At 39.4% G+C, this 121,896-nt stretch overlaps 2 protein-coding genes and 1 long non-coding RNA gene across 8 annotated transcripts; 2 read left to right on the top strand and 1 right to left on the bottom strand.

Annotated features, from left to right (window-relative positions):
- The first annotated feature begins 8,462 nt into the window (after nucleotides 1–8,462).
- LOC120325274 lies at nucleotides 8,463–18,604 on the top strand. 3 transcript variants are annotated; one of them, XR_005567193.1, is made up of 3 exons: nucleotides 8,463–8,567; nucleotides 14,766–15,000; nucleotides 15,303–18,604. It is a non-coding gene; the product is annotated as an uncharacterized LOC120325274 (long non-coding RNA). The 3 variants fall into 3 exon arrangements; XR_005567184.1 differs by lacking the exon at nucleotides 8,463–8,567 and adding an exon at nucleotides 8,573–8,654; XR_005567192.1 differs by lacking the exon at nucleotides 8,463–8,567 and adding an exon at nucleotides 13,307–14,162.
- Nucleotides 12,330–21,434, bottom strand: TMEM130 (transmembrane protein 130). The gene is made up of 8 exons (XM_027726178.2): nucleotides 21,034–21,434; nucleotides 19,274–19,564; nucleotides 17,840–18,008; nucleotides 16,643–16,812; nucleotides 15,917–16,001; nucleotides 14,737–14,939; nucleotides 13,622–13,734; nucleotides 12,330–12,893 (listed from the first exon to the last, which is right to left on the bottom strand). The coding sequence occupies exons 1-8, from the start codon at nucleotides 21,089–21,091 to the stop codon at nucleotides 12,717–12,719; spliced, it is 1,266 nt and encodes a 421-aa protein (XP_027581979.1). The 5' UTR covers nucleotides 21,092–21,434; the 3' UTR covers nucleotides 12,330–12,716.
- A 163-nt stretch (nucleotides 21,435–21,597) lies between these two features.
- LOC113990613 (transformation/transcription domain associated protein) lies at nucleotides 21,598–97,584 on the top strand. Of its 4 annotated transcripts, none has more exons than XM_039391123.1 (73): nucleotides 21,598–21,801; nucleotides 22,335–22,409; nucleotides 22,961–23,105; nucleotides 23,449–23,498; nucleotides 24,454–24,564; nucleotides 25,128–25,232; nucleotides 25,864–25,947; nucleotides 26,663–26,719; nucleotides 27,298–27,423; nucleotides 27,754–27,831; nucleotides 28,059–28,147; nucleotides 28,754–28,850; nucleotides 29,211–29,349; nucleotides 30,192–30,270; nucleotides 31,290–31,524; nucleotides 32,280–32,607; nucleotides 32,724–32,821; nucleotides 33,457–33,651; nucleotides 34,200–34,391; nucleotides 35,817–35,982; nucleotides 37,194–37,450; nucleotides 37,975–38,175; nucleotides 39,096–39,247; nucleotides 40,271–40,470; nucleotides 41,503–41,720; nucleotides 41,845–42,042; nucleotides 42,946–43,206; nucleotides 44,186–44,347; nucleotides 44,583–44,679; nucleotides 45,122–45,243; nucleotides 46,344–46,514; nucleotides 47,230–47,298; nucleotides 50,043–50,063; nucleotides 51,158–51,277; nucleotides 51,600–51,719; nucleotides 52,074–52,238; nucleotides 52,643–52,824; nucleotides 53,091–53,289; nucleotides 53,700–53,828; nucleotides 54,437–54,703; nucleotides 55,276–55,482; nucleotides 56,201–56,359; nucleotides 56,446–56,580; nucleotides 56,779–56,889; nucleotides 57,747–57,893; nucleotides 59,010–59,223; nucleotides 59,909–60,034; nucleotides 61,250–61,396; nucleotides 62,569–62,771; nucleotides 63,421–63,542; nucleotides 64,409–64,622; nucleotides 65,353–65,532; nucleotides 65,887–66,033; nucleotides 66,704–66,823; nucleotides 67,115–67,402; nucleotides 68,707–68,844; nucleotides 69,134–69,246; nucleotides 69,732–69,867; nucleotides 72,842–73,033; nucleotides 75,152–75,347; nucleotides 75,598–75,863; nucleotides 76,591–76,691; nucleotides 79,257–79,458; nucleotides 80,581–80,745; nucleotides 81,855–81,945; nucleotides 83,451–83,650; nucleotides 84,415–84,676; nucleotides 91,211–91,436; nucleotides 91,996–92,213; nucleotides 93,750–93,934; nucleotides 94,186–94,389; nucleotides 95,293–95,487; nucleotides 96,248–97,584. In XM_039391123.1, exons 3-73 carry the CDS (start codon nucleotides 23,006–23,008, stop codon nucleotides 96,530–96,532), a joined length of 11,535 nt encoding a protein of 3,844 aa, XP_039247057.1. In that variant the 5' UTR covers nucleotides 21,598–21,801; nucleotides 22,335–22,409; nucleotides 22,961–23,005; the 3' UTR covers nucleotides 96,533–97,584. The 4 variants fall into 4 exon arrangements, with proteins under 4 accessions (XP_039247057.1, XP_039247061.1, XP_039247053.1 ...); XM_039391119.1 differs by lacking the exon at nucleotides 21,598–21,801 and adding an exon at nucleotides 22,028–22,097; XM_039391127.1 differs by lacking the exons at nucleotides 21,598–21,801; nucleotides 22,335–22,409 and adding an exon at nucleotides 22,004–22,097.
- The last annotated feature ends 24,312 nt before the right edge of the window (nucleotides 97,585–121,896 follow it).

Below are 121,896 nucleotides of genomic sequence, written 5' to 3'. Positions count from 1 at the left end.
TCCCCTGAGTTACTGGCAGATTTGCAGTGTTTCCAAATGCCTGAAAATATACAGCAAGCATGGTACTCTGACAAGCATTTTTAATAAGGGTTGTTATAAAAGTCCTCAAAAGGACAAACTGCATAGATGCATTCAAAATAAGTGAAATTCTGCAGTCCTGGGTTTCTCACTTCATAAAAGCCATCTTGATAAGAGGGAGCGTAGAAGGACAACTTTGAAAAGCAAAGGTAGGGCTGTTCCTGGTAGGACCCCTCCTGTTTTGTTGGCTTTCAGTAGTGCCCATGGCCTTACTTGCTCTCTGGGCTTCTAAAAATGTCCGGGCACTTTTGACATAATTTTGCAAAAAAGATAGAAATGCTTTATTTTATGTGCACATTCCTCTGAATCCTCTAAAATAAAGCCACTTTTTTTTTTTTTTCTGTTTTCTTGTCAGGTTGTCTATGTGACATTTGTCTTTCAGGCTGTGACAGTGAACCTGGCATTAAATGCTGTATTCAGGAATTAGAGAGAGGAGGATAATGCCAGCTGTAGCTATTGGTGCTTTAGCTTTCAGAATGTTTAGTGGGTTTGCAGGCAAACTGAATTTAAAGTGTTGGAATGTGAGGACCCTTGTTTTCCTCCCTCCCCCGTGGTGTCTTTGACTTCCCTAGAGTACCAGAGCTCATCCTCCTCAAATACATGGAGGGACACTGAGGAGTTGTTTCAGTGCACCTGACTGGATCCTTGATGTTTTCCTGAAAGCTCTTTGATTGCAATGTTATTTCCTCTCAGAGCCAATGTGGTTCCCTCTGTGCCACAATAAAACCACTTAACAATCTTTCTTCCCTTTCCAGGGAAAGGAAGCAATTTTAAAAAATATATAGCCACATATATCTCCAGCATTTCTGGGCTACAAAATATATTACATTTAAAATGTGGCTGTGGCTCTGCAGGCTCTCCCACATCTGAACAATGCAATGTCATGCTCTAAAACTTCAGGACTTGTAAGATTCAGTGCTGGGCTGGTAACTTATATGTTGTATTTTTTGAAATGTTGCACTGCTGTACATCATTGGAAAGAAAAAATACTGATTTGTCCTCTGATATTGAGCACTGATTAGTAGCCATGTCAAAACTGAATTAGAAATATTTTAAATTGTGGCACTCACCAGCAAATAAAAGGCATATTAGATTACTCTAGAATGTTTTTATGGCTCCATGTGAGTAATTCGACAGATGGTACTGAGGCACTTGGTTGTAATGCTAAAGGAATGTAAAAAATTGTCTTGCTTAAGTAAGAAAGTAAAGTCTCAAAGAATTCTGCAACAGTTTCACAAGTGTGGCATGTGCTGCATAGATAAAGGGGTGAATGTGAATCCTTAATGCCAGGTTTGCCTTAAAAGCCCAAGTAAAATCTCATGCAAGTAGTAATGCTGTACCCCAAGGAAGCATTTGCATTCCGTGGTTCTGTATCTGTCTTGAAGACTGATGTGTGTATGCAGGTACAGGCTGTGTTCAGATACTATATGAGTTAGGGAAACAGATCCAGCTGCTATGAAATCAGGGTATCTTTGCAGCATAAATTAGGTGGAAATTTTCCAGATTTGTATTTAAAAATGGCATACTCAAGTGCTTTGGAACTAAACAAGACCCATCTGTTTTAAAAATTATACAGCACTCCGAACCAGCCACAGTATACATCAAAATTTGGGATGTGGCATAAGAAACAGCAATTTCTAGGGTGGAAAGAATATTTCCAAAAAAATGATTTTGTATGTCTTTTCTTGAAGCAGTTTATTAAATGCACTCACTGCTTAAAACTGCTACATTTTTAGTGCTAATCATGAACTATTTCCAAGTCTGAATTTCTGATGGAAGTGTCTCATCACGTCTTGTGACTGATCCATATTAGCTGGTAGGTCCTGCTCAGCTTGGAGAGGGCTCTCTCTGGCACCAGCCAACCCACAGCCCATCTGCTGCATAATGGCCATCTTTGTAACAAAAATGCTTTGACTGTAGATACTTCTAAACTTGTTTGTGATTGGTGTTGAATGGCAATCTCCTACAGTATCTGGATTTTCCACAGCCCGTGCATCAAGTAACTGCTCTTCTTGGGACACATGTGTGGGCTCAAGGAGGAGAAGGTCCTCATGAGCAGCAGCACAGGTTGAGCACACATGCCTGCCAGACCTGCTTGCCTTCCGTGATGAACCAACAGGACTTGTGGGTGGGTGAGGAACCTCCCTGTCATTTACCTCGAGTTCAGCAAGACTTTCATGAGCCTCCTGGACGCTCCTCTGGCTAGTGTGGGACATCACATTCTGGATGGACAGACAAATCAGTGGATAAAAGAAATGCATGGTTTAGGTTGTTGATCCCAGGCACATTCATAGATATGTAAAAAGTGCAGTACTCTAACATCTGTCCTGGGACCTGTCATGTTTGTGACCTTTACCAGTGACCTGGAGGAGGTGATGGAGCATGCTTTTGTCAAGTTTTCAGGTAACACCAATTTCCAGGTGCTATCTGTCTGTAGCTTGAGGGGATACCAGCCATTCAGAGGGACCTTCATAGGCTGAAAGGCCAACAGGAGTTATATGAAATTCAATAAGCACCAATAGAGAGTCTTCGCCTGGGAAGAAAAAGCCCTGTGACAGTAAAGGCTCCAAAAGACAGAGCCAGACTCCTCACTGGTGTGCATGGTGGGAGGCTCAGAGATGGCAGACATAAATTGTACAGGAGAGGTTCATACTGAATATAAGGAAAACTGTTTTCCCCAGGATGACTCTCAAGCAGTGGAGCAGGCTGTTAGAAGGGCTGAGAAGTCTCCATCCTTGGAGGGTTTTAGGACCTGACTGAACAAACCTCTGAGCCACCTGGTCTGACCTCAGGCTGGCACTGCTTTGAGCAGCCGGTTGCACATGGAGACTTCTGGGCTGCCCTCCAGCCTGAATAATCCTGTGACTCTGTGGTCGTGTGAGTGTTTAACACTTTGAGGTTGAACATTTCTTAGGCTCGTGGGTGCTGTAAACCAGAGCGACCACAGTGGAGCACGGGATTGGGTATTTAAAGTCTCCCTAAGAGTCTGGAATGTAACAGGAGATGCAGCTCTGTAAAATGACAAACCTGTTGTACACTTATTGACTGAGTCTGACAGGGCTGCTCAGCTCTCTTTTCTTTCAAGTTTCTCTGCTGGCTCAAACGTTGGAATGTGTTACTGTAGTAAACAGCAGAACAGTGGCCACACATCCAGGGTTTGCAGGGGAACATCTGGATGTTCAATGTACCCAGGAGATACTGTATTGCCGGGTTACTGACAGTAAATTTGCTGTTCTAGGGAGAGAGGGAAGAAAACAGGTAAATTGCCTCAAAGCTCTTGTAAATAATCAATAACAAGTAAACCAGGGTGTGAACTGAGAGCACATCAGCTAGCGCCCCAAATTCCTCTGTGTGAAGCAGCTGACTTCACTCAGAAAGTGCAGTGAGGCCTTGGACAGATGCCCCTTTGCAGGTTCAGCTGAGTAGACAGAAGATGTTACTGCTGCAGGTGCTCCTCAGTGCTCCTCTTCCAGAGGCTGCTGCCCCTTCCTCTTTACTGGCAGGTTTGCCAGAGCATGGGCGCTTCTGGTCAGGCAACCTGAGCAGAGCTGGCACAAACTGGCCGTGTGTTTGGTGTGAGCTGGCCCCAGGGGACTGGCTGATGTGAATGAGGGAATGCTCCCGTGGTTTGCTCAGCGTGGCAGATCCTGCGCCAATGAGTGCTCTGGAGGCGCAGCTGGAGCGGGAGGAGGGCAGCGCTCCGAGGCTAATGGCACCTCACATGGAAGAGCATCTACCTGAAAAACGAGTGCAGAGGAACTAAGGAGCTGTGAATTCACACCCCTCTCGCTGTGCATTAGCTTTGTTGTTTTCAGAGGGTGATTAGGTTGCTGTGTCACTGCCAGAGAATGACACCCACCTTTTCTGAAAACTCCCTGTTATGTTGTACACAGCCTTGATTACCGTTTTCTTTCTCATTGACTCTCAGGAGTGTGTTTTACAGAAGCACAGACGTTACCCAGAGAATTCCAAAGTCATAGAATTGCCTCACAGTTTTAATGCTTTTTGCTTCATTTCGATATTTCCCTGAAGGATGCAATGCCTCCTGTCTCTTTCTGGACAGAAAGTCCTTTTGTAATGCCCTGATAGTGCAGATTTTTTTTTTTATTATTTAAAAGCTTGCTTTGGAGTTGTTTTGCCTTCCATGACAGTCAGTCCCCAGGAACTATTTTGCTTTTACATAATTTGCACATCTGTGTTCAGTCTGGGGTGTGAAAACCAGCAGAATGCTGGTTGTTAATAACAACCATATATCCATTGCTTTCCAATTGCCCCTATGATGCTCCTGAAGTCATTGGCAATTCATCATCTTGTGGTAACTCAAAATGAGCAAGTGCAAGTGGTGAATTCCTGCTGGTTTAGTGTGGCTATTAAGTGTCCTCATTGTACCTTACATCTTGAAGAGCTCTTGACACTGCAGGACTGTTTCAGTTCACCTGTCACTGAACTGTGACCACCTCTGCAACAGGCATGGCAAGTATTGAACAGGCTCCTTTTGATCCAAACTAAGCTCTGAGGGTAGGAGCTGTTGATTATTTGTGGCAGACGTTTGCCTGTCCTGCAATGACATGGGAGAACAGCTCTTTAAATCACAGTTCTGTCAGCGGCTGCAAACATCTGCAGATGTGGGATCTGTAATCTCTCCTCTCAGACCTTGACATCGCTGTTTAATCTCTGCTATTTGTGTTTTGGTTTTATTTTATTTTTTTTTTAGGAGTCATGTAAAATCCACTGCAGGAATGAATCACCACACATTTCTCATTCCAATGGCAGTAGATATTGCAGAAATCCATGCATATGCCTGTATGTGTGTGTATATGTACACATGCACATACACATGTAAATAAGACCACAAGGAACTCTACTGCAAACATACTGTGGAAGCCAAACGGAGACAGCAGTTAGTATATGGGATGGAGCTGTTTAGTTTTCAGGTGGTGCATCACTGCAAGTAGATGTGCCTCAGTGTCCTGGTCAGCCCTGATGGTGACACCCATGAGAGCCCCATACATGCCTCAAGGACAATAAACCCAGAGAGGGGTGATTGTTCCCTATTAAAAGCGCTCATTGTTTTGGAACCGACAACTTCCTTTCCTGATCAAAGAGCTGCCTTTGATTAATCAGTTTTGAAATGAATGAATTTCTAAGTTCTCACTTCTTGCTTTTCTTCGGGGACATATTTCAAAAGCCTTTTGATCTCTGGTGACAGGTGTTTAGTAAAAGGCAGGTATGCTTTTACAAAAAGAACCATGGAAGTCTTGTTGTAAAGGGTAACTAAAGCCCTGATCAGAAAACAGTCAGAACACGTGTTCAGCAGGTCCACTGGCTTCAGCAGGCCTGTGCACACTCACAGGTTGCTCTTGTGCTCAGTCTTCACCAGGATCAATGGTTTTAAAAGGTAAAATCAGGCTGCTGGTCTGTGAAAAAAAAAAAAAAGGGTAATATCTACTGCAAAGGTCAGAAAATATTAATGTGGCATCTTACACTAACAGAGTACAGGCAGCACAAATCTCTACAAATAGGCTTCCTGCTGGTAACCAATTGAAATGTAGGAGGTAGTTAGTGTCTCTCAATTGTAAGTGTCATTTGATCCCCAGGGAGATATTTAATGGATGATATTTCCCTACAGAGTCCTGTCTTTTCTTTCTGTACTTCATTAGTAACAGCTCAGGGTCCTCCTGTTCATAAAAAAATGTATGCACTGCTTACCTGATTTTTCACATTTCACACACTGTATTTGGAAAATCGATGTTGTTCCTACAGAATTAAATAAAATACTTTACCTTTAATTATATGGTGTCTTCCTGTCTGCAAGCAGGTTTACCCCACTACTTATTACCAAGCCAAAGAAAAGGAAAGAACAAATCAGGGAAAATATAGTAGTACCTGAATAAAATAATGGCTATTTGCAAATCCACTTTCCCTGAAAGTTTTCCCTCTCCCCATCCAAACTGTATGTTCTGAACTGGTCTTAGGGATACTTCAGAATGCAGCTCCTATCTGTGGAGAGGTATCCATGGGAAATGGATGCCTTGCTCCTTCTGCAGGGGTGGACCTGTGATATGAAACACTCGTTTTACTGAGTATGAATAATTTTATCTGTAAGTGGAATCTTGCAGTTGTTTGACAGGGTAGAGCATTACTATCTTGCTGCTGTTAGAAGGCGAAAAAAATCACTCAAAGAACTCAAAATACAAGATGTAGAGCTACCTGGAGTAATTTCAGATTCACAACTCAAGCTGTTACAAAAATCCAAGTGTTTCTCTGGTGGTTCAGGGAAACTATACTGACCCACCTTTCTCTCTCTTCTAGGATCAGGGGCTGCTGTTCATTTTCTGATACTGTCTTGGTTGACTGCTCTCATGTTTTCTCAAAATATTTTAACTCAAATTTACTTTCTTGTAACCTTGATCAACTGCCCAATATGCAGATTATTTACTAACAGAATAGTAACCTTACTTTAATGGTGTAATACAATAAACACTTTAACGTGCAAATAGAGAGGCTCCCAGGAACTGTTCTGTGTTGTTGGGGTTCAGTTCAGAAATGCAGCTCTCTCTGCCTTTGTGGCTGCAGTGTTCCTGCATGGGGCATTTGCCTGGGGTGGCAGAGAACACTCCATGCTGCCTGTCATAGTCCAGTCCTATTGTCCCCTGTGGCCCATGAAGATGCTCTGGATTCTTTGCAAGTGGGAAAAATCCAATAGTGGGCTAAAAAATGCTTTTTTTGCACTAGACAGCAGCTCTGCAGGTGCAGGTGCTCGCTGCAGATGTTTGATGTGGTCCTGAGAACTGGGCTCTCCTGAGGTGAGGCTGCTCGCCTTTCCACTGGACACTTTCCACCACTCCAAGGAGCTGCTCCTCCAAGTCTGACCCTGTGTTTGCACTTACACACGTTTGAGTGCTTTGCTGAAGCAAAGCATCCAGTTTCAATATTGACTTGTTTTTGTAAAGTTGAGCATGTTGTGTTTGGTTACATAGCTTGGGGTGGTGAGAGAAATCCATTAAACTTGGAGTTAATTAGTATGGGAAGATTGTAATTTATCTAGATTGCCTGAATGAAAGTAAGGGCATTGCTATTTAATTAGCAAGTGGATTTTTAGATTATTTTTTCTTTTTTGATTTTATTCAAAATATTGTAAGTGCTTTGCATATAATGAAAGAAGACTAGATTAAGGACAGGAGACTGAAAAGACATTAAAAACCTATGGCATAAAATGAATTTTTTTGCTATTAAGTACATGCTTTTGATCAGATAAGAGAACTTCTATTGCTGTGGTCTGTTCTCATTTTGTATCTAAATTATGGCTAGAAAAGATTCTTTAAATAACAAAGTCCTAATTTATATTATCAGGAAAGACCGAATTTATAGAATTATTAAACCAGAACATGCCTGTTTGTTGCTTCTTTTGCTTCCCTATTTCTGAGACCTTACACTGAAGTGACAGGTACCTCCAGGTGATTTCAAGAAATGTTTACACTCAGCTGTCTTTTATACTGTGTGCTGCTTTCTTAATTTTCCTTAATTTAAGATAAGTCATTGCAGATTGAAACTTCTGCAGATCACTACTTCTACCAAGTAACAAGCGATAGGACAAGAGGAAATGACCTCAAGTTGCACCAGGGGAGGTTTAGATTGGATATTAGGAAAACTTTCTTCACCAAAAGGGTTGTTAAACGTTGGCACAGGCTGCCCAGGGCAGTGGTGGAGTCACCATTCCTGGAGGGGTTTAAAAGGTGTGTAGATGTGGCACTTGGGGACATGGTTTAGCGGTGGCCTTGGCAGTGCTGGGTTAACGGTTGGACTTGATGATCTTAAAAGTAATTTCCAACATAAATGATCCTATGATCCACAGTTACTCTCCCTCATGGACAGTGATGCTGCTTTGGTTCACGGGAATGGGCCATATCCGTCCAGCTCCTGATCCTGCCGTGTGTGTCCCGCTGGTGTGAGGGACTGTGGGACGGGGTGTCGTTGTGCAAAGTGCACTGAATAAAGTACAGAAAGTTCTCTTCCAGGAGCGTTACTGCCTGGACAACATGTTTAGTCTGTCCTTCCATCCATCCATCCATTGCTTTCCAGTGAGGGACATGGGGCTCGCCCCACACAGGGCGGCGTTTCTGTGCAGCCCTGACTCAGAGTAATGTCTCACGGCTGCTTGGGGCGGCACCAGCCCTGCGGTACTTTTGCTGTGCATAACACGCGCGTTTGCTTTATCGACTCCGGCTGTGCTTTCCCCCGCCCCACACGAGGCCCGGCCGGGGCTGAGCGCGGCCATGGCGGCGGCGCCTGAGGGACATCCCCGCGCGGCGCGCGCCCCCTGCTGCGCGTCCCGCGCCTTCGCCTCATGGCCGGGCCGTGCCCGGGAGAGGGGGCCGGGATGTGGGAAAGGAAACCTGGGTGTGGGGCTTTCCTCGCACCACGGGCCGCGGGAAGGACCGGCATTAGCTAGATGGTCATCACCTTTATAATCTCGACTTTTAATGCAGGTATTTACAGCTGCCGTATCTCCATACGGCTCCCTTTTGCCTCCTGCGAGCGGTGATAGTATCACTTCCCTGCCTCCCAGGACTGCTGTGAGTAAACGCTTTAGAAAATTATTTGGCTGGGGTAGTCTTTTCCTAGTGCTCTGGTAAAATTGGCTCCTGTAGTTGTGTTAGTTGTTGCACAACTGTGGTGTTTTGTAAAACACGCAGATCAAGGGAGGGGGTTCTGCCCCTTAGCTCAGGTGAGACCTCACCTGCAGAGCTGCCTCCAGCTCCGGGGGCCCAGCACGGGAAGGACATGGAGCTGTTGGAGCGAGTCCAGAGGAGGCCACTGAGATGATCAGAGGAATGGAGCACCTCTGCTGTGAGGGAAGGCTGAAAGAGTTGGGATTATTCAGCCTGGAGAGGGCTTTGGAGTGGCCGAATTACAGCCTTCCAGTACCTGAAGGGAGCCTGCAAGAAGGATGGAGAGAGACTATTTACAAGGGTCTGGAGTGACAGGACAAGGGAGAATGGCTTCAAACTAAAAGAGAGTAGGTTTAGATTGGATACTAGGAAAAAATTCTTTCCTGTGAGAGTGGTGAGGCACTGGCACAGGTTGCCCAGAGAAGCTGCTGCCCCATCCCTGGAATTGTTCAAGGCCACTGATGGGGCTCTGAGCAACCCGGGATAGTGAAAAATGTCTCTGCCCATGGCAGGGGTGTTGGAACAAGATGATCTTTAAGGTCCCTTCCAACCCAAACCGTTTTATATTTTGGGTTCTACGGTCTTCTGTGACTGCTCTCTTCGTGCACACTGCTGTAGGAATTACATGCCCTGGCAACAAGTATTCCCATGCTGAAAGAAGTTTCTGGAACTTCTGCATTCCCCACTTTAGTAGCTGTAATTTAAAAATCCACATTTCTAGTGTGCGGTGTGCTGTCAAAGCTGAGATCTGCAGGATTTGAACAACTTTGTGACAGCTGCAGGATGGCATTTCAGTTTCCATGGAAACTGGCACTGGCTCTACAAAATCAAGGTGAAGTGTTGGCTGATTATCTAATAATAAAGCTGAGCATTTAAATATGAAGTTCTTCACCTTCCTTCTGCTGAAAGAATCTCCATTCCTCCAGCACACAGCAAACGCGATAGAGGTCTTGTGACTTCAAATTGTTGTCACAGCTTGGGCTGTGTAATCTCCTTTCCAGAGATGAAAGACAGAATTCAGCCTTGACCTGTTTAGCCACGGAGCCTCATGCTCTGCTGTTAAGATAAAGGTCCAATTTGCCCTCATAACTGCTGCACAGACCGACACCATTGTTTATATGACAAATTGCAGAATAAAAGAAGTTCTTTTGCTTTACTGTGTTTTTATACTATGCATTTCCAGAACATTTTTGTGCTCAAATACATTTTCTTGTAACTAGTTCTCATTGCCTAAACTTTTTATCTGCCCACACTCTTGCTTATCACCTGAATTTAATCTCTCTTTGGCTTTGCACTCACTGGACTCTTGCTTTGAATCAGTGAGTTTGATCGTTTTGCTGAACATTCCTTTTTTCAGGTCATTGATTTCTAAGGTTAACAAAATGAATCCTCCTACTGCTCCTTGTTCCGTCCCACTAATCTCTTTGCTATATCCTGAACCGCTCAATTACCTTTTGTCTTCAATTTCAGATGCATTTATCGAACCCACAGATCAGTCTTTAGTGCAGGAAGCAGTTTCATACTGGATTCAAGAACATGTTCGTGTGAATATTTCTCATACTTACACCTCAATTTGCTAAGGCTGTTTAAATTTCCTTGGTTAATTTGCTTCTTGACATGCCCTTTAAAGTGTACTTTCTCCGCTGCTTATTTTTTGCCAGAGAAGTCTTTCTTTCTAACCTCTATACTTTTCCATCTGCTCTTGAGTAGTATCTTCCACTATTTGATAGTGTTGACTTTCCACTTTGCAGCACTTTATCTTTTCTACCCTTCCGAATCATTTGACTCCTTTGTCATCCTTTGTTCATTTTAGGAAGAGAGTAAGAGGCAATATTCTTCTGAAGGACATTTGCTCTGCTTTCCTTAATAGGAAATTGGGGATTTTCTTAGGCCTGTTAGTGATGTTTTATATCACTAACTCCATGTCTCACTCTTTTGGACTGGGACATGATCAGCTGTATCTCAGATCGGACATACAGAGGAGAGCACAAAGGCAAAAACCCAAAGCAGCAATGTTTGTGGCCTAACACCCCATGATACCCTCTGAATCACCTGGAAAAAAAATTAATGGAGAAAGGGGCAGAGCATAGGTCTTAATCCTTTTATATGATCTTTCTCAAACCCAAATGACCCCTGTTGCATGTATCTGAGTCTGCTGTCACAGATACTGTCTTTGCTAGGATTGCCTTATGGAGAAGAAAGGGCTTTTTACACATTCATTAGCATGTCAAGGGGTTGTCTTTAAGTGTATTACAACAGCAAGGGCCACATATCTGTCACAAATGTAATAAAAGAAGCTCAAACTAAACTTCTGGCTGCAGAAAGCCCCTGTGCAGTCTGTCTAGGGCTTTGTCACTCTCAGCTGCATTTTGCATATCAGAAATCTTTTCAGTGCCCAAAGACCATGTAGCCATTTACCAACCACACTGACATCCCATAACGAGTCTCTGTACCTTTGGCAGTGGCTCAGAGGGCTGGGATCTCAGGAATAGACAATAAAACTGAAGCTCTCAGGCACAGTAGCTTGTTTGCTAAAGAGAGGCACATTTTTAACAGTAACTGAATATGACTGAAGATAAGAGTCTGATACCAGAGCACTGAGGAGGAATACAAAGGACACCACTCCTAATCAACAAGCTTGCATAGAAATACAGTTTCTCTTTAGAAGAAAAGCCAAGAGAAGTTCTGCCTTGGAAAGTACTTTTTGACAAAAACTGGGGTTTATAGAATTTGTTATCTTAGATGATCCCATTCTACTTTAAATGTATCACGCTTATTAACAGAGCCCTTCTGAAGTCCTGTAATTTTGTTCACAGGGGAACTGAAGCTCTGGGCTTCTCTGAGGAAACACAGAAGTTGAATGTGTGACCTGAGCACTCCAAAAACCTCACAGTAAATCCCCTCCCATTCAGACAATTATCTCCCAATCAGTGCATTTGAGAAATTATGAAAAACCCCAAGCCCACAATACCCATAGGCTTTAAATTAGAGGTGGGGAAGGTGTGTCACATTCAAAAAAAGAAATGGCCACAAAGGCACTTTTGTTTAAAAGCCTCCAGGGTACTCTGAAATGCCTCATAGCAGGGGGCAAAGCCTGGCAGAGCAGGAAGCTGATAGTAGATGATAGTCTGCAACAGGCATGGAGTTCATACAGCCTTGAACATTGAGTATGAATTCAAATTGAATATGTTTTTCTGAGCATCTTTGAGTTACTGGCTGTTGCATTTTTTGGAAGAGGAGCTTTAATGACTAGCTGGGGAGTAATATGAGAAAGAAAAGAAGAATGAACAGCTTGGAAAAAAAAAACTTTCTGAAAAAGATTAGTGTTGCATCACTTCATAAAGTGGTAGACATGTGGACCCTTGTACAGCACCAAAATACTGCTAGCAGGTAGCTCTCCAAGAGCAGGTCATCAGCCACTACGGTCTGACAGAAGTCTATTAGCTTAAAAAGAAGGTCTTTTAAGACAGGAGGAAAAAAGACAACATAATTAGGTGGTCTGGTTCATTGGAAGCATCTCGGCCGTTCTCAACCTGGACACATCAGTTCCCTTATGGAAGAAATACTCATTCAACAGCATTTTGTGTGACTTCCATTTCCAGTAATATTGTTGTAACATAGGAAACAGAGGTATGTTCATCTTAAGCATTTTCTTCTTTTAAACAGACAGCAGAAGGAACAGAAAAATTATAGGAGGTAGTGAGTTTAGCAAACTTGTGCATAAAACAATCTTTCATAAGAATAAAATGCTGCATTTACAGCTGTAAATGTACACACCCGTATAAGTTAAAAATACAAAGCTACTTTTCTTTTTTAGCTCAGAGAATGAAAAAATCAAGTGCTGGATTTAAAATGGTGAACCTCATTGCACTGGCAAAATGAAACCATTTGTGCAACATTGGGCTTTTAACTTATCCTAAGTGAGAAAGTTAGACAGTTGGTGCAACCAAAGTGCAGTTGAGTTCTTCACTGTGTGTACATTTTGACTGGCTTGTAAAAAGAATGTCGAAGTTCATGACTCTCCCTGGCAGCTTCCTTTGATGACTGAAGAAAACATGATCTGCAACATAGTGGGCCACAGCCTGACTCTGAATGATTAGACAGGTGTTCATCAGACAGTGGAGAAAAGTCAAAGTCAGCTACCTGGAAAAAGAACATCAAAGAGATCATTTTTAGTTTTGTTCCTTCTGGCTTAAGTGAGTCCAGCAAAAATACATAGGGCCAGAAATGGCACTTGGTCCTCAACCATTTTCAGTCAGTCACCAACTTCAAATAGACTTCTGATTCATACCTGCTGCTCATAGGCAGTCTCTCTACAGGTAAGTTATTCCCATTGTGGCACAACGTAAAGGGTATTAGGTACTTTGCAAAGTACCATGAAAGCTACTTTTGATTTAGGAACTCATGCTTATTACAAACACATTTTGTAGCAAATAAAAGGTGTATCAAAGCTGGAAGGGAGCTGGAGAGATGAAGGTCACATACTAGGGGTAGGTAACAATTCAGTGCTGTTTTAGGCACTGAATATCCTATATCTTCTTGCACTATCTCTCTGCTTTCTTTTGTGTAACTACTCTGAGGTAGATCCTCTGGGAGAGATATTTCAGTGCAAGCATCTGCTTGAGAATATTGACAAATTGCTCATGGAAACTTGATTTAGAGTTCTCTGCAATAAGCCAGACACGCGCCTGTTGCTAAAAGTGTTTGCCTACACTGTTTAGATTTTTCAGTGGAACAGATCATACATACCAGGGAAATGTTCCCTCCAGCTCCACTTGTCTGGGGATTACAGAACCTGTCATACTAAATACCTTTCATGGCTGAAAGATACTTAATTACTGTCCCAGCTGAAAGTAGGAGTAACTGAATACCTCCACAAGATCTTTTTGTTGTGTGTTACTTCGGAAGGTCGTGTACAGCACCAGCAGCAACATCACTGAAACCAGAGCGATGCAGACCAGGACTAAGAAAGCTGGGTGGATCCCTAGGAAAGAGCACAAGGACACATTCCTGGAGTGCTACAATACCCTGAGAAGGGGCAACAGTGAGAAGGAAAAGATGGAGAAGTTTTAGGAGAAGCTCTTGTATTTATAGAACAAAGGAGATGTGTGTAAGAGGGAATAAATTTTCCATCCTGGATTACTCCATGCCTTTCTGAAATCTCAGAAGAGGGAAAAGGTCTTTCCCATTTTACCTGCCTTTTCTCTTGAACAACCTAAAAAACCCCACCCCGTTACTTGTGTTAGCCCTGACTCCCCAGGGTGTTTGTACCTCTGTGGTACTCCAAGAGGATAGGAAAGGATAGGATTATTTCACTTTCACAGCAGCCTCCAGGACAGAGGATTTAGCCCTGAATGCACATCAGTGCCTTCTGGAGTGATCTGCCCTGTCTGTACACAAGTGCTGCCCATGGTAAGATGGGGTAACTGTTCTGTATCACAAGGTTGCCCTCTGTCCTCTTCATCTGGCCACCTAACCACTTTCCCAGATGATTTGGGAACCCAAAAGGGGCACATGTGACCATGTATAGGGGAGCCAGCAGGGATCGCTTGCGGGAGGGACAGAAATCTGTAATGAAATGGAGGCCTGGAGAAATCTGCTCTCAAAACCCCCATGACTAAACTAAAAGGAGAATTGAGACTGTTTAATTAAGTGAGCGTGACAGATGTAGATTTTCCTAATTATCCTTTCTAACTACCAAAACTGGACTATTTAAACTGAAAAATATGTGATTTAAGTAATATAGCCTTCCCAGAAAACTTACTAGCTTCTGGACACCCTTGGGACTAAGGGTTCAGCAGACTGCAAGAAGCTCAGAGCAATTACAGCAGGCACATTATAAACTCTCTCTTATTCCTGTCCTTTTAGGAATCTATACAAAGTTTTCAGAAACCTCGTCAGCAGGCTGGTTAATTCTTAATTGTCCTTAACCTGTTTGAGACTGTCAGTTCCCTGACAAGTGGGAATCTCTCTCCCTGCTCCTCACCTGTTGGCCACACTTTTATCCCGTGGTAGGTTTGCAGCATCGTGACGCCGTTCTCCACTCTGATGCTGAGGCAATACTGCCCCGCGTCTCTGAAGGTGTGGCTGAGATTGTAGCAGGAGCCACTGATCTCCACCAGATGGCATTTGTCACCTTCAAGTGGAATGCACTCGGATTTTATAAGCCAGCATAGTGCCAGTGGTGGGCTGAAAGGAAAAGAGCAAAAAGACACGGCAGAAAAAAGTGAAAAATTCACGAAAATTTCAGGTAAGAGCTTGGTTAAACTTATGTAATAATTTTAAAAATAATGAAGGTAATCTAAATACAAATAGAGAAGTAATTAACCTCACAAGTGTTTGGTTTACAGCATTTGCCAAGTGAAAAGGTTCTTTGTGGTGCTCCTGTGAAGGTAAGTCTTTCAGCTGAGAGCTGAATACCTGTGTGGGTCACCGGCAGGCCACTGTGTGTAGAAAACTCCACAGTCATTCTCCAAAAAAGATTAAAGGAGGCTTTTTTCCCTGCACTTCCAAGGGAGTATACGTTGTTTGTTCTTTGTCCTTCTCACACAGAAATCATTGTCTGTGCTACTGAAGCACACCCAAGACTTTTCTAATTAAAAAAACCCTGCAGCTGAAACTGGAAAGAACGTAAGATGAGCTCTGGACAATGGGCTAACAGCTGGAAAAGGTAAATTAATTGCAAGGACCGCAGCATTCCCTTACAATAACAAAAGGTTTTTATTTGTTATCAAGCGATCTAGTGCAACCCACTTTATGTCCATATGGCTTCTCACCATGTCTAATTGATGCTTTTCATTTACAGTTCCAGGCCTCTGTTCCAACTGATGCTGCCCAAACTCACCTTATGCACCATGGACTTTGATTCTGACATCAGATAGAGCTTTTCTTTGCCCCATTTTATTAGTTTTTGTTTCTTATCTCTTTATGACATTCTCTGCTAAAGAAAGCAGCATGTTTATGTGCTTAGCTCATTTTCCAGCTTTGTTTTTGATAACCCATCTCTCAAGCCTTTGTCATTGCTTCTCTATCTTAAACTCCTATTGCATCAGCCCCAGTCCTGTGACTAGGAGGTTACCAAGCCTGCTTTTAGTGATCTCAGGTTTGTCTGTAATGGTTTTTGCTGTTTTCACGTTTTGGGGAATGAAGTCTTGTTTGCTACTTACGTGCCATTGATATGAAGAGATAAATTCAAGTTTTCCATTACGTGAGTTTCTCTGGAGCCCACTATGTTAATACTTTTAACAGCATCTGAAAAGAAATAAAAAGGCAGCATGTCACACTCCACGTGGAAACTGGAAACTCACTGGTTTTCCAGTGAAGGTTTGTTTTCAGTCTTAGCAGATTTGAGCTCCATCAACCACACAAATAATAATATTTGTCTCATACCCCAAAAGGAAACCTACCAGTAGAGATGTTGTAAGTTTTCTGAATTTTTGATGATTTCTTTTTAATATATAATCAACTACTTTATTAATTCTTTACATTTTTCCTTCCATGTTTATTTACTCCTGAAGCTGACCAAATTAATGAGACTTTCCTAATGCCTGTTTTAACTTATGTATTGTTTAGGATTAGCTGGTATAAACTGACAAATCCAGCAAAAGTCATGGTCAACATTTTATTGTTTTAAGTGTATGTGAGATTTTCAAAAAGACAGTAAATTTTTGTTGTAGGTTAAAAAGAAACAGAAGATTTTATATGTTTCCCCCCGTTTTTCTGCACTAGAACAACACAAAGTCCATTTTGCAATGGAAACACTTCATTGATTCATGTTGGCCAGTTCTCGCATGTGAAACTGTGCTGAAGTTGTGTTACCACTTTAAAGCTAGATTTTATCTGTACATATATATCAAGTTGTGAATTGAATATGCAAAATGTTTTTTGATTACCCAAGAGCTCCAGAGCTGTGGTAAAATCACCAGTTTTCTGCATAATTTCTCTTTCGTGGATGATGCTTCCAATTTGCTCCCATTCAGCTACGACTTTCAGGTGCACCGTGCGATTCCCCATGGAAGAGCAGTTACAGTAGACAAAGGGTTCCTTGGTAATCTGGTAAACTCTGTGTGAAACAGGAAAAGGTTTAGAATCCAAATTGCCTTTTACCAAGTGCTTGCAGATTTCTGGTTTAAAATAGGACAAGCTCTAATATATTTTCTTTACAGACTCCAGTCGCTGTGATTCTAATTCTGCTTTATGTCCCTATCAATGAGGATTCATGTCTATGGCATTACCTATAGAACTACAATCACCATAAGATCTGGAGTAAACTTGTGCATTTTTAATGAAAGAAACTAAAGATTATGCTAAAAGAATTCACAAAGTGAAATAGGAATAGTCAGTATATTAAGAAAACAACTTTCATAGCAGGCAGACTATAAGTTAACTGAAACTAAGGTGGGGGGGAGAAAGAAAGAAACAAAATAGTATTCAAAGACTAAAGCTTACATCTCACATCTCTCTTTGCCTATACATGTATTCATCTTCAAATAAGATAAATAACTGAACGGTTTTTTCCTCCCTACTGCCGTGTGGCTTTACCCATGGTTTTATTTCTAATGGTTCTGAGTGCTGTTCTACCCCTGGTAAAGTGCACCTGCATGTTATTTGAGACACTCTCCACTTTCAAAAGCTCCTCACCAAACTGTTGTATATTTATGGATAGCTGGTCATGATAACAGCTCCTTGTTGCCCAACCACTGCTTCCATTCTCTTTAAGTGCACAAATTATTCACATACACAACACCCACCTGCTAATGGAGATCTGCAGGCACAATGATGTTTTAAAATAATTTACAATAAGCTGCTTATTTCATTTCACTCCACTCAGTTTGGCTCATCACACACACAGGGTAGTACATGTAAGCATATATCTGAACAAGAAATCTAGGTCTTTAAAACATCATCATTTTGTGAGCACCCAGTGAATTTAGATTTTCAGAATTCACCAGGGTGACATGCCAAGGATGTACCAACTCACAAAGGCGTATGCTTTGTCTTGTGATTTAACTATGATTTTTCTCTAGATGAGCATCTGAATCAGACCCATCTTGAATACTCCTTAAAGCCAACCAAGTAACCACACCTACCCATCTCCAAAATCCCAGTTGTAGACAAATGATGCTGACTTGAAGTAATGACTTGGGTCATGAAGAGAGAAGGAAATCCGGGTCACTGTGCCTGTGGAGGAACTAGAACCCCATGTGACAACTTCACTGTCTTCTATCTGGGCAATGGTGAGATTCCCTGTGATAAATTCTGCAGAATAATAAGGTGGGAAAAGAATGACAGTATATGTCACTTCCATAACATACTTTGTGTGTGTATCAAAACATTACTGCTTAAGTTTTTCTGTGTCCTACTCCAAGTGGTTAAGTGTATTTTATATCTATTATTCAGTGTTGTTACATATGTTAATGAGGCAGTGAAATTAAAATACTCATTTAGGGTCATACAGTGGGTCATGATAAAACTTCTAATAGAACTAAGAAATCTTGGACTGATTAAGGTCAGTATAAACTTTTACTCTTGATGTAAAAACAAGTGGGATTAACAATGAGTATCTAGATTTAGAACCAAACCACTATACACACCCTTCATGTTTGGGGTGCTGGGGTTTATTTGTTTGTTTAGGGAGGTTTTCTATATTGCTGGGTTTTTGTTTTTTAGTTTTTAGCTATTTCTACATAAATTAAAATTTGACTGTGACGAAGAACAGAGCTCTATATATTGTGAATACAGAAAGGATTAAGGTTTGATGTCTATGAGAGGTTTTATGTTGGAATTTGTTTACGAGACTGATCTAAAAGAAACACTCTAACCTGTGAATAAAGAGGTATTATGATGACACGGCAGAAAGCTGTCAGTTGATGATTTCATGTCAACCTCCTGTACCAGACATTGGGTTAATCATACCACCCCACTGGTTAATTTGTAAAAAAAAAAAAAAGGCATATTTATGGTTATGAATATTCCCAATAAGCTGAAATTGCACTTAGCAACATTTGAAAATGCAGCCATGATTTCATATCTGATTTCAGTACACTCATTTAGAGCTTTAAAAGAAAATGTAAAGGCTCTGTTGTGGTGATGGCCTAAGATCTGCTGTGTCATGCAACAGGGAAAATCAGCAGACTGTCACTGCTGCTGGTCATCCTAACTTTAAAAGTGGAAATGCTGGGAAGCATTGTTTTAGGACTCTGGATATCTCTGAACAATGCTGATGTGTGAACTGCAGCTGCTGAAGCTTCTGGTTTCTAGTTCAGTTTCTCCAAGTGACAGAGGCAGGAAAATATGGGCAGGATCACACTTCCTGGATGTAGATAGACTGCAGTGTGGCTCTAACTGTACTAATGGTACAATGTCACCTAAACTCACCTTCAGTCAAAGGGCTACACAAATCAAACTCTGTTGTCAGGAGCCATATTTACAACTGACTTTCATTTTCCTGGTGCTAAGAAAGGCAGCCAGCACCCTGAATACTGAATTCCTGAAGGTGTAGAGGTTGTAAAGGCAAATCTTACCTGTGATCTGAAGCACAGTGACATTTCTAGCAACCGGCCGACACAGCCAACAGTTCCTGTGAGTCACCCAGACAGACACAGGAAAAGTCCCAGGAAATTCTCCGGTCACATTAATTACAGAGTTAAACCCCTGCTCAGATTTCTCTATCAGAATCAGAGGAGCATAAATCCAGTTAAAGTGATACACGTCTGATGTGACGCTTTCATTCTTCACACTTAGAGTGGCCTGAACAGTAGCTTGAGCTCCTGTTGTGATGGGACCATTGTTGGTTATTTCTAGATCATATGCCTCTGCGGAAATGAGAAGAAAAAAAGCAAAACAAACCTTGTTGTACTGCATTTTTAATGTTATTTATTTATTTGCACATTTTAACTAGTCAGTTGAACCACCTCTGCTGCTCTGAATGACTCACTTTTATCTTCTCTGCTTACTTCAGCTCTTGCAACTACTGCAGTGGATGGAGTGTGAGTGAAGTTGGGTTTTATGGAAAGGATAGATTCAATTTTTCCAGAAAATAGCAGTGCAGCAACATTAAAGGATCTGCATGTGTTAAAAATTAACAAAAAACCGAGCCTAAAACCTCAAAACAAAAGGAAAGGCAACAACCACCAATAGCTATGAACTTGGACAGAGCTGGGAGCAGGATCTGGTTGCCTCCAATATGGAGCATGTTCCCTCCCTGGCTCTCCTCTCACCAGCAGGGCTGGGCAGAGCAGTAGAGCTAGGGGGTTCTCATGCTGGTGCCTTTCCTTCTCTCTTTCAGCAGCCACCAGATTGCTAACCGGGACAGGAACCCTTGAGCTTCAGAATTTGCATTTCTCACTCATCCGTGATCTGTAATGTGGAGGGAGCACTGGGGTCACCCAGCTCCTGTGCTGGTTTTTCTGCACCCATCAGCTTGGGATAGAGTGGAAAGAGATTCCAAAGCATCTACTTAGTGCCCACATTTTATTTTACACATCACAGGTGCTGAGCAATTCTGGAGGCAAAAGGACTGTGAGAAATGAACTGTAACATCACTGCCTGAGCAAGAACTCCACTGTTCACATTTCACAGCACAAGAAATGCCCTGAGTTCAGTTTTTTGAGTTAACAGAGAAATGCTTGTGATTTGATGAAATCTGGCACAGAGAGGTTTCATGTCTCTAGAATATTCAGGCTATGCTCCACTTCAGCAGAACTTGGGAAAAAAATAGCCAGTTACCTCATGCTTATCTAGCACTTCTCCTTGGAGGTTATCGTTGTGCTGCACAAACCAGGGCCATATCGGCCCAACAGCTGCAGCAGCTGGAGTTTCAGTGGCAAACCCAAGGTCACTCAAAGAGTGATTGGCACAGCAAGACATTCCATCCAGTTCAGGGATTTCTTCTACCTTCCCGACCTCTCTCTGCAGAATGCAGCTCTGCGAGTCCCACAGCGAGGGACAGCGGCTGCCCAGGTGCCTTGTGACCCGCGGCGCGGGATCAGAGGAGGGAGCAGAAGCGCAACTTTTAGGTCAGATGTGCAAAGGAGAACCCCGGCTGCTCGGGATGCGCCACCTACACTGCAGGCTCCAAGGTCGCAGCGCCCGAGAATAAAGTCTGGGGTGGTGGAAAGGTGCCCGGAGCTGCCTCCATCCCCGGTCATAGCTGTTAAGCTGGGGCAGCGAACCACCTCCCGCAGCAGTAATGCAGCTCACGGCTAATGTGTGACCTCTCGTTCCCCGCAGCCCCTCGCCCGCTCCCCGGCGGCGATGCCAGCGCGGCCCCGCGGCCCCTTACCTGCCACCGGGGGGGCACCGAGGCCGAGCAGCAGCATCACGCAGGTCAGCCGCACCATGCTGGGGGCCGCGGGGGCCGCGGGTCGGTGCCGGGACCGGGTCTGGTACGAGGTCTAGGACCAGATCTGGTACCGGCTCTGGCCGCGCTGGGGCCGGCGCTGCCCCCGAGGCTCTGCGGCACCTCCGTCCGCGCCCCCGGGCCGCTCCCCCGCGGCAGCGCCCAGCCCGCCTCTCCCGGGGGCAGTTCCTGCGGGATCGTGTTGGCAGCGTGACGGGGCTGCGAAGCCGACGGGGAGTTTAGACAAATAATCAATAAAACAGCGCACAAATGCCGCCCATCTGCGGAGAGCGCGGGGACAGCTCTTAGGGTTCGGACGGGGTTTGTGCTGTGCTTCGGGGATGACACGCACGGGTTCGGTGTTTCGGAGGCCCCGGTGGCGCGGGGACGGCTCGGCTGCGGTTACCGGCACCTGGGCTGCGGTTACCGGTCCCGCAGCGCCCCGGAGGGCCCGTGACGGGCGCGCTGCCGCAGGGAGCCAGAGCCAGAGACCCGCAGTGGGCTGTGGGATTTTAAAATTAATTTATTTAATATTTTTTCCTTAAACTCCTCATTCGAAGCCCTTTGTCACTCCTGGTTGCGGTTTTGTTTCTCCTGGCGGATCAGCCCCCTCTGCTTGGATTCCGGCCCTGCCGCCGCTCTCCCGGGGCCCCGGCGGGCCGAGTCGAGCCGTGCAGGCCGGAGGGACCGGCAGCGGCCGCGTCTGCCTCGGTAACTCTCGCCCGCTGTTACCGGGGCCGAGGGGGCGGGCGGGGCTCGCCTCAGGCAGCGCCGGGCTGGAGCGGCTCAAGGCAGGGGTGGCACCGAGGCCGGTGAAGGGACCGGGCGGTACCGCGGAGCTCCGCGCCGGCCTCCGCCCCGGGAGAGGCGCGGGAGGCGGCACCGGAGGAGGCGGCCGGAACTGAGCGCGGGCGCTTCCGTCGCGCCCATGCGCTGCCGGCAGCCTCCGGCAGCAACAAAGGAGGGACCCGGGGCGCCGCGGCTGAGCCGGGCCCGGGAGTCGCGGGGTGAGGAGAGCGGGGACAGCGCCCCGGCGGGGCCCGGGCCGGGGTGGAGCGGAGCGGTGTGGGGCGAGGCCGGCGCGGCGCTGCCGGCGGGGCGGGACCGGCGCGGCGGGGGCAGGAGGAAGCGGCTGGAGCGCCGCCGACACCGCCGCCGGAGGCCTCGAGCCGAGCGCGGCACCGGCAGCGCTGAGGGGCGGGGGAGGCGCCGGCGCGGCCGCTCACGGGTGCCCCTGTTCGCAGGGCGGAGATGGGGCCGGCGTGATGGCGCCCTGGCCGCGGGGAGGAGCCGGTGCGAGCAGCGCTGCGGCGGGGAAGGTGAGGGGCGTCCCGGGGGGCGTTTGGGGGCGCCCCCGGCCACGGAGGCCGTGAGGAGCGCGGACAGAAACCGCCCAGGGCAGCGGGGAGGCCGCCGGTCTCTCAAGATGAACGTGGTTTTAGGTTTCTTTACAAGCGAGAAAGGCAGCTCGTGGACAACTTCGGGTACCGCTGGGAGTGAGTCCCGCCGAGGTGTGTCCGAGGGGAGCTGTAAGTTTGGGATCCTGGGTGACAGGATAACAGGTGTGCGGTGTTGGGAGCATTCCCGAGCCAGGAGCCTGCTGCTGGGAGAGACGGAACCAAGCAAAACGCTTGGATGTTTGGGCTGTGTTGGAAAGAGCCCAATAACCACTTGTATCTGTTAGTGCATTCCTGTTGCAGTGAGTGCTGTTCATGCTTGGCATTGTATTTGTAAGCTTAAGTAAATGTGACAGCTGTGGTTTATGGAAAAGGTGGTCCCCCTCAATAGGTCAGAAAAATGGATGTAGTGATCTGATAGCGGCTGTTAACCAGCCATATAAACTAACAAATACTTCTTTATTCTTTTGTAGGTGTGTTGATTTTAGGTACTGAAAGCTGACCTTTCCTCCTTCAAGATGGCATTTGTTTCAGCACAAGGGCCTACGGTGGTGGACCAAACCACTTTGATGAAAAAATACCTTCAATTTGTGGCTGCTCTTACAGATGTCAATACACGTAAGAGATTTTTTTCTTATTGAAAATTACAGTTCTTCAGTAGTTTGTTTCACAAATGTTGCAGTACTGTTCAGGCAGTAGTTCAATGTCAAATTCACTTTGAATTTTGTTTGAGTTTTGATTTTTGAAGAAGCAAAGTGATGAGCAATACTTGCATGAGCCAGAGTGAGTGAGTTGAGTGCGTGTGTAGTTGTGTGGTGGTTGAGAGAATGGTGTGCCTTATAATTGGGCGATGATAGCTAAACTGATAAGATCTGATTGCTTCTTTGATCAATGAGCCTGGTGTTTTCCTTCATGGTCTAGTTTTACATTTACATTTTTTTGCTTCAATTTCCATTTTCAGCTGATGAAACCAAATTGAAAATGATGCAAGAAGTCAGTGAGAATTTTGAGGTAAATAAAAAGAAAAAAAGCCCAAACAACAAAACCCCAACAAAAAAACCCCAACCTTCTGCAGTGGCAGCCTTTCATGTGCTTAGTGTATGTTGGCTTGATTTCTGGTTTTATGTGGTTGAAAGATTAATGTTAGTATCTTGTGACTTATAATTTAAACAGTTACAGGTTATTGATTTTAGGTTTGTATTTAGGAATTAGGCAGGTTGTTGAAGGAATTACGTTTGAACTTATAGAGCTTTCATTCCCTAGTCTTTATTCAGTAAGCATTTAAATAAAAGTGAAGTCAGATTTTTCTTCCATTTTTTGAATGGAAATCTCTGTATTTAATGCTTTCCTTTATTTGGTTCAAATGTGTATTGTGCCCTTGTGAAACAGAGGCCCTTGTGATTCCTCTGAGTAGTTCCATAGTATAGAAGTGAGAGAGGAGTTGTCAGATGCAGCAGGGAAAATGTGGGACTCAAGTTAACCTTGTGTTAGCAGAAATTATACTCTAGGTGAATACTTAGTTATTATGTGGCCATTCTGAAATTCATGTTCAAATTCTGTTGGGTGCATTATTGATTTGGATGTAGAACTGAACATGGATTGATGATTCCGGAGGACTTCTTGAGGTGAGGTTTAAAACTGAGGTGCTTCCCCACAGTACTACCTACGTGGCAATGCCAGTTGGGCTGGCTGTTGGAATGTTGTTCTGGGCTAGCAGAGCATATGGCTCTTCTAAACCAATTTCTGGATGAAAACATTTGATAGATTTGATTCTTGTTTCTTACAAATTTTTTGTTTGAGCATGAGTTTTTTTCTTCACGGTTTCTTCATAGAGAGTAAAGGAATTAATTTGTATTCCCCTTTGCTTGCTTCACTGGTAGTGCTCTGTAGTGCCTCAGCAGAATGTAACTAAATCTAATCTCTGTAATGTCTATTATATACCTCTCCATTTTTTGTTCTTAATTAGAATGTGACATCATCCCCTCAATATTCTACGTTCCTGGAACACATCATCCCTCGGTTTCTCACCTTTCTACAGGATGGAGAAGTTCAGTTTCTGCAGGAGAAGCCAGCACAGGTAGACTGTTTGGAGCATCTCTTGTCTTTTTGCAGTGAAGTCCTTGATTAACCTAATGAACTGATTTATGTATAGACTTGTTAAAAATAGATCTGTCATTTGGAGTGAAATTGAAAAAGTCCAGTTTCTAAGTAAGTTACAGATAAACTTTGCAAATCTGGGCTTCTATGAAAAATAAGGAAAAATTAGGTGTGACAGGATTGGCTTTCTTGCAGAAATACTCTACACTGTTATGGTACAAATTACTGACTTTACTGAGGGTTAGGAATGAAGGGCAAAAGTTGAATCTTTGTCATTAAATACTTTAAATTGCATTCCTTAAAAAAAGTTTGAAAACTTTCATTTTTCAACTGTAAATTTGTTAAATTTCCCTTAATTCACATATGTGTAGGAAGCATTATGTGTTTGTATATAAACCTGTATCTACATGAAATAAATGGCTTTTTTTTTCTATTTAAGCATGCAGAAGTCTTAAGCTGAAAAAGATGTTGTAACCCCTTGTTGGGTTTTGAGGGCTTTTAAAAAAGTTCTGTCATATCTTTGTGTTTTTTTTTTTTTTACAGCAACTCCGAAAGCTTGTGCTTGAAATAATTCACAGAATACCAACAAATGAACATCTTCGTCTTCATACCAAAAATATCCTGTCTGTGATGTTTAGATTTCTAGAGGTACTTTTTTTCCTTTTAAAACTGTTTCAAATTTTCAGAAGTATTTTCCTCTACTTTCTTCATATCCAAAGTTTGCTGGGAGTAGAATTTTCAGTAGTTGTGCTACTGGATCAGGAGTGGAAGGGCATTCTATTTAGGCTTCACCCATGTCATCTCTTAGCACAAACAGGTTTTCTGCATGTTCTGTTCTGCCCTTTGAAAATGTGGATTTTACAAATGCAGGGAACTGTTCTCATGCTGGACAAGATTTCTTGGCAGAGAGCTTATTCTAGAGAGTTTGTTTTCTTTCTTGGAATTGAAAACACTGGCATTTGAAGCTCCCAGAAAAGAGCCTACTCTAGGCAGAGGTGTTTAAATAGCCCCACATGGGTCTCTCTGCCTGAGAGGCACTAGGAACAGGTCTGATGGTACAGAGTGGTTGAAAGTTCTGGGTTTTGTTCCCATAGGGTTGGATTTAATTTTAGCCACTCTAGGACTACAAGGTATCAAAGGAAAGGCATCTTGCTCATGCAAATTCATATTAATGGAGCACTTTAGATTATTGAGAAGAATATAATTTATAGGGTTTTGAAGTACTTACAGAGTAGTTGAAGAATTTAGCAGTGAACTCACTAAAGATTCTTTTTTTCAGACGGAGAATGAAGAAAATGTACTGATTTGCTTAAGAATAATTATTGAATTGCACAAACAGTTCCGACCACCAGTCACTCAAGAAGTAGGTCATAAATCTTTTTATGTGCTATAGAACTTACTGCCATGCTCTTCAGAATTGCTGTTTTCTTCTAGTGGGTTGGTTGATTTGTTTTCCTGCTGTCCTTTTATGTTGCCTGACCTGTTATGGAAGCCATGTATTTAATTTTTTTTTTAACCATTAAGTAATTTTTAAAAGGATTGCATAGTGCTACCAACCCTGATTAAAAACCAAACTCTCAAGGTCTAGTTGTCTTTGCTTCAAGGGCTTATGGACAATATGATCAGACTAAGGAATAGAATTCCCATACAAAGGAAGAGAACTGTTGCCTTTTTGGTTTGTGAAGGGAAAATCCTGGAACAGGAATGTTATGATTGTCTTCCCCCTATCCCCTTCTTTTCTCCTGTAACTCATCAAGGAGTATTTAAAAGTTGCCTTTTTTCCATGGTCTTTTCCTGTGAAGACTTAGTTGTTTCATAGTAATTATTTCTAATAACACTGTGTTTGGAACTATGTTGAGATGGTAGGTGGATTGGAGTCTTTCCAAGTGAAATTCAAATTAATATTGACATAACAGAAGGAAATAGGAGGACACTTTCAGATTATTTTCAATTATCATGAAAAATATGCTGTACTGTTGAGTAGAGATTTTATGTAATTGTACTGTAAATACAGAGGTTCTAATATGGTGGGTTTTTTTTAAAATTTATTTATGGTAAACTGACTTCTTCCTTCCTAGATCCATCATTTCTTGGACTTTGTGAAACAGATTTACAAGGAACTTCCAAAAGTAGTGGTAAGCTTTTTATTTCTTAAATTGCCCTTGCTACAGTCAGAAAACTAGTTTTTATTTCTTTATTTTATCTCATAATTATTTTTGTATCTAGTGATCCAAGTTAAATACAGTTTTAGTGGCTATATTTATCAAAAATATGTCTAAGAATGGAGACATTTAGATTTTTGATTTGGAGAACCTTCTGTTTCTAGCACAGAGAAAATAGAGGCGAACTTTAGTAAGACACTAAAGAGCCAGTGCTGTGGCTACAGTTGTTTCCATGTAGCCAAATGTGTCTTTTTCTGGGGGAAGGGAGGGAGGTGGATGTCTGAGCTTCCTCCCTGATACAGAGTAACTGTTTGGGTGTTTTTGTGTAGCAAAAGAACCCCCTTGGGTGGGGTTGCTTTTCCGCTGCTCTCTGTGGTGGGGGAGGTCTCAGGTTGTGTGTCCGGCCCTGGCAGACCCTGCAGTTCCAGCATCGCACACCGAGAGGAAAAAACTGCTCTGGGGAAAAATTCTATGGGGCAGTTCTAAGGGGATAAAAGGCCTTTTGACTACTAATAACATTATTATGTTTTTCTTCTGCTCTTTGCTTGTAGAATCGGTATTTTGAGAATCCTCAGGTGATTCCAGAGAACACTGTTCCCACCCCTGAGATGGTTGGCATGATCACAACCATCGTGGTGAAAGTAAACCCTGAGCGAGAGGATAGCGAGACCAGAACAGTGAGTATTCCAGCTGCTCCTTGCCTGTGACACTGTCTGTATCACAATACCACAAATTAGAAGGCCAGGTAAAAATAATAGACTCTTTTTGCTTGTTTTTCTTATAAAAATTTATCCTCAGAAGCTGATTGACACTTTTCAGGTATTTTCTATACAGCTGTAATTACAAGATTTTTATTTAATATAATGCCAAATGATTTTGTGCTTTTTAAATGTTAGTATTGCCAAGTGTAGTGCTATTAAAATGAGCAGTTTTTGTAAAAGTGTATTTTAAATACTTTTTTGAATTAATAGTTAAGCTGTTTATAAAGCATCTCTTCTTTCTTCCAGCATTCAATAATTCCCAGAGGATCTTTATCGCTGAAGGTCTTGGCTGAGCTACCTATTATTGTTGTTCTCATGTATCAGGTTAGTATACTGCAGTATTTTGTATGTAAATACTTCCTATTTCTGAATGGTTTGTCTAACTTCTGCTGGCTCACATGTTAGTAAAAATGAATGTAATGTATTTTTGAGATTAAAGTATTTAAAAATAAGCTACTGAGATGTTTTAATTTTTTCTGATTAGTTCTCAAATAAGTTGACTGCAAGTGTGACTTGTAAATTTCTCTAATAATACTTTATTTTTTTTTAAGCTCTACAAGCTGAACATTCATAATGTAGTAGCTGAATTTGTGCCCTTGATTATGAACACTATTATAATACAAGTTTCTGCTCAAGCAAGGTAAGAACATTTTGAAAGTATTTTGATGATGTTTGGGATAAACAACTTAAACCTACCATTCAGTAGGCCCTGAAATTTTGTTGTTTTATATTTTGTGATTTTTGCTTATAGTCTTACTGCTTTTAATCTCAAAAGTAGCAACAGTTATCTGACTAAAAATAGTCCAAGTCCTTTAGATGAAGGAATTAGCAAATCTGAATATTTCCCTTATATGCCTCTGATAAAATCCGTGGTGAATAAGTGGTTGAAACTTGAGAGAGACAGACAAGTCTGTGGGAGGGAGTATTGCTTGGAGAAAAAAAATTGCCCCAGTTAGGGGAAAGGAGCCAAATATTTGATGCTTTGTATTGGCTTGGCTTTCTGTAGGAAGTTGAAAATTATATGGCTACCTCAGGGCTGTGCATTTCTGCTTGGAGCACACGGTGCTGCTGGGAATGTGAATGACAGAGGGCTTGTTGAAAATGGGCTCTGCCGTGGTGATTTTGTTCCCTTATGAAGCAAGAGCCTCACTAGAAGATGATGTAATTAGAAACTTTGGGGAATTTGTTGAGTGAAGGTATTAAAGAGGAGGAACAAAATCGTATCCACTGTTCAATTTACTTTCAGGCAACACAAACTTTACAACAAGGAATTGTATGCTGATCTCATCGCTGCTCAGATTAAAACATTGTCTTTTCTGGCTTATATCATCAGAATTTACCAGGTAGGATGAATTTTTATTGCTTTGTTACTTAATGCAACAGATTTCTAGTTGCTTTATGGCAGGCAAGTGACCAGCATGACTGCAGTGCATCAGGAACTGGAGAGAGGAGCATTTGTGTAACAAATTTGAAGGTAGGGCTGTACTTGGTTATCCTCTCAGAAGCATCCTCATGTGAATGTGAAGTGAAAATGCTCCATTCCCCCTCCCTGGGCATTTAGGGAATGACTATTGTATTTTAGTTTTAGAAGTAGACTTTTTAAAGAGCAACAAATGAATTTTATTTGAACGTTATTTTGCAAATGTAAAACAAGAAGAGAATGTCACAGTAGTTGTTGTACTCATGTTATTTTTTTGTTGTAGGAATTAGTGACTAAATATTCTCAGCAAATGGTCAAAGGAATGTTGCAGTTGCTCTCCAATTGTCCAGCTGAAACAGCCCATCTCCGGAAGGAGCTTCTGATTGCTGCTAAACACATCCTGACAACAGACCTGAGGAGCCGTATGTAGAACTTCTTATAAATGTACCTATAAACTGGGAAGATTTCAGCTATTTCTGTGTATTCAAGAGGCAGATTGCTTATTTGTTTTGGGCTGTGACATACTTCTGATTGTTTTGGGTGTAGGTGTGATTTTTGTTCTGTGTTTTTTTTTTCTTTTTCCTTAAAAAATGAAGTCGTCTGAATAAGGTGGCAGACTGACCAACTGGCTTCTCTAGCTTTCCACGTAATCACCATGTTATGATACAAATTTGTGGTGGTTTGTAATTGTGCCTACAATTGTATGGATATTTTACAGTACTAATTTGTTAACCTGAATGGAAGTAGTTCTGTCAAAAGCTCATACCATATGTTTGCTCATAGTATTTGTCTCTATCATTTTTGGTCTGCCTGAAGTAACTAGGTTTGGTGGACATGTCCTATTCTGGCAGAATTGCACAATTGGAGATGAGTGTACTTACTTGACTGTGTGGTCCCCTTCCTTTTCCTTCTGCTAACAGCAGTTCTGGGGTAGTGCAATGTCTCAAATCTTGTTAGATTGCCAAAAGAAAAAGCTAAGCTTGTTTCCTAGTCCTGGAATTTACTATTGTAGTCACATGGAAAGCTGTTCCTTTGCTATTTTTCTAAAGAAATTAGCTTATTTGTTCTACATTTTTCAGCCTCTCCTTAATAACATGGCCTTTTATAAGCTTCAGGAATTAATTTTGTAATAAACCCACTTCCTGACTTAGGTTTGAATACCTAAGTTGAGTGGTGTAATGCTTAACTATCTTATTTTGATTATTTTCTTTGCCAATCATTACGTATAGCATTTTCATTTTTCTCTCTGTTTTTTAAATTATAGAATTTATTCCATCTATGGACAAGCTGTTTGATGAATCTCTCCTTATTGGCTCTGGATACACTGCCAGAGAGACACTAAGGTAGGACAGAGTTTAGAAAAACTATTTCAGTGCCTGGCAGGGGTGGTTACTTTTGAAGTTATTAATATTTACAGGAATGTCTGTATAGGGTCCTAAATCTTTGCTTCAAAGAACTAATTTTATTAGATTGTTTTATTGGCAGGACTTGTGCTGCTGTAAAGAGAGGCTGTTGTTTAATACTTTAGCATGGTAGGGTGAGTGTAGGGCAGAATGAGATAAATGGGTGAATGAAAATGATTTCATTTTTTTAAGTGGCAGAGCAGAGGCAAAACAGTGGTCACAGTGGAATCAACTCAATATCTGTCAGTGTTTCATGAAACACCTTTAATCTTATGTCCAGTGTAAAATCTGAATGAGATTTAAACTGTTTTATCAATGAGTACCTTAAAACTTACTCATTTGCAATTGAAAAAGTGCATGGGGACAATACTTACTTTCTGTGTCTTCAATAGTCTAGATTTTAGGTGAGCTTGCTGACCATAATAAAGTACATGAACTAGGAGAATTATTTCCTCTTGCTTAAGTATCAAGTGTACCTTATTGACAACATGTATTAGATTTTGAAGTATTTGCTGTACTAGATGCTTAACCTGGTGGTTAAAAGCAAATGATTTTTAAAATTTAACAGTTTTCATAACTGCTTTGGGAATAATGAATCAACAATGATTAATTGTGAAACAGCTCACCAACACTGCTCAGAACATGGCTTAAAATGTGCTAATTTGCTCTGAACTGTATGAAAATATGTGCTGGGATGTTCTGCAGGGGGGGGAAGAAAGATCAGAGAGGTAACAGCAGTGTTGTGGGACAGATTGCTGCATCTTTGGGTGGATTGCACAGGTCATAATTCTCTTGTGTAACCGAAAAAGCCTTGTGAACTCCGGGTTTGCATGTGAAAATAGAAAATTTACATTTAGAAATTTGGAAGTAACTCCGGGCAGGAACTATCTGTTAAGTCCAGTTAACAACAATTTAACTGTACTCAACGTGTGTTCTTCCTTTCCTGTTTTGACTGACAGACCCCTGGCTTACAGCACTCTGGCAGACCTGGTTCATCATGTCCGGCAGCATTTGCCACTCAATGACCTCTCTCTTGCTGTCCAGTTGTTTGCCAAGAACATTGATGATGAGTCCTTGCCCAGCAGTATCCAGACCATGTCTTGCAAGCTTCTGCTAAATTTGGTAGACTGTATCAGGTCTAAAAGTGAACAGGAAAATGGAAATGGTAGAGATATTCTTATGAGAATGCTGGAGGTATTGAGTTGTTTGAAGCTTTTCATAATAAGTTGAATATCCTGTTTTATAATACATTGTCAATCACATTTTAATTTCTCCTTTCTTCAGAAATGAGGATGTGTAGAAACAGCCTGTGGACTGTATTTCACTTAAGTGCTTCAGAGAAAGGTTTTTTAGAATGCTGTGCAGCTCAGATAATATCTCAAGTGTAGTGGAGATACTTTGTGAAATCAGCTTCATCCAGTGACTTGTTTCAAAGCAGGAAACTGAATATCTGAATGTCTGTTTTATGGTACCTTAACTGCTGATTTTTTTTTAATTATTATTTTATTTTAAATTGTAGTTGTAACCTTTTTTCCCTGCTTAATAGCATATAAGACTGGTATTTTTTAATACCTTCTGGTTATGTGTGAGTTCTTTTTGGTGTGTTGTTTTTTTTTTTAAACCTGAAAGAGGATTTTCTCGCAGGTCCTTGGTATAGCACAATACAACGTGTAAAATTTGAAATATCTTCACTTTGAAGACCTACTGATCTTTTTTTTTTCTTATAAATGGGGAATGCACCAATTGTTTAAACTAAGCAAACTACTTCGATAGGCTTAAAAATGTTTGCTTCATTTGAATGACTTCAGAAATAGTTGTTTTATTGATCTTGATATGCTGACTTGCAGTATTAGTATTTTTAAATTTAGATTGATTTTTGAGGAGTAAACATTTTCTTTTTCCTTCCCTCTCCCTTACTCTTTCATCTGCTTTTCCTCTTTGTGCCTTAGGTCTTTGTTCTGAAATTCCACACTATAGCCCGGTACCAGCTGTCTGTGATTTTTAAGAAATGCAAGCCCCAGTCTGAGCTCGGCGCTGCCGAAGCCGCGTTACCCGGGGTGCCAACAGCAGCAAATGCAGCCCCTGTTCCTGTTCCATCTCCTGCCCCAGCCACTCCAGTGGCCCCTACACCAGTACCTGTATTAGAAAAACAAGGGGAGAAGGAAAAAGAAGATAAACAGACATTCCAGGTCACGGATTGCCGGAGCCTGGTGAAAACTTTGGTCTGTGGTGTCAAGACAATCACGTGGGGCATCACGTCATGCAAAGCTCCTGGGGGTAAAGCTGCCTAATATTTAATTATATTTATCTTTCATAATTCTGCAGTTAAAACTCTCTAGCATGAAAGCAAATAGTATTTTTAATGGCTAACTACTGTCTTATTCTTCTTTCAGAAGCACAATTCATTCCCAATAAACAGTTGCAACCTAAGGAGACACAAATCTATATAAAACTGGTAAAATATGCAATGCAAGCTTTGGATATTTATCAGGTATGTAACCTGCCCACATCACACCTTGATTTATACAGTTGATTTTGTGTTAGTTCTTTTAATATGGGTTTACTTGTCAGCTGAAAGATAAATTTCACATGTAGTATCTTTTCAGTAAGTCTTTACCAAGGATATTGAGAAATTCTCCGAATTTCAAAGTACCACTTGCAAGGACTAGATTGTTTTCTTAACAACCATTATTGTCTGTGTTTATGCAGGCAGGTCAGACTAAAAATAGTTCTTTCACATAGTGGATTAAATCTTTTCTTGAAACAGATACTTTAGCTATCAGTCCAAGCATTCACATGTCTGTGTTAATCTTCTGCAGTTACACACAGTACTGATGAAATGTAAATGTGTGTGATTGGGTATTAAGTAGCTTTACAAATGCACTGATATCTCCTGCTCTCATCTTTTTCCGCTCCTAATGTCACAGTTTTAAAATCTGTGCTGAAAAAGCTCTATTTTAATATTTTTGTCATGGCTCTTTTGCCCAACTTCTAATTGTATGGGGCTTGCATGTGAAACCTGTTAAATCTAAGGTTTTTTTACCAAAAGACTTTTAAGAATAACGGGGGGGAAAGTTACTCAAATTCTGTAACTAGTATATGTGTTTTCTCAATTGCTGTATTTAGGTTCAAATAGCAGGAAATGGACAGACATATGTTCGAGTAGCAAACTGTCAGACAGTCAGGATGAAAGAGGAAAAGGAAGTTCTGGAGCATTTTGCTGGTGTGTTTACAATGATGAACCCTTTAACTTTTAAAGAAATCTTTCAAACTACTGTTCCTTACATGGTGGAGAGAATCTCAAAAAACTATGCTCTTCAGGTGTGTTTTTGTTTACTTTTTAAAGTTGATAATAAAAAGCGTGTAGGAAATAGCTTATACCTTGAGGGACATATGGCTGAAGTGGAATTATAACTAATAATGTTGAAATTAGCATGTAGGACTGGAAGCAGTCTATAGAAAAAGTAGTCTATGAAAATAATGTGAACGTGGATTTTCAAAAACCTTACCAGACAAAGTGATGCAGTAAAAACATGAGCACTTTTAGAAGATATGAATGAAATTTATTCTTGAACAGTATTGAAAACTATGGAGTTGCTATTTTGTTCAGGTTGTTGTGTTAATGTTCTACTGTTTTACAGAATGCAAAGCCTATAATATCCATTTAAAATTAAACTTTAAACTTGAACATTAACTTAGATATATGATTGTTTTCCATTGAGGACAACCTGAATCACTTGGGTAGCAGTGGAGATGGGGAAGGAAATCAGTCTTGGGGTTTGTTTGGGTTTTTTTTAATGGATAGTGCTTTTATCCTTTTGTTCTTTTTCTTACAGGAGTATTAACTTCTTTCTGCTTTCCTTTTATAGATTGTTGCCAATTCCTTCTTGGCAAACCCTACTACCTCTGCCCTCTTTGCAACAATTTTGGTGGAGTATCTCCTGGATCGGCTGCCAGAAATGGGCTCTAATGTGGAACTCTCCAATCTGTATCTCAAGCTGTTCAAGTTAGTCTTTGGCTCTGTTTCACTGTTTGCAGCTGAAAATGAACAAATGCTGAAGGTAAAGGTCATTTGTGTTAAAAACAAGTCTGTTTTAAAAACAAGGCTCTTAAGAGTTTTATACTGTCTAGCATTTGAGAGTCTTTTAATGTTTGAAGCACTCCTAATGATATATCTCCATTTTTTCCAAATGCCAAGTAGGTTGTCTTATTTATAAGAGGTGGTTTCTGTGAACGTTTGCTTCATATTTGGAACTCTGAAGTGGTGTACTAATTCTGAGTATAAATAGCCAACCCATGATTGTGTTCTGTGATTACCATAAACCCATGTAACTTCATGGTCAGAAGATGCACATCTAACATATTTTTCACCTTTGTTTCCATGTTAACATAAAAGTTTTGCTTGGATTGAAATCACTTTTTTGTGTGTGGTGAATGTTGTTTGCTCCTGTCATATTCAATGACATCTACCTCTTGAGTTAGATATTTCTGTGCTCTTGAAAAGTCTGGATTTAAGGAATGCTGCTTTTTTCCATTTACAACATATTGTCTGTGTATTCCAGGGATCTATTTATGTTGATGAGATCATCTCATTATTCAGTGAATTTAGAAATGCTGAGCTTGAAGCAAGACCGTGCACTTCTCATAAAAGCAACAGCTGCCTATACTTAGAAAAGATATTTAAGATTTTAATGGAACACTGATTGTTCTCTCATCATTTCATTTCTCTTCCTTCTACCTTATGACAAACAAAATTTCTGATACAGGCAACTGTGTAGAACTGAGTGGGGCCCACCAATATTTCCAGGTTCTTTGGAAGATAACAATAATATGAAGCAGTATTCATTAGTAATATGAAGCAGTATTTATGTAATCTTGCTTAAGTTCTTGTAGTTTGTCATCAGAATCAAGGTCATTTGGATTTTATAAGCTGGAGATGAAATTTAAAGAGTGTAATTTACTACCTTCACAGTTTCATGCTTCTGTTACTTTTTTTGTTTCTGCAGGATTGATGATAGGGGCCTTGGGTAGACAATTTAATTGAATGATGGAGGCCATTTGCAACATTTGCATAGCAATGTGGAGAGCTTTTTAGATGTTAATAAAATCCAGAATTGTGTTACTGTTTGTCCCTGATCTGTGAGAATACTTGTATTTATCAACTCTTTAATGATTCCTTCAAACTGTTATTGTCCTCTGCTCTAGAAAGACCACCACTTCTGTAACTTTTTTATTTAAAAGAATTTGCTTTCAAAATGAAATTAAGAACTAGTGATGAAGTTAAATCAGGAGTAAATTAATATTGTCAAGTGTCTTCTCTTGTCATTCTGACACCTGATTTCAGCTCCACATCCCCGGGTTCTCTAGAGCAAAGATTTTTCATTGTGTCAAATTCGCAGAATCTCATGCTGAACTCCTGTACAGTACGATGATGATGATGATAAAATGGGTATTTTATTAATCTTCAAGCTTTATTTTCTTTATAGCCACATTTGCACAAGATTGTGAACAGCTCTATGGAACTTGCACAGACTGCCAAAGAGCCCTATAACTATTTCCTGCTGCTCAGAGCACTGTTCAGATCTATTGGAGGAGGCAGTCATGATCTGTTATACCAAGAATTCTTGCCGCTGTTACCAAACTTACTGCAAGGTAGAACAATACCTTCTTTCCCCACCCCACCTTCTGATTTTTTTTATGTAAATAGTAGTAATAAAGTTATGTTCTGTAATTAATCCCCCCCAAAATTAAAGCCCTAACCCTGATAAGTAGCTTCTGATTTTTAGCTTAGCAGTTGATTAAATATCTTGAATGTGGCTTATTTTCATTTACTATCAGCTGCTTCAGGCTCCATAGTTTTGGCTGCTTCACAATTTCTGCTGCTTGTTTTTCTGCTTTTTATTGTGGGGCTTGTGGGCTTTTCTTGTTTGTTTCTTTTGGTTTTTTGGCTGTGGGTAACTTTGTTGGCATAAAGCATTGAGGGATGAGTGAGTAGGAGAAGCAACGTTTCCAGGCCGTCACTGGTTTTGTGGGAAGAGCATTGCAGCAGAGCTCTGGTGGTTCTGCAGTCGAGGGCATGTGTGTGCACCTGCAAGGGCATTATAAATAGAAATGCAAGTAGTGCCAGTCTGCAGAAAGAAGTGGAAATAACAATCAGTTTGATTAATTGAGCATTTGTGCTTGCAAGGACTGTGTTCCAGAGATATTGAGGGTGAACAAGGAAATGTGGAGAACTACTTAAACCTAAGGACAAGCTAATTGGAACTGTTCCAGGACTGTAACTGGTTCTCATCTACAGCTGTAGGAACAGTTTTTATTGTGGTTAGGAAGTATGTCCATTAACAATAAATCATTATGTAGAACGTGTCAGTGTAGAAGAGGTTGCTTGGTTTATGGAGTATGTGGAATCTTCATGGGGAGAAAAATAACTTGGGGAATATGCTTAGGCTTTATGGGACAGTGAATGTACTTGAACTCATTAAATGTTTCTTTTCAGGACTCCCAATATTTTAAAAACAATTTGTTCTGTGTGGGATTTTTTTTTTATAGTTACAAGGCTGAAGTTTGAGTCCAGTTATCTTTTTTCTTTTTTTAGCTGCTGTATTCAAATGCTGCTTTGTTGAATCTAGTATCAAACTTTGCAATATGCATGTACCTGTAAAAGCATTCTCTGCATGAAATCCTTAGATGTAAATTAGAATTATGGATTGTATAATATTTTGTAAATCCATTATTTACAGACCTATAAGCTCTGCAGAATTTAAAAATGTCAGGTTGTTCAGCATTTAGGAAATAGCAATTTGTAACAATAAGCTGGGTACTATCCTTTTCCTTTGAGTGTGTAACTTATCCATGATTTTCAGGACTTAATATGTTACAAAGTGGGCTTCATAAACAACACATGAAGGACTTGTTTGTAGAGCTCTGCCTCACTGTGCCTGTTCGTTTGAGCTCATTGCTGCCCTATCTGCCAATGCTGATGGACCCCTTGGTGTCAGCTCTCAATGGATCCCAGACCCTGGTTAGCCAAGGCTTAAGAACTCTGGAATTGTGTGTGGATAACTTGCAGCCAGACTTCCTGTATGATCATATTCAGCCAGTTCGAGCTGAGCTAATGCAGGTAAATGTGTTGTTTCCTGTTAGACCACAAGAGGTCATTGATTTGCTAAATATTGTTAGAAATTTGTATGAAACTTTGGTTATAAAAACTTGAAAAATCTGTCATGAGAACCATACCAACCAGATGTGTGTGTAAAAGGACAGTTGTTGTGCTGTTAAGCTGAAAACTCTGAAAATTAGAAGTGAATGAATTGTTCCTTCTATATACTTGGTTACAGGGTTAAAGTTAAGATGTGGGACTCAGTAGCAATAATTTAATGAGCAGTGATTAATGAGAGAATAATTGGAATTCGATCATTTAAAAAACAAAACAAAAACCAAGGAAAGCCAATTACCTTCAACACGTCATTAAGTCTTATGTATGCAATGAAAATGATGTGGCTAAAGTTCAGAACAATGTTTTAAATGTGGCTATTTCCCCTAATGCAGTGCCTGAACATGCTTTATCCTTGAAATATTTTTTTGCATTAAACTTGAAAAGTGTTGCAGTAGTTCTGCTCAGCCCATGTCCCGTTTGGAACGCAGGCTCTGTGGCGCACTCTGCGCAACCCCGCAGACAGCATCTCTCACGTGGCTTATCGTGTGCTGGGCAAGTTTGGGGGAAGTAACAGGAAGATGCTGAAGGAATCGCAGAAACTGCAATATGTAGTCACAGAAATCCAAGGACCCAGTATTACAATTGAATTTTCAGACTGCAAAGCATCCATTCAGCTCCCAATGGAAAAGGTAAGGGCTTCACTTACTTTCAGTGCTGAGAAACCAACTTGAAAAGTATCTGTAATAAAGGAAAATTTACTAAGTTTCTTTGCTTGTAAAACCTCCATAAAATATGTGGTGTGTCTGCCAGTTCTTTCTTTATTTCCCATATAAACTGTGTCATATGTCACCCCCAAAGTAATGGATTTAGACATGCTGTTCTGCTCTTATAAAGTGATAGAATAGAGAGCTAAACTGGCACAAGTAAATGGTTTCACACCATTATAGACTGGGTAAGGTTGCAACTTTCAGTGTGTTGCTTAGGTGAGGAGCAGGAATATATATATATAAAGCATAGACATTTCCTAAAGAGATGTACCCCCCCTTTTTAGTCATCTTCATATCTTAAGAAATTTCTTTGAATTATTCTCAAATGTATTAAATCTTGCAAAAGAATACTATTATTTCCATTAAGTGAGCTGTGTTTAGAAGTTGCTTACAGGGACATTTCATCATACGTGGAAAATACAAATTACTCTGTTGTAAGACAGAGTATTTTTGGTACATTTACATGTGGATATAAATGCACTGTATACATATAGTATGTAGGGATTAGGAACAGCAATTACTGCTGGAGGGAAGGTGAAGAAAATGTCTTTGAGGGAAAGGAGAGAGAGAGTGAAGGTTTGCCTCACTCATAACTTGAAATGCTTTCTGACTGTGGAAATAAATGTATCTGCCATGAAACTTAACACGTATAAAAGCACAGCAAATACCATAATAGTTTCGAACCCCCTCTCTCAGGCACTCTGTGCATTTCTTAACGTAGGCACTCCAAATTGTACATACTTTAAAAGTTACTTTTAATATATATTAATGATACCATTCCCTTGATTAATTGTAAATGCAAAGAGCAGAAGTGTTTGGTTACTCTCTCCTTTCCCACCCAGGCAATCGAGACTGCCCTGGACTGTTTGAAGAGCGCCAACACGGAGCCCTATTACCGGAGGCAGGCGTGGGAGGTCATCAAGTGTTTCCTGGTGGCTATGATGAGCCTGGATGACAATAAACATGCATTATACCAGCTCCTTGCACATCCCAAGTATGACAATTCTTTAAACCTAAATGTGTATGTAAAATTTATAGTGTCTATAGAACAACCTGGTTTAGAGGCAATGCAATTCCTGGGATTTTTAAGTGCTGGCAAAAAGGAATTTTGTTAGCATAGTATTTAATGCCGGTGACTTGTGTTAATGTTTCATAGTTTATTTTTCTTCCCCTAATCACAGTCTAATGTATAATCTATTACATATGATCAGACTTCTTTTTAAAATGAATTTTAGTTTCATATATTTAAATAGTTGGAATAGTCCGATACTCAATTGTATTTTAAAGATTAATTTAGGCTGGGATGTTTTGTATATACATTTAACAAATTTCACTTTCGTTTGATCACTAAGCTATAGCATAGTCACACACATAACCTCCATTTGTCTTGGTGTGGGAGCTTTTTATTGAATTCTGTTTTATCTCTTCTACAATTTTAGTCATTGATACTTAATGAGTGTATTATTTCTAAACAGTTTTAATATCTCTGCCCAAAAAGTGTGTGCTGACTTCTACTCTTGAAGTGTAGTAAATGTTGCTGAAGAGCATAATAGCTTTCACAGTTTGGACTTCTTAAATTTGACATAAATATGGCTTTGCAATGAATAGGTTTTGTTGGGCAGTGATTTGATAAATACTGTTTCAATCATTCAAGATTAAAATCAAATGTCATTTTAAAAAAGGGGAAAATGTCAAAATATTGAAAATGACATTCTGTAATTGAGTTGCTGCGTGATGCCTGTATAGCTATTATTTGTATATACGTGGCTTCTTCTAAACCACTGCCTTTAAATGTTCCTGATGAAATTGAGCTATCCATCATGTTTGAGACCAGTGGTTGACAAAATTAATATGGACCAACTGAACTGGTCTAGATCTATCAAAATAAGTGGAAAACAGGAGGTAGAGAAGGAGTTAGATATCAAGAGCAAACTTTAAATCAAGTGCTTTCCAACGGTTTCGAATGAGGTGCCAGTGCTGCAGTTTAGGATTATAATGAAGTTCTGTTGTCTTTCAGCTTTACTGAGAAGTCCATACCCAGTGTGATCATCTCCCATCGGTACAAAGCACAGGACACTCCAGCTCGGAAGACCTTTGAACAGGCGCTCACAGGGGCGTTCATGTCCGCCGTGATCAAGGACCTGAGGCCCAGTGCCCTGCCCTTTGTAGCCAGTTTGATCCGCCACTACACCATGGTGGCAGTGGCTCAGCAGTGTGGTGAGTAAAGGGGACACAGATCCTGTGGCCTCTCCTGAGGGGAGTGAAGGAGTTTGTGCTTTTACTTACAGTAATTTGTTTAAGAAACCCATGATATTACAGTTACCTCTGTGCAGCTGTGTTGGGTTTTTTTGCTGATGGATGAATTATGTCTTAATTCTTTTGAGTGGTGAAAATTAAGCGGGTTTTAAAAAACAGTCACCTAATAATACTCTCCGAAATGCTGCAGCCGATGAAATAATTGCAGCTCGGAACTGTATATAGTTTTTAGGTCAAGAGGTCACAGTCTTAAGCTGCAGCAGGGGAGGTTTAGATTGAACATTAGGAAGAAGTTCCTTACAGAGGGAGTGATTGGGCATTGGAATGGGCTGCCCAGGGAGGTGGTGGAGTCACCGTCCCTGGAGGTGTTTAAGAAGAGACTGGATGTGGCATCAGTGCCATGGTCTAGTAGTCAAGGTGATGTTGGTCAAAGGTTGGACTCGATCTCGGAGGTCTTTTCCAACCTTGTTGATTCTGTGCTAGTTTCAGAGCATTTGTGTAACTTGATGCTCACAGTAATTTTTGTGGATGATCTTTAATTGGGTTGTTTCCACTTGTGGTTTTGAAGGACCATTGGAGGAACTAACTGAACATTAGAGTGCTGCAGTGTCTTGTATCTATGAAGAAAAGTTTTTGTTTGGATTTGGGCTGCATGACAAGTAATGGGGGAAAAGACATACAGTAGACATATCACTCTTCATTGTCACATTAATGTAACTTGAATTTTTATGATTCTTCATTTTAATTAAATCTTGCAGTGCACAGTCTAGTGCATAGAAGAAAATATTCAAGTAGATGTAATCTTTTTTTTCTTCTAAAAGTGAAGAATGTTTTACAATTCATTTATATGCAAATAGGCACAGGGCTTACTGGTTCCACCACTAGCTAGTCTGAGGAGTAGTAAAATTTAATTAAAAGACTATTCATATTGAAATATCTATTGTTTTATCTTTGTTCCCCCCTCTCTCTTTTCTGCCCCTTTACAAATTGCAGGTCCTTTCTTGCTGCAGTGCTATCAGGTTGGAAGCCAGCCTAGCACAGCCATGTTTCACAGTGAAGAAAATGGGTCAAAAGGCATGGATCCCTTGGTGCTTATTGATGCCATAGCAATCTGCATGGCATATGAGGAGAAGGAGCTCTGCAAAATAGGGGAGGTGGCTCTAGCAGTGATATTTGATGTTGCGAGCATCATCTTGGGTTCAAAAGAAAGGGTGAGTTTTTTTTTTTTAAATGCATTTAAATGGTGTAGTTTCAGTCAATGCAATTTTGCTTCTAAAATTTTGGAGGCTACCAATGAGCTGAAAATGGCAAACTGACCCATTTCTTTGTTTCCAGGCTTGTCAGCTTCCCTTGTTTTCGTACATTGTGGAGCGTTTATGTGCTTGCTGTTATGAACAAGCCTGGTATGCTAAACTGGGAGGTGTTGTGTCCATTAAATTTCTTATGGAACGGCTGCCACTAATTTGGGTTCTCCAGAACCAGCAAACTTTCCTGAAGGCCCTTCTCTTTGTTATGATGGATTTGACTGGAGAGGTATGTAATGAATGAATTATATCAAATCGTGTGGGGAAAAACTTCTGTTCCTAAATTCACACAGATTGAACTCTTGCTAATCTTGATTTTATTGAACTTCAGAATGCATCGTATCTGCAATTGTTGGGAGTGAATTTTAGTCATTTTAACTTAAACCAAGACCTGAAGTTAGGAATGAGATCAGATTTTGCACATAACTTTGCTGAAGTTGTTGGGATTACACTTGTTTCTTTTAGAGTAGAAAGGTACAGGCCCCATGCAGGTCACCAAAAGAACATGGATTCACTGTCACTTGTCATAGAATCACTGTTTAGTTGGAAATAATTATCAAGTCCAGCCATTAATGAAATGCTACCATCTTCACCACTAAACTATATCCCCAAGTGCCACATCTATATATTTTTTGAACACTTACTGCTTCCCTGGACAGCCTATTCCAATGTTTGACCATCCTTTCATTGAAGAAATTTCTTTTCCAGTATCCAATCTAAACCTCCCTTGGTGAAACTTGAGAACATTTCCTCTTTTCCTGAAAAACATGCACAAAACCCACTGATTTTTTTTGTTCATTTTGTGTTTTACCAAAAAACTGTATGTAGTTATATGTACCTAGAGAACCATCTGCCTGGTCATTTCTCATTGTGAATCACCTGGTGACAACATTGTGAAGGATTCCAGTGCTTGAGGTCATTTATAAAATTATGTTGCACTGCAGCTCAAAATTTTGGAATGATTGATGGGAAGACTGTTTGAATATGTGTTGTTTAAGTTTTATTTTTATATGGTTTTAACCATTTGCACAGGATTCGTCAAAATGAAATTCTAAGTTTGTTGGTGAGTAGTGTGTAGATTTGAGATCTTTATTCTGTACTTAGTTAATAAAAATAATCTGTGATGCCCCAGGTTTCCAATGGAGCAGTTGCTATGGCAAAGACCACGTTAGAACAGCTCTTGATCAGGTGTGCAACTCCTTTAAAAGATGAAGAAAAAACAGAAGAAATCCTGGCAGCACAGGAAAAGTCTTTCCATCATGTAACACATGACCTTGTTCGAGAAGTAACCTCTCCAAACTCTACTGTGAGAAAACAAGCCATGCATTCATTGCAGGTGCTTGCACAGGTCACTGGAAAAAGTGTCACAGTGATTATGGAGCCACATAAAGAGGTAAGCAGAAATACCTACTGAACCTGAGTTTAAAGTTGTTTTCCAGTTTGGATTTGCAGAAATGCTTTCCTGGGTACATTTTTCCACATTAGTAAATGAAGTTCTTCGTGCTTTGATAGCATATGTTTGTCATTTGCTGAGTTTCATTGTTTTAAAGTACATAGTGGCTGGAGCACTATAGAAATTCATACAGCTGTGCCTGACTCTTGGTCAGTATTTATAGTGTCTTTAGATTAATTTACTTCCTTAAATTATGGACTGCTCATCCAACCACCAAGCTAGGCTGTATAGATACTGCATTTTGAATGTCCACTTTGTGCTATTCTCTAAATATGAGGCATATTACTATGCCTTTCCCTATCCAGAAAGGGACTATAAAGATCCAAACTGGTGTTGAAATAACTTTTAGCTAGACACTAATGCTAATAGCATTCATTCTCTTGAAAGACAAGTGAGTGTACATGAGCCCTAAGGACCATGACAACATACCAAACTAGAGATGTCATTACTGTAGTTTGGGAACATACAGACAAGCCTCCTAATTGATATCTTGTTTTGCTAAGGATGTTTATGGAGGAGAGTGAGAAGTTGGTGTAATGGAAAGAAGTTACACTGACTTTTTTGTTTTTCTGATATTTCGGGAGCTTAATATATTCTTGTTTCTTTACTTGAATGTTTGAAATGCTTCAATCTATGAATTTCTTTGTTGTTTATAACACCATGTGAAGTTATTAAATATAATAGATATATTTAACAGAAAATATGTATTAATTACAGATACTGCATTGTTTTGTGAACTGGCTGAATTAAATTAGTTCAGAGAAATACTTTTGTTCTTACTTAATGATTTCTCAAGCCATACATCTGGAGCAAATGGATAGAAATGTGCAGCCATGACTAGTGGTGTCTTCTCAGTGCCTGGGTCTGTGGGGTCATTTGAATAGGATACTAATTCAGTCATTTAAATTGTGTTGTGTAGGTTCTCCAAGACATGGTTCCTCCTAAAAAGCATTTACTTAGGCATCAACCTGCAAATGCCCAGATTGGCCTGATGGAGGGAAATACCTTTTGCACAACCCTGCAACCCCGATTGTTTACAATGGATCTAAATGTTGTGGAGCACAAGGTTTTCTACACAGAGGTACTTTCTCTTTGTGTTCTTATATTCCAATGTAGATACTTATCAGTGATGGTGTTAGTACTTTCAGTGTTAAAAATATGCATTTTTCTTTGTGCATTTTAAAACTTTCAAAAGGTGAAATGTGAAGGTTGATTAATGTGTTTCCATAAACTTGGCTCTGAGGAAACAAGACTCAAAAGGTACTGTTTCAAATGAGAGTCACGATGCCTAAAAAGGATTGTTTATTTTTTCCTAGTTATTGAATTTATGTGAGGCTGAAGATTCTGCCTTAATGAAACTACCTTGTTACAAAAGTCTTCCATCTCTTGTACCCCTTCGAATTGCGGCCTTAAGTAAGTAAAATTCCTGAACAAAGTTTGGTGTAGTTAAGTGTCCTTGTGAGCAATGGGCAGTTTGCTTCCCAGGATCAGCAGAAAACCTGAGCCCTGGAAGACTGATGACTGCTTTCCAGAGGTCACAGTTTAATGGAGAGAATAATGGGAAAGTATTGCTGCTTTCTTAATGACTAGAATTTAGTTTCTGAAATGAACCCTAAACATTTTGAGATTAATTATGTTATATAGCATTAGGAAAACTTAAGAACACTAATGGAGTTCCCATTCTTTTACTGTTTTATGATGTATCTTATTTTTGGCAATGCATGTAATGCTTTAACTGTTTGTAATTTAAGATGACATAAAAAGAAACAAGAAGTGGTGTAGAATTAGGGTTTATTTTCCCCTCTCTTTTGAAACTGTGTTAACGAAGAGAACAAATTTCCTTTGATATTTGCAGATGCTCTAGCTGCCTGCAATTACTTGCCTCAGTCAAGAGAGAAGATCATTGCTGCACTCTTCAAGGCGCTGAATTCAACAAATAATGAACTGCAGGAGGCAGGAGAAGCATGCATGAGAAAGGTGACTGTGTTAAACAACATCCTTTTGAGGCCATTGTTCTCTCTGCTTTACTTCCTTGGTACAAAACTTCTTGGGAAAGCTCTCTACAGGGAATACTGGCTGCTCTGTTCAGTTTTTGTTACTGACACTGATAAAAGTTTGTGTCAGATGTGGTCTTCTGGGGGCCTGAACTTAACCATAAAAATTATCCAGCTTGAAATTAAGCATTATAAACTCTTGGATAAGGACCATGGTAAATCTTTTCAGTCTTTCTGTCCAGCTGGAAGGGCAGGGAAAAAGATATTTGTTCATCATGATTTGTTATCCAATAACTGTGCCTAGTTCCAATTCAGCAAGATTTTAATACTATTCTTCTAAATGAAAACAAAGCTAATAAAATTACAAAGATGCTGTAAGTAATGCTGTGTAGATTGGCTGACATGTAACAGGGAATGTAACTGTTTGCATTTGTTTATGCCATTGACTGACCAAAAGTCAGATGTCTTTTCCTGTCACTCTGGTCAGGAGAGGGAATGTACTTATTATTTGTGGCTTGTTGACAATGCAGTTGGGTTGAGGTGTAAGAGGGAGCAAATAAGGATTGTTTGACCTATACATCAGATTTTTCTAGTTTTTTTTCCTGTGATAAATTCACGCCCACAGGATGTTTGGTTATGACAGGAAATATTGTCTCTGACTGCTTGCAGACAGGTTCTTTTGACCTTTTATGTTGCTCAGGATGCATGCAGATTGTAACACAGAAATTTGCTCTGTTGCCTTTGGCTGCATTCACAGGCAGTTCTTAATAAAGCGGTGTCTAAGTAGTTCATCCATAGCTGTGTATTTAATTTATAGCTGTAGCAGTTTTTCAATCTGTCTGTATTAAGATCTCCTACTTGATTATTTTATAGAATATCCTACCGTGTGTCAGAAATACTTCAGTGCTTCCCAAATCCATCTTGTCACTGGATACTTTTCCAGCAATAAGTGTTGTTTGAGCTATTGCATTCTGAAAGTGCAAAACACAAGAAGAAAAATCAAGTCAGCTTTCTTGAAGAGAGATGCTTGCACAGAAGTCGCTTCCCTCTCCACCTGTATCTTAGTCATGTACTCTCTTGCAGTTCTTAGAAGGAGCTACCATAGAAGTGGATCAAATCCACACCCACATGAGGCCATTGCTGATGATGTTGGGAGACTATCGAAGCCTGACCCTGAACGTTGTGAATCGTTTGACATCAGTTACCAGACTTTTCCCGAACTCTTTCAATGATAAATTCTGTGATCAGATGATGGTAAGCCTATTCAAGTTTTTTCTTTAGCTCTTCCCGAAGCAATTTTCTTCTAGCTACTATTTGTATTGGTGAAAAGTCAAAGAATAGTTCAGTAGTGACTCAATGTGTGTATTGGAATTGAAAGATTTTTGTTTCACAATTAATAAAAATGCGATTTCTTTAAACATTTTGAGTTAGTTTCGAAAGAGCTGCTAAACCAAAAAGTTAAGAGATGTTATTTTTTAGTGAAGACATAGCTACTTATGCTAAGGTCTGCTTGGACAAATTTATCTTTAAGCAAGGTACCACCAGTACCTTGAAAATATGTTTTACTTCCTAATGGACTAAGTCTGTGTTGGTACTTTCTTTATTTATTAAATTTTGGAAGGTATTGCAGTGTTTATTTGCAGGTTTTAAACTGTATATGGGAATTCTTTATCCTTTTGGCGTGGATATTTAAACGCATCCATATCAAGCAAATGATTAAACAAGTGTAAACCTATCAGACTTAGGTTTTTTGTGGTGTGTAATGTATGTACTCTTATAATCCCTGCTTAGGTGAATATGGAGAGGGCTTTTAGTAACAGAAGACTTTTCAATCTGAGGGAATGAAAATAGCTAATAATTTTTCCCTTTGTTTTTTTCAAAGAATTGTTTCTGCCTCTACTTCTTTTATTTTATGCTAAAGTGGAACAGTCTAATTAAAAGAATAATACTAATTATCCTCTCTTTATAGCAACACCTGCGTAAATGGATGGAAGTTGTAGTTATTACACACAAAGGTGGACAACGGAGCGATGGAAATGTGAGTTAATGAAAGCTTTTATGTGAGAAGAGAAGAAATAAGTGGTATTAACGTTTTAGAATTACAGAACTCATTCACTTGTAAATGTTGCCATGACTGATTACACACTGATGCTTTGTTACAAGCTGATGAACTTGTATCTATATTGAATGTTTGTTAGAAATCTCAGTAAGAGAAGCTTCTTATCTGCTTAAAAGGGTTACTTTAAAGACTTTACTTACAGGTTGGTGTGGGAACAGCTCAAGGATTTTTTTTTTTTTTCCCTCAGGATTTTCCACTTAGAAATCTGCTCTTCATTGGAATGGCTGATGAGCTCAGCAGCATAATCCCTCTTTTCTTCACTAATATGTTTGATGTTCCCAACATAGTCTTTTGAAAATTAAACATAATGATAATATAATCCCAGTTAATTGTGAATTACATTTATTAAAACCAAGTTCAGTATTTACTTGTTGAGATCACATTAAAATCTCTCTCCCATTGAAACTAATGGTCTCAGTGTTAACTATGGGAAGCTGATTAGTTGTCTTATAAATGGAAAATTGTACAGTAATGTCAATACTGTGTGCTCTCAGCAATACAGCACTGATGGGAATTCCTGCTTCAGTGTAGTTTTATGTGGATTGTCAGAAGTCCCATAATTCTATTAATGTTTTACTTATCACTTATATTAAGTGTTGAGATTTATTATTGGAACTAGGAAAAAATGGGGGGAATTTCATTAATATCTTTGTTTTTCAAATTAGGATGAAATTAGATTGGCTTTTTATTTCCCTTAAAACGTGGAAATGGCTTAATGGCTTTTCATTTGTCTTTCCTGTCATTGCAAAGAGAGCTTTTAAATGTGAATTTGATCATTTCTTTATATTAGTCCTGGATGTTCTCTAATGAAGGTGAATAGATTTTTTCTTATGTTTTAACTAAAACACTGTCCATTTTTCAGTTAAACACATTTTATTCGGGTCAGAGTAGTTCCAAGGCCTTCATATTCTTCTCTTGGGATTTGCTCTTCAAAAGTGATGATTACAGATATTTTGCATATCTTTTTATAGCAACAGTCTTTTAGACCACAATGTGGCACCTCTAGACCAGTTTTTAGTTGTGCCTAAATCATGTTTAGTTGGAAATTCTCCCGCTTTTAATGTTTTTTATTAATGTTTTCTATGTAATTGTGTGTTTAGTCTCCTAAATCTGTGATTTTTTTTTTTAATGTTGGTTTAAAACAGCGGTATGTTGAGGGGGAAGTGCACACCAGACACTTGAGAAAGAATCTACTGTCACATCTTGAGGGTCTTGAGGGAGGAGGGAAGTCTCTGGAATCATTTCAGATAGGACTGTGTGACTGCAGAGCTGATTAAATGTTACTTTTCTGCTCCCTAGTTGTTGCTCTAAAGTTTCCTTAAAAAATAAAAACTCAAGGAGGGCACAGACAGCATGCTCCATGTGCCAGTTGCTGTGGCAAGCAGGTGTCATTGCTGTCATTGTATCTTCTAAATGTAGAAAAAGTGGAATGGTGAGACTGGTGGTCAGTTGTTGTAGCTGGCATTTCACTTACTCTCGTTTTTTCCTGATCATAATGAGATTCCAAAATCTGAGGTACTCACTTAGGAGCAATGCTGGGGAGTGTTATCAGGGTTGGATCATTCAGACCACGTGGTTAAATACCGATGATGGTAAAAACACGTTGGAGGAGAGAACTGATTGGGAAAGCCTGGTGTTCCCTACCTGTACAGGGGGCTGTTACAATCATTTCATCTCTTTCCAGCAGCACTGGGTCAAGGTGCCATTTGATGGCAATGCTGGTGTCATGCAGTTCTCCAGCAGAGTGCAGATAGTGCCTGGTCAGCAAGGCTTCTTCATGAATGGTTCAAAAGTCTGGGGAATGAGTTTTCATAGGTAAATGGTAACTGTAGACAAAATAAAAACTTCATACATTTCAGTTAAAAATTCTGCATAATAGTTGATGACTATCATAAAGATCCACATTGATGCCAGAATAACTAAGCCTTTTGTTCACCTAAATAATTTATGACAGTCCTACTGTGATCCTGAACTGTGACCTGGCTGTTTAGAGAAATGAACAAATTAAAACATAAAATATTAACTAGTGATTAAAATCTAATTCATTGGCCCAGCGAGTGAAATGCTTGATTTAAACCCTTCTTCCTCTCTTCCCTACCTCCCTAAGGAAAGGCGTGGGATTTTAGGTCATGTCTGCTAATTGAAAGAGTTAAGTTTTGACTAGATGGTTGCCTCCAGCTGTCCCTCTTGTGAGAGGGTGGAAATTTCCTTGGTGGAATTTCCATGGTGGATATTCTGCATTACAGCCTAAGAGGACTTTGTAGCTTTAGGGGGCTTTATAGCTTGACAGTTGGAGTACTGAAAATGGTTTCATAATTGGTGGTTTCATAATTGATGCTGGCCAAATTTGTCTTTGAAGATGCTAAAATATGGTTTCCCCTAACTTAATAATCTCTAATATCTCTTTATTCAGTATAAATATTTGAGAAACTGTGTCTAATCAGTGTACAAGTAGGAAAAAGGATGCTTTCCATCCTAGTTCTTTGGAGGGCAATTTGGAGCATGTGAGATACTCATTGTCTCAATTCTTTCCATTTGAGATGAGAAAGTAACTGTACTGAAGTTAGACTGCAGCCTGAAGAATAGCATGTACTAATTTGTACATTTATTTGATATTTTTGTGGGCTTTTTCTTTTCATGCTGTGACTTCTGTTTTGGTTCAGCCTGCTGCAGAAGGGCTAGAGGTGAGAAAATCAGTGGAGGCACAGGAATTTTTTTTTTTGTTGTCATGGGTTTTTTTGTTGTAGTTGTTTGTTTTTATTTTTTTCTTTTAAACTGTGGTTTGTTAGTTTTATTGTTGTGTTTTGGGCAGAGTGCATTGTGCCTTTGAGTGCAGTGCTGTGAATTGTCCCCTGTTTGTCCGTGGCAGAGTTGTTTTGATACCATTGCTGTTAAGGATGTTAAGCATGTTCATGCTGAGAAGAGCAGGAATTTGTTTCTCTGAAGGCATAAATAGTTTCAAAAGTTTTTATTCTTGTTCTCAGTCCTGCACTTCAATCCAGGAGAGTAGTTTTGTCGGGTTCTGTCTGTGCAGATCATGTTAAAGGGGTGGGGCCTAATACTTTGTGTTTAAATTCAGTTGAGGAAATGCAGGGCCCTTGATAATATTTTGCGCATTAGAACTTGGTTTTAGAGAGGTGAAGGTGGATGTTTTGGGTTTTTTTCCTTTCCCTTTTCTTACTGAAGGAAATCCACACTCTAGCTGACTGAAATACAGTCTCCATTTAAATCACACAATGAAAAAGAGATGCAAAATTATCTTAGACTTCTGGAGAATTTAATATCTAGTGGGAGAACAGAGCTGACTTTTCTTTGAAGTAACAAGCTGTTTGCAAGACAGACTGAGCAGTGCTGTGGGAAAACTGTCTCTCTTCCCTCACATGTAATCTGGGGGTGTGGGGTGTGTATGAGAAATTGTTTAGATGGGAAGGTCTGGCTGTCTGATGCACGAACCACTTGGTGTGATGCAGTGAGCACTGTGGAACTCCCCCATCAACAGTATTGTTGCACAGTGTTTAGCTCTTACCTGTAAAACACCACTATACTGACAAAGAAAATAAGATTTAAACCATGATGTTACGGGGGGGCAGGGCAGACTGCCACAAGAGCAATTGTTTCATACACTGTGGTAAGTAGATGCTGTATAAATGTTAACCCTTTACATTTGATTGCTGGCTATGCTAATACAGAGAGGAACAAATAAGTGAGATGTGTGATACTGTTTTTATACATTGTAGCTGGTAATGTTTAATTCAACCCTGTTTCTTTTTACCTGTAGGAAATGAAGATTTGTTCAGCAATTATAAATTTGTTCCATCTGATCCCAGCTGCCCCACAGACTCTGGTTAAACCTCTCCTGGAAGTTGTTATGAAAACAGAACGAGCAATGTTAATTGAGGTAAAAGTGGAAGTTAACATTGCTGAAATTTTTGCTTTATGGTATTTTTAAACATTAGTGTATAATAATTATAATATTTTAAATGTGGCATGGGAATATTTGATGTAATAAAATGTGCTCTTCAAGCCTTTAGGAGGTATTAACATTTGTCTTACACTCTTAGAAGTTAAGTTTTTAGTGTCAATAAATTGTCATCATGAAAGTTCTGAACATTTTGTATCTGCATGAATGCCAAGTCAAATGTATTTTTCTGAGTGGTAGTAAATTAGTTGAAAATACTCTATACTCTGCATTTTTAATTTAAGCTTTGTGAATTTTTCAGGCTGGCAGTCCATTCAGGGAACCACTGATAAAATTTTTGACACGTCATCCGTCCCAGACTGTGGAGCTGTTCATGATGGAAGCCACTTTAAATGATCCCCAGTGGAGCAGAATGTTTATGGTAAGCCGTGTGGGAAGGGGAACAGGAAAAAGCCCTCAACTTCACAGATCTGGTGAACAAAAAGCTTTTCATCTTTTGCACCTTTTTTGCTGTATGACCTTGTAGTCCTTGATCATGGTCTTACTCTGACTGTAGGGTGCCTATTCTTGGGTTTGTATTTGTTTGTCCTGAACTGTTGATTTTATACCTTTCCACATCATGTAGGGCTGTTACTGAAGTTGTAGGCGATGTTTTTATATACGTGAAATACAACCTCTGCAACTTTAGTGAGGGATATAAAAGCTTCAGGATAATATAACCTTTTGGCATTTTGGCTTTTAAAGGTTATTAAAATTATTTCTTCCCCTTTTGCAGAGTTTCTTAAAGCATAAAGATGCCAAACCCCTGCGAGATGTCCTGGCAGCTAATCCCAACCGATTTATCACTCTGCTCTTACCCGTCGGTACCCAGGCAGCCGTGAGACCTGGGTCTCCAAGCACCACCACAATGCGTCTGGATCTGCAGTTCCAAGCTATCAAGGTATCATTTATTCTTGTTTATCTTTGCTCTAGACAGTTAAAACCTCTTCAGCTGCAAACCTCTTACATTACAGGCTTTCAGTGTGCGTGCGTGCGTGTGTGTGTATTATAGCTCACAGAAAAACATGTGAAGTGTTTGTAGTTGGAGTCACTCTGAGAAGGAAAGAGAGACTCAAATTAACTACACTTTTTTATCAAATAGGATACAAGAGGAAAACATGACAGCAGAAACAATTGTTACAGAAATTTTTTTTTTTAATCTCAACTAGTTTGTATTTCACTTTTTTTACTGGTGAATATTTTAGAACTCTTAATTGCCCTTAAAGAGGTGTTTTTATGTCACTGTTTCTACTGACAGACCTGCTGTGTGTTGACTGTGCATTTGTCTTGTTTTATTTTGGGCAGATCATAAGTATTATTGTTAAGAATGATGAATGTTGGTTAGCAAATCAACATTCCTTGGTGAATCAACTGAAACGTGTGTGGGTGAGTGAAGCTTTCCAGGAGAGACACCGTAAGGAGAATATGGCTGCAACAAACTGGAAGGAACCAAAGCTGTTGGCTTATTGCTTATTGAATTACTGCAAGTAAGTAAAAATGTTGATTTCCTATACTTTGCATGAATTGTTTTAAAAATTTTAGTGCTATAAAGGTATGTAGGGCTACTAAAAGTGGTTTGCAGTTATTGAAGGGAAAGTGTAATATATTTCATAATACTACCACTCCTCTAAAACCATGCCTTTGGTACTGCCTGCTGTTGCCTCTCTGCTCCTTTAAAACCAAGATTAGTTTCATCAGCATAATAAGTTGTGTATTTTTTCACAGAAGCTTTGTATTTTATGTGTTTTTACAGAAGGAATTATGGAGATATAGAGTTACTCTTCCAGTTGCTCCGAGCTTTTACGGGTCGATTTCTCTGCAATATGACTTTCTTAAAGGAATATATGGAAGAAGAGATCCCTAAAAACTACAGTATTCCCCAAAAACGGGCTTTGTTCTTCCGGTTTGTAGACTTGAATGACCCAAACTTTGGAGATGAGCTCAAAGCCAAGGTAACTAAAGCAATTAAATCAAAGAAGCCTGGTATTTAGGTTTAATTTTCTTCTTGGGAACTAGGGCAACAAAACTTGCTTACTTAAATGTCAACGAGTTCGATAATTGGCAGAGCCATTTAGGTGCAAATATCATACCTGAAGAAGAGTGATAATAAACAGAGACAGCAATTCATCTTGCTTTTATTACTGACTAGGTTACACTTTCTAAGAATCTTTGCCCTTGGAAGGGAGGAAGAGGGGGGAAAAAATCTGCGTGTGTCTTTTTCTTAGGGTTTTATTTATAGCTTCCTTTTGTAACATGGTGAGTGTGTCCAACATGCAGGTTGGCATATGAAAGTATTTGAATGTTGGCTGCCATTACAAGAATGCAGTAGTTCAGGCTAACTTTTTTTGTTTATATTCTGTAGGTGCTGCAACATATCCTGAATCCTGCTTTCCTGTACAGTTTTGAAAAGGGAGAAGGTGAACAGCTGTTAGGACCTTCAAACCCAGAAGGAGATAATCCAGAAAGCATCACTAGTGTTTTTATTACAAAGGTAACAATCCTTGTTTACACTAAAGTGTTTGAAAATTAAAACAAAAAGTTGTTCCTCTCATTTGGCTTTTCAATCCTAATTTGAATTAGTTGTGCTATTCTGAATATTATGATCTGTTACATCATAACACTGAACATGAGATCCATCAGTCATCAGTAGGACTGGACTACAATTTTCACTTTGATACCTTCAGAACTTGAATATCTGTCTTTAAACATGGGCCTTACATGGCTGTAATCCCAGTCTTATAAAGAAAGCTTTCCATGACTGAACAGCAGTACCTTTCTAATTCACTGCTGTTTCATGAAACCAATTATAAAAAAAATGTTGAAGATAAAGCTTGGGGTTTTTGATTTATTTATTTTTATAGACTAGCACTTTGGAAATTCCCAGATGTACTCATTATTTAAAAGTTCACACTTCAGGAGTTTGTTTTGAGGGTACTAAACCGAGTCAAAAAAGTAATTACAGGTTTTAGTCTTCTTAAAAACCACTCAAAAGGCAAAAGGCTAAGACTTTGCTTTTATAATAATAAAACTTATTGGGTTTTTTTGTCTTCTTTTTCTTTTTTTTCCCCTCCCTCGCTTTCCTTCTCTCCTCATTGCTAGGTACTTGATCCAGAAAAGCAGGCTGACATGCTGGATTCCCTGAGGATACACCTGCTGCAGTTTGCCACGCTGCTGGTCGAGCACGCCCCGCATCACATCCACGACAACAACAAAAACCGCAACAGCAAACTCAGGCGCCTCATGACCTTTGCCTGGCCCTGCCTCCTGTCCAAGGCCTGTGTGGACCCAGCCTGCAAATACAGTGGCCATTTGCTTCTGGCACACATCATTGCCAAATTTGCCATCCATAAGAAGATAGTTCTGCAGGTATTGGGCTTGTGTTCGTTTGTTTAAGGGATGTGGGTAAGTTCTGCAGTGTGCTTTATTTTAAGATTCAGGGTAGAAGCTGCACAGTGGGTTTGAATACTTAGTATAAAGGGAACAGTTAAATTCAAATACCACAAATACAGAAGGAGCAGGCCAAATATTTGATATGATTTACTTGTGGATAGGAGAGTGTAGAAGAAAGTTTGAAGGTAAGTGAAAACAGGGAGGATAAGTGAGACAATGAAAAGTCCTTGGTTGAATTAACAAAAATTGGAAATGTTTCTTCATTTAAGAGACAGACACTTCATTTGAGACAGAATATGGGGACCAAGGGAAAACTTTGAATTGGACAGTGGAGAGGGAGGAAGAAAACGGAGTGTAAAGGAAACAGAAGTACATGCTGTATATACTTCTGATGATGATATGTCGTCGTACATTTAACAAATTACGGGCCTTCAGGGAAAAAGTGTATTTTTTTAGAAAACATGTGTTGTAGTTTCTCTTTCTTTATAAATGCTTTGTTTTTGTAAATACATATAGTATTAATGTTGATCAGAAACTTTGGTATTTAGGTTTTTCACAGTCTTCTGAAGGCTCATGCCTTGGAGGCCCGAGCTATTGTCAGGCAGGCCATGGCTATTCTGACTCCAGCTGTGCCTGCTCGGATGGAGGATGGACATCAGATGCTCACTCACTGGACGCGAAAAATCATTGTGGAAGAGGGTCATAGTGTTCCCCAACTAGTGCATATTTTGTACTTGATAATACTACATTTCAAGGTACTTGTACCAGTGATTCTGGTAGTCACTGTATCTCCCATATCAAGGACGTCAACTGCAGTTTGATTAGAAAAATAACATACTCTGATGTATATGGTTTAGCTGCAAAATATATAATATGTAATATATAATCTGTCTCTAAAGATACTTATCTATAACTGAAAACAACTATTTAGTAGCAAGTAATTTATTAAACTCTATCATGACTGAAGTTAAAACTCAGTGTCAGATGAGATGAACTCATTGCACAAACACGAAACAAATGAGGGAATGCTGCAGAATGTCAGCATAGGATCACTTGAAAATGCATATTAAAGTGCAGTCCAAAGGGACAGCTAATACACATTTAAGGCACTTTTGAGGAAAGATGCCTCAGCCCTTTTTGAAGAATGTCTCAGTGTGTTCAAATGTGAGTTGAAGCTCTCTAAAGGGTTGGCAAAAAATTGGCATGATTGGTCCTGGAGAAAAATCGTGACTCTTAAAAAGAACACGTTCATTTGGGTACATGAAATCAGGAGTCCCTACTGAAAATTGTAGCCAAAATTTTATTTGAAAGCACCAGTTACTTTCCAAGATGGCAAAATTTGAATGTGGTACAGATTTAGCAAACTCTGGGATTGATGACTATTTTACCATTTTGCTTTATTTCAACTTTCTGGTTTTTTTTGTAGAATTTTATTGGTTAATGACTAACATTTCTGTGAAACCATTTTTTCAGGTTTATTATCCAGTGAGACATCACTTGGTTCAGCATGTGGTTAGTGCCATGCAGAGACTGGGCTTCACTCCCAGTGTTACAGTAGAGCAAAGAAAATTAGCTGTGGATCTTGCTGAAGTGGTTATTAAATGGGAATTGCAAAGAGTTAAAGACCAGCAGGTAGGAAGTCTAAATAAATGGTTAAAGAATGAACTGTTACACAGTTAAGTGTAGTTTTTTTAACATGCACACTGCTGATATTTCAGCCAGATTCAGATATGGACTCAAGTGCAAGTGGAGAAGGAGCAAGTTCTGCCTCATCTGCTGTTAAAAGAGGATTGTCTGTGGATTCTGGCCAAGAAGTTAAACGATTCAGGACAGCTACAGGAGCAATAAGTGCTGTAAGAAAAAATCAGGGTTTGTTCAGAGACTCTGAAATTACAACCTGCACTGACTAAGCAATTCAGCATAATTTTTTCCCCCCCATAACTCAAAGTCCCTAAATTGAAGGTTTTAGCTTTAGAAAACATTTTAAATCTGTTCTTGTTGTTTTCCTTCTTCAGTCTTGCTTATGGGTTTTGTGTTTTGTGTACATGCAGGTGTTTGGACGTAGCCAGTCCCTGCCAGGAGCCGATGCCCTCCTTGCCAAGCCGATTGACAAGCAGCACACAGACACAGTCGTGAATTTCTTGATTAGGATCGCTTGCCAGGTAGTGTGTTTGTTCTGATATGCAAATACCAGTGTGGCATTAGTAGCCAAAACCATAAACCCCTCTCTTCATACAGGCCCTTTTATGCTTGGATTGTTCTAGTGTTCCTATACTTTGTTTCCTTGATTCATTTATGTGTTTGCGTGGTGCTGCCAAGTATGGTTGTGCTATTGCCTGGGTTAAAGAGCAAGAATACTTCACCCCAAAACTAGATATTTGGAGGGTTTAATAGGGAATGACTATCAATTACATATGTAAGGATAATGACTGTAGTTGTATTTTCAAGATCCAATACATGGGATTATTTTTGTTTTTCATCCAGCTTGTAGAACTAAAGCTTTTCACCAAATTTTCAGAGAACTAACTTTTCTAGAGTGGGGAAAATTAGCTGGGTGTAGCTCAAAGCTGAGAAGTTTTATGGCTTCTGCTCCTGCAGCAGACTCAGCTGGTAATTAGCATGGGATTTTATACACCACAGTCTATTGCACAGAGTAGATGGGCTCTTAAGTATATAGATGAATTGAGTAAAGAGCTGCATATGTTTATGGGTACCTTGCAAACAGTAAAGATTAACCATCTTGAGCATGTTCAGAGTTGTAGCAATAAAGTATGGGATGAAACTTTTTTTTAAATACACCTTTGATGGGTGATTCGGGGTAATTAGCTGGCAGTTTAGACACCAATTCTGGTGTTTACTATTAGTTGTCAGCTTTTTATGCATTTAAAGGCTCTGTGACTGTACTGATAAAACTACTTAAGCCTATCTGTTGCAGAAGTAAGAAATGATATGCTTGCTTAGAATCCATAATAAATGAATGAGTTGGTTACCGAAGGGTGTAATTCTGATGAATTGGTAGGTAAATGACAACTCAAACACTGCTGGATCTCCTGCGGAGTTGCTGTCTCGCCGCTGTGTCAACCTGCTGAAAACAGCCTTACGGCCAGACATGTGGCCCAAGTCAGAGCTGAAGCTGCAGTGGTTTGACAAGCTGCTGATGACTGTGGTAAGTTATGTTCTAGTCCTGGAGGGCTTTAGGTTTCACTGGCACGTGAGATACCTGCATACTGATTTTTACAGTACTAATCTTTTCTTCACTGTAGTGGAATAGATAAATTGTGAAGTATGTGAATGGCATCAGTGGTTATAATTTGTAGAGCTGCAGTACTTAATGGTTGGTGGGCTTTTTATTTTTGTGATTTTTTTTTCTTAATAGGAAGTTTTACGGATTGATTTTATTGATTCCTGGTTTTCTGACTACATTATGGTACTATGAAGTTCACTGAAAGGCTAGCTCTCTGTAATTGATGGTGTACAACATTTTATTTATAGTTTTTATGCTGTTTGTGTGCTTTCTGCCATATAATAAGTTTTTCTACAACTATTTTGTTTGTATAATACTAGATACAAATATTTAATAAACTAGTAACTGTTACTAGATGGTCCTTGAAAGGGCAGATAACCATTTCCATCCTTTTCTCCTTCTCTTGGAAGAGCTTTTATTGTGGCTCCATTTGTTTTGGGTTTACAAGTGTTGATTGTGCTCCAGGGAGCTCATATTTGTTGCTTTGCTTACATTTTCCCAAGTAGTGTGCAAAGTGAGTGAAAATTGCCATTAAAATGGAAAATTTATGAATAATTTACTATCTTAATGATAATTTAATTTATTTACAAAGATAGATCCAGGAATTTTTTTTCATTGGGTCCAAATATTCCCTTTTCTATCCTTTAAACTATAACTTATTGTAAAATATGCTGGTTTAGCTCTTCACTGAAGGCCTGTGTCTGAAAGGTGTTGACAAGGAACACCATTCTCTGTTGACAGCATTTCTAACCAGCAAGGTTGCAGGCAAATTTCAAACCTGAGCATCACATCAAACACCAGAAGGAACATACCTGTACATGCTCAAGTAATATTTTTGTGGTTAAAGATTTTGTAGTGCTTGTTTTTTTACAGTTTTGTACTGCATGACTTATCCAAAAGATTGATCTGAAGCATCAATATTGTAGAAACCTCAACTTTATTATAGACTTTCAACAGATTTGAGCTGAACTTGGTCATCTGTGTAATTCTTACGTGTTTTATCCCCCACTCACTGCCTTTTTGCACGTTTCTCTTTAGGAACAACCCAACCAGGCCAACTTTGCCAACATTTGCACCGGTTTGGAGGTCCTAAGTTTCCTGTTGACTGTGCAGCAGCCCCCTGCTATCCTGAGCAGCTTCAAGCCCCTGCAGCGAGGGGTGGCAGCCTGTATGACCTGTGGGAACACCAAGGTGCTGAGAGCAGTGCACAGTTTGCTCTCTCGCCTCATGGGTATTTTCCCTACAGAACCAAGTAAGTGGGATTTTCTTCCTCCTTTTGTCCTTTATTGCTGAATAACTGAAGTGGTTAAGGGTGGGGTGAAGGCACTTTTTGGAGTGTGCTAATATTCTGTTTTATGATTCCTACATTTAATGGTCCATTTTAGCTTACACTTTCAACCTCTGTTTAAAAAGGAAAAGCTGAAATAAGTAATCATGTGGAATACATCATTATCCATTGACATAAAAACTTAATAACCTGTGGCTGTCATAACTTTAGTTCAAGGAATGCATGCTATAAATTTAATGTATTTTTGCAATTAGAATTTTTCAGCTTCAGAAGTGCAATTTTTTAGTTGTTAAGCTTTGCTGTTTTGCTGAAAAAGGAAGGGAGATAAAGTGTAAAAAAGAAAGGCAATAGGTAATACGCTGTGTCTTAATAGAAACTAATTTAGGTAATCTCTTGGAAAAAAAAATCTATAATGTAAAACTGCTCCTCAAATTGAGTTACTCAGAAGTGGTTTACTCTTATAAAATACATACTGGTTTTATAATAAAAAGATTTATATAAATGACAGATCTGCTTGTGTTCCCTTGGTTTGTTGACAAGATGAAACTCCAGTGATGTTTTATCAACTGAGTGTTCAGAGTATAACTGCTCCTTGCCTGTTCTGTGGCTAATCTTACCAAAAGCAAACACACCTCTCTCTACTCTGCAGGTACCTCAAGTGTAGCTTCAAAGTATGAAGAGCTGGAGTGCCTTTATGCTGCAGTTGGAAAGGTTATTTATGAAGGATTGACTAATTACGAAAAAGCCACCAACGCCAACCCTTCCCAGCTCTTCGGTACGTGTCCCGCTTCTCTGGGAGCTGGGTGTGGAATGCCCTTAATGAGTCAGGTCTTTGCCATGAGCTTCCATTTGCCATGAGGAAGTTGCAATCTGATATCATGCAGAGGAAGCTGTGGGAAGCATTTCAAGCTACCTTGAGATGAGCTCGGGGTGTCTCATCTGTGGGGAAAGGGACTGGAGGGGGATTCATTGTGTTCTGTCTTCTCCCAGTAGCTGGTTTGGGAGCAATTATTGGAGCTGCAACTGTAATAGATGGAAGCCTTCTGTATGCAAAGTGCATAGGAAAAAAGATTCAACATTCAAATTAACCAAAAATAAAGTGAAAGTTACTGGAAGCTTGTTACATGGAAAAAACCAAATCCTGCAGAGTACTCTGAAATAGAGTAGAATAGTTCAAGGAATCTGTGTACACAGTTACTGCCTTATAGTTTCTTTTCCAGTTTTTTTAAAGTCTCATTTATCAGATTTAGACAGTGTAGAAAGATTTATGTATTCATAGGTCTTAAGTTCTCAGTAAGCAAGAAAGTACAAAAATGCTATTTTTTCTTGACTGAGAAAATCTGAATTTTTAGTGTATACCATTCTGAAGAGCTGAAATGTTTCTTTTTTTTTTCTTGTTTTTTTTTTGTACTTACTTAACTGGTAGAGAACTCAGATGAATAATAGAATGACAAAGATGTATTGGAATAATAGAGTGTGGTCTGGACTGGTTGTGTTGGTAATACAGACTTGAAATTGTACAATGTTGGAAAAGTTGCTGATTTTAAATGGCAAATGTCCTTCACTATTCTATTCTGTGAGCTTTGTAGATGGTTGTAATTTCGCCTTGGGAATTGCCTATTTGTCAGATGTCAGGACAAGCTTTACAACAAACTAACCAAGAAAGATGTTTGTTACATTTTGTCCAGAGCTCCCTTAAAAGCAGCGCCACAATCCAGCTGTCAGGTTGTGCATATTGTAGTAATTCTGTGGCCCAGAGCCTGAACTTTGTGGGCTAAATGTTGTGCCCATCTGAGCACAAAAAGAAATGTTTTTTTAATGAGTATGTTTTTTAATGGGCACACACAGGATGTGTGTGCTTCTTGAAATCTTTTTAGATTTCTAGTGTTTGTAACTTGGGCAGTCCTGTGCTTCTTTCATGGCATCTGTATTTTACTCAGGTCACATCCAAGAGAGGTTTTAATTCCTAAAGTCACATTTTTATCTCTAGGGACTTTAATGATCCTGAAGTCTGCCTGCAGCAACAATCCCAGCTACATTGACAGGCTGATTTCGGTTTTCATGAGATCCTTGCAGAAGATGGTCAGGGAACACTTGAACCCACAGGCAACAGCAGGAACTGCAGAAGCAAATACAGGTATTAATATTATGTCACCTGTTAATGATTAGAAATGTTGTAAAATATTAAAATATCTTCACCTCAAAGAGATTTAAATGATTTTTTAGAGTTTGTGTGCATTATTGCATGTTAGAAAATACTTAGTGAGAAGCATTACTGAAGTATTGAAGACTAAAAATACACTTACAAATTCCATTTTCCAGCTTAATATATGAATATCAGTATAACCCAAACTTTCCAGTGGATGGTTAGTGAAATATTTATTGAGCTGCAGCGTAAATAGAGATAGTGAAATTCTTTGAGACTTTATGGTGTTGAGGGAAGAAGGGCTGAATTTTTTTGATTGTTCTGTGCTTTCACTTTTTTTTACTCCTTCCTGTATTATAATATTGGAACAACTGTGTGTGAATTAATTTGTTGGAGCTGGTGTTTTTTTCTTAAAATAGCATCTTTTTCAGTCTGTACAATTCTATCATCAACTGAATTAGGTCATGAGTCATTGAAAAAATCAGATGTTGTAGAAGAAAATTCAGTGCTAGTAAAGAGCTCTGTAATTTACTAATGAATAAGCTACTGCAGAAAATACTCTGAAAGAATTGCTGCTGTTAGGTTTCCAGCCCATATTTTGATTAGATAAATGAGAATCTTGCAAGTTTTATTAAAACTGAGAAACAATTGGAAAATTATTAAAATTGACAGATAAGCAGGTCAGGAAGTTAGCTGAACAGAATTAGATGCTGCATCATAGAGAATTTCTTTCACAGGGGTAATGGCAGTTTTTTCAGTATTGGGGGTCTATAATACCTTTTACTAAAGATTTACTGAAAGGAAATCACACAGGTTTGCCTTTAGAATTTTTGAATGGATTTGGTTTTAGAAGGAATCATAGAATCATAAAATGGTTGGGATTTGAGGGAATGTTAAAGATCATTTAATTCCAACCCCCCTGCCATGGGCAGGGACACCTCCCACTAGACCAGCTGCTCCAAGCCCCACCTAGTCTGGCCTTGGGGTCTGTCTTAGTTGCTTAGGAATGAGAAGTAGTGATTCTGAAAACATTATTTCTAGGGATGTACTTCCAAGTAAAAGATATTGTCGTTGCTATTATTCAAATTACAGTAGTTTATCTTGAAGGTTTTTTTCTGAGGTGTTTTGTGTACACAGTTCTAATCCTTTCTTTGCATCCATAGCAGGTACAAGTGAACTGGTAATACTCAGTCTGGATCTTGTGAAAACTCGTCTGGCTGTGATGAGCATGGAAATGAGGAAAAATTTTATACAAGCCATTCTAACATCTCTCATTGAAAAATCTACTGATGCCAAAATTCTTCGTGCAGTGGTAAAAATAGTGGAAGAGTGGGTGAAAAACAATTCCCCAATGGCAGCTAATCAGGTAAATTGAGTAGATAAAATCATTATTGCTCTCAAATACTAAATAACTATAAGCCACTCTTATTCATCAGTTTTGACAATGAGGTTTGTAATGATCTGTTAAAAATGTTTAGATGCTCTCAATGAGGTTTGGACTATTTTGCATTCCCTGTGAAAATGGCTGGAGTTATAGATGCTTGGCATTTTGTGGGCTTATTTTCGGTGTGTGATCTCAAGTGCTGTTGAGAAAGTTTTAAAATGGAAGTTCTAAAATATGTTTCGCGTTAACCTGGATAGAGAGATTCTTCAGGAGGAAGATGACTAATACTGGTATATATCATGCCACTCTGTAACATTTTGTGACCTCCTCAATTTCCATGTTTTCTGTTAGAGCTGAGTACTTAATAATCTAGTGCTGTGTTAGATTTTTGTAATCATTGAACAGCTTAACCCTGGTAAAGTCACAATTTTAAAATTCTCCAACATATATTAGAAGGATAAATGCTTGAGTTACTTTTCTTTTTAAGAACTATGACCTAATAAGCTATTTTTCAATACTTCAAAAGTACAAGAGTCCTATGAAGGATGGCTGAGTTGTACTTTGAATGTGCTAGTCCTCTGCATGTTTGAAGATGAATTGACAAAATTAATCATGTCTTCTTTTAACACAGACACCTACTCTCCGGGAGAAGTCCATTTTACTGGTGAAAATGATGACTTACATTGAAAAGCGTTTTCCAGAAGACCTTGAATTAAATGCCCAGTTCTTAGACCTTGTTAACTATGTCTATAGGTAATTATAGCAATTAATCATTTATTGCAGCTTATTGGTTCATAATTTGTACCATATATGACCTTTATAACATGTCATCAATCTTTTTAGGTCTGAATTAAGGAGTTTTTTTAAATGCATGTTTTTTATTCTAAAATGCAAAATCCATTCACTTCAGTGAGACCACAGTACGTATTTATGGAAGCTAATTTGAAAATAGAAGTTCCTTAAGAAGGATTTTTCCTTTTTGGCACTGATAAAATATCTCCATGACCCCAATTGCTTCCTTTCACAAGATCCCAGGGCATCCTCATAGCTGGTTGTATATTCAGCACTGTGGTGACAGCTGAAATCTGTATTTTCACATCTGTAGGATATAAAGATTTTTTTTTTTTCCTGGAAACTTTATTATAAATTAGACTTTCAGGAGACTTACTTTGCTAGGTAGACTGACAAGTTTTGAATCATGATGAAATAATTTAAATAGTCACCTTATCAACAAATGCCAGGTATTTAATGTTGTGCTGCTGATTCCCATTATTTTGCAGTCCCTGTTTGCTGCTGGACTGTTTGCTGGTTCCCTGTGCAAAGCCTTTGTGTGGACACAGTGCTCAGAAGTTTTTATCAATGAATAGCATTTGTCATTTCAAACAGAACACACATGTGGCTCAGTGGTTTACAAGTATGATAAGATTTTGTTCTAGGGCAGCTTTCTAAGGAGCAGCAATATTTTCTTTGCTGTTTCTCTCAAAACACCGCGCCTGGACGTGTTCCACACCACAGGGGCTTTTACAGAGTATCACCTCTGGATTTTTAGTATTCTTTATACAAAACTTAGGAGGCTTCTCTTTCTAATGTCTCTGTTATTTCACCTTTACTCACTTTAGGGATGAGAATCTTTCTGGTAGTGAACTTACAGCTAAACTGGAGCCAGCGTTCCTGTCGGGTCTGCGCTGTGCCCAGCCACTCATCCGAGCCAAGTTTTTTGAGGTCTTCGACAATTCCATGAAACGCCGTGTTTATGAGCGTTTACTTTATGTGACCTGTTCCCAAAACTGGGAAGCCATGGGAAATCACTTCTGGATAAAGCAGTGCATCGAGGTAGGGAAGTTATTTGTATGAGAAATACAGTTAGAAATATGTTTCGTTCCCTATACTTGTAGTGTGTATTATCCATACCAAAGCTGAAAATACCAGGTCTGCTGCCTCAGATACTTCCTGTGCTCCTTAAAAATAAATACAATGTCTAAACCATTGAGATGCTGATGCTTGGAAAGGGGCTTTAATATAAATGTTTAAAATCTATTTTCTCTGCCAAAAGCTTAATGGCCAGGTTAATACTTAAGAAAAGCCCTCTCTCACAATTGATAATGATTATAAAAACTACAAGAATTGTTATAGTAGATGGTTTCCAGAAAACTACAATGTTAAAGCTACAGTGTGTGCTCTGGTGGTGTGACAGGTGTTAGGTGGGCTTGCATTGAAATGAAATTTCATCTTTGGTCCCACCTTGTTTTAAAGAAGCAAACCTTTTTATTTTAACAATGTATGTATTAAAACATGAGTTTAAGGACTGTGAACATCCTTTTTAGGGTAGCAGTGAGAGTCTGAATACATCAGTGGATTGAGGGCACTAATTATATGTGTTAAAAAGTACAAAATGCAGGCTTTAGGTGCAGAAGATTCTATTGAATAGAGATGATAAATAGGCCTTAAACACACTATTGCAACTTTTCCGTTGTTTTTAAAAATTAAACTGTAGTGATGTTTTCTTTGAAATACTACAGTAAAATGTATATTTAAAAACTCCTCTTGTTTTTCCATGTCTCAGCTCCTGTTGGCAGTGTGTGAGAGGAACACCACGATTGGGACAAGCTGCCAGGGGGCCATGCTGCCCTCCATCACCAATGTCATCAACCTTGCTGACAGCCATGACAGGGCAGCCTTTGCTATGGTGACCCATGTTAAACAAGAGCCTCGGGAAAGGGAAAACAGTGAATCCAAAGAAGAGGTAACTGACAGAAAATAGTGTGGAAAAAATGCCTTTGATGGAATATCTTCTTAGTTTCTCAGCACATAAGTTTGGAGAACGTGTCTTGAAGATGATGTGTACAGATTGCTGGTGTATCTCGTGTTTTAAGCCTGCATGGGTTTCTCAGAACTTGCATTCACTCATTGAGCCTTTTTTTACTAGAGCACTCCTGCAATTACATATGTGAACCTGAAGAAGTAGCAGAAATAGTGAGACCTGAAATGAGTTTATAAGAAGAATATTTTGTATTGGGGAAAAAAAAGCAAAAGTACCTGTAGCAAAAGTTATAGAAGATAACTGTGTTTACTTACTAAGTTATTTACCTCTGTACAGGATGTTGAAATAGACATTGAATTGGCTCCAGGAGATCAGACCAGTACACCAAAAACCAAGGAACTGTCGGAGAAGGACATTGGGAATCAGCTGCACATGTTGACCAACCGCCATGACAAATTTCTTGACTCCCTTCGAGAAGTGAAGGTTGGTACAGCTTGTTGGTGACAAATCCCTTTAATACTGAAATCTTCTAACTGATCTGAGGTGTATTTTTCTTTTTTCATCTCACACTTCTGATTTTTTAAGCTGAGTTTTCTTGTGTAGACGTGTCTTATAATCTGATGTAATTTCCTATCTGCATATGGTAAAAAATTCTTAAGCCTTCACTTCATCAATAGTTGTTACTGTATCCCTTTCCTACAAAATTGAATTTCATCCTCCTTCACCTGTGTGTTTCGACTGTTCGGTTCAGAAAATAATGATGGCAAAGACAGGGTATAGAATCAAAAATGTGTATTGGCATCTTATGATTAAATAATTTCTAAGAAAATAATCGTAGCTGAAAGCTATGTTGAAAACACTCTCACAGTAGTAACAGCTCTATCCAATTAACCTGATCATTCCTATTACCAAAGTCATCTTCTTTCCTTTTTCCTTCTTTTTTTCAGAATGGTTACAGTAATGAATCAGAGTCTTTATCAACATGAAAATAGGATGAATTTATTCTTACAAGTGTATATTGCTAAAGGAAACTTATTTTTGTTGGAAAAGGCATTTGCATTACTGCTTACTCTATATTAGTACAGTATAACTGAACTGTTTTTCCACAGTATTAATTGTATTTTCCTATTTATGTGAATCTCTTTGTTCCCAGACTGGAGCGTTGCTGAGTGCCTTTGTTCAGTTATGTCACATTTCTACACCTTTGGCAGAGAAGACTTGGATACAGCTTTTTTCACGACTTTGGAAAATCCTGTCTGACAGACAACAACATGTGAGAATCTCTCTCTCCCACTTACAGATTCCTCTTTGTAAATGACTGCTGTTTCAGGAAAATGTATTTTTGTGATGACTTTGTTCACTTACCTGGAGAAGTTTACCATTCTTTGACTAGTGAATGCTGTAACCTCTATCAACACATCTTTTGAAAGAAATAGGGCCTTTCAATTTTCAAAGAGAAATATACTTGTCAGAAGGTTGTTCCCTGAACTAAAGAGATTTTAAATCTAGATTCTCTAATTGAACAATCTGAATGATCAGATAACTATTATGTTTTTTCTTCTAGGCTCTAGCAGGTGAAATAAGCCCTTTCTTGTGCAGTGGCAGCCATCAGGTGCAGCGAGACTGCCAGCCCAGTGCCCTGAACTGCTTTGTGGAAGCAATGTCACAGTGTGTTCCTCCCATTCCCATCAGACCTTGTGTCCTGAAATACTTGGGTAAAACTCACAACCTCTGGTTTCGTTCTACACTGATGCTGGAACACCAGGCCTTTGAAAAAGGACTGAGTCTACAGATTAAGCCTAAACAGACAACAGAATTTTATGAGCAGGAAAGCATAACTCCTCCTCAACAGGTAGTGTTATATTGATTGGAATACCTTATGAAACATGAAGAGGAAAATGTAACACTGACAAGTCCTCCTCTAACCCATGTCCCCAAATGCCACATCTCCATGTTTTTTACACACTTCCAGGGGTGATGACTCAACCATTGCCCTGAGCAGCCTATTCTGGTGCTTGACAACCCTTTTGGTGAAGACATTTTTCTTAATATTGAATCTAAACCTCCCCTGGTGTAACGTGGGGCTGTTTCCTCTTATCCTATTGCTTGTTACTTAGAAAGAGAGGTTGACCCCCACGTTGGTACAATCTCCTTTCAGGTAGTTTTAGAGAATGATAAGGACCCTCCTGAGCCTCCTTTTCTCCAGGCTGAACCCCCAGCTCCCTCAGCTGCTCCTCATCAGACTTGTGCTCCTGACCCTTCCCCAGCTCTGTTGCCCTTCTCTGGACATGCTGTAGCACTTCAAAATGTTTCATGTAGTGTGAGGCCCAAAACTGAATTCAGGATTGGAGATGTGGCCTCACCAGTGCTGAGTACAAAGGAGCAATTGCTTCTAAATCTTTGTATTTAGAAGCCTGTTAAAGTGGTGGTGTTTTTTTTTTTTAATTCAGTGAAGGAATTCCTGTCCTTGTGTGTTTGTGAATAGACGCTTGCAACATTTAATACTTTGTCTTACCTACTTCTCATGCTTTTCTTTCATCTGTCATTGATATTTTCACATTTTTTTTCTCTTGATCCCTCTTATCCATTTGCTTTTGACACTAATTCCCTGCAGCACTGTAGAACTAGATATAACCATTTCTGCCCCCAATTTTAAATCTGAAGTAGAAGTCAATACTGCCCTTCTCCCTCAAAGGGAATATACTTTCCCTCATCAAATCTGTTGGTGTGTGACTTTAAAGAATTATTAGTTAAATAAAATAGAGTTCCTTGCTGAGGTGCTGTTGTGTTTTTAATAGTCTGGCAGGTATGATCAGCTTACGCAGTTCAGCTGAGGAAGCTTAATATGACAGATTTATGGTTTTTACATTAAAGACCAAGTTGCTGGCTCATTGAACAGTTCTGTTTTCTATGATTTCATCTGTTGTGTTAAGAATTGGTGTACAAGCCTTAGGATTTTTTTGTTATGCAGTGTTCTCAGTACGTGGTTGTTAATAAGTGCTTGCCTTCTAGAGTTTTAAAGAGTTTTTATTATAGAGACATCTCTATATCATGTCTTCCTCAGCTTGCCTCAGTGTAGAATGTGAAGGTTTGCTATCTGCTGTGCTTTATAAGGACAGCTTGACTGTGGAGAAATACATATTCTTAACATTCTAGGAAATACTGGACTCCCTTGCTGAGCTCTACTCCTTGTTACAAGAAGAGGATATGTGGGCTGGACTGTGGCAGAAACGCTGTAAATTCCCAGAGACAGCAACAGCCATTGCCTATGAACAGCATGGCTTTTTTGAACAGGTACAGTCTTGATATTAGAAATTATGAGAATGAGTATTCTGGTCAGCAAGAAAAATCTCTGAACATTAATTATTAACTTTAGTCTTCTAAAATAAAAAGGTACCACAGCTTCTCTACTGTCTATGGTAGTAGTTTAAGGCCGTGTAATACCTAGGTAAGGTGAGATTTTTGAGCACATCCACCAATTTTTCATTTGTAAAGGTTTTCTTATCACTTGTTTTTAAAAAGAAAAGAGTGAGTTATTGTGTATACAGCAGATGGAAAAGTAGAATGGCTGAATTTTCTTTAGGCACAAGAAACTTATGAGAAAGCAATGGAAAAGGCTAAAAAGGAGCACGAACGGAACAACGCTTCCCCTTCCATCTTTCCTGAGTATCAGCTCTGGGAAGACCACTGGATTCGGTAAGACTGAATGTAGAACAAGTATTTTACCCTGCAATAGAAGGAAAATACCCTGCTGCTGATTTAAAGAATAAACTTAGGACTTAGCTCAGATACAGGGAAAACTTAAGGGAATTAAATAAGCTGGTTTTTATTCCCTTAACAGAGCCTCAGAAGTGATATGCCTGAATTGCTATAAAAATGTAATTTGTTATTGGTGGAAAAAGACTGGAGTTAAAATTTGTTTTTCCTATTTAAAATGGTTGTTCTGAGACACACAAAATGCAGCTTTTCCCTGTTCACAGATTTCTATATTATAACTGGTAATAAATAAATTAAAAAAAAAAATCTTCCCATCTGGATAAAACTTTTGCAGTGCTTGCAAAGCTGTTTGTAGACAAACAAATATGCAGATAACATTCTGATATGCAACATCTGTAGTCAGTTTTATTGAAATTTTGGGGTTTTTTTTGTAACCAAATTGACACTGCTTTTGATTTTCTTAGTTGCTCAAAAGAACTGAACCAGTGGGAGCCTTTGACAGAGTATGGCCAGTCAAAAGGTCATATAAATCCTTACCTCGTGCTGAAGTGTGCATGGAGGGTCTCAAACTGGATTGCTATGAAGGAGGCTCTGGTGCAGGTGAGTGGGGGCTTTTTATGCTCATGTTTAGTTTCTCCTCATCCTCTCTTAGGTATCTTCCCAACTCTTTTAAGAGCCGTTCCATGTGAATAAAGTGGTGGTTATTGTTCTTGAAGCTGCTATAAAAAGCCAGGCCATACAGCCATCTTGGGCTTCCTGTGGCAAACGACAGATTTCTGTGTTGGAGTCACCACTGGATTGTCTGGGATTCTTTTTAACATTGTATGTGGTGTTGCTGTTCTATAAAAGATGGATAATGGTGGGGGATTTTTGTTTTGGTTTGTTTTTTCTTGGCTTTGTTTTTTTTTTTTATTTAATTTTAAGGAAATACATCCTCTTTTCATGGTAGGTAGAGTTGTTCATTTGTGCTTTGTTAATATAGAAACATAAACCAGATGTAGAACTGAAATCTGAAAGGTGAGAATGCTGCATTAAATCACAAGTGGAAAGGAGCTTGCTGTGACATTACTGGAGTTACTCTGCTAAAGATGCCAGAATTTGCAATAAGGGGGTGAATTGCATATTTAACATACAATTTTACTGGCAGAGCTCTGAGCAAAGCCTTAGGCTGTGTTTTCTTATGTTGCAGGGAGTGAACCAGAACAATTAGTCCTTCAGTTAAATAGAGTTTATTATTTCATCAGTACTGTTTAAGTTTTGAACCAATACTTACTAGTTAATAGTGTTACACATCAAATTGACAGTTGGCTGTATAGTGTCATAAAATTTGCAAAAGATACAACATGATTATGAAAAATGCTGAGCATCCTTTAATTCCAGTATCTTGCAGAGTTAAGTTTCTATATGTAAAATATTCCAGCGAGTTGCTTCATTGTGACAGCTTAGTCTCGCATGAGAAATATGAGAGTTGTGTGTCTCTCTTACTTCCTTCAAAATCAGGCTGAATTATGCATTTTTTTAAAAAATGTAGTTATATTTATTCTGCTGTGACACCTTCTTTTGTCAGAGGGGAAAATAAGTGGATGCAATCAGTATGTTTTGCTTTAAAGGCTAAACTGTGAAAACCATAAAAGTTATTACATTGATTAAAGGTAGTGTTGTCTTTTGATGGAACCTAAATTAAGGGGGTTCCAACCATTGCTGCATTTGAAATGGTATTTTTCTATGTTTGTAGTACTGATGGTTCAAATTAAATAGGTGTCTCTAAATATGGATTTTATCATTTATCAGCCCATATGAAGCCAAATCTGTAAGTACCAAGCTGCATATGCAACAAAAATTTTCTTTAGGGTACTATTTACATTTTGATTAACTTCTTTTGTTCTTATAACTTTTGGTATTTTGTGTGTTATTTAAGTGTGCAGCTTCAGAGGCTAATTATAAAAATGAGTTTATTTGAGAAGCTTTTAAAGGCTAAAATAAGAATTGTATTGTACAGTGTGTTATAAACCTTGAGCTCGAACAGAATAAAATAGATCATGTCTGACAGGTTCTGGGTTTGGAGAATTGCAAGTTGAGTGGAAGTGCCAACCTCGAGTAAGTGCTGATGTGCTCTAGCTGCAGTTATATTAAATGAGGTATTTTCAGTAATGAGACATTTACTAAATGACTAAGGAGAAGGTGCTGCTGAAGCCATAAATGGAGCTTTTGTGGCTCTACTCAGGTTCTTGTGAAAGTGTCAGGACACGTTTGCATAAATATTAGGATCTGGAAGAATAATTGATTCTATGCTGCTGTACTCACTACTCCAATTCTATTGATATTCCTTAACATGGCTGTTCTTTATCAAGTTCCATGGTTGATTCACAAGAAAGGCCAGAAAGGATGGCAAATATCTATCAGTTTTCATAAATCTTTGTGAAAGATCTTTAATAATCTACCCATTAATGTTGAGCTATTAAAACAGCAAGTAGCCTTTGATAGGACCCAAGACTCATTTCCATTTGCTCACATTGCCATTGTGTTTAATGATGCAGTAGATAATGTAATAAAGAAAGAGATTGTTTTCACTATGTAAGTGTAAGGTTGCTACCTGGCAGTTTCTCTTTGCTGGCTCAGGTGTAAAAGTCAGCTGAGGATTACAGAAATAACAATTGCAGTGGTTACCATACAGTGTATCAACAACAGGGTAATGCAGAGGGATTTCTGGATTGCACATCAAACCATAAAGGGCGTGATGTAAAGCAGAAGAAAAAGGAGTGAAAAAGTTGTAGATTAAAAACCTGCAGTGTCAGTTGGTGAGCACTGGCTCAGTGCAAGTTTATTGTAAAATGCTCACAGAATTTAGGTGCTGGACAATTCAGGTGCCTTGCTGAGTTTAGTTGCCATATTTCTACTGTTCCAGGATTTAAGAAAGTGGTTTAAAATTATTTTTTAAATTATTTTAGCACTGTGACTTGACTTTGCACCTGTGCTCAGAAATTAACATAAATGGGAAGGTTTGTTGTAGATTACTTGAAAAAACACTAGCTGTTTATTTTCATAAACTAAACAATGCCCTAGAGCAGACAGCAGGGAGTATAATGCTACATAATGTGCTGACAGGAAGGGACAGGATCTTTTTAAGTGAGAAGCTGATGTTACTTGTTCTGGAGCCCCTGAAGCATTGCAGAGGTAGTGTGTGTTATCTGCTGAGAAGCATCTTTTTTTCTTTTTACAGGGTGAATTGGTTTGCTGTGAGCTTCCTGCTCCTGTGGCAGGGCTGCTCTCACTGCTCAGCTGCCTTGAGCTGCATTACAGTTGTCAGTGTAAAAACACCCCAACAGCAGGTTGGACCCAGGCACTTCTACTCTTGGGCCGAACTGGCAATTTATTTGCTAGCCTGCCCTTGCCAGTAACATTAGGAGAGGTGAAACTCCTCTAGTGACATAAATATTGATGTTTTAACCTGATATTTTTAGAAAACGAGATAATATTGATAAACATTAAAGCTGTTCGTTTAAGAAGGCTTTTAAAAAAGTAATTTAACTGTTTGAGTACGAATGATCTTTACCAGATACCATCTTATTACCAGGTGGAGTTGAGCTGCCCAAAAGAGATGGCCTGGAAAGTGAACATGTACAGAGGGTACCTGGCAATCTGCCACCCCGAGGAGCAGCAGCTGAACTTCATCGAGCGCCTGGTGGAGATGGCGAGCAGTTTGGCCATCCGGGAATGGCGGAGGCTTCCTCACGTGGTCTCACACGTTCACACTCCCCTTCTCCAGGTAAGAGTGAAAAGGCCAGTTGTTTTCCAGCAGCAGGTTTGAGAACTTTTATTAACTATGAGTGTAAAATATTTTAGTCGATCGTTTTTTCGGAATGGTATTTTTTTGATTAAAGGGTGCGGAATGCGTGTTTTGATTTTTTTTTTTTTTTTTAATGTACTCGTTTCTAAGAGTTCATGAGAAATTGGGACCATTTTTTTTTTTTTAAGACCTCCAGGAATACTTTTGGGAAGCTGCTGGCACGATTCTGGTTATATGGAATATGCAGTTTAATTATTATGTGAAATGAAATAACATGCATTGCATGGTGAAAAATGTATGGGATGTGTCCATTGCAACTTTCATACATATGTTGCCATAACAAAAATGGACTTTGGTTTTTCCTTTTGAAATGTGTTGTTGTTGTTGTTTTGTCTTGGATTTAATCATGTAAATAATTCATCTTGCAACTGTAAGAGAAGAATTTTTGAGAGTAGATGTTATTACCAAACTGAACTTAATGGAAGTAGGTGCCTAAATCCATCTTTAAAAAATTGAATTTGGCCTTGAGTTGCTTTCAGCAGCTTCTTGAAAATGAACCTTGTGTCCTCTGACTTGTGTGATACAGCTGGAGCCAGTGTGGAAGTGGGGCTGGGGCAGGATTGTGCTTGGCTGTGTGGGATCTGGGCAGAACATGCTGTTCATTTCTCATTTAAGCTGACTTTGTCCCTGTTTAAGTGTCCTATAAACATATACCTGATGAAGATTAGATCTTGTTCCTGTGGAGGAAACCTTTCATCCCCAGGGGAGCAATTGTAGAATATCTCAGTGCAACATGATCTGAGATTTCATAACAGGGATGCATTTCTTGAAAGGCCATTGCTCAGAACTATGAATGAACCTGTAGAAGTGCAGAGGACCTTGATTTCTGAGTTCTCTTTGATATAGTGGCTTCTATAATTCTGTTTAAAATGAATAGTTTCATCCTGTGTGTCATGCTAGGTGTGATTCATAAGTAACTAATCTACACTATCTAAGAAGGTACCTCTGCTACAATTACCTCTACTAAAACTACCTCCCACAGAAGCTCATACCTTGGAATTTTTATAAGTGGATGCATCAGATAAAGTGAATGAATATGGAAGTTTTCTCCATATTCAGAGAAAGTTGCCAAGTAAATAGGTTCAGTTTGTGAGCTCAGAAGGAGGCTTCTTGATGAATTTAATTCCTTCCTACTAAGTTTTCACACGTACTTCTAGTATTTTTCCCCCACCAAGAATGGCAGCATGAAAGAATTAGTATTGCTAAATAAAGTGCTTTCAGATATCAATTAAAATAAGCTTTTAAAACAATCTAATATGTATATATCCCTCATGAAGAAATGATAAATTAGTCAGTGACTGACAGAGGTACAAATGCAGGCATGAATTTGCACTGCAGTAATTACTTTTTTTTTTAATATCAGATAGTATGTGATTAAATACCCATGAGAAAATTAAATTTATGTGATGAATGGGTGTAGGATGAAGGTTAAGCTATTGTGAGAGCTGATACTGAGATGACTGTAGGAAAATATTACTTTAATTTATTTTGTTTCAAGAGATTTCACTCTGTAAATTCGAACTGCCTTTTTTTTTTCTCAAATAGTTATCTCATTTAGTTGATTAACAATGAATACAACTGTTATCTGCCAAGTGGTAGCTTAGAGAATACTACATTGGCTTTATTGTACTACAGGTAATTAAATTCCATTAAAGTTTGTGGCCCTTTTCTTCAGGTGGTTGAAGTTTTAACAAACTGTCTGCTGCCTTTAGTAGGTTTGAGACTACTGCCATCTTCTGTTTGTTCCTCTCCTTAATTTGGGGATAGGAGAGGTCAGTGAAAACCTGTTCTAAACTTCAGTAACTTCCCAAAGCTCAGGTCTTTGCAGAATCCAAGTAACATATCAGGGGCACATAGATACTGTTTCTCTGGACATTCAGGCTTCTATCAAGAAGTCAGAGTATCTATCAGTATCTATCAGTATCTATCAGTATCTATCAGTATCTATCAGTATCTATCAGTATCTATCAGTATCTATCAAGTATCTATCATAGAATTGATACTTAATTTATATTTATATTGTTTAATGTTTTCTAGGCAGCACAGCAAATAATTGAACTTCAAGAAGCAGCCCAAATAAATGCAGGATTGCAACCAACTAATCTGGGGAGGAACAACAGCTTACATGATATGAAGACTGTTGTAAAGACTTGGAGAAACAGGTTACCTATTGTGTCAGATGATTTATCCCACTGGAGCAGCATTTTCATGTGGAGACAACATCATTACCAGGGTAAATCTGCCTGGTCCAGTGTGCATTCATCATAGAATGTTCCAGACATTGTCTGAAATAAGTTCTTGGTTGTTTTTTTTTTTATTTCAACGTACAGGAGTGTTGATTTTGACAAGTTTTTGATTTTACTCAGTTTTCATTTAAGTGTTTCATTACCTTAAGTCATCCATTTCAAATGTGTTGCTGTATAAGGTGCCACTGTATGTATAATTTTATTTATAACGACAAACATTTCATGGTGTGTTTCCAGCCATTGTGACTGCCTATGAAAACAGTTCTCAGCATGATCCCAGTTCCAACAATGCCATGTTGGGAGTTCATGCCTCTGCATCAGCAATTATCCAGTATGGAAAGATAGCTCGGAAACAAGGGCTGGTCAACGTGGCGCTGGACATCCTGAGCCGCATCCACACCATTCCAACCGTGCCCATCGTGGATTGCTTCCAGAAGATTCGGCAGCAAGTGAAATGTTATCTGCAGCTGGCTGGAGTCATGGGCAAAAATGAATGTATGCAGGTACAGCAGCTTTAGCACTGCAGGTGTCCTTGGAACTCGTGGGATTACAGGGGCCATGAGATATATTGATTTAAACAGGCTCCCTGTGTCCAGGACAGGGGCTGAATTTCCTTGGCCACGTTACGCCCTGCAGGGAGTGGTGTTTTAAGTACTGCTGTTATAGTCCAAAGCATTTAATGTCCTCTTTGAACTGAAAACTGTGAATATATTAAAAACAGCTGAACCAAAAGTAAAATGGAAGGATATTTTTTGAAATCTTACAAGATTGATAAATGGAAGGGACTTGAAAAATTAAATTACTTATATAGGAAGAAGCCCCACTACTGCAAGACTAACTGAAGCTCCAAATCAATGCTAAGTGCCTGATTCATGAGTGGTGGATGCTGTCAAACTGAAGTGAAATTGTATGTGTTGAAAGGAGAAAACTGTGATTTCAGGCAAAACCCACTGGCACGGGATCAGCAAATGGACCTTGTAATAAATATAGCATAAAATAAATAATATTATAACTTAAAGTGAAAAAGATAACCTGATGAATGTTGTCTATGTGTATTTGTTTTGCATAGACCAGTGGAAACTTAAAATTGTTTTCAGTCTATTTTTTTTAAAATGAAAATTAAATGCTAGAAACTCAGGCTATTTAAATTTCAAGAGAATATTTTGGCACTTTCATCTTAATAAAGTCTTCCATTTTAAAAGGCTTTTCTCACTAAGACTTATTTAACAGGGTCTTGAAGTTATTGAATCAACCAATCTGAAGTACTTCACCAAGGAGATGACTGCTGAGTTTTATGCACTGAAGGGAATGTTCTTGGCACAGATTAACAAGTGAGTATCTGGCTGGAAGAGGCACCAGCACACAGCTGAGAAAAATGCAGCTGAAGTATTTCAACACGGGGAGCAGAAAAGCTGGTCCATATGTTTCTACCAGCCTAAAATTTGTCACAACTGTATAAGAAAGTAAAAGTATCTGTGAGAGTTCCTTTGCAGTTTGAAGATGTAACAGTTGGTCGTATTTCAAAGTATTGGAGGAAATATCTAGTTAAAGCAAACATTGTGCCAGTTGGATTTTTTCCAAGTTTTATATTTCATGGGATCAGATGGAAGGGGCAGGGAGAATAGGTTTGCCCAATTGATGCTTTTTTTTTCTTCTCTTGTTCTGTGAGTGCTCAGAAAAACCGATGTTTAACTGATGTCTTTGTGTAGTTGGCAAATGGAGGTTGCTTTGTTTCATTTCTGTTTCATTGTCATTGACTGTGTCCCTTTAATAGCTGCAGCTGGTCAAGACATGGGGAAATGTGTGGTGATGTAGTTCAGAGTTCTCAGGTAAATCTGGTGTGTGGAATGTGGAAATGGAACATTCATTTCAGATAATTGAATTGAAAAGCCTCATATGGTGTGTGTTGGAGACATCTTGCACTGCAGCACTTAAACACCTAAGATAAAGCCTTCCTTTCACACAACGACTTTTGTGATGGTTTTGCTTTATACTGACAGGCATTTTACTGTTTTGAGAAAGGTCTCTCTTTAATTCAGTAAACAAATATCTCAGCAGTCAAATTTTGTTTGGCGATGCCAAAAAACCCCCTTCCAATTTCAACAGCTTTTAATATGCCTGGGATTTAATGGCAACATTGCTATGTGTTACATATGGAAGGAATAATTCCTTTACCACTACATTGTGGCCACTTAAGGAATGAAATCCATCAGGTTTTAAGCTGTACATTGCAACCTCACATAGCAATTTAAGTCAGGAAATGATGAATATCTTCTGTGGATACAAGAGAGAATTTTAAATAGGCAGAATGCAATTACTTTGATGGAGAGTGCAGTGGGCTTTTATATGGTCACAGGCTTAATTTTAGTTGAGGTGTAAAGAGAAGGAAGTGTACCTCCCCCATGCTTTTTAATTTTTTTAAATTCTTGCAGATAAAAGCAGCTAAATTGTCTCTATTCCTTCCTTTAGGTTAAAATGGATAAAGGTTTCTGTTTAAAACATGGTTCTGATGTTTTTTAACCTTACCAAAAAATATGCAGGCATGACCATGAGGTGAGGAATTTAAGAAGGTTTCAGCTGGGACCAAGGGCAGTGTTGAACCTGAAAATGTGACTGTGATTACTTGTGTGTCAACTAAACTGAAGTTAAAGGTCACCTCTGCTCTTGCATCACCCTGTGCTGCCCAGTGGCTGGGCAAGGTGATAGAAACCATTTTAAGAAAGTCATCTGAGGTGTCAAGGATGATGGATTGTAGAGAAGGAGAACAGAAAACAGAGAAGTTCCCTTTCTATAGAGGGGAAGCAGTGATACAAAGTCATCCAGCAGCTGCTGCTGGGGTAGTTCGCTTCAAAACCTCCATCCGGGGTGCAGGAAGCCTCTGAAAGCAAGGAACATTAATGTAGCCTAGAAACTAATACATGACAGATAAAGCTGTTTTCCTTTTCATAGTTTTGCCTCAATAGCTGGTCATTTTAATTAAGTACTATCCTCCAAGCTAATATTTTTGTAATAAAAGTGCAGGCAATTTTACAAAAATGAGTCAAACAAGCATTGCATTACTTTTGTATGGTTGATTTCAATGCTTATTCTATAAGGGAGAAATGAAGCTTTCTGTTAATAAGGAGGCTTGAAATGTTTAAAAAATGTCTTAATTTCAGTAATGCTTATGGGAGTTTTCTCATCCTTTATTTTTGTGCCTAAAAAGTAACATAGATTCAAGGGCTATATATATTGGGATGAATCATGCCTCATCTTGGACAAGGAACACTTGAGGAAACATAGAGAAAACATGTATCAAACAAATAACCTTTTGGTTACCCAGAACTGTGTGATTAACCTTTAAATTCCTTCACTTTTCCCACTGAAAAAATAAACTTTTACAGCTGTGGGGATGAGGACCTGACTGTTTCCAGAAAATGATTGTAAAATTTTTCACGACTTTGCTGGGAGAGGAGTTAAATAAGATGCAGTTCTCTAAAAGATAACTACTATAACATCTTTCTAATGTTGCTTTAGTCCCTTTTTATGTTCAGCAGAGCAGCATTCTTAAATGCATTTGCTTCTGCTCCTCTTGTGTTATCATTTGCTCTTCTTACTCCCAGTGTCACTGCTTGGGTTCCCATTGCAGTGCACTGGAAGCTTTTTTCTTTTTTTTTTTTTTAAGGGAGTATCTGGAAATCTTAAACACTTACATAATTGTGTCCATTATAAAGCATTTACTTCTGTAGGTGCTGAACATCAAGGACTGCAATGACAAAACAGTCATAAGAGACCTTACTAGAGAACTTACACTGAGTATTAAGAAAGTAATTGCCTGCCCTGTCAGAAATCTGATTTCTATAATTTAGTAACTGTTTCTTAGCATAAAACTCATATTCTTCCTCATCGCTGTGCAGGTCTGAAGAAGCAAACAAAGCTTTTTCTGCAGCTGTGCAAATGCACGACGTGCTGGTGAAAGCCTGGGCCATGTGGGGGGATTACCTGGAGAACATCTTTGTGAAGGAAAGGCAGCTCCACCTGGGGGTATCTGCCATCACTTGCTACCTGCACGCCTGCCGTCACCAGAACGAGAGCAAGTCAAGGAAATACTTAGCAAAGGTGAGATCCAGAGGTTTCAAAAAGAATTGGAGCCTTCAGGCTCCAATTGGGATTGGCTGGGATAATGTTCGGTGCCCAAATTTGTGCAATTAGAGAAACAATTACTGAGGGAAAGCTTTAATTTTGGTAGAAAGTCTTCATGGGGCTGCTCTTGGTTGCATGTAACTCATCTGGGGTTTTTTTACTTCATTGAGAAGTCTGGGGTTTCCTGTAGTTGTGGAACTTTTTTGTAGAAGGAAGAGGACAAATCACATCCAGCCTTTTTGCTACATAATGCAGTGAAATACCTGCAGAAAGGCATCCCTTGGTCCTTTAAAAAGTAACATAATTTGAGCTCTTCTAATCATTACTATGGATAAATAGTATTAACTTTTACCTCAGTATTGCATTTTATTCCAGATAAGCCTTTTCTGTGCATTTTTACTCTGAAATGCAACAAAATTTTGCCCCAAAAAAGCTATTTGTAGTATATGTTGCTCAGTTTGGGGATATTTAATCTCTCTCATGAAGAAAATTAAAAAAATCATAGCAGGCCATGAAAGACAATCTGTTCTGAACATGAAAAAACACAGAAAATACTCTTTGAGATTAAAGGTGACCTCAATAGCACCCTGAAGTTTATTAGTCTCCCTGTTTGGCTGCATAACAATTAATGATTTTTAGTCAGTGCTTAATATATTTACATTTAAATTAAACTAGAAAAAGTATCATTAAGGGTGAACTGTTAAAATAATTAACAACACCCAAAGAAATAATCAAGTTCCTGCATCAAGGTTCATTTATCTGAATTGCATATTTTAGGTTCTAGAAACATGCCCTTATTTTCTATCTGCACCTGCAAACAAAACCCAAAGAATTCCTGGAATGCAGTCATGTTCATTTGCTTCTTTCTGTCTTGTTTCATAGCAAGGAGTGCACTTAGATTTATTTTTACATCCTTTAAATATTATTTCTAAGGGAAAAAAATAACATTGGCAAAGCATAATGAGTGTAAGTTCTTGTGTCTGAGGCAACTTTAACACTTGCAAAGACTCCACAGTCATATCAGTAAAATAGCTCTGTGTTTTTCTGCATCATAATGATTGATGTGTCTTAAATTTAAGCACTGAAATTCTCTTCTAGGTTCTTTGGCTGCTGAGTTTTGATGATGATAAGAACACCTTGGCAGATGCAGTGGACAAATATTGTATTGGTGTCCCACCCATCCAGTGGCTGGCCTGGATCCCACAGCTGTTGACGTGCCTGGTTGGCTCAGAGGGCAAACTCCTCCTGAACCTCATCAGTCAGGTGCAGAAGATAATCTCTAATTCTCTATTGGCTGTAATCTTTGTTTTTAGAATGAGATGTCTTGCAACCCCAGTGTGCTCAGCTGTCTTCTGACAGAAAAAACAAATTTTGACAAGTTGTAGTTGCTTTTTTATTTGTTGAGATCTGTATAAAATCTTTAGATATGACTGCTTGCTTGGAAGTTGTACTGTAGTTGGAGCTTAGACTCATAAAAGTCACAGATACTCCTGTTTATCTTGCCTTTAGACTTCAGGTCCTTTGAAGGGATATAAAACTAAAACATACCAAATTTTCTGTGTTACTATTTTAAAACTCTTCAAATAACTTTTTGAACTACAGCATGAAGCATTTGGTTAGTGATCTGCCATAATATCATATTACTGAACATTTTGCAAAATTTCTGCCTCTTACCTTATCCATTTGGATGAAGAAGGGATCCATGATTTAATAGAATTGTGGGCTGGAGAAGCCTCAAACAATGTCTTAAGAAGTGCTCTATCATGGGTAGTGTGAACCATAGTAGACTTATGGTTCTTTCCTTTAATAGATACTGAGATTTACAGATTTTAAAGGGGATGCTGGATGCCAACATCTCTTTAGCTTTTTTTTTTTTTTTTTTAATGGAAGCCATAAAATCCTTTTTAATTTTGGGTGACATTGATATCCCCTTGCATTAAGTGCTACAATTAGATGGAGTAAGGTTACTCTCTAATGGGCTTTCTTACCAAGTATCGTGGGGCTTGCTGGGAACTGTGGCCTAATTTAAAGACTAACCACTGTCATTAAGTCTGTTTTTCTTCCATTATGCACATGAGTAAGATCTTTGAGCTGGCCCAGCTGGTGCTCTGACATTATGCTGTTTTCAGGTTTATTAGGCAATATGATCTGGAAGCCCTAATTAGGTAATGCCTGAACAGTGTGTGTAGGGAGTTACCATTTCATTCTCTTCATGTTTCTGTTACTGAAAAAATCTTTAATTTCCATAAACTGTTATTTAATACAAAGAGCCGATTATTACCAAATTGTACTTATTTACCACACAATCTGTACATGTTGGTGTGATCTGTAGCCAGTATTCCTTGACTGAGTATATGTGTGTCTCCAAATAGGTGGGAAGAGTCTATCCCCAAGCTGTTTACTTTCCTATCAGGACCCTCTATTTGACCTTGAAGATAGAACAGCGAGAGCGCTACAAAAGTGGTGAGCTTGATCTTGATGAAATTATTTGTCCTCTTTGTAACTCAGTTATTAGTTTGAGTTTCACCTGATTTTACTGAGAAAAGAGATTCTCTAGAAAATGTACCAACTCAGCAAGGCTAAGGAAGAAAATTCTTGATAAACTTTGCTTGCATTGATTTGTTACTGTGAAGTTAAATCTACAGATGACTTAAACTGTCTTGAATTTTCTTGTAAAAAATATTCACCAAGAGGAGTTTCATCTCCTTCATTTTCCTGTCACCTTAATTGAGAATCAAATGTTCTCTCATGGATATTTATCTTTATAAATTTGTGGAGAAGTAGAAAATTCTTGGTTTATAAATACAGGAGAGCATCACAGCCTTCTAAGACATTCTAGTCTAATTTTCATTGGCAGCATGAACCTTACAACATTCAGTTTGTTTTCAAAGGAGCCACACTTGTAAAATGAATGTCTTCATATTAACTTCTTATGGTGAATTATCAAGTAAAATGAGCATCTAAGTTTACACAAAATAAAATCAATATTGACTTTGAGAAATGTCTGGGAAGTGGGGAGAACATTCAGCAACTTGCACAACACCTTTTTTCCTCAAGAACAAATCAAGTTTAGAATAGTTATGTCAAATGATTCCACAGAATTTAGTTGTTCTTTTGTCTCCTAATTTCCTGGGAATCCCAGGAGAGCTGCTTGAAGAACTCTGCCTTCAGTTGTGTGTTCTTTATTACAAAGTGCACTGTTTATTTAATTGCCTTTTTCACTTGAAAATTAGTTCACTAAATTTCTGCATGAGATTTTGCAGGACACTAATTAAATAATGTTTTATTTTTCTGTGGCTGCTCCTTTGCAGAAGGAGGAGGTGCCCACATACCCTAATAATTCATTCACATCCAGCAACAGAAGTTTCTGTGCAAAATTCTTGATATTGCCCCATGCACATATATAATAACCAGTAAAATATTTTCCTGTAGGCTCTGCCACAAACTAATGCTTTGTCTGTGGGTTGTGTGAGCTAGTGGGGGGCATCTGATAAAGCAGAGCTCTGTCCTAAATCACTGTCTGACGAAGTTGTCATGCAAGAATGTTCTGTACTAAAAGATACACACTGTGACAATTTGTCTGTTGTTGGCATCAGCATATTTATTCTTCAGTTACGTGTGAAAGATCTCCCCAAAAGGGAGGGGAAGGAAACGCCCATAATTCAAATAGTTTGATCCTGTATGAAACAATGTCTGTTACTTCAACAGCATGGATTGGTAATTTAAAAGCCAAGGCTACACACCTCCTGTGGGGCTTTGAGGAGTGTTTATTTTGCTTTAGTATTGAAAGGTCTGTACCATTAAACAGCATTTTTACAGAAGTTTTTCAAAATTCAGATTAATTAACGTGATTAATACCTAATGTAAATCTAAAGCCAATTCTTGGAACAATTTATTTTATTTCATACAGGAACGTATCAAGTTCATGAAAGGTAATTCTTATTTTCTTTTTAATTTTCACTTCCCAGATTCTGGGCAACAGCAGCCAAGTTCAGTTGGGAATCAGTCCCACTCTGCCTCAGACCCTGGGCCAATCCGAGCCACTGCACCAATGTGGAGATGCAGCAGAATTATGCACATGCAGCGGGAATTGCATCCAACACTTTTGTCTTCTCTGGAAGGCATTGTGGATCAGATGGTCTGGTTCAGAGAGAACTGGCATGAAGAGGTATTTGGCTTTAATACACCTTCATATCTGTGTATCGTCTCAGGAAAAGTTAACTGCAAAATATTTATCCATAGTTAATTTTAAGCATTAAAACATAACTATTTGTTTGGATTAGTGAACTGATGTATCTGTAGAACTGACTGTTCTGATTGGAGTTGAAGGGTCTTGGTTATTTCTGGAAGCAGTACAGAGATTTTCTAAAGCTATTAATTTGATGAATGCATCTAGGATTGAAGCTGTTCCTTGTACTAACTGAAACTGTATATTCTTACAGTGGGTTTCACAGATACCAGTTTCCCTGTGGATCTGCTGCTCTGTGACAGGTTGTGATTATGACCTGAAGTTTGAATTACAACAGAGAGCAGATGGACCTGCCACTCTGACTCTGATTTGCCTCTCAAAGTGTTGGGCTGTTCTGTTCTGCCTAACTAGAACAGTGTTTATTTGAAGAAGGTTTCCTCATATCACATAATCTTTTTCAAATATCACAAAATATGAAATCTGAAAGTTAGCTGCTGTTGAAAGAGGAAGGTGTCCTTTGTGTTGCAGCATGTCCCCTGCTCAGCTTGTTTGCAGTGCTGGTGAGAATCGGTGCTGTCATTCTGATTGACCATCTGATGCAATTTAAGAGCAGGGTTTTAAGTAGATGTTTCTGAGAGGATAATTTTACTGCACAAAACGTAGTGCAAGAATAAATGTTTGGTGTCAAATCAGAAGGCTTAAATCTTCCTGACTGTTTTGCCTCTTTTATTTTTCATCCTTAGGTTCTTAGACAACTGCAGCAGGGCCTGGCCAAGTGCTATTCGGTTGCCTTTGAGAAAAGTGGAGCTGTTTCAGATGCCAAAATCACTCCTCATACACTAAATTTCGTCAAGAAGTTAGTCAGCACTTTTGGAGTAGGTCTTGAGAACGTCTCTAATGTGTCCACCATGTTTTCTAGTGCAGCCTCAGAGTCATTAGCTAGGAGAGCACAGGCAACAGCTCAAGATCCCGTGTTCCAGAAATTAAAAGGGCAATTTACAACAGGTAAATGTTTAAAATGTTTTCTTAAATGTTACTTTTAATCTCCAGAGAAATCTCCCTCAGTTCAGCTGTGAAGGCATTCTGCTCTTTTATTCCAATATCTTTCCTGAGAAAAAATTTAGAAAACAGCACCTTTCTGTCATGCACCAAACCTGAAATAGTTTGTTCCAATCTTCTGTGGAGTAATAAAGATAATTCAAGTGAAAAACAGACATCAACATAGAGAATGAGTATATTGTTGTATTTTTATTACCTAAAGCTGTGGTTTGATCACAGATGTGTTTAAAGATAAGTTAGATTACTTCACTATAATATTTTGCTATTTGCATAGAACTGCCTGCTGGATCTGAGGGACAATAATGATCTCTGCTTTACAATCATGACAGAATTTAATGCAATTTTCACTGCAGAACTCCAAACTGACAGTATTATGTGAGGTCTTTCAAAACAGTCTACTTCTGATGAGTAAGATTAGTGTTTTGGATAACTAGATTATAAAAATCCTATTACCCAAATTTACATCATTTGGTAAATTGAATCAATAACTTTAATCAGATCTAATAAAAAAAGATACTTAAGGGAAGTAGCTTCTTTGCTTCATTCGTTTTCTCTTAACCAGTGGTTACATATTTGAGTATCTGCTGTTGATTTAAAATTCTGAGAAAAGCTTGTGTACAGGAGCACGTGGGTTTGATTTGTTTGGTGAAAGGTGTGAAGGCCACACAGCTCCTACATGGCAGAGGGTGACCCTGATTGCTGTCAGCGCTTTGGATTGCCAGGACTTTGAGGTTTGCATCAATTCCTCCTCAAACATAAGCATTTGAGAGCATTTGACAGGTAGACTTGTGATGTTTTTTCAAGCATTTTAGTGATAATATTGTGAAAATAAGTGATTTGATGGGAATCTTGTGAAAGTAACTCAGTTGCAGGCATGACCTACATATCTTGTGCACACCATGGTTTGCATGATGTCCTTTCTGAGCACAACAGTTGCATGACAGCAGATAATGAAAGTCCGGAACCATATGATGAAATTTTTACTGGAAGAAGTGTACTAGGGAGGGAAATGGAAGTAGAAACATTTTGTGTGTCTTCAGTGGGAGCATACAGGGAGGAAAAAAAAATTATTGGGCAAGGATTAATGGGATGAAATTTAACCCATCCAAAATATTGGATTCTGTACCTAGAGCTGGGTAATAATGCCAGGCACAGGTGTAAGTTGGGAGAGGAGTGGCTGGAGAGCAGCCCTGCAGACAGGGAACTGGGGGTGCTGTAGATCCCTTCCAGCTGAAATACTCTACATTAAATGTAAGTTTGGACTTATTTTTCAGTTTTAGTAATCATTTATATGTCTTTGCATTGCAATAGTAGTATAACCACTCATATATACTCAACAAAAATAACTCAAATATAAGAAAAATGTTGGTCTGTTGTAGTATCTCCTGGTTTCTCTCCTGTGAGCATCAGAGAGGTCTGAGATTTCAAAGGTGTAAAGGAAATGTAAATACAACACCAGACTCAAGTATGCAATATCTGAAGCAATATTTCAGAACATTTCTAGAGAAACATTTAAGAGAGTTTAATTACAATTCAGTTACAAGTTTTAATTAAAATAGAAAATGGGAAGGATTTCCAGTTTTTTTATGCTGGTGTGAATTTTTTGCATATCTGGGATATATAAATGGCAGTTAAGGTTTTCAGATTTTTCTCTCTTAATCACAGCATTTATCAAGAATAATATGGAAGAACATAAAATTCAAAGAACAACAACATAGGCTTGGACATAAAAATCATGTAAAGTCATCAAATGCAAAGTGTTTCTCAGTAAACTTATGTTTAATAACGGTAATTAGTTTTTTGTTGAAGGTTTCATGTTTTATTTTCTAAGTATAATGAAATACAAGTGTCTGCAGGATACAAATAATTATTTTGCTTAGTACTGGAATTGATTTTATTCTAATCTAATACATTCAGTGTTTTAATTCACAATTTAAATGTGAAAACAGCAGAAATTAGACCAATCAGCATACATACTAATTTTTGTAATGTAATTCATTATGCGGAAAATGAAAATAAGTTTTTTATTGATTTTGTAATAACAGTAAAATATACATAAATAAATGAATATTGAAGTTAGGAAAGGCTGTTTTAACACTATGAGAAACCATTTGTAGACCATTCCTAATGTGTCTTTCTGGCACAGTAGAACCTTCACATTTGCTTTTCTGAATCTCAGTACTCGTTGCATCTGGGTGATGGACAGATAATTACAGTGGTTGCCTTCCATTTCTCAAGTATCCACACTGAGGAGCTGTCTTGGAGTAAACTCTTTTCTCCAATTATTTCCAGATTAATGCTGACAGCTGTGTTCTATACGTACATTCAGCTGGGTTTGGTTGCCTAATCATTTCCATTAATATCAGAGTTGCATCTTGATTCCTGTTTGGAGCCACTGGGGACTCTCACACCATTTCTTATATTCTAAATACTTTGCAGCAGTCTGGACTGTTGGAGCTGTGATAGGTCACTTTATCCATCCTAATGTTGTATTATAAAAACAAATTTTACTTTGAATTTTTTTTCTTGTAACTTCAAATGCATAGTTCTTTGACCATCTGTTCTTTGTTCCTTCTCTCCTTTTCTGCTAAACCTTTGACATCAAAGAACAGGCAAATGCTGAAAAATACTCCCTTTGAGAGCTCTCTCAGCAGTGAAAGCAGAAGAAAAGCTGCCTCAATTGTCCTTTTGTGGGCAGATGATAGTTTGGAGTTTGGATCAGCTTCCTTCTGCAGCCATCTCTCCACTCAAGCTGAATACGAATGGAAACTTCCAAAATATACCCTTAAAGAGCAAGATAATTTCCTCGAGAGTTTTGTCACCCAGCACAATGAATTCTTCCCTGTGAGTGGAAAGTGCAGGCAGAAGGAAGCTCCTAGTGTGGCTCTGAACTGTGGGGAGAGGGCAGGGGAAAGATCTGTTAATAGATTTCAGCTTTTTTAAGGATTTCTTCTTCCCCCCCTCCGCCCCCCTCAAGTTTGAGCATAGCATCCCTTTAGTAGCTCTTTCTTTGCTTCCCTTCCAATTTTTAGATAACAGGATGTTATCCAGGAAATCCAGATCAAGAGATTAGAGTTAGCATCATATTTGACCTTGGTGTCTGGTCTATGCAGGCTTGGTTTTCTGGAGCTGAGTGATAAACCTGAAGTTCTGCTTCATAATTCTGCTTTCCTGTCACTGAGATTTTTCATCTTTGTTGGTGCTTTCCAAAAGTTCTTGTGAGATTAGGAAGAAGTTTTGGGAAACTGTAGAATATATAAATGTTTGAATAATAACTTCTAAAGCAAGACAGTGCTTCTCTCTTGGAGAATGCTTGGATCTTCTTCAGTATCATGTGCATAAAAAATTTGACCTGTTCTATAAAGCTAAGTTTATATTTCAGTCCTGAGTAATATCTTACATGATGAATGTCATGGTTTTTTTGTTGGAGATCCTTGGGTTGGAAACTTTAAAGTGTAAACATGCTTTGCCTATGGTCAGAATAATCTTCAAAATCTTCAAGTCAACTGGTGCTTGCTCTAAAAGCATTAATAGACTGTTGCTTTTCATTGATCAGAACTATTTTCTGACAGTATAGCAGGAGGGGTTTATTTTTTAGTTCTGGAGACTTAGTTTGGAGGTCTTTTCTTTGTTTTCCTGATGCTGTGTTAATGTTCTGTAGGTCAAGGATTTGGGTGACACAGAGGATTTGGTACTCTAATTTTGCTACCTCAAGTGTATTTTTTGGTGTTGCTTCATGACAAGTGATGGTAGAGCTCTCAATCAAAATGTGTTAAGCTTTATCTAGTTGTGTTAAGAGCCATCAGGATTTTTTTAGGTCTGTCTCACTGGGAGGAAGATTGGGCCCTGTTTGTCTTTGCACTGGGAGTGGCAAGAAACTTGAGAAGCTTTGAGAAGAGAGAGCAAACTGCTTCTGCTGCAGTCTGTGTCATGGGCTTCTGGGAACATCTCCATTAAAGATGGGGGGGGAAACTTCCCATCCTGTTTAGAACAAGATGGTGCAAGTAGTAAAGTATTTTAGACTAGCGTGTGTTAGCTTGAGAAAGCTCTTCTTCAGTACTGTGTACTGAAAAAATGGATTTTTTTGAAACAAAAAAACTGTTTATATAGATTAAGATGCCTGCAAAGCAGAGAGACTTTGTACACAAATGATGTTTGGTCTTGTATTTCCCCTTCTTCCAGCTGAAGTGATTTTTCTTCTCAGATGGGCTCTCTGTGACACGAGCAGAAAGACTAATTGAACTCTGTTTTTCCCATCTGCCACTGGGAAACAAAAGAACAACAAAAATCCCAAAATAGGCATTCAGCAAACTAGAGCTGCTCTTGTGCTGAACTGAAGGACTTTTTTTTTGTAAGGAATATATATTGGTGTGTATTTTTACCACTTCGGTGGATTCACATTAGCACAAAAACTAGTTGCAGTTGGAGGAGACTCTCCTGCACTTCAGAGATTCAGGAGATAAATGATGCAATAATTTTGTCACTTTGATGAAATGATTTACTCCCACTGCTCACTAGAGGGTAGGCTTGGGATTATAATAAGTGTGTTTTACAGTGGTATTGCAATAGATGCACTGCCCAGGCAGAGAAAGAAAAGGGAATAACAGAGTTATGCTAATTTCCCTCATCCATAAATATGAAACTGTATTTTTCATTATAGACTTTTTTTCTTACAGAAATGGAAAGGATTTTGTATGTGGTGGGTTTTTGCTCAGTTTTAGACTAGTAGACTTGGGGCTTTCACTGAAAGCTTTCAACATATCAGTATGTTGTGGATACACAATGAAATATGTTGGATTATGGTTCTCTGATATTTTGTTTAGGTATCAGAATAGCAAAATGAAAGAATCCTGGGCTGCATTGTTTCCTTTGCTATTGCCATCTTTACATGTAAAGAAAAGAACTAAAAGTGTATGTATGGAATGATATGAGCTCTTCTGGCTAAAAGAATGAATGGTCTGAGCTTGTCAGACTTCTGAGTGGTTTAATTGTGGTCGTAAGAAACTTTTATATGCAGTAATTGCTGTGTGCACATACTTAATTCACTCTTGGCACACTTGCAGATAGATGTTTGTAGCATATTTATGTGGTTCTTCTTTTAGCAGCACTCATGTTTGTTTTGGGTTTTTTGTCAACTTAGGAAAATACTGAGTGTATGTAATATTGAAATGAAGGTTCTGCAATAAGAGTTAAACTCATTTTTGAGACTGTGTTAGTTTTCTGCTGTATTTGCATCATAATGAAGATTCTACTCTTCTTTAGTGGTAAATATCAAAAATACCAAATTGACATTCTCTTTTTCTTGCTGTTGCCTTTTCACTTGAGAGATGTTGAACTTGAAATGGCGTCTTTCAGACTGGTGTGGAAATGAGTTTTAAAAATTCAAGTCTGTTAGTTCATTTGCACAGTTTGGATACCATAACTGATGAGGTTTGCAGAGAGCAGTTTGTCTTCTTATCCAAGTGTGTTTAATCTCTTTGTAGTGGTACTGAAGTGCCCAACCATCCTTTCATTTATATGTTTATTCATTTCTCCTCTTTTGGGAAATACAAAGACATTTATTTATTTATTTGTTTGCTTTGTTCTGAAGCTGGACTGAGAGCAACGTTGGGAGGATGGTATTGGTGTGGCCCAGAAAATGATCAGTATTGCAGTGATTTCTGTTACAGAATTACTTGCATGATGTACTGAAGACCATGTACTGACCTTGAGAAAGTTCTTTCCTCATGTGCATGTGGTCTAAAGGAGATAATTCACACTGTAATACTGTTAATATTGCAATGGAAACGTTGGGCTGTTCACATAATATTGTCATTTTTGCTTAGACTCTTGTATCTGTTTTTCCTGTAGTGACTTTCAGTTGTTATCTAAGCCAGGAAAGAATAAGAATTTTCTTGCAGTTCAGAATAGGAGAATAACAGTAATAAGAGTCATACTCCTTGTCCTCACAGATTCCATGTTGTGTCCTCAATTGAAGTTCTTTCATCCCTTTTAGAAGCAAAAAGTCCCCACTGATTTAAATAAATAAATGAATGATGTGTAATGAAAGAGGCAGAAAATTATAGTGCTACACTGTAAAATAAGCCTACTTTTCCTCTTTCACAAATGGTCTGATCTCATAATTTGGGTTTTTTACTGTTTTTTTTCTATTCCATCTGGTTGCAGTATGGAGACAATTCAATACATTAATGGTATTTAAATTTTTCACAATATATTTTTCTAATGTTTGACTAAACCAGGAAAATGTTGGGAGGTTCATTATATACCAAATAACAGAATATTTTAGAGCTGTATACAGAAAAGAGGTAGCAGATTCTGACAGGTTTAAGGTATATATAATGTTAGGACTTTGCTGAAAGGTTTTCTGTAGAGCTGAAACGTTCAAGAGTCTGTCTTTTGAAGGCAGTGCAGCTCTGGGGGGATTGTGTGTTTGACTTGCACTATTGAATTGGGTGACTTGTTTTTGTTTGTTTTTTTCAGATTTTGACTTCAGTGTGCCAGGGTCAATGAAACTTCACAACCTTATCTCTAAACTAAAGAAATGGATCAAAATTCTGGAGGCAAAAACTAAACAGCTTCCAAAGTTCTTCCTCATAGAGGAAAAGTGCCGCTTTCTAAGTAACTTCTCAGCTCAGACTGCAGAAGTAGAGATACCTGGGGAATTCCTTATGCCAAAGCCAACACATTACTACATCAAGATAGCAAGGTAACCTAAAAATACCCTTTGGTAGATGTAATTCTGAAAACAGAGGAGAAATTAAAGCCTTCCCATCCATTCACTCTGCAAAAGTAGATGTTGTGTACATTTTATATATATAAATTACATATAGAGAGTCATACTTTAACACCCTTTTTATTTTATCCTTCAATAATTTTACATTGCATCACTAAATGAGTGTACTTAGAAGAAGAGTATATTTGGTTTTCTTGTATAGTGATGTAAGTTGAGATTAGTGCTTCTGTTGTAATCAATAGAGATACTATTCTTCAAAACAGTGGTAAAGGTCTCATCTAATGATTAATTGTGCTCAAGAACTGTGTTTTCTTAAAAGCAAATAAAATGCAGCAGGACAGCTTTTTAAACTACAAAATAGAATCCACAGGCCAGCTGAATAATAGAATTGTACTTTGTAATACAGTTGTACTGCCTTATTTATTTTGTCTATTTTTGTTTGGTTTGGGTTTGGGTTTTTTTTTTTCCATCACGATATAATATCAGAGGAGGTTATCCCAGGGTGCCTTAATTGTCCCTTTCTTCCTGCCAGGTTTATGCCAAGGGTGGAGATAGTTCAGAAGCACAACACTGCAGCCCGAAGGTTGTACATCCGAGGCCACAACGGGAAGATCTACCCGTACCTGGTGATGAACGACGCGTGTCTGACCGAGTCGCGCAGGGAGGAGCGGGTGCTGCAGCTCCTCCGCCTCCTCAACCCCTGCCTGGAGAAGAGGAAGGAAACCACAAAAAGACACTTGTTTTTTACAGGTACTGAAAAGAGAGAGGCTTACATTGTTTTTTAAATGTGTGTTATACTCGAAGGTTATGTTTGCCGAAGTTTTTTTTGACCGCTGCTCATCGCTGATTGTGAAGGTTTTGGTTATTCAGAAGGGAAATTCATATATGCCCGGGTGATTAGTCTTGGCTGGCACTGTAGCACCTCTCTGAAGAGGGGTGTTTTGTGTGTTGGGAGGAATTTCCTGTAATTTGGGGGTGTCTATCCTCAGGCAGCTTTGGCTTCGTCAGCCTTGACTGTCTAATGTCACTCCCTTTGAACAGATATCTTCATGAATGAGAACACTTTCTGGCAAGCTTTACATTAAATAAAGGAAATCTTGCTGACAGCCTCCATCCCCCAATTTCTTTTTACTGAGGTAAACCAGCAAACAAACATACAGGTGTAGCATATTACCTGTAAACAATGCTAAAGTGTAAAAGAATCAGAAACATGGATAATGAAGAACAGAGGGTTAGGGTTTTGCATCAGTCTGAGGCAAGAATAACAGAAATGCAATAGATAAAGCCTTGAAAAATATGCTAAACGTGGCCACTGATAGAGAAATAAATCCTGTATATAACAAGCTTCATTAGATAGCATGTTTTTTTTTTCAAAGAGCTGTTTTTAATCTATAGTGTTTTGTGGTTTGATACTATTTGAAAGAACCTAAAGAACGTTCATTTCTCTGCTGCCAGAGGTTAATGGAAGCAGACCAGGAGGAACAGCTCATTAACACCCTTTCTGCAGCAAGCATTTTCTTCTTTGAGATTGAAGAAGTTACATCAAACAATTTAAATGCATTTAAACAACTTTTCCTTATATTTCTGAGGTTAATGATGAGAGAACAGTTTTGGTGGTAGCTGGAGGTCGCTGTCAAACAGGACCAACAGTGTCACTGGAAAAGCCAGCTATGGAAGAGGCCTTGTCTGTCTTTATGGAGGTGGGGATGCACAGAAGACTTGGTAGAATAATAAATCAGTTAAGCACCATAAAAGCACAAATAGGGTTTTTGCAAGTTTACTGCCCATCAAAGAAAAGCTCAGTGGCTTAAATTTTCTTATTATTGAGTATTTTTCTCTGTCTTCACTATTTTACTTCCAGACAGTGTCATTTAAACATCTATTCCTCAACCGTGTCCAGAATTTTTTTCCTCCAGTTTTTCTGAATCACTCTAAGTACCCTATTAAGCTAAGTAGTTTTGTCCTTCAGAATAATTTTTATTGACATAATGTAATCAGATATTATGAACCTGTTTGCACCAAGCATTACCCTTGTCCTAAAGCTAAAGAAAAGTAGGAAGAATGATGAGTGCTCAGTTTTTTTTGAAAACACTGTTGATATTTCTGTTAAGATAAAAAACCCCACCACACTGCTGTAATACTTCTTTAACTGAGCTTATGAGTTATGAGTGCAGCAATAAAAATTTTCTCTTGACACACTTCAGGAGTGTTGTAAGGGCTGATGTGTCAGTCTTTGGGCTCTGGCTGAGCTGTTAAGTTGTTCTGCTCTCTCTGTCCCGTTCCCAGTGCCCCGTGTTGTGGCGGTTTCTCCGCAGATGCGTCTGGTCGAGGACAACCCGTCGTCGCTGTCGCTGGTGGAGATCTACAAGCAGCGCTGTGCCAAGAAGGGCATCGAGCACGACAACCCCATTTCCCGCTACTACGACCGGCTGGCCACGGTGCAGGCCCGGGGCACTCAAGCCAGTCATCAGGTAGAACGAATTTGATTCCAGGGCTTTCCTTGAGCACTCTGCTGGTCCCTGTGCCCCAGCCCGACTCTTCACCTCTCGTTAGGTGTGAGGCAGAAACAGCGCCAAACATTTCAGAGTTCAAGTTCAGGGTGCTTTTCCTGAAACGAGATACAGCAATTAAGAGAAGCTTGGTAGTTGCTTTTGGTCTATTTGTCTGTTGCTAAGAAGTGTATTAAAAATGACCTCTTTCAAGTAATACTTTTCCTGTGTAGGTTCTCAGAGACATCCTTAAGGAAGTGCAGAGTAACATGGTCCCACGGAGCATGTTGAAGGAATGGGCCCTGCACACGTTCCCCAATGCCACGGATTACTGGACTTTCAGGAAGATGTTCACTATCCAGTTGGCCCTGATTGGCTTTGCAGAATTCATCTTTCACTTAAATAGACTCAACCCTGAAATGCTGCAGATTGCCCAGGTATGCTGTACTTTGTTCTAGGTGTGTGCTGTTGTCCTTCATCAGGTGGAAATTTGGACTATACTTCTGAAATGAGTCAAAATTCAACATATATAATTAACAGTGCATTTCAGTAAGGTTTTCATTTATATGTGATTGCACATCTTGTAGGTAGTAATTTAAACTGCAGTCCCTGTGGGCATCAACTCTGCCTTCTGTGAGTTTAGAACTTTGTCTGTAAAACCCTTCTTAGATATTGGAATTCTTCATGTAAATGACTGATAAGTCTCTCTTTTTAGTGCTCCTTCAAATATATTGCTTTGAAGATACCTCTGTGTCAAACAGATTTAAGAAAAATAAAATTTAGGGGCTTTATTTTCTTAAAGGGCCATATCCCTTTTCAAATACTGTTCTCTTTTCAGCATTGCTACAACTCCTATTAATAGAGATTTTTTTCTGTTTTAACCCAACATTTAAAATGAGCCTTGCCACCCTAAGGTGGTATTTTTATAAGTCTCAATGTCATTTTAATGCATGGAGGGCTGTAGTCTGTGTAGCAATTAAGATTCTTTAATCCCTCCAGATAAAATCAGCTGCTGATACTGAACGCTGACCCAGAGATCTGTTGGCAGTGACTCCTTACAGATTGTGCTACAGAAGAAACTATTCCTCAAGTTTGGTATAACAATAACCTGTATTTAGTAAGGGGTTTGGACACAATGTTTTGAGAGAAATACATACTTGATTTTTGCATACTTTTATAACTTTTTTCCTCAAAAACCATTTGGCTAAACGAGTGAAAAGCTATTGAAATACTATTGATACTCTGAGTTTTAACAGTAAACAAAAATCCATCTTCTTTTGGTTTTATGAATGGAAAATTGTTCCTTTAATTACTTTTGGGCCTGTTTCTTTTAAATCCAGGACACTGGCAAGCTGAACGTGGCTTACTTTCGCTTCGACATTAACGATGCCACTGGAGATTTGGACGCCAATCGTCCCGTTCCGTTCCGGCTCACACCGAACATCTCGGAATTCCTCACCACCATCGGGGTGTCTGGGCCCCTGACTGCATCCATGATTGCAGTAGCTCGCTGCTTTGCACAGCCAAACTTCAAGGTTTGTGCACCCTTTGCAAGATTATTTGCCAGCTGGTATTTGGCAATTTATAAACTAAACATTTTTGGTTAGGGTAGAAACCGAAAGGCGTGTATTTGTTTTGAAATCTTACCCAGAGGTTGTCACAAAGGCCAGCTGAAATGCTGGAAATGTGCCTTTTTGGAAATGTTTTAGTTGTTACAGGAAAACATTTGAGTCAGACTGGACACCTAAAAGTTTGTTTTAGAAGCTTGAGACCGTTGGAGTTGACAGATTAATATCAATAACTCAACTCAGTGATGAGAAAAAACAGGAAACTATTTGTTGCAGGTATTTCTTTTTCATCCAAGTCTAAAACTGGCCAATATACACACATGCATATATAATGGATACATATGTATCTATATGTATGTTGTAGTCAATGCTCTTGCCCTGTTTGGCAGAAAACAGTATTCCCTGAGAGTGTAATGACTGTGCAAAAAAACCCAGCTTTGCAAAATACTCCTGATCTTTGCCCAAGACTTCTGTGAGTGTGTGTGGGGAAAGTCATGAATTTAGTGGAGTCACTTAAAAATAGAATGTACACGACTTTTTTATGTAAAGAAACACCTTGAGAAGGAATAATAAAAGACTGTTGGAAGCCACACTCGTCTTACAAAGACTGAAATTGCAAAAGTGTCAAAATGCTGTTGACTAAAATCTAGTTACAGTTCTGTAATCTGAGAGAACCTGATGGTTCTTTGGATTAAATGTAACAGTCTGATTTTTCTTCTTCATTTAGGTTGATGGCATCCTAAAAACTGTGCTGAGGGACGAAATAATTGCATGGCACAAAAAAACCCAAGAGGACACATCCTCTCCACTCTCAGCAGCTGGGCAGCCCGAGAACATGGACAGCCAGCAGCTGGTGTCACTGGTCCAAAAGGCTGTCACTGCCATCATGACTCGACTGCACAACCTGGCTCAGTTTGAAGGAGGAGAAAGCAAAGTCAACACTCTGGTAGCAGCTGCAAACAGCCTGGATAATCTGTGTCGGATGGACCCCGCCTGGCACCCCTGGCTGTGACTTGAAAGTTTCAATAGTGTAGTTTTTGTTTGTTTGTTTTGGTTTTTTGTATTTTTGTTTTTGTTTCTTTTGTTTTGTTGTTGTTTGTTTTGGGTTTTGATTTTGTGTTTGTTTTTTTTGCTGTTGTTTGTGGTGTGAGCCATACATTGTGTTAAGAAAATGTGAAAAAAACCCGCTTTCCAGCCCGTGGCTTACCTGTCACTCTGCCTTCTGTCAGTTTTTATTGTTGTGTTTACAGTAGTACCATGGTTTTACTGTTTTTTAATTTCATGAGATGTTTCCTTCTGTTTAAGAAGTTTGTTTTAATATGCAACAGCAGCTTTCACAAATAGATTAAAGTGAGGAGAGAAAAATAATATACAGAAAAATCTTATTTTATGATGAAGACTATGAAACTAGCATTGTTAGATTTAGTGTCTGCCATTCCTAATAACCTGCAGTATATAAATTTTTTATACAGTAGTAAGTAATTTTAAAAAAGAAAGATACAGTATTCCCTGTTACTGAATTTTACTCTGTGGAATTTTACTTAATCACTCTCTCTTCATTATGCCAAATTGAAGGCACAAATAAATTCTCTTCCTTTAAGTTTGCTTCAAATTTACATGAGCAATGTTAGTTTGTACAGACAATTTTGTACCAAATGTTATAGAGGTGAGTTTTTGTTAGGCACTGAGAAAATGATGATCAAATTGTGCTGACTTTTCCTGGAGCACAAGCTATGTACAGTAAAAGTGTAAACCATTTAGAGTATTTGGGTTAGCTGTGGACAGTGTTTGGGGGGGAAGTTTATAAAAGGATGGAAAAAGCCATCCTTTCATACATGTATTTGGCTGTAATAGATAAAAAATGAAATCCTATGAAATTCTCTTTACTGTTTAGAATTACAGTAGCTTCTTTAGAATGAATCTGGTCCTTTGTAATTTAAGAAAAGAGCAGTTAATGTTTCACTTGTCTTTCTGTTGTGTTAGCATTTTTATAAAACTTCGATGTTGAGAATGTTAAATTTGTACAGAGTGATTTTTTCAAAATAAATATTTTGTAAAACTCTGTATGGTATTCATTTCATTTAGAACATTATTAATACCAGAATAAGAGTATGGTTCTTCTTTGTATAATGAATCAAGCATGACTCCTTCACTCCCATGCTTGGTTTCTCTGTTCCTTATGTATGGAAGTGAGTAGGATAGAAGGAGTCATGCTGAATGCCAGTATGTACAAGTGGAAGCTCAAATAAATGAATGTTAAGGATTATAACAGGATTTGGAGAACAAACATATCTTTTCGAGGGGGGGCAAAGATTTGCTTCCTGATCCAAATCATGTTGGCAAGAATAATCTGAACTTTCTTCTTATAAAACATAGCGCTTCCTGCATGTGTCACAACATGCTCTATCTGCAGTCATTCACAGCTCAGAGCCTTCATGACTTGAAGGGAATTGTTGGCTTCCCTTTATTGAGGATTGTAACGTTTGCAGCTGTGAAGTACAGCACAGGCTGTGTCAGAGGAGTTGCAGTGTCATTTCTTAATCATTTGCACGTCTTAGATATGTGTGACTCTGAGAGATTGCAGCATTCCCCGAAAGGAAGTGAGCAGATAATTCAGCCACTTTTCCCTCCGTGATAGAAATCACAATGGGAACAAGTTAAAAGAGACAAACTTTGCTGGTTTTAGATTTGTGACATCTCTTGTTTAGTCGAATATGTTTCTAAAAGAAAACATGGGGTGGGAGGGAGCAGAGGCAATAAGAGAAAAAGAGTTAATGAGGTCCCTGATGGTGTTAATGTGCAAATGTTAACACCTGTTTCTCTTCTTTCATGAGTATATGCTATGGCTTTACCTCATTTTGGGAGAAGGGTTACACAATCTTAACCCAGAGTTTTACCACCAGCTCCATCTGAAAGCTTTGAATCTGAAAGCTTTTAGTTATCCATGAGCATTCTCCAGAGCCTGGAGGAAATCTCTGACACATCTTGTCTCATCAGCAGCTGCCCATTAGCAGGTTTGACATAGTACAGGAGATGAAGTTCCTGATTACCTTCACGAACATGTGACATCTATCTTTGCTGCATTTAATTTTTTATGATTGTAGATAAGGGTTCCCTCTATCACATTAGTTCAGATCTGCACTCAATGCATCTTGCTGAGCAGGTACTTGAAAGTGAACTACACTAATTGTCAATTCATTCTAAGTATTCCCTTTAAGATATCTTTGCTCAGATTAGATATTACACCAGAAAAGCCCATGTTATTACTCCACAAAATCAAATGCTTGAGAATTAAGAGAGGTCAAATTTAAAATTGTCTCTGAAGTTGTGTGCACAGGCATTATGCCATTCTGAAAATCCCTCCTGTTGTCTTTATGTTTTTTAACTGCTGTAGAGCCCTGAACAGATTTAGCTGGATCTTCATGAGGGTAACTAGTGACAAGTCCTTGACACCAAAGTTGTGCCAGCCCTGTTTTAAGTCTGTATAAAATGCAGAGGTGTACATGTTGGTAGACCTTGGCACACATACATGTGTTGGTGTGCAGTGGGTTTTATGGGAAGTCACTCAAGGCACAGAAATACTGGTAACTAAGAAGAAAACTTGGCATAAAAAACTATAGACAAAAGTGTAAGCTGTGGATATTACATGGAGAATAAATAGTTGTCAGGTTTCTCAAATTATGCTGTATTATTTGTCTGTTGATTTCTGTAATCATATTTGGCTCTGTCTTTATTAGACAATGCTGCTGCAATTTAACTTTTTATTATTACAGTCTGCTCTCAAATTAGATTATCAGAATTTATTTGCTTAAATGAACTATGCTCCAAAACAAAATCATTTAACATTAGTTGGGTGTTTGAGTCCACCCTCTGAAACTGGTGTGCTGCTTTCCTCTCCTGTAATTGGGCTGTCCATGAATTGTCAGATACAGAGAGAGCAAGTGAGAGATTAGTTATTACTGGAAGAAGATGACTCAAAGCATTTCAGCAGCAGACAATGAAAGCTCTGTTTCATAATGGCAGTAGAATAAAGTTGCTTTTAAAGCTCCAATCTGTTTCAAATATGATGTATGAAATGTTCTTTTGTGGTGTGGAAACCTATTCAGAGAGAAGAATTCACACTCACAGGAGCTTTTAATCAGCTCGGTGTGGGTGCATTTCACATTTAAGAGGTTCAAGAGAGCACATGTGAAACAATGGGTGTCTTGCATGTGATTGGATGTGTTGGGGTCTCCGTGGCCCCATGTGCAGCTGCTCCAGGCTCGCTCTGGGCTATGGGTCAAATGGCAGTGCTACCTGGGATCTCTCTTAAAGGAGGGCTCAAGGTGTGGCAACACAGGAAAAAAATAATCTGTGAAATTTTTAACTTAGAGTTTTATCTCTCGACTGTGGCCTTTTCTCTAACTTTCTCTCGAGCGTTGCCTTTCCCCGAGAGCTTCGAGAGCAGCGCTGAGGAAGCACCATTTGTGCCAGGCATGTAGCACTCCCTCTCTGCTTTCAAACTTCTCCCTCCCCTGTTATCAACTCATGCTTTACTCCGAAAAATCTTTTATTTCTTTCAATTACCCCTCAGAAAACACATGACTTAGGAGTGTAGGGGGTGTAAATTGGGCCTGGGCCACAGGGGCTGTGGGAGGAAACAGGTGGGGACCCTCAACTCATCAGGGAGCTCTTGGTAACTCATCCCACCTGTGCCCAGGGAAGCAGCAGCCAGGAGGGATCCTGCTGGGTGATCCCTGTAGAGGAGAAGAGAAAAGATCAAGGAGTGGCTGACAGGCACCATTATGTGCTGCCCCTGCCCTTCTCCAAGGGGCTGGGAGCGACCAAGTGGAATCCACTGCAAAAACAAGGGCACTTGAGGCAAGGAAGCAGGAGAGGTGGCAGAGGTGAAGCTGAGCCTGGTGAAACAGGAAGAAAGAAGCTGCCCTTAAGGTTTGTTTCATTGTTTGTTTTTTATTTTTCCCCTCAAAAACTGAGGTTTATGTTAATTGTCGAGATATTGAGTGAAATCCCTGCAGCCCAGACTGTTCTGCTGACCACAGGGAGCAGCCTGGCAGATGTTTTTAGCTGTGGTAACTTACTCTGATGGCTGGGTCTTGCATGGCCAGGACTCTGAGGACATGGAAGCTTGTTAAGGGACATTTTGATTTTAGAAAATGCTTTGTTTGCTTGTTTGTTGGTTTTCTTTTTTCCTTTGGTAATGTTTTTCCCTCTTACTCTGCTGGAGCACTACATGTGGTTAATGTGCTCTGGGCAAATCTTTCTTGAGTGAGCCATAAAACTTGTCCTGACTTTGTCTAGCCCTGGAGGATCCTATTATGCTGCTTGTAAGAAGTGAAGTGGCAAAGTTTGCTGTGTCTGTGCTTCCAAGGGAGAAACAATAAGGAGTGTGGGTGCCTCTCCCCTGTCCCCTCTTTCGGCAGTGTGGTCTGCTGGACTGACCAGGGCAGGAGCAGTTTATTTCTCATCGTTTTCAGCAATGCAAACCTCGTTAGTGCTTTGTATGAACACTTATCTTAACATTTAATCTGTGCTGATTGGATTTCTTGGAAGAAAACAGTGACTATCCCATAACGAAGCTTGTTTCCAATCCACCTGGTTCTTGTGCTTCTGAACATGTTATAGATGTGCTGTGTTTGGAGGTGATATTATCTTTGGTTTGTAAAATTCATGTGCTCCACACCCTGATACCAGGCTTCACTTGCTGCCTGCAGCCTGATTTTATTTTTTTGGGAAAGGATGCTTATCCAGGCTCTAAGATGCTGTTGGGATTGTACCTTAATCAATCAGTCACTGCTCACCCTCAGTGAGCCCACCTGAACTGTTACAGTACCAGCTGTACTAAAGGAGCTTTCTCGGTCTGATATCTTGGAAAGGGCAGACCTTTGCAGGCTCAGTGTTTCTCTTGATACTAGCACATTAATTACTGTCTGTCTGCTCCTTGCTGCTGTTTGTAAGAAATTGGCATTAAAGAATCTATTCTGCTTATTCAGCAAGAGTTCTCATCAGTAGCAATTCATAAACCACTCTAGAGTGGGTCAGTATTGCTTTACCATCCCTTGAAGCAATACTAAGCAGCACAGAACTTTTAATTGAGGTCTGGTGGTGTCACTGAAATGTTGTTTCTCTGTGGAGTAGCTGCCCCTGGTCCTTTCTGTAATAATAATAAAAAAAAATTAGCAATTATCAAGTAGAGAAAGACTCATATTAAAATTTTGTGAATTATCTGCATGTGTTGTTGTAAAGGCTGTTTTTTAACATCTCATGCAGTAAACTATGCTATCCATTAATATTTTACCTTGAGCATGTGAAGGAACTACTCCCTGTCTTGGTGAGGTTGTGTGGAGGGCTGGGGGTCAGGGCTTCAGAGTTCCTTGTCTAACTCTGCGAGTGATGCAAACTCCCCACTATGAAGGAAGGGGGGGAAAAGGTTTTGTTATTTTTGATACTTAGGGGGGTGGGGGTGAAAAAAAAGTGGCTCTCAGTTAAAATAATCCTCTTGCCTTTCTTGTTTAGATGCTGCAGTCTGGGTGGTCCAAACTCAATTTTGTTGGCATTAAATGAGTCTGGAGAAACTTTTCTGAGGCAGTGTCCAAAATTCTGTGATCTCCCATAGCCCCTTTAGCCTCTTCTCCCTTCTACTTCATATGGTTGGGAACAACTAGCAGAGAGTAAACGTATGGACATGCACAGATACCCAGGAGGTGGCACAGTGACAATAAGAAAAGTGAGGCGTGTCAGAAGAATTTGCCTTGCAGGCTGTATCTGGTTTCCAGATGTGGAGCTAGATGCACCCTGTGTGAGATGTGTTGCTCTTGCTTTAGCCTCTGGGAATTTCTGAAGAGAAAATAGTATTTTTTTATTTTTTTTTTAGTGTGGTGTATAAGCTCTTGGTGGAAGTGTGGGGATTCTGGCTTTTTAAAAGGCAGTTTCTGCATTTTGCTCGTGTGGTTTGTAACTGCAGTGGTTTTTTTGTGCAGTCAAGAATGCTTGGAGAAGTGTCTGAATGATACCTTGGTAAAGGATTTACCTGCATCTCTACGAAAATAGTTCATTTTTAGTACTCTCTTAACTTGAATTTGAATGATGTTCAGAATCAAGGTTATCCTCTAAGGGAGCACACCTTCCTCTTGTGGTGGCACTTGCAGTTCAGGTTGGCTATTTCTGGGGTGTCAGCTGGCACAGAGCTTCACTCACAGAATCCCACAGTCCTGCTTCAGGATTATGTGGCATTCAGGTGAACTTGACCAATCCCAGTGGAGCAATCTGACAATAAGCAACTTAAACCAGCCCTGTTGCAAAGATGTGGTTCTTAATTGCTGAATGTAGCTATAGGTACTAAATAGAAAACCTGCTCATGAGAGGTCCTTAAATGACTGTGGTGGGGCAATAATTTAATCCTAAACCTGTGAATTGAGTCTGGCACAAAAATTGTCATGCAGACTAGTCCAGTCTTCTACAGCTCTGACAGTTCCCCTCTTTCAGCAAAACATCTTAATAGGCCTGTCAAAATATGCATTGTGGTCATTTGTATTCTGGAAATGGATCTAAACCTGAAGACATTAAACAAACTGGAATAGTGGAGACCCTTTCTCTGACCTCCTACTGCTTGGTTTTGATCTGGTTATTTGGGAAGGACTCAAACCTCCTGAGCCTTTCACAGCCTTTCAAGAAAATAAACATTAGTTTGGGGTGAGATGATTTGCTTGTCTCTGCCTTGGCTGTTTCACTGAGCTGGTGTGTTGTGAACGAGGTAACAATTGAAAAGGCAGAAATGGCTGTTTCCTTCTTTTTGTGACAGATGTGATGCTGTAGAGCTGTGGGATGGTTCAGCACAGACACAAATTCTGTGCTCAGCTCTCAGAACGGGCTGTCAGTCAGGCAAGGAGAGTTATCTAGTAAGACAAGTTTAGCTTTCATTCAGGTGTGTTTCTTAGGAGTTATGTGTACTATGGGATTCATCAGTTCTTTTCTGCGACCTGAATGAAGTTCTGAAAATGGTGCTTTGCTGTAGGAATAGTTACACACAAGGGTGCTCAGCTTTGTTTGTAGCACTCTCCTGAAACCCCCCCCAGAAGGAGATCTCTGCTTTGGTAATTGTTTCTAACCCTGGACGTGCCCTCTTTGTGAAATAAGCTTGTAGTTTGATGCAATAGTTCTTTAGTGGGGCTGATTTAATGTCTAACTTAACTTAGTGTCTAAAATCCCACTTCTTAAAAAGAAGATTTATTTTAGAAAACTTTTTGCAACTTTTTAGGCTGTTGCTGAATAAGGCTGGATACTCGGTTAGGCTGTGCTTGAGTGTTTATTGCAGCATGATAAGCAATGCTTGAGAAGAGGATTTTCACCAAGGTTTAGTCCCGTTTTTGTAAAATAAGAGAACCACAGATTTCAAGGGATTTGTTAAGGAGCAACTCACAACTTAGAGGCATAACCCCTCATTCCAGATTACAATAAGACAAAGGACTGATGCATTTCCTTTGCAACGAGATACATTGCCTTCAACTTCTCAGTGTTTCTCTTACTTACAGTAAATGTCCTTCCTGTATAAATAATGTGTTGCTCTTCAGCTGGGGTTGGTTTCACCACCCAGGAACTGGATGCAGACATAGAAAAGCTGCCTCTTTTACCTTTAACAGAATTCTTCCCATTTAATTTATCTGTGTTAGTTTAGCACTTCTGAGATATTACACTTCTCTTGGAGCAAAAGACAACACAAACACACAAGTTAATTGCCTTGGTTGCAACGTTTTTCTCCCCGTGTTTGCAAATTTGGTAAACAATTATATTTTGCCCGAATCAATGGTAGGAACTGCACCCTCAGTTATGATTCACCTCTCTACATGCTTTTAATGTTATTCAAAACCAGCAGGGATGAATGCTGTCAGTTGAGGTGGTAGATTACAGAACATGAATCAGGGATAAAAATGTGCAAATGGACCTGACATCAGTGGTGTAGCTGAAATATTTTTTCATGATTGCTCTTAGGGATTTGCAGTATCTGTTCCCACCATCTTTAATAGGTAGCTGTTCATGAATCAAATAAAATTTCAGTCAAGAAGCAGCGTGCCAGTGGGAGGAAGTGTATGAACATAAATGACATAATTATTATTCCGCTTGCTTTTATGCATTTAATCACAAAAGAGCAGAGGCCTGAAGATACAAAATAAACCTTAAAGGCATCATAGTCTTAAACAACAGTAGCAACACACCAACGTGTGCCCTGTAAAATAGAAAAAACATGAGTAAAAGAGTGATCTGGACACTTTTTAATTTATTTCCTCTTTCGTGATCATTAGGCAGTAACACTAGATTGGTGTACCTTGTTTGCTTACTAAGTCAACAATTCTTGTAGCAAAAGCTGCAGAGAACTGGAAACTTATTGGGAAAGGGAGATACGTGGATGGTACCTCCTCCTATTAGAGGAGAAGAAAAGGAGGGGTATTTATCTATATTTTCTTGCAGCAACTATCACTGTGTGATAGATATCACCTGATGCAGTGATGTCTGCCTGGCTTTGCAGAGAGCCTGAAACAATAGAGCTGAGGGGAAAAGTGCTTCATCTTTAGTGGCTGGTTGCTGACACTAGAGTCAGTCATGGATTTTTTTAGGTGTCAGCATTGTGAACTCTGTCCCTGTTTATGAAAGAAGAGCAAGAGTCATGCAGTGGATTCTTGTCATAAAGAGATAGAATGTCTTTTGTAGTTAGTTAATAATCAAAATGAAATTCATTCCTCTTGCCTGTGAAAGGATAGCTCTAATATTTTTACTTTTTAGGTACATTTCAATTACTAGCCTTCCTTGAAGCCAGGTACAGAGAGGAGAACAGATGTTTACACTTTATTATGTCCATAGGTGTATCTTTTGGAGATCAGAAGCAGTATAAGTCTAGAGACACTGGCCTAGGCAAGGACACATTTTGGCTTTTGTAATGGCAGACTTTGTATCCCATTGGCTTTTTGCCCTTTCAGCAGTGATTTTTGCCTGTTTTTCCATTTTTCCCTGGGCTGAACCACCTCGGTGTCTGTAAACTACAGCACGTCTGGTTTGCCCCGACTGTGAGATCCCTGAGCCACTTCCAGACTCACAAACAGCATAAATTCTCAAACAGATGATCTGCCCAACCTGGGGGAGGGTAGAGCTCATCAGGTGAGGCAAAACAACGGGGCAGTTTGGCCACGGTGCTTTCAGGATGAAGGTGGCTTTGCACAGCCAAGGCTTCTCTGTGCTGTGTGGGTGCAGCTGCTGGGTGCAGGACATGGGATGTGAATAAAGCTGGCTGAGGAGTGAACCTCGCTGGAGAAAATGACCCAGGAATCTTAGTTTGGTTGGTTTAATTCTGTGTACATCCCAAACAAACAGGCCATAATGGGAAAACCATTTTATCAACGTGCTGTGTCAATGATATGGAGATTAAGGGCAGCTGAATTCCAGCACAAGCACAAAATGTTGGACAGAGTGCTCCTATACAATTTAATCCTTTAATCCATTCAGTAAATAAATGTTTTTGATCTGAAACACAATCACTTTGATTACAGCAGCAGAGGGGAATATTTTTTAGTCTGCTGTGTTGTGGAGGCTAAACAGGAAAAAGACTGATGGGGGTTTGACAGATTAAGCCTTATAAATATACTGTCTTCCTGTCCTTTAGCCAAACTAATCTTTGGATAAGAGCACTGTTATTAGTGGAATATGCCAGGGCTCAGTTTCTTGCCATTGATCTCTCAGTATGATTGGTGTTATTTCAGAAGAGTTTTGTTATTGCTGTGAGATAATTTGGTGTTTAACTGAAGCTCCGCTCTCTAAACTGCTCTGTGAACATCCATGTGGTCACTTTAGGTCATGGTCCTGCACATTCCAGCCTTGTCTCAGTCAGGCTTCAGATGTGGTATCACACCACCACCACATCCTGTGGGAAACCAGAGTTCACCTCTTCCGTGTATTTCTGGTACACAAGGTAAAAACAGGTCAAAATGTCAGCAGAAAGTGATGAGAAATACAGAGCCAGCACCATCAAAGCATTTCATTGGTTCATTCAAGTTTCATGAAATTATTTCAATAGAATGGTTGTTCTTTTCTAACCAGTTTAAAAAAATATTGTGATTATATTTTTATTTCAAACAGGTTTTTTATATTGAAAATTTTATTTTCAAAGTTTAAAAATAGTCAAAATCCATTTACTTATTTTTCTATTAGTTCAACCAGAAACATAGTGAATTGCAGCTTTTTTGGCGGGGTGCAGTTGGGATGTTCTCAGCTTCACAAACACTAAATTTCATGCCAATTTAATGTCCGACATCGTATTTACCTTTTTAAATGTTAAAAAGTAGAAAAGTTGTTTCTTACTGGGCTACTGTTGACTTATATTTGTTGATCTGCAGCTGGTACTTTAAGAACCTCTAGTTCTTACTACGTGGCACTGGCCTATGTTATGCTTTGGGGCTGCTTTGCCTTGGGGCTCCCCAATTAATTAATGTAATTGTGACCCTGCTACAGTGCTGGGGGAGCAGATCACTGTGATTAAAGGTAAAGAGTTATTTTGAGAGAATGAATTTGCAATGAGGTAAAAAATAAAGGGCAATTTTGGACCGAGACGTGTTTAACAAAGAATTTGAAAAGATCTATCCACAAAATGATGAAACCTTGCACATACTGAGGGAGGCTTTAAGTAACCAACTAGTATTGAGTGAGTTAGTTGTATTCCTGTGCTTTATGGAGGTGTTTGTGGGATAAAATGCTAGAAATGAGGGAAGTTGGGATGTTTCATTCTAAGCTTCTCCGTGCTGGCTGTTAATTAGTGATGGTGACACTGTCCAGGGTTCTGTGCCAGAGCTGCCTCCCCCTGGGTGCCATCCAGGGCTGGAGCTGTGTCCAGGGATGGGACTAGTGGTTTAAAAGGGAAGGAGAACTTAAGCAGGATGGATTATAATAATCTAGTTAAATTAATTGAGATCTAAATGGGGCAGGCCTTTGAACATCTCCTGAGTAAATATTGGCAGGAGTTAGGGAGGGCTGAGTTTAGTTTGTCCTTCAGAACTTCCTCTTGGCATCTCTCTTTTGTGTCTGCAGTGTGGCTCCTTGAGAACTTTTGTTTATTACTCTTTATTAATTACAGTGGTACAGTTCAGAAGTCTCATGTTTACTCTTGATTTGCTTTAGTCTATTTTATTAGAAGGGCTGTTGGACCCCTTAAAACACATTTCATTGTCTAATGTCCGTGCCTGATTTCTTTCTGTCTTGATTTTACATCTCAAGCCTGTTGTCCTTTTCCAGAGGTTTGAAAACATCATCCCAAATCACACGTGGATCCAGTTTTGGTGGCCTTTGGGAGTTTATTTAAATTCTGAGTTGTTTGTAGTATCCTTTCTCCTGAAATGTGGTAGAGCACATTATTTCCATTTATTTTTCTTTAAAGAAAAAAAAAGAAAAGGTTGTGGATCCAATTTAATTTTTAATATAATAAATTATACTTTGATATTTGCATTATCCACCCATTGTGATGTTTCAAATAGATATTTTTAAATGTAGAGCTTAAAATTTTTGTGAAGGAACCGTCATTTTCTATGTTTACATGCTGCCCACCACAGCGGGGTATTTATTCATCTGAGCTGTCCCAATGTGAAGTGATGAGGCATTTCCCTCAGAAATCTAGAGGGGCTTTTTAGCACAATTTTTTTTTTAAAATGTAATATTTTAAATCTGATTTTCCACCCTACAAGCTATAAATCATACCTGTTTACAGATATGTATAGAATTCTGTGGACTAATGATTTGAAAGTGCTATCACACGAGAACAATGGTGTCTCACAATACTTGACTCCCCCAGGAAATTGCAGAGCTATCTCAGTGCTCAGGAGGTTTAAAACTGTCAGTGCTTGGTAAAGATGAGTAATAGCAATCCTAGGTGTTCTCAGCCTTGAGTTTTAAAATTGTTTTCAACTCTCAATGCAAATGTCCCTTTCAAGGTGAGAAATGTCACACCAGAAAGGCTGAAAAGTTTCCAGGCAATTACGCTGGTGAATAAGTGTGTATGGATTCTTGAGAACTTCTAAATAAGCTCTTTTAAAGTAAATAATAACAGTGAAAAAGACAAGAGCCTCTTGTAATTTATATATGGGTTGACTGGACTTGAGAAAATAAGGCATTGAGTAGGTCTGTAAGGCTATTTACTGAGCGTTGAAATCTAAAAACCATTTATCAGTGCTGCACTAAGGCTGCCCCTACAGACCCAGCTCCACAAAGGCTGTCAGGTTTTATGTAATGACATGATCTAGGCTCAGTCAGTGACATTCAAAGCCCCAGATCTCATTTTAAATTGCAAACCAATATTAATAGGCAGTAGACCATCCACGGATTATCTCTTGTTAATTTGACAGAATATATGAGCAGCAAACGTGGCTTCACTTTTTTCTCACCTCCAGCTCTCTCTACTCTAGACAACACCAAGTCTTCCACGATAATATTTTTCATGTTCATATTATGCCAGGAATTTGACTGCCTGTTCAACAGATGGAAAAAGGCCGCTTTTGTCTTTTTCTGGCAATTTTAGGAGGTTGAAAGACAGAGACACAGAAAGTGTTACTACTGTAGTTACTATTGAGAAAATAAAGGTTAATATTTCAGAGGAGAGAGAGGACTTTGTTTAATGTATGTTGTGATTTTCATGATTTTCTGTTGACACATGATGATTGTTTGATGGGCACCCAAATGGCAACATGATCATGTTCAGCACAATTAAGATTTAATTGCCCTGTTGCCCCTGTATCACACCTGAAAGCAAGAAGAATTTTGGTCAGTTATTACATGACAAGTCTTTGTGAAACAGTTGGTTTCTGTGAGTGGGATTAGACCTTCCCACAGTCTGGGGGGTACCTGAGCTTTGTCTTTGGTGCAAACAGAGCAATTCTGGCTCTGTCTGGAATCACTCAGTAGTGTGGGACTTATCTTCATCTTTGTGATTCTTCCCCTCAGCCTTTCTACTCCTCTTCTTGGTCTCTTGTTGGATCAAGTGAAAAGGCTTATCTTGAATTTCCCACTGCAGAAGCTCAGCTTCTCTGCAGTTTTCACATTTGATGCACCAACTCAGCTGGCTGGGAATGTACAAATTGCTGGGAATGTGTCAGGGGACTGTGAAATGAGTGTGGCAAAGCCTCCATTCCCTCCCTGACAACTTGGTGCCTCCTTGACCACGAAGCAGAGCACGCACAGGGTGATGTGCTGATGCTGGGGGAACGAGGCTTCAGAGCAGCACAGCCACCCAAGGGGAGACTGAACCTGTAATGATGGAAAGGGCTAAACACTGTACCCAGGCTCTTTCCCATTCTGGTCAGGATTCCTGAGTCCACTGCTCTGTTTGGCTGCACACCTGGCCTGGAGCAGCTTTGGGTTTCTGTAAATTGGTCCCACAATGAGTTGTGAGCACGCAGGTCTTCCGAGATGAAGATGGGTTTTCAAAAAAGCACCTGTGAGAAACCTTGTATGTGAGAAAATAAACGTGCTTCCTTGAAACTCTTATCTGCAGGCACTTTGAAAAATGAGTTTTTAATACTTGTTTAGCACATCCCCTTATGCAAAGGAGAATTTTTATTACTTATATAATTATTATTATTTAATGTGCATTTGAATTTTAAATAACCCATTTCCAATGAAATACATAAACCTGATTACAATTATTTTCCCCATCATTATCCTTTAAGGGAATACTACATAATGTGCCTGAAGAAACCTGAAGGCCCTCTTAGTAAACTGGAAGTCATGTCTCAGAAGGAAAGGGGGTATATTTAGATGCCATATTAAAGGCAGAAATAAATCTGATGTCATTTGGTATCAGGCTAAGTAGAAAGAGTAAATTTTTTTTAACATTGTGACTCTCTGAAGCATAAAAAGTAACAGAGCAGAAAATATAAATTTAAAGCAGCTTCTCTTTGGGCAAAAAGAGGCAAAGAAGGATTAAAGCAGGTAAAGGAAGTATATAAATGGATATCTGGAGGAAAGTAATTCTGTGAATCATGTAGTACAGACAACTTTCAAAGATATGAGGCTCTACAACTATTTTTATCTACTGCTTTATTTCTGTGATCTGGAAAATTGCTCACACACATGTATAACATGGAAGCTATTCTGTTGCTTTCAGTGAGTTAGGAGCAAATGGGGCAGCCACATGTGAATATGTTTTCCAGCTCAGAGCTATCAGAGTCTCACTCTTCGTGCCTGTTCAAAGTACCCACTGAAGTCAGTGGGAATTTGGGCCAGTTGGAGATTTCATCTGGAGCTCATTTGGAGCAGTCTCATAGCAGAGCTTGTGTTTCCTTTCAGGATGTAGGTCAGAGAAAAAAGCAAAAAGCAGGCATCACTTCACCCCTTCACATGGCCCATTCAAGACAAAACCCATTCTGGTTCCTGCTCATGGAGACAAACCTCAGGCACATCACTGCTTACCCTGGAGGGACTTACCCTCCCAACTCTGTAAGTCTTCAGCTAATTAGAGGCCTTGCTAAGACAGAGCTATGGATTATGGCCAGGCAAGCCTCATGCTAATGACAGTGATATCTGCTGAGGGCAGGCTGAATCTCTTCTTGACAGTTTAAATTTGGGCTTCCTGACCCGTGGTGAGTGTCATGAATGGGGTTTAGAAACTTGTTGTCCTGTATCCTCCCTGCCTGTGGTGAGACACTTCAGTGTCCTGTGTTTAGAACTAACCACCCTCCACTCTTTCCCCAGTCTGGCCTGGGAAAGACAAGCCCTGAGTAAGCCTGGCAGGGTGAGGTAGTTTGAAACAATGGGCCAAGTATGGCCACTTGCTAAATTATTTATAGTACAGTTGGAAGGAGTGAATACATTGGCGTCTGGGTATCTGTGCCCTAGTCCTGAAAATTGCAACTGTGATTTCAGTTGCCACTCTTACCTTTCAGGGTCAATGCTGTGCATAAAGCTGCAAACTGTTTCCATTATGACTTATCAACAGAACAAGATTTTTTTCTTGTAAGCTCCTCCTTTTTGGCTGTAGGAAGCAAAAGAGTTTGAAAATAGTTCTTCCTGAAGGATTAATTTTTTATTATACACTGATATACACTTGAAAACCAGCACCTATCATGCAAACATGATTCCTTATCTACTGATTATGTAGACTCATTGAGCTGAAGGCCCATTATACACTCCTCCCATGAGTAGATCAGCTCCATGCATCTCTGAAGCAGTCCATTGATATGGACCTATTTAGATTTTTATCACTTTCACCTATGTGTAACCATTTCATTCTAATTGACCTGCATTAGTTTCTCCATGTCTCCCTCACTAAAGCATAGAGCACCTGAGCTAATGGGTTTTGTTTCTATCAAGATATAATGAGGACTGGCATATCTGCATATTCTCCAAGCACCAAGAACAGAGACAAATACTCCATTTTATTACCATCTGACAGAGACATAATGATTGCTGAGAAACTCATTACCATCATATTATGCAATGATTTAACTTGAAAACCTTGCTGTGCTGCAGCCTGGCAGTGGTAGAGCTCTTGGAATTGCATAGGTTTGTGTTTGAATGGTGTGAGCTGAGCTGATTCCTTTCTCCCCATGTGCTGTACACAGTCTATTTGCTTTGCAGATTTCTGACTGATTTGGAGCGTATTTCATCACTGTGCAGTGTAATTAAGGAATATCACTGCAAGGTGATGACACTACAGGTAGTGCAGGAAGCTACTACAAAAGGCAGAATTTCAGAAATATTTTCCTTTCTCTCTTAGCACTCCCTCATTTGCACACCCCCAGAACACTGGTTTATAGGTAAGGCATCCTGGTGCCTCCTCTTTTGAGGCAGCTGGTGAGAGAGTTCTTGCATCTCTTGGTCAACTTTTCCCCAGCTTTGCAGATATAGACAGGTACTTACAGATAAAAGCTTTTCAGCTGTAATTTGTGTCTTCCCTCTCTCTGCCACTTGCCTCTTCCAAATGGTACTGCTGAGCTGATTTCTTCAGAGCTGAGTTTAGTGCAGAAGACCATGACAGAAAATGTCACTGAGCACAGTTTATCATTTGAACACAAAACCCCTCAGTAATGCAAAATAACACGGTTCATCTGGCAAATGCTGGCTGCAGTTGCTCTGCTTCCGTGCCAGACAGGGGAGGGGGGTCTGCTGATAATTTGTCTCTGTCACCTGAGATAGGAGGTCCTTAAATATACTAAATATCTATATGGCAGGCAAGAATGCCAGTTCTAACCCCTTCCAGCCTGTTTGACAAATTCACCTCAAGGTTTAACACTTCACTGTATGTGAAGGGGAGGGTGCAACGTTTCCATTTCTCCTTCCAATGAGTAGAATTGGCTGCAGAAATGAGCGGCTGGTGAGGCTTTGCCTGGTGCCCCCCAGGACAAGGTTGGCCCTTCCGGCTGCCAGGGCACTGCTGACTCATATTCAACTAGATGGAAAGCTCTCTCCATATTCAGTGTTTGATCATGTGAGTAATTCAGCTGTGTTGTGTCACAGATTTGTGAACACAGTATTTCACCTGGGAGAACTGCTATCGGTTATAGAGCAGGTTTCCCAGTTGGAAAATGAACCATATGGTGCATATGTCAAACCCAGAGAAGAGGAGGTAAGCCTCTCAATATACAGATTTAGCAGATTGACTCTTAATTAAAATCAGATGGTGCCTACCATTAATCAGGACACCCAAGCAGTGTATTTACAGTTGCCTTGATCTTGGGTGTAAAGGTGTCATATGAACAAATTTCTCCAATAACCTGAAATCAGTGGAGTTTCACTAACAGGAATGGATGTTGAACATGACCCTTTGACTCTCCTGGGGGAATGCTTTTGAGTGGACTTCTCTGGACAAGCCATCTGTCTGCTACTCGTGTGGTCTAAGATTGTCATTCTTGGAGAAAGACAACACAGAGCAGCAGGGAGTGAGGAAGAGTTGTGCGTGATAGAACTTGTTTCTAGAGTGCAAAAAGGGTGAGGTCTCTTAGCTTCCCCACCTCCATGCTGCTTCCATGTAGCTCCTTGCTCTCCACCATGCATTCACCTTCCAGAAGCCAACAAGGCATTTCAGTCTGTTGTAAAAAGCTCATTTGCTCTTGGAAATATTAAAGATTATTTTAAAAAATACTGGTGTGCATACATCAAAGAGATCTAAAAGTCCTTGGTGATCTACAGATGCCATCAGCCTTCAACTGAGAGGCTTTGTTTCATTTTCCACATACATTTAAGTTTGCCCCAATTGGCTCTTGTTCAAAGTGGCTCAAAAGCATTTGGCACTATTGTGTCACCCCCACAAAAGCTGGCCCGCTCTTCTCACCCAGTGTGTAGCATCAAGTTGAGATTTCCTTATCACTGACATAAACAATGGAAAATTTCTAATGCAACTTAAGAGGAAAAGGGAAAAATACACTCCTCAGGAAGAGTCTGGGGATAACAGTTACTAGCCAGGTTTGGTACTGGGGCTGTGAAAAGACTTTCTGCAGATCACAGCATTTTTTTTCTTTCCTGTAGCTTTATCTGTGCCTTGGCAAAGGCAATCCCTTTTCCCACGGTGTATATCTGTGTGTACAGAGCGCATAAGAAAGTGCCATGGTAGTTTGTGAATAATGAGAAGGAAAACAGAGTTGTACACAGAACTTTGGAGCTCAGATGCTTGCCCATCTTGTGTTATTCTTGTGCACAGAATTTTGTTGACTGTATTGACTAGCAGGAAAGCACAGTGAGGTATTGAGCTGATTACTGATGTTGTAGAGGATTGTTTTCCTTAAGTAAGTACAAGGATATCGATGGCTAAACTGTACCATGTGTTTGCTTTGGGTAAACATTTCACCGTAATTCAATTTATGAGAGAGATCTTTCTCTTAAAAGCATTGGACATGTCTGCATACTAATGGGAGATTATGTTCTTCAGTTCTACATATTGGAGAGGCTGAAAACCAGTCATTTAAGTCCAGGAGAAGCTTGTTTCCTGTGTAATTATGAAATAGAAAAGGTAGCACCCAAAATGACAAGAGTTATGTTCACTCTTGGCTTTGTTGGGTTGGGAGACTAGTATGTTTTAATGTTGCAAAAAAGAATAAATAAATCCATATGATAGAGAAAACCAGTAAAAATAAATATAGCTGTGCAAACCTCAGAAGGATGAGAATTGCTGTTTCCCAAGCACAGATTTGTATCTACAATGTACCAAAAGGGATCTGTTGATTTTTGTTGGGGTATTTTTGTTTCTTTGTTTTTGTTTTTTTCCTCCTTGAACCGTAAGCAAAGCAAAGCAGGAGGTTTGTAGTGAGCAATATTTGTAGTGGCAATGGGATATGGAAGAAACCAATTTGTGATTATCCTGTAAGAATAAATTCTGGGGGAAATCCTTTTACACCTGAAAGCATTCAATCCATATTCCAGAGTTTGGTGATTCTTTCCACTCTTATACACAGTTTAGCTGTTTAATATGAATTCTTACCTCAGTGGCTGTGTCCACACAGCTCAGGAGAGCCCCAACACCGAGCCTTTACACTCCAGATCAATATTAGGAGAAGTTTCTTCACTAAAAGGGTGGTCAGGCATTGGACTAGGCTGCCCAGGGAAGTGGTGGATTCACCATCCCTGCAAGTGTCCAAAAGGCACGTGGATGTGACACCTGGGGAGGTGGGTTTGTAGTGGCCATGGTGGTGCTGGGGTAATGGTCGAACTCGATGGTCTTGGAGCTCTTTTCCAACCTAAATGATTCCATGAGGCTGCAGGCACAGCTGTCAGAGAGGCAGCTGCAGCCTTTTGGATGTGCTGAGCTGGGAGGGACCTGGTGGTTGTGTCCCACCTGTCCCAGTGTCCCTGTGGCTCCTGGACAGCCCTTGGGCATCAGCTGGTGAGTGCCCTGGGCAGTGACTCCCTGTGGGTACCAGCACAGAGCCAGACACAGATCCTGCCGTGCTGATTTCCCTTTTAAGTGGCACACTGGAGCAGAACAGCTTCCTTTTATTGCCTGAGTTTTCATTGTCTTTTAATTTAGGAGAGTTTCAGTTTGCTCTAGAGGTATATTTTATAAGTCAGTCAGAAACTGTGTTCATGAATCTGATAAAGCAAAGGCCTGTGCTTGCTGTGAAATATGAGCCTGATTCACAGCCCTCTTGTGCTCTTGGAAGTATTTCCATTGATTGCAGCAGGCTTGGATCTATTATTATTTCTGTGAAAATTCTGTAATAAATGAAACTACTTTAGGTCATTGGGAATGAAGGATAGCAGCTGGAGGTGGAGTGTTATTACTGTGGTGCCAATAAGCTCCAACTGTATTAAGGCTGTAACAAGGTGTCCATAAGAAATAGTTCTTTTTGTGAGGGAAAGATGATTTTACAGTTCCATATGAATTTTTTTGGCTTTTCACTCCTGATCTGTCCTGGTTTCTCTCAGGTTCCTGACTTTTTGTTCTTTCTTCCCTCCATTGGTGTTCTGTTCACCCAAGGAGCCAGCAGCTCAGTAGATATCTTGCTGAATTCCAAAGTTTAGCCTCTGGTGGGTTGACCCTGGTTGGATTCCAGGTGCCCACTCCCCTCCTTAGCTGGACAGTGGACAGAAAACAAAACAAACAGTTTGTGGGTCAGGATAAGGACAGGGAGAGATCACTCAACAAATTACTGTCACAGGCAAAACAGACTTGACTTGTGGCAATAAGTTTAATTACCAAGATTTCAGGAGTCACATGATTTAAACCAGCTTGTTCTCACTTGCTTTTCCTCTCCCTTCTCTTCTCTGTGTGAGGAGGGCCAAGCTGAAAAATTGTATTCTGCTCTGTTTAATCACAGCATGTGGTAGAGCAGGTAATGCTGCTGGTGATGCTGTCAATGTGCCTTGGCTCTGAAATAGTAAAATCAGCTCAAAAGGGCAGTGAGAACTGTTCAGTCTTGGACCTCTTCAATCTTCATCTTCTCTGTTGAGACAGGTGCCAATTAATGCCAGGAACAGTGAATGGGTTTGATGATGTGGAGACTTCTAAATGAGGAACATGAATAAAACTGCTGGCTCAGAGACATTCCAGAGTGTCCATTTGTCATTGTTACTGCCTGGGATTTGGGTCAGAGAAAATCTCTGTGTCTTTGCTAGCTTTCATGTTGTCTTGATCATCAAAATAGGTACTTTCATCTCTAAATCTAAGAAATAATGGTGAAATAAAATGTTGGGCATCCAACTGTAAGCTGTAGCCAGTTTCCTCAAAAAAGGGCTGATTTTTCTAGGTTTTTTGGGGGGGTTATTTATTTTTTTTTTTAAAATATAAACAGCATTATGCTTTGCAAAAATGAGTTTTCTTTTTTCTGTTACTTCAGAAAAATACCTTTAAATTTCCAGTTGTTTATATTTCTAAATGTAGGGTGCATTCAGGTCATATTTTTGCTTCCCTTTCCTTAGGCTTATTTTTAGGTCTTTGATAATATACAAAATGGTCAGGCAAATTGAAAACAATATGAATTGTTATCACTATTTTAACTCTGTCAAAAACAAAACATAAAGTTTTCCAGGTGCTAAATTATCTTTCCTTATAATCTTTATCATTAATTTGAATATTATAACAATATACAACACACTAGCTAAATGTCCAGCATATTTACATATGTTTCAGAGATTTTTTTTTAATATACTTCATATAATTTATATACTTTACAATAAAATCTAAATAACTAAAATGAAAACCAGCAATCGATTACTTTTTACTTTAAAAGATAAATGAAGCTTAGGTAACTAAGCTGTTCACTCTGCCCGTTTAGCTGATAAATATATTATGTTCTGAGTTTTCTAAAGTAACTGGGTAACAAACTGAAGTGTTTTGCTTGGGTTATATCATGTCAATTCTGGAGACACTGTAGACAGGTTGGAATTAGCATTAAAGAAACCCTTATATTATTATATTATTTATAGGCATCATTCCATTGATGCTCCTGGAATTTAAACGTGGTGCTTAAGTAATTTTCCTTGCCTCATCTATATTCTTTCCATTGCTGCCTTGTGTTTGCTGCAGCTGCATAAAGCCCCAAAAAGCTCTGGCCGGTGGTTTCATTTCTTTTAAAATCATCAAAGATGCACGAGTTCAGATAAAGCTATTTTCTAAATTGTTTCAATTTGACATGTTCATGTCCAAATGGGATCCTCTGAAATCTGCACCATGACCTCTGGAAATATTTGAATTTGGAATTTGAAGGGAATGGATAGCAACTGTACAGCACTTAATATTGCTTTTGCTAAATAACAGAAAATTGTGAGAAATCAGCAGAAAACTTGCCCTGTGTCCTCGGTCCAGTTCTGTGCAGGTTGTTTCCCACAGTGTGCATTCCCTTCTCTACTGGGATTGGAAAACTTGGTATTTTGCTTCCTGTCTGGTTTTCACAGTTGGAGAAATTAACCTTAATATATCAATTAAGATGAGAAACGCTCTTTCCCTCACATACACCCACGGAGATTCCTGATGGCCATTTGGACAAAGCCCAAGCTCTTGTAGTGGTTGCCTGTGGTGAAAGTCCAGCTGGTTTTGTGCATAACAGACCTGGGGGCGTGGATGGAACATGTTTGCATGGATCCAGTTGCAGTATCAAAGCCTCATTAGCTCTGCTCAGGCCTTGGTTGGAAGCTGATCTTTCATTTGCACAGACCCCTGGAAGTGTGACACCAGAGCTCATGGACTTGCAGAGAGGCTGTGACCACCACAGTAATTCCTGCTCTTGTGACACAGGAGGAGCTTTGCTGCCCACCCAGCTGCATGTGCTGCACCCAGCCCTCCACACACACAGAAACAAAGCTCATCTGTCTCCTCCAGCTTCAAGATTTTTACTGAGCCTAATTAAAAATTATCCTTATGATATAGTGCCTTCCTTCTTGTCATTGTTTTCCAGCCCTGAATTCATCCTATGTTTTGCACCGTTCAGGAACCTGCATATTTGAGAGTAACTTTCAGGGAGTAACTGTGCTGCACTGAGTCACTGGGGGAACAGTCAGGGCGAGGGGTTTTGCCTCAGAGCAGGCATTTCTGGAACGATGCCATTAATTGTCTGAATGATAGTAGTGCAGTTTCAGTGCACTTTGAGCCAGCACAAGCAGATGTTACTGCCAAGACCAGCAGTTCAACCCTCCCTATGCCCCTGGCTACTTCTTCCCATTCCAGAATTGCCCTCTTTGGTGGACTACATTGTTTTCCTTCAGATAAGTTCCTTGATCCACTTCCCCACATGGCCACACAGATACTTGTCAGCGTGGATGAAGGAGTGGAGCTGGGAACAAACAACTGGAACCTGAGGGGAGGGCAGGACTGCCTCTTCTGGTGCTTGTCCCAGCTTAAGCTGTGTGTGAAACTATTGCCTCACGTAAAGTAATGTTGTTTTATATCCTGCTCCTTTAGTTCTTTACAGGGTTCCCACTTCAGAGTGCCTCTGCTGTAATACCTGGCCAGAAGAGCTGCAGTGAGAGAAGATTTGTTATGTGTTGAAGGCAGGCTCAGTTAATTAGAGTTTCAAAAAAAGGATTGGGTCTTTTTCGCTCAAGTCAAGAAATCTAGAGTTTATTGCAGGAACAGAGTGGGGGAATGGTTCTGGAGGCATTTTAAAAACCCATCATCTGAAGGCATGGATTCTCCTGGACTATTGGCTTTCTTTCCCCAGCAGGTTTATTGGCTGGTCAAACCCCTGACTCTGTAGCAGCAGTGAAAATTTAAGTAGACTCTGAGTTGTTTTATGATATACATTACTGTTTTGTCTCTGGCTTTGGATTTGAGCAACAGAGGAAGGTGGTATCAGGCCACCTCAGCTACCTGTCTTAGCTGAACATGCTGTGGAGTGCTGAAACACCATCTGCTCCCAGTGCTGAAACACCATCTGCTGCCAGTTGGAGAGGTGTGGGGATACTGGGATAGAGGGAGTGCCCTGCCCCACGAGAGCTCATGTTTCAAGGGGTGCCTTTTTGGTTTGTCTCATGCTTGTTGCATGGTTGGCTCTCTGAAGGGACTCGCTCATTCTTATGCAGGGCCATCTTTACTCGGTCTCACTGGTAACGTCACTGCAACTCAATTTTAAGTGGCCAATTTTTTAAAAGCTGCTACAGTCTTTAGGCTCCTAATGACTCCTGAAACATGAAGTGAATTCCTAGTCACTGTGACCGAAACAAAAAGTAAAAGAGAGCTCGGTGCTTTCTCTACTGTGTGTTTTCCTTGCCTTTTCATGGGTGAATTATTATAAAGGAAGCTATGTATCCCTGGAGACATTCATTATTGTAATGATAACTGGAAAGGGCTTCCTGTTGAGGAAATAATAAGTGTGTCCTGGTTTGAATGAACTCCAAGAGAGAAAACTCTCTCCTTCTGCCTGTCCCAGCACGGTGCCCCTCTGCAGGGGCCCTGATGATTTCCACATGGAGCACAAGGGAGAAACTGCTTCTCACAGCACCCACCCCCGGCTGTGTTCAGGTCTCCAAATGGGAACCCACATGGGAGGTAATAGAGCTGGGAAATGCATTTGCCTCCCTCCAGGCCCCATCTGCTGCCACCTCTCAGGAGGTAACCCTGCCAATGGGTACAATAGCACAGCGATGGGGAAAGCACAGTGAGATGTTATCCATTTGCTGCGGGAAGGCTCGTGGCTGCTCTGGGAGGAGAATGGCTCTCGAGGGAGAATCTGTGAATTTGAGAGGCAGAGCTTCTAGAAAAGCAACCACTCCACTGCTGCTCTGTATTCAGGACCATTTAGGTGGTTCCTCTTACTTTTTAGGTAACTTCCATAGCATCAGTCAGCCTGGCCCTCAGTCCTGAGTCACCTGTGCAAGGCTGTAAATGGGGAATGCTGACAGACAGGGCTGGAAGGATAACCATGGGCAAACTGTTTGGTAATGTCTTCCTCCTTTCTATGCACATCTGCTTCTGGGCACCTTTTGGACAACTAGGGTCACTTACTGAGGAGTATTTCCCCAGGGCTGGTATGGGGTATTTAGATTTTGTCTTAAGTAAGCTGGAGAAATCTATCAATTCCAGCAGGTAGAGCAGAGAACCATGTATGGCTAAATGAGAAAAAAAAAATAAATTACAATAATTAAAGGAAATCACTGACCTTGGATTAAATGTTGTTGTCAGCTGCATGAAGCTTTGCATAGCTGTGGGGTGATTATGCAGATCAAATGCACAACCAACCAGAAAATAGGAATTCTGTTTTGTGAAAAGCTAGAATTGTGCAACAGTACCACGACAGCATCTCTGCACTCGAGGTGGCTGGGGAAGGGCTCCTTCAGTGTGTATCAGTAAGCTACACACAGAGAGGCCAATCAAAATTCTCCTTAGTTCAAAATCCTTTTATTCTAGATAAAAAATTTCATGGTTAATCATTATCATCTTGTTCCCTTGCTAGGTAATTAGTATTGCATTGTTGCTTTGTGCCTTTCCCTATGTTCCCTTCATGTTAGAGAAGTTTAATTGACATTAAAAGAAGAGGAAATTAAAGGGATTTTAATCAGTTGGTCTGTCCTATCTGTTTTAAAAAGAAAAACTGGAGTAATAGAAAAATAGGCTGGTGTCTATGCTCTCTTATCATCCATTTTGCCGTTCATTACTGAATTGATGAGAATGTCTGCTTCGCATATTTAATCACATAACTGCTAAAATACCACTGGGGTTTCTTCATGTTAGTGGTTCTCTAGGCAGCATTATAGGTGGTCAATAGGCTTTTGCCTAAATATTATCTCAATTTTTTCAGTTTTTGCTCAGAAACAAACACTGTGAGGTGAAAAATGGGTGCTTACTGCAGTTTTCTCAGAACACCCATTGATATCTGCAGCAGGACTTCACCTCATAAAGAGCTAAGTAAGAAAGTAATTTTCTTATCTGTGAGAACTCTTTAAATGTGCACTTTAACATAAGGGTTTGCTTGTAGCTTTTTCCTTAAAGATTTTCCAAATCAGGGCTTTGGTGCACTAAGCTTGCAGAATCTACAAATGTCCAGTGTCTTAGTTTTTAAATGATTAGTAAACTTACACTGAAGGCAGTAGTAAGAAGAAACTAATGGGTCACAAAGATCAATATTTGGACTATATTAATATTCAAATCCTGAGAATTTTTTTAAAAGACTCTAAATAATAATGCCTCTCACAAAATCAGTTTAATATACTTTAATGACCAGGATGAAAACAAAACCAAAATGGTCTCATTTTTGTTGAGCAAAGGTGTTGAAGAACTGTTATTGTTTGTCAGTGTTTCTTATACTGAAGATCAAATATGAATTTTAAATACAGTGTTTATTAGGGTCTCTTCTTTTCTGGAATTGCAACAGTAAAGAAAATCAGAGAACATTCTTTAAGTAGCCCTGGAGAAATTTGTTAGAAGAATAGGACTTCTGCAATTTATTATGTGCTGTTCAGAAGTGAACTCAAACATGCCTCTGC

This window comes from Pipra filicauda, unplaced genomic scaffold, assembly GCF_003945595.2.
Source record: "Pipra filicauda isolate LSUMZ 115617 unplaced genomic scaffold, ASM394559v2 scaffold129_size2064235_pilon, whole genome shotgun sequence".
Classification (NCBI taxonomy): domain Eukaryota; kingdom Metazoa; phylum Chordata; class Aves; order Passeriformes; family Pipridae; genus Pipra; species Pipra filicauda.
This window is presented reverse-complemented; position numbering and strand designations above follow the sequence as displayed.

What these genes read in the sequence shown, in the direction of transcription:
- TMEM130 (XM_027726178.2), bottom strand. Translation starts at nt 21,091, where the DNA reads ATGGTGCGGCTGACCTGCGTGATGCTGCTGCTCGGCCTCGGTGCCCCC. An exon ending in AACTGGGATTTTGGAGATGG is followed by an intron (nt 16,813 to 17,839) that starts GTAGGTGTGGTT and finishes TGTTTCACACAG; the next exon opens with AGTTTACCAGATTACCAAGG. An exon ending in GATAAAAGTGTGGCCAACAG is followed by an intron (nt 13,735 to 14,736) that starts GTGAGGAGCAGG and finishes GCTCTTTCCTAG; the next exon opens with GGATCCACCCAGCTTTCTTA.
- LOC113990613 (XM_039391123.1), top strand. Translation starts at nt 23,006, where the DNA reads ATGGCATTTGTTTCAGCACAAGGGCCTACGGTGGTGGACCAAACCACT. An exon ending in TTCAGCTCCCAATGGAAAAG is followed by an intron (nt 38,176 to 39,095) that starts GTAAGGGCTTCA and finishes TTTCCCACCCAG; the next exon opens with GCAATCGAGACTGCCCTGGA. An exon ending in TTCACACTCCCCTTCTCCAG is followed by an intron (nt 73,034 to 75,151) that starts GTAAGAGTGAAA and finishes AATGTTTTCTAG; the next exon opens with GCAGCACAGCAAATAATTGA.